Here is a 122,005-nt window from a genome sequence, read left to right as displayed (position 1 = left end):
ATCAATTATTTTACAATCTTCTCTCTTAATTGGAAGATCCCCTTTGATATGCTTCCATTCGATATGTTTTGACACTCCCCCTCAAGTTGAGCAACGACATCCCCGATACTCAACTTGCCCAAAATCTACTTGAAGGTCTTCGGATGGACTGCTTTGGTCAAGATGTCAGCTAGCTGTTCTTCCGAACATACAAATGGGAACTCAATGGTGCCTGCCTCGAGGTTTTCCTTAATGAAGTGTCGGTCGACTTCCACATGTTTCGTTCTGTCGTGTTGCACCGGATTTTCTGAGATACTGATTGTTGTCTTATTGTCACAGAATAATTGACTTTTCCGTGAAGGTGGGTAGCCAATTTCTGTTAACAATCTCCTTAACCACATGATTTCCATAAGTCCACTCTTGATTCCTCTGAACTCAGCTTCAGCACTCGATAAAGCCACCACCTTCTGATTCTTGCTTCTCCATGTGACAAGATTGCCTCCAACAAAGGTGAAGTAGCCCCCTATGGACTTCCTATCGACGGGATTGCTCGCCCAGTCTGCATCTGTGTATCCATCGACTTCCAAGTCTTCTCCTTTAGCTAGGAATACTCCATAGCCCACCGTTCCTTTTAGGTATCGAATGATCCTTAAGGCTGCTTCCGTATGAGCAGCTTGAGGCTAGTGCATGAATTGGCTAACTACACCAACTGCATAGGTAATGTCTGGCCGAGTGTGGGATAAGTAGATAAGCTTCCCTACTAGTCGTTGATATCGCTCGCGGTCTGCAAGATCAACTCCTTCTTCAATTCTTAAACCGTGGTTTGGGATCATGGGAGTTTCTGCCGGCTTACAATCCAATAGGCTTGTTTCCGCCAACAAATCTAGGACATACTTCTTTTGATGCAGAAATATTCCGTGTCTAAATCTTAACACTTCAATTCCAAGGAAGTACTTCAATGCTCCAAGATCTTTCATTTCAAACTCCTTAAACAGATTCTCTCGCAGGCTTTGAATTTCTTCACTGTCATCTCCAGTGATGATATCGTCGTCCACGTAGATAATTAGGCAAGTGATCTTGTCTCCCCTTTTCTTCGTGAAGAGTGTGTGATCGGAATGACTTTGTTTCAACCCTTGCTTAACCATCGTCTGGCAAAATCTTCCAAACCAGACTCGTGGAGATTGCTTTAATTCGTGCAGTGTTTTCCTCAGACGGCACACTTGGCCTTTTCCAAATTCTGCCGAGAAACCTGGCGATACTTCCATATAAACTTCCTTGTTTTCTTCTAATGCCCCATGGAGAAAGGCATTGGTGACATCGAACTGGTGTAGAGGCCAATCTTTGCAAGCTGCTACAGACAATAAAGTTCGGACGGTGTCCATCTTTGCAACAGGGGAGAAAGTTTCCTCATAATCTATTCTATACACTTGGGTGTATCCTTTCGCCACAAGTCTTGCCTTGTATCTCTCAATTGTACCATCTGTTCTTCTTTTAATAGTGAAGATCCATCTACATCCGACTGGTTTCTTCCCGTTAGGCAATGTGCACTTTTCCCATGTTTCATTTTTGATGAGGCCATCTATCTCCTTCTTCATAGCTTCTCTCCAATGTCGATGCCTGGATGCTTCTTCAAACGATTGAGGTATTTCCTCATCTTCATACAACGCAGCTTCGAATGCTCGAGCCATTTCTGATAGCTGTCCCAGCGTGGTATTTGCTATTGCATATCTGGCCCGTCTCCCTTTCCATTCTGGTGAGTATCTCCGTGGTGGAACTCCTCTTGTACTTCTTGGGGGTAGCTCGTACGGTTGTTCCACATCTCCATATCCTCCACTCATTTCGCATTCGACTCCATTGTTCCTATCAACATTAGTATTCTCTGAAAACATACTATCATTATTATTAGAACGGTTTACCTCAGGAATCGAAGACGGATTTGATCCTTGGTCAATGTCACCTTGCGCCTCGTTCTATACTATGGGACTCGATGGCCCGGTGGTGCCGTTAACTTCTTCTGTTGGACCAACTTCTAAGACAGGGCTTGGCTGTGACTCTCCCCCTGAGTGTATTTCCCTTGGACCAGTGTTGGGTATGGGTGTAGGCAGCCAATTTAGTAGGTCAATGTTCGGATGATTATCTGAAGGTTGTGTCTCCCCCTGGCTACTAGATTGGCTGTAGAAGTACTCGTCCTCCACAAAGTCGCAATTCATGGTAGTATGTACGTGTCGAGTGGTTGGATCATAACATCTATAGCCTTTCTGATTCTTCCCGTAACCAAGGAAGACACATTTGAGGGCACGAGGGGAAAATTTGGTACATTCATGCTTAGGGATATGAACAACGACTGTACACCCGAACACCCTCGGTTCTAGAGACAAGGAGGATGGGAGCTCGTAATGTTTTGAAAAGACATCTAAGGGAGATTTGAATTCTAGAATCCCAGTTGGTAAGCGGTTCATCAGGTAAACTGCAGTACCCACGGCTTCGGGCCAGAATGATTTGGGTATTTTGGATTCAAGTAGAAGGGCCCGGGTTACTTCGAGGATATATCAATTTTTCCTTTCGGCGACCCCGTTTTGTTCTGGAGTATAAGCACAAGATGTTTGATGAACTATTCCATTTTTCCGAAAAAAGTCTTGCATTTTTGTGTTGACAAATCCCCCCCCGGTTATCTGACCTAAGGATTTGAATCTTTTGGTGATACTGGGTTTGGATTAGGGTATAAAATTCAGTGAATTTGTCAAAAATATCAGACTTATGTTTCAAAAAATATATCCAAGTCATGCGAGAATAATCATCAATGAATAGCACAAAATAATGATAACCTTATCCCCCAATAACAGGAGCAGGGCCCCAAACATCAGAATGGATTAAAGCAAAAGGTGTTTTCATTCTCGTATTGTTCAACTTAAAGGTGTGTCTGTGGCTTTTGGCTAACAAACAAGTTTCACAATGAAAAGAATGCATAGAGGTAACTAACTTAGGATAAAGCATGCGAAGATATCCCATGGATGGGTGTCCTAACCGACGATGCCAAAGCTAAGCCTACCTGTCAGTCGGTCCGTGAGTCAGCATTGCAGCACTCTGTTGGGCTATCTCGTCTACATAGTACAGTCCATTGCACTCAGTGCCACGCCCAACTATCGTCCCCGTCTTGATATCCTGTAATATACAAAATTGAGGCTGCATCAGTAATTTGCAATTGAGCTCCTTAGTCACATGACTTATGGATAGAAGTTTATGCGATAATGATGGGACAAAAAGACAGTTAGATAGGCGTAAAGTGGGCGAAATATTGATTGTTCCGGCCCCTTGGACTCTAGCTAGGTCCCCACTGGCTGTTTGGACATAGGATTTATTGGATTTGGAGATGGCTAAAAAATTGGATGCATCAAACGACATTGTGTCTGTTGCCCCGCAATCAAAAATCCAATGGGTATCTTTTGGGCCTGTTTGGGACTTTGAGGAACATGCTAAAGCATCGAATGAATTTTTGCATGGTATAGAGGGTAGGAATTTCAAAGGTTTGAGAGTTTGGGGTGCAATTTGTAGGGTTTTTGCTGGGTTGGGGTCGAAATGACATTTCTGGTTTTTCTGGGGGTAAAAATCGGGTGTTTATGGGTTTTGGGGTAGGTACGTAATGTATAGGAGGTAGGGGTGACATTTGAGAGACTTTCTGGGCTCAGGGTTCTTTTTGGAAATTTTGGAAACTTGGGGGTTTTGGGCCGGATTGTTGGAAATAGGAGGGGTTTGTTTTCTAGAGGGGTTTAAGGCAGTTTTCATCCCCAAATCGGGAACCCTAATTTTCATCCCCAAATTGGGAACCCTAGCCGTCCCCAACTCATGAACCCTAGCCGTCGAGTTCTCTCCAGTGTGAACCCTAGCCACCGGTGTTCGTCTATCGCCGGTGATGGCTTCCCCCGTGACTGTACCTTCTGTCCAGACTTGTGCAATGGATGCCGAGGCCACGGCCTTCTCCTTCGCTGCCGCCATGTTGTTGTCTCCTACATTCACCACGGTTGAGCTGATGTCGCCCGTCGACAGAGGTCTCCAAACCGAACCGGCCCGGACGAACCGGAACCGGAACCGTCGGCGGCGGTTCGAACCGGGACCGGAACCGCCCGAACCGCCGGGCCGGTTCAGGTTCACAAAAATTGAAGAACCGTAACCGGCGGTTCCGAACCGCCGGTCTCGCCGGAACCGCCGGCGGTTCCCGACACCTCCCGACACCTTTTCAGGCCTACTTCCTAGCCTTTTCAGAAACCGCTCCCCCAGCCGCCGGTTTGGTCAGAAACCGTTGACGGAAACCGCCGGTTTCGGCCGAAAAACCGCCGGTTCCGGCGGTAAACCGGCGGTTCCGGCGGAAAACCGGCGGTTCCAACGGTAATTTCAAAATTTTGAATTTTTAAAATCGACGAAAACCGGCGGTTCCGGCGGAAAACCGGTGGTTCGGCCGTTTTTTCAAAATTTTTTTTTTTAATCACAATTTTCCCCTATAAATACCCACCCTCCTCTTCATTTCTACTCACCCCATTCTTGTGTTAATAAGAATTTCTCTCTCAATCTCAATTTCTCTATTCTCCATCCTCATTCTCTCAAGTTGTTTACGTTATTTGCGCTCATACGTTACTCTCACGTTGTTCACGTTATCATCTTCACGACTTTCAATTTCCATAAATATTTATATCATGTCTTCATCTCGTCGTGGTGATGATCGGGGCAAGGGAATTGCCCAAGATCAAAGTCAAATTGATACTCGTCGTCGACGTGCCCCTTCAAGAGCACAAGTTGCGGAGGAGGTGGGAAGGCTAGCCGCTCTTCGAGCTCAAGTAAGTTATAAGGTGTTTTAATTTTTTGTTAATTCATTTTTATTAAATTCATAATTTCATTTTTTATGTGTTTTATTTTTGTGTTAGTATTTTTACTTAGTTGTATAATTTTCGTAGGAGGAAGAAGATCGAAATGCGGCCTTGTTACTTGCCCTCGGCGACGACGACCCACAAGGGGGGCATGCACATTCGGCTTCGCGTTTCGAGTACGATGTGAATCTATCGTCGGACGAAGGTGATGATGGATCGCATCAATTCCCCCCTTCTAGCACCGGGCAAGTTGGCGACAATGATGAGGAGGAGGCTGATCCTCATCCTTCCGCAGGACGACAAAAAGAAAAAGATGCCTCCCAAGTTGAAATCCGAGATTTTCACCAAACATTTCAAGAAGGTCCCGGTGTTAATTCCAAATCCTAATGATCCGACCACTACCATGGAGACGGGTGAGTTCAAAGCATATTGCAACTATTGCGATAAAGTCTATCCATTTGTTATCGGTGGGGGATATGGTACTCTCCATCGCCATTTGAAGTTAAAACACCCCGTGGAATATGGGCATACTAAGTCCCAAAGCCAAATAAACTTCCCCGCCGTCTCATCGTCTCAAACAGGTACGCCGCTATTTAAATATGATCCAAAAAATGTTACCGATAGTATGGTGAGATGGGCGGCAATGAAACATTTGCCGTTCAATTTTTTTAATGACGAAAAATATGAAGTTACTATGCAAACCGCTTTTAATGTTGCTACAAAGAGAATTCCCCCCTCTACTGCTCAAAGATCTAACAACCGTCAGTTTTTTGACAAAAAACGAGAGGTTGGAAAATTCCTCTCCACCTTGGGGCACAAAGTTAATATTTGCTCCGATGTGTGGACGGATTCTCTCCAACGAAATTCTTACATGGGAATTTCATGTCATTTTATAGACAATAGTTGGTCTTTAAATAAACGTTTAATTGGTTTTAGACAATTTCCTTCCCCACACACCGCACAAGCAATTGCATCTTTAATTATTCAAGTTTTGAATGAGTATGAGTTATGCAACAAGATATTTTCGGTTGGTTTTGATAACGCAACCGCTAACACCGCAAGTATATCCGATTTAATTGCGGCTTGCTCCCCGGCGGTAAGTGGTAAGTATTTTCACCAACGATGTATTTGTCATATTTTAAACTTATGTGTACAAGATGCTTTGTCTTTATGGCAAAGACATATTCAACCTATTACTACAGCTGTATCTTTGATCCACTGGAAGCCTCAAATTGGCAAGGCGTGGAAGAAGTATTGCCACACGAAGAAAATAAGGTACACAACTTTTACTTTAGACGTGTCTACTAGATGGAACTCTACATATGATATGTTACATTCTACATTGGAGCATATAGAATATTTAGTTGATTTTTATAGAACTTACCTTGTTGATGATTTATATCTAACATCTTCTTGTTGGGATCAAAGCATGAGCTTATTTAAATTATTCAAAGGTTTTCGAAATGCCACTGTTGAGTTATCGGGTGTGTATTATTGCACATCCGTTCGTGTTTTAGAACATTGCATGATCATATCACTTGGTTTTAAAACTGTAATGAAAAATTCCACAAACAATCTTGAGTTAATGTGTGTTTTATATTATATGGTTGAAAAATGGCTCAAGTATTTCAACGAGATCCCCACGGTTTTTTTGCTTGCCAAAGTTTTGGATCCAAAGTGGAAACTAGTTGGTACTTTCAAAAATTTAGAATTTTATTACAACAATTTGGCTTCTATTGATCTTGAACCACTCCGAGCTTTGCAAACTGACGAGGACGATGACAACTACATAAACCTAGCCCAAACATTCCAAATAAACATCCCCCACCTCCCAAGCCTCCAAAGAAGTTTTGAGTTCGACTTGCGGGCTCTCTTTCACGATTACGAAGCCAAGTACAACCGTACCCACCAAGTGAGACCTAGACCCCCCCGTCAAACACATAACTTTGGCTTCTTCCAAGTTGATGACCCCGACGCCCAATCCCAATTGGCGGACCTATACGGCTTCAGCAGCGGAGGAAGGACGGCAAATTCGACAAGTGAGTTAGACTTATATTTTGACTCACACTTTTCATTCAATGAGTAAGAAAGAGGTCCCGTTCCCCAACAAATCGACGTCCTAGATTGGTGGGGATCACACGAGAAAGATTTTCCCATCCTTGCATCAATGGCCAAGGAGATCTTTTCGGTTTCGGCTTCCACTGTCGCCGTCGAGTCCGCCTTTAGTGTTGGAGGCAACGTCTTGGACGACCGAAGAAGTAGACTCACCGGGCAAAACATGGAAGCCACCATGTTACTTGATGATTGGTGCTCCGCCGAAATTAGAGACCAAGAACCGGATTGGGACAATCAAGTAGTACAACCCGACCAAGACTACTTCCCCGACGAAGAAGAGTAGGCGCCAATTCTTCCGATCAAGCCAAATAGGTAAGCAAGGTAAGAGAACTACGTGGACTTTGATTCCAAAATGCAATTGAGCATTGAGGATACGTAGCCATCTCAACTTAAATTTCAACTTAAATTTTAAATTTAAGTTTAAATTTAAGTTGAGCTCAAGTCCTTTTCCTTTATTTCTTTTTTCTCCCCTTTGTTTCGAATATGTAATTTTGTAAATTGTAATCAAGACTTTAAGTCTTTTGTAATTTATAATTTTGAATTTGTAATTTCTCATTTTTACGTTGTAATTTATAAATTTTAAGTTGTAATTTGTAATTTTAAAGTTGTAATTTGTAATTTTGAAGTTGTAATTTGTATCAATAAAATTGCATTTGTATATCGCTTTATTCTAATTTTATTTATGCAAATATATTTACATTTTTTACTTGAATTACAAATTTACAAAAAAAATTAAACGAACCGCCGAACCGGCCCGGAACCGGATTTGCACCGACGGTTCCACGGTTCACGCGAACCGACGGTTCACGGTTCACGAACCGGAACCGCCGAACCTTGGCCGGGCCGGTTCAGGTTCCAACATTTCTCAAACCGGAACCGGCGGTTCCAAACCGTGAACCGCCGGTTCCTGAACCGTGGTGACGTCTACCCGTCGATATGTCGGCGTAGGTTGCTCGGTCCCCGATTGTGACGGCTGCTGCTGCTCGGCCACCGCCTCCGCCGATGTTCCGGTGAACACTTCTCTGTTGTCGAGCCTTCTTTATCTCATCCCACCATTCGGGAAATCCGTGGAGGTTGAAGCATGTTTCTTTCGTGTGCTTTTTACCCCCACAGTGACTACACACGAGTTTGCTTTTGTCTTCGTCTCTCCGGTAGGGTTTTGATGGCGGTGGTGGCGGTGGCTGACTCCACGCGCCCTGATTTGGGTGGGCCCGGCTTCGATCGAATGCGGCGAGGCCTACCCCGACTCCGGAGTCCTTTGTTTCTGGATTCAATAATCCTTTGTTTACGGATTCCCGTTTGACCAAGCCATAGACTTTCCTTGCGGTTGGAATCGGGTCCATATTGAGGATCTCCCGCTTGATGGTGTCGTATCGATCATCGAGGGCCCAAATGAATTGATACAGTCTGTGGCGTTGGGTGTTTTGGTTGTATTTTTCAATGGATGATGGTGTGTCCATTGGATTGGGGTCTCTGCTATCGATGGAGATCCACAAGTCTTGGAACTTTTGCCATAGGCTTTCCAGCGATAAATTCCCCTGTCTCATCCCGTACGCTTGTCTGTGCAAGTCTGAGATTTGCCAATGACAGTTTTACCCCCGCACTTTTTTTTATGAAGTAAATCTAAGTTTGAATCTCAAAACTATCATTCTATGCAATAAACCTATCATTTTATCATTTTATCATTTTACGTGATATTTGGCAAAATTCAGAAATTAAATGAGAGAAATGACAGTTTTACCCCCGCGCTTTTTTTTATGAAGTAAATCTAAGTTTGAATCTCAACCGCATGATTAGAAATATGTGTGGTCCAGATTTGGTTATAGGGTTATTACGATATTTAGGGGTTATCATATGATCACGACTATATATATATATATATATATATATATAGAGGTGTGATCAAATACAAACTCACTATAATACAAACTATACAAACTGATGTCAACGAAGTGTACAAATTCTGTCAATGAGGGCTGATGTCAACAGAGGCTGATGTCAACGGAGTGTACAAATTCTGTCAACGGGGGGCTGATGTCAACGGAGTGTACAAATTCTGTCAACGGGGGCTGATGTCAACAGGGTGTACAAATTATGTCAACGGGGGTGTACAAATTCTGATTGTTCGATGTCAATGGAGTGTACAGATTTGTAGGAAATGTTGACATTAGAAAAATCTTTTATATTAACTGTTGATTAATTGTATTAAGTGAGTAGGATTAAAGTTTGTATAGTTTGTATTATAGAGGGTTTGTAGTTTATCACACCCCTATATATATATATATATATATATATATGACTCTCTTTTATATTATTCTCTCTCTTATTTTATTTTCTTTCCACATAAACTATTTATTACGGTCTTCACAAAACAACGGCAGGAAAGAAACGCCTCATTTGTAGTGGGATAGATGGAGTACTTAATTACTTATATATATTTATAGGGCTAAAGAACTTTTAAATAAAAAGCATAACTTTACAACTAAATTTACTAATAGTATTATAATTACATATGAGTTGACTCGCTCGGATTTTAGTGTATTGTATCGGAAAATTTATTAAAAAATTAGTGTAATATAAGTACTATTTATACTCATGTGTAAATTATGAAATATATTTATAGATCAATATAATCTATGATGTATCTGTCTAGCTAAGACATACTGCCTTCAACAAACTCCAATAATCCAAGCTGTCATTTTACTAAAATGAATGCAAGTTAATCAAAATTTGTGCATTGGCTGCCTTACGCACCTATATTCAACATGAATATTAATTTATAAATGATAATGAGGCTTAAATAAGTTGTAGTTGCTCCTAAAATCAAACAACTGACATGTTGAAAGTCTTATATTTCCAAAACCTATTAATTGTTGAGTAAATATTTAGTGATTCGGGCATATTGTGATGTGGTGAGTCCAATCAATTAGAATCGGAGAAATAGAGAAAAAAAGAAGAAGAAAGAAGTGATTTATGTAATTGTAATTTGTTGGACATATATGTGCTTGCACCGTTGATTTTTTTTTTCATAAATTGACCTTAAATTTATTATAATAGAAAGTATGCTTAAATTCATTCATTAATAAAGCATAAGTAATAAGTAACCCATTAAGAAACAAAGTCTACAACTAATTGAATACAAAAGAAACCGAATAATCAAAGCCCAGAAGTAAACGGTACATTCGTGGCCGGCAGCCAAGAATTGGCGGCAATGAAATTCCCCGGCGCTAACAGTGCGGCGACGGATGCGCTGGTGATGACGTGATAACCCGCCCAATTGACCCGATTCGCGGTGGACGACCCGGGACCCGTATTGGCATACTCCGCATAATACAAGGTATTCAAACCGAAGCTCCCGCTCCACGGCATCCAACCAGCCGGGTCGATCAAGCTATCGAGCTCGGTCTTCATGAACACCGTCCGCGAGTACTCCTTCCACGGGCGGCCCAGATAGGTCCGGACGGATCCCTGAACGGGTCGGAGGTCTGGGGCGGCGGTGACCCGGGAGTTTTGTATGATGATGCCTGTGCTCTGGTTCGGGTCGGTCCGGCCCTGCGCGGTGATGGTGTTGGTCTTGTTGGGCGGGTCACGCGGGTAGATGTTGCAGTTTTGCAAGACGGCGGCGGCGTTGCCGAAGATGAAGTCGACTGTGCCGTAGATGTCGCAGTCGCGGTAGAACTGGCGTTGGGAGTGGACGTAGAGGGTGTCTTGGTAGCCTTCGAAGCTGCACTGATAAAACACAGATAGGTCCGAACCCGAACGCAGGGCCACGGCCTGGTGGTTCCCTGGCCCCGCCGTGTTCCGGAATGTGATGCCGCGGCCGATGAACCCGTCTCCCTCAACAGCTACGATTTGGTTAGTGTTTTTTTTTCAAATTAGTTAGATGAATGTTTTGCTATAAATGAGTAATTAAACAAAGTCTAAATTGATTTATTCGTGTTAGAATTTTGCATCATTTTTTATGTTCTTCTAGAAGGCGATACTAAGAGATGTCAAAGTATAAATTCAAGGTTCCAAAATAGTCTTGAAAAAGTAAATCCAAAAATATGCACCATTGAATTATTATTATTATGATCGTATCTTCGTCATCTTTCATAAGCATGACTATTTTTTTCTTAGAAGAAAAGTGAAGAATAATTAGAATAAACTCGGTGGTCATTCTGTGAACGTATTAAATTAATGGTTGAAAGTACTTTTTTATCCTCTGGTTAGTAATTAGGGTAAGTTGTAAATAAAACGTCTAGGTGAAACCAAATTGTGGTTAATCCCGTTATTTTAAAAAATACCAATTATATAGCTTTGAAATTTGTCTTAATTTTTCATGGGAAAACTCCAGCATATATGTAACTTGGCTAAATTATTAATGTAATGCGTATATATGTAAAGATTAAAGACGTGGCTAACTGTATAAACAAAATTATTTAAATAGTTAAATAATATTATGAGACAGTAGATAATTGTCAAAATTATAATATAATTGATCAATTTTAAAAGTCGTGCAATTAATTAGAGAATTTGACCAAACTTGGCAATGTTTTGTCAATTTTCTTTGGGTTGGATCGTAATACGTATTTGATATCCTCTTCTACAAGCAACTCAAAAGATAATTGTTAAATTCTTGGTGTCTTCATATTTGATATACTTTCCCTACTATCAACTCAAAAACATTAAAGGGATACTGGAGTATAATAATGGTTTTAGTCAAAATAAATTTGGTTCATGGTATTGGTATGCATGCACTTTGTCAATTAAATGACTCACCAACAGTGGCCGAGTTGAAGGTGGTGGAGCCGCCGTCGACGCTTCTACTTCCGGTGATAATAGTCCTCCCAATTCCGTCACCCAACAACATAACATTCACCAAATCCTCCCCAATTTCCACATTCTCCACGTACGTCCCCGCCTTCACATAGATCACATACCTCCCGCTCCCCGACCGCTTCCTTGCCGCATCCGCCACCGCCGCCCCCACCGTCTTAAAATTCCCCGACCCGTCCCGCGCCACAACCACATCCGCCCTCGGGCTGGACGACTGCAGCAGCCTCCTGTCGCCGGGGCGAACCCACCTCGGAAACCCTCCTCCATCACTCGCTGGCGACATAGAACCATCATCGGAACCACCACTGTTCAAAGCTAGGGCGTTGCTCAGCAACAAACTCACGTTGTTCGACATTACGGGAAAGACACTGTAATAATCTTCGATGCCGAAGTCGGAGAAGCTGGCGACGCACGTCTCCAGATTGGTGAGCGCCGCGCTCAGCCACGTCTGCATGTCGGCGGCGGTGCGCTTGGTGTTGGTGTCCACGGTCTTGTTGAGGAAACGGACGGTTTTCTCGTAGAGGCCCACGCAGTCGGCCCACGCGGCCCTCTCCTGGCGGGAGCGGCACTTGGGGCCGAGGCGGTGGAGCCCACTATGCGCGTGCGTGCAGCGGTCGAGGGCGAGCTGCGACGACAGCTTGAGGAAGTCGGGCTTTCCATGTATGGAGGAGACGTCGTATTTAGGGTTTTGTGTGAGAAAATACTCGCAGGGTTTGGGGTTTGGGGTTTGGCTGCACCATGAGGGGTGGGAGTAGCCGGAGATGGACGGCAATGGTGTTAGAAATAGGAGAAGTATTATTGTCGCCATTGCTAGTTTTTTTCTTTTTTTTTTCTTTTTTGAGTTTCGTGTGTGGGGGGGGTTCTTGTCTTGAATTGGGGGCGTTTTAAATAGGGTGGATTTGATCATGTATGTGCGTAAATACGAGGTTGATGAGTAGAATATGGTCATATGGATGTCTTTTTTGTGTTTATGGGAATATATAGAATAGTCATGGATCATGTTTTTGGGTTGTTCAGTTTGCAAGATTGAATCCCGGGATTAAATATATAGTGTGTTTGGATCATGATATTCAATCCCACAACTTAAATATCTTAGTCGTAGATGGATAATCATAGAATAATTAGTCATAGCTAACCGACTAAAATAATCTCATAACTCAATCCTAGATTATATTGTGGTACTATTTTATCTAGGAAACCAAACACCATCTTGGAGTATTATCCTATTCAAATTAACTCATCCCTACGTGATTATCCCTCTCACTTTGACGTTCCGAAAAAATATAAAATTAAGTAGATGAAAAAAGTTAATAGAATAGGGATCTTACTTCATTCTATAACTAAATGTGAGGGTAATAGGATAGTGATAGTTTGAGGTTCATTTATTAAAAAATTTAAAAGATAAATGAGTTGTGTAGGATGGACTAAAAAAATATATATGAGGCATGTAATTGTAGGTAGAGGGAGTGCGTAGTCTTTACTTGATAGTGGACTTTGGAAAAATTGGGTTAGGCATGTAACACGTACACGAATATCTCTAAGTGGCTATATAAGATTTTAATTAGATTATTATGGTGCATGTATTATGAGTTAAGTTTGATGTGGATTGAGTTTTAAAGCATGGACGTTGCTACTCCTATACAATAGGAATAGGCGATGGGAGGCCGGTTTGTTTTTTAAATAACTATACATGTGTACGTTTGCGTTGATCTTGAATTTTTCTGAGGCATGCACTTGTCGAATTGAATTCTAAAATGAGGATCCTAATAATTTTTATATTTTTTCAGAATTTTTTTTAACAATTATTGATTAGTGGTCTAATTTAATTTCATGAGAAAAAAAAAGAAGATATTCTATGATAATCATCTCCCAATTATATATATATACCTATATATATATATAGATTTACTTAATAATTTAAATACTATTCGTGCGAAATTTATTAATCATAGATAAGAGACTAGGCAATGTTAACTATATAACTTAAAAGGTTAAATTATTTACATAAAAATGTTGGATTGCTAGTGTGAGTGATATTTAAATCCAGGAAAACAATACTTTAATAGTATGCTTAATAGACTTAGTTAGTGGAGATACATAATAGTATGTCTCTATATTGCGTATATAATGTGTTAATATATGTCATTATTTCGACCATTTTTTCGATTTTTTCAAACTACTTTTTGACTGATTACTCAAAAAAATATCGACGACTTTGGAGTTTAAATTGTAGGTATCCTTCATCCTTGGTAAAGATTTTTTTATTTTTTCAGTGTTTAGTAGGAGCGACATATTAATAGTTGGTAGTATAAGTTAAAATTGTGAGGTTTCTGTCTACATAGAAAACCATAGTAAATAACATTAGTTAATACTAGAACATCTTTCATCCTTTTAACTAAAGAAAATATTATTATAATTAAAAAAGAAAATAATATTAAACGACAAATGACATTAAAAAAAGAACCACTCATTACTAGAAGACATATATAATTACGAAAAAAGAAATCATGTAAGAGTATAATAAAAAAGACATAACAAGTCTCTTACGTAAAGGTAATTCTATTACTAAAATTTCGTTATGTTCGTTTCACACCTATTCAATGTAGTTTATTCTCATTACTTAACTCATGGAATACTATTGTTTAATGAAAAGTTATACTAATACTGTATTGGTTGCTAACCAGTGAGTCAATGACCATCGAGACTCAGTTTGGAACGTAGCTGAATTAATTAAATGTGTAGAGCAACTTAATATTCTCCTTAATAGACCAGAATATTAAATTAGTTTAGGCAATTCAAGAAAATTCTGAAACATTTGTTTCGCATTCGCACGGCACCTTAGGCTTCGTAAATTTCTCATTTGTTGACCTTAATGGGCATTAATCTAGATAACCATGATGCCACTCCCATCGTAAGTTAGTAATTTTGTTTCTTTCTCTGAGAATTTAGTATACTTTTCATTAACAAAAACCGTCTTATTTTTTATTTTATTTTAATCCATTCATCAAAATTGATCTCATTTTTTATGGAAATTTTTGTTACCATTTTTTCTGTTTTTTTCTTCCAATTATCCATAATTTTCTTTTATTTTCCTCATACATTACCATTAGACATTAAAATTCATGTCGTTCACAAATGCGACTATTTTTTGTAGATTGAAAATTTAGGCCTTAATATAATGTTACATATTTTAGTGTTGTTCGTATCGGTTGTAAGACAGGAGACGTGAAGTTTACTGACCAATAGAGTTATCTCTATTGTTAGGCTAGTCGAAAGGAATTCTCTTGTTTAGCTTGTAATATTATACTTTCATTGAGGGCAATTGAGTGGTGGCCCCCTATAAATATATTCTATGTCCACGAAATAATGTTCACATTGCTTTTTTCTATTTTTGGTAAGTGAATCTCACTTTTACGCTAACTCATTGCACTCACATTTTTATTATAAAACTAATAGTACTAGTATATAAAAGTGATACTCGTATTACACTAACTTTTTTATCATTTTTTTTATATTTCTTAAAATCTGCAACAAATCAAAACAAAGTGTGATTTAAAAATTGTAAATGGATGAAGTAGCTTGTAAAATAAGCCAAGCATGAGTGCATGACCAATGATGAGGTTGGGAGCTAATTTAGAGTGGTGATGACCAAGACAAAAACTAAATGCGACCAATATGATCATGGAATGATAGTTCAGATCAGTATTGGCATAGGAAATGTACCCACGACCATCACTAACTACATCGATTGTGTAATTTATAGAGATTGAATTTATAGATCAAACTGACTCTATTTTATTAATAGATTACTCTTTTAGAATGAGTTTTTTTATTTGATTTATAATATATTTCTAGCGTTTGATGAGTTTTTTCTGTTATAAATTGACATTATACAGTTTCTGTTATTTCAAATACATTTCTGAAAATAATGAAATTCTGAAAATATGACTCACCGCATGCCCTCGTTAAAGATGGACAATTCTGAAAATAATGAAATTCTTAGTCATAGTGATCATTGAATGCAATATTTAAGTGCGTCAATTAGTCAGTAATATTGATATCTTGGAATTCTTTTACTTCTAGATTATCTTCCCTGGTTTGATATTTCTATCTAACTATCTTGTTCTTATTTTTTTCCTTTAAATTCAATTTGTTTTTAATTAATTATAAAACTCATCTGTTAAATTTATTCATCAATATAATACTACTACTATAAATTAACTGACATTGGATGAATTAATGTACGTGGATGTGATGTTCTTGATTGTATTATGTACTGGAGTAATAGTTACTTGTAGAGTTGCGGTATAGTTTCAAATTAAATAAAAATATCGATCACTGCTCCATCAGCCCTGAGCTCATACATTTAGATTACTTTATCAACATCTAACAATTAATTAACAATCTAACCTCAATAAACTAACCCTAAGGGTTCGTTTGATAAGAAAGGTGAGATATAAAAAAATATGTGAATTAAGATAAGTAATTTGGGCTTTGTGTCAACATATGGCAAATAAATTTTTTACATTGCTATTTAGTAGGTGAGATATTAATAAAACTTGTGTATTAGATAACACATGAAATAACATAATTGCCCTTCTTTAAAAATGTGTCGTAGGAATTTGCCTAAGAGCATCAGCAGTGGCGGACGTCACCGCGGAATTCCCACCGGCGTGCGAGAATTCCGTGGCGGACGTCTGTCATTGTGCGTGGCATGCACGGATAGGAATTCCGTCGAGGAATTCGCAGTTCCGTGGCGTTCCGCAGGGAATTCCGTGCGGACGTCCGCCATTGCGTTGACTCCCACGGACGTCCGCGCGGAATTCCCGTTTATTGAATTAAATGTTTTTTATTGTGTGAAGTCCGTCTGGAATTCCGCGGAGAATTCCGCCACTGTGCAGTTGGAAGTCCGTATGACGTGGCAGTGCAGTGGGAAGTCCGTATGACGTGGCAGTGCAGTGGGAAGTCCGTATGACGTGGCATGAGATGTTTTTGAGAATTTCGCGGAGAATTCCGCCGGGAGCTCCGCGCCACTGCTGATGCTCTAAGGCCATCCACAATAGGAATAGCCCAGCAATAGCCCAGCCATAGCCCAGCCACTGCCACATCATCAGCACTAAAAATCCTCCTGCCACATCATCAAAACAAGCAAATAGCCCAGCAATAGCCCAGCCATAGCCCAGCCACATACTATCCACATCATTATTAACAAATATATACAAAATGAAATAATTAAAAATCACACAATATACGGAATTAAATTTACGACACAAAAACGAGAAAATTCACTAATATTAATAAAATATAAAAAGTACATTAATTAAAAAAATTACATAATTAAAAAAAACTAATGGCGGTCAATCCTCCGTGCCCATAACTCTTCAATTAAATCCTTTTGGAGTCGAATATGAGCCGCCGTTTGGCGCATGTCGGCGTGTGCTTGTAAGAGGCCGGCTTCATCGTGAGGTACCCCACTCCGTACGTTGGGGGCGGCCACGCCGTGGCTTGGACCGGCTTCATTATCGTCGTTGACCCAATTGGTCAGTTCGCCACCTTCATCTTCGACAATCATGTTGTGCATGATAATACATGCGTACATGATATCAGCAATGCATTGGACATCCCACAAACGCGTTGGACCCTTAATTGCCGCCCATCGAGACTGGAGCACACCAAATGCGCGCTCCACGTCCTTGCGCGCCGACTCCTGCCGTGCCGCAAAGTACGCCTTCTTCGCATCTCCTGGGCATCGGATCGTCTTCACAAAGACGGGCCACCTAGGGTATATCCCATCCGCCAAGTAGTAGCCCATATCATGTTGGTTGCCGTTGGCGACAAAACTGATGACCGGACCGACGCCCTGACACTGCTCGTTGAAAAGTGGCGACGAGTTGAGGACGTTGAGGTCGTTGTTCGAACCAGCTATCCCAAAATACGCGTGCCAAATCCAAAGCCGGTAATCAGCTACGGCCTCCAGGATCATCGTGGGATTCTTTCCCTTGTAGCCGGACGTGTAGAACCCCTTCCAGGCTGCGGGACAGTTCTTCCAGTCCCAATGCATACAATCTATGCTGCCTAACATACCCGGGAACCCATGCTGACTCCCGTGCATCCGCAACAGATCTTGGCAGTCTTCGGGGGTAGGCTTTCGCAGATACTGATCACCGAATACTTCTATCACTCCCAGACAGAAATTCTTCAGAGATTGCAAGGCAGTCGTCTCACCGATGTGGAGATACTCGTCCCACATGTCTGCCGCGCCTCCGTAGGCCAACTGCCGGATTGCCGCAGTGCACTTTTGAATAGGTGTGTGGCCGGGTCTGCCAAACGCATCGTGTCTGAAGCGGAAATACAGATATCGAGACTCCAAAGCGTTGACAATACGCATAAACGGGTTCCTGGTCATCCTAAAACGACGCCTGAAAAGGTTGGCGTTGAACCGAGGCTCCTGTGCGAAGTAGTCTTCGTATAGGCGCTGATGTGCAGCTACGTGATCCCGATCAATCACACTGCGGCGGTGGACCACTGGGGGAGGTCGAGGTATCGCCGGCTGCAAGGCCCTTTCCATCCATTGGTTTATCGCGTTGGTCGTATAGGCGTCCAACGCCTCGGCCATTCGACGTTCGTACTCCTCAGCATCCCCTCCGCTACCACCACTACTACCACCAGCATTACTCATTTTGCGTTGTTGATCTTGAACAGAAATTAAGATAGAGAGAGTACTCGTTAAAACAAGTGGTGCGAATGAAAATGACGAACAAAGCGGGTATATATAGTGTTTCGAAAAAAAAAATTTATTTTTTCGCGCTGGGCGATCCGGGTGCTGCAATAGCGCCGAACGGACCGCCCAGCCGACCGCCCAGCGCCACATAACCGCCCAGCGCTGCGCGGTTTCTCTCTCCACTCAGCCGCTGGGCGGCTGTAATAGACCGCCCAGCGAACCGCCCAGCGCCGGCGCTCGGCTGGGCGGTCGCTGGGCGCCTATTGTGGATGGTCTAAAGAAACAAAGCAAACCTCAATTTGAATCCAAAATCATTTTAAGAGCAATTTGTTTGGAAAATCAAATATGCTCATATAAGAGCATCTCCAATAACCGGCGTCACCACCGCGACGCCGATTTTTCACCGACGCCGGTTTGACGCCGAACCATTGGAACCGGCGTCGGTGAAATCGGCGTCAAAATCGGCGTCGCCATGCCGATTCCCGCGCTGACGCCGGTTCCGACGCCGATCCTCACGGGCGCCATTGTGCGTCCCGGATCGGCGCCAAACCGGCGTCGGATTTAAATTTTTTTTTTGTTTTTCGAAAACACTATATATACGCGCGTCAGACGGAGGCTCATATTCGACTGCAAAAGGATTTAGTTGAAGAGTTGTGGGCGCGGAGGATTGCAAGGCGTTAGTTTTTATGCAAATTTATGTAATTTTTTAAATGTAATTTTTTTAATTATTGTACTTTTTTTTAAAATTAATGTACTTTTTAAATTTTAATATTATTATTCGAATTTTCCGTATTTGTCTCGTAAATTAAATTCCGTATGTTGATACGAGTGTAAATTAAATTATATAATTGTTATTAGTGATGTGGATAGGTAGTGTGAAGGCTATGTGAGGGCTATTTGATGTCCAGTTGATATGGCAAGCTGATATGACAGGAGAATTGTAGTGCTGATGATGTGGCAGTGTGAAGGCTATTTGAGGGCTATTTGATGTCCTAACCTATTGGAGATGCTCTAACCATAGTATCATCACTACTTTCGAGAATCAAAGAAGCATTTGGACCATTTGAATGAAGAAAATCAAAGTGAGAAATTGGTATACATCAAAATCATCACTGCCATATCTTTCATTAACAAGAAATTGAAGAAGAAAAGTACTAATTGTCACAGAATCAAAGAGAAACATCAGTTGAACCAATTAAACAGATGTCGAAGAGAAAAATCTATCAACATACAAGAACATCTTTGCCCAGATTTTTTTCATCATCAAGAAAAAGAAACAAAGAAACCCTCAATTCAGATTTTAGAACCATATTCGTCCAATCGTAGAATCCATGGGAGAAACCCATCCCACATTCGAACCAACATCGGAGTGAATCGCACCCCATAGTCGACGTGCCTCGAAGAATTTGCCAGCCACAGTAGAAACCCAAGCCATTAATCGACGTCGGCCAGCGATGTTTCGATGGCGTTGATGGACGCCACACCTCGGTATTTCTCTCCCTTTGTCTCTCTCTCGCTTGCTGATGATGGCATCGCCGGTGGGCGACGTCCGTCAAATTCTTCTTCTCTATATGTCTCTCTCTCTCACGGCAAGTCCCAAAAATCGGGACTCTAGCACCTTCGTCCTCGCCGACGTTCCTCACCCTAAATCCGGTTTGGCCTCCCTATTTCTGCCTCTTTTGCTCCTCCGACCGCAACCCCTCACAGCCATTGTCCCACGCAGCTCCATCATCGGCTTGGGTTCGCCATCGATGGTTATTTTCCGGTGGTCTGCCTCTTCAAGGTCATCGTGCAGCGTCTGATCGAAGAATACTCCAGCCGCGTTGCGTCGTTTTCCTGCCGCTCTCTGGCAATCGAAATCGTGCCTCCAGATGCGGTCGGTCGTCGGCGTTCCTGCTCCACGGTGGTATGAACTTTATTGAGCGAAAGGGTGAGAATCATTGGAATATGGGATGGGTGAAGAGTGCCGGAGAGGGAGGGTAGAATCGGATATCTTCAGAGAACAGTGATACTCCAAATTGGTGGGATACATAAATTAGCATAACCGTGTATATTTAACGGGCTTAGGCATTATGTTGGGCTTTGAGATTAGGTATTTCTATGACATCAAATAAATAGAAAAGTGAATATATAAATCTCTATGTTAGCATTAGAAACGGACCCTACTAATATAAGATAACCTTAATTAGTTAGCTTAATAGGTCCACGTATCTTTTAGATAAAAATGTAAAGGAACAGATTTTAATTTGAAGTATTTGAACCGATATTAGATTAAATAAGTACTACATAACAAATTGACTTTGACCAAAGCAACCGCTTCCTGATTAGTTACTAAACCCTCCCTCCATCTGCAAAATCAGACTTGGAATTAAAAGGTAATGATCGCAGTGTGTTAATTTTGTAAGCATTTATGTAAAAATCGTGGTTGGAGAAGAGATGGTGTTAAGAGTCTCCTGCTCCTAACGTGAAGATTCTGTCCAATTCACCAAAGTAACACACAAATCCGGCGCCTTCGTCGCTGAAGGTCGGCGGCTAACTTCCGTTCTGGCGCGAAGATCGTTCTTCGTAGGCAGAAAATTGGGTTTCAAGAGTATTACGCAAGATAGTTGGGCAAATAATTCTTCATTGATTAAAAGACGGAATAATGAATAGCCCTATTTATAAACTATGGACCCTAGGGTTGGTTCGACCTATCCTAACTACATCGGGAAAGAACCAACAAAGAAAACCCGACGGAAATAATCGAAATAAAATAAATTCCATAATTACTAATAATTACCAAAAATAAATAAATAACCAAAAAAGACTCTAACTAACTCTAGCTAACAGAGGAGTCGATTGGGAGGCTTCAACCGATCTCTAGGCCTCAACTTCCTTCCCTCCGGAGCTGCGCGCGCCGGAGCCTGCGTATCTCCCTCAGTATCTTCCACATCCTCGGCTGGCTCTTCCGTCGTCTGCTCGCCAGCCGCCTCCTCCGCTACGTTCTCCGTTGTCGGCGAGGCGGGTGCATCGGGAGCATTCGTAACAACTCCCCCCCCCCTTAGAGACGCCCTTGTCCTCAAGGGTAATGTCTGGAAATCGCTTTCGAATTTCCGCCAATGGTTCCCACGAGGGTGACTGCGTTCCGTCCGACCAACGCACCAAGACATGCTCCGTCGCCTCACCGTCATGCCACATCGTCTGCGACTCCAGAATGCTCACCGGGTGAGCAATGGGCCTGCTCCCCCTAAACGCGGCCGGCAGGGGTACCACCTCGTCGCCTGGTACGAACGCCCGCAATAAACTGACATGAAAAACATTGTGCACGCGGCTGGCCTCGGGAAGACGTAGCCTGTATGCTACCGGACCTATCTTCTCCAGGATCTCAAAAGGTCCGTAAAATCGCTTCGCCAATTTAGAAGAAACCGGTTTGGCGACCGAGTGCTGTCGATAAGGTTGCAACTTCAACCACACAAAGTCCCCCACCTCAAACTCAATGTGACGGCGGTGTTTATTCGCCGTCGCGCTCATTCGCTGTTGTGCCTTAAGAAGATTGCGGCGGAGATCCACCAAAAGGGCGCCCCGCTCCCTAATCAAATCAGCCACGTTGGGAGGGGTCCTGTTGGACGGCGGCGCCGCGACCAACGTTGGAGGTTCCCGACCATACAAGGCACGAAATGGTGACGTACCTAGTCCCGCATGATGAAAACAATTTAATGCTAACTCCGCCCAAGGCAGAAAGTTGGACCACGTCGAAGGCCGGTCTGCCGTGAAGGCCCGAAGGTACTGCTCTAATCCTTTATTCCGAATCTCCGTCTGGCCGTCAGACTGCGGGTGGTAGGCCGTTGAGAAATTTAGCTTTGTGCCACTAAGGCGCAGGATCTCTTCCCAAACGGCATTCAAGAAAACCGGATCACGATCTGAAACCAATGTCTTTGGAAACTCGTGATGGCGGACCACAGTATTGACGAAGAGATGCGCCACCCGCAATGCATCGAAACGGGTGGGTAAGGCTGCAAAATGGGCGTACTTGGACAATCTATCCACTACTACCATGATAGTGGTATACCCGCGGGACTGCGGCAATCCGGTGATGAAGTCCATCGAGACGTCTTCCCAAACCTGAGCTGGAACGGGCAAAGGTTTAAGGAGACCCGCCGGTTTCTGTGTCGAGTACTTAGTAGATTGACAGACGACACAAGCATCCACGAAGTCCCGCACTTCCTTCCGCATTTTGGGCCAATAAAATCCTGCTGCTAACAAACGGAAAGTGCGCTCGTGGCCGGGATGACCGGCTAGAGGCGTGCAATGATGTTCCTCCAAAAGTAGCTTCTTCATGGCCGACGATGGGCTAACCAGCACTCTCCGGTCAAAATATATCAGACCATCTGCCCAAGATAAATGTGTCGGCGCTGCCCGCGACCTGATCTTCGCGGTCAGCTCTACCAACTCGGGAAATGTCGCGGTTTCCGTGCGAATTACATCCAGCAGCCGAGGCAGTGGGTGAGCCACCGCTGCCAACAAGGCTGCCCCGGAGGCCGCGTCGTCCACCGGCCCTGCTGTCTCGGCCGCCGGCAGCGAGTCAGATTCCTCGCGACGTGAGATGGCGTCTGCCGCTTTATTTGATATTCTCTTCTTGTACTCAATCCTGAACTTGTATCCCAATAACTTTCGCATGTACATTTGCTGATCCGGGGTATGAACAATCTGTTGGAACAACTCTTTTAAGCTCTTCTGGTCAGAACGAATCACAAACTCCCTCCCCAACAAATATTGTCGCCACTTTTGAACAGCTTCCACAATAGCAAACAACTCCTTGTGATAGGTGGAAGCGGCCTTCCTTCGAGGTCCCAATTTCTTGCTAAAGAATGCGATGGGATGAGCGTCCTGTATGAGCACTGCCCCGATGCCAACGTCCGAGGCATCTGTCTCCAGGCAAAACGGTTTAGAGAAGTCCGGAAGGCTTAAAACCGGCGCCGAGGTCATCGCCCGTTTGAGGGCCTCGAAGGCCTCCGCAGCGAAGGCACCCCACTCAAAGGTCCTTCTTTAGTAAATCAGTGAGCGGAGCCGCAATCAGGGCGTAGTTAGCGACGAAGCGTCGATAATACCCGGTCAACCCCAAGAATCCCCGCAGCTGCTTCACTGACCGTGGAGTAGGCCACGCTGTCAGCGCCTCTATCTTTGCCGGATCTGCTTTCAAAAGACCATCCGTAATGAGGTGGCCCAAGTATTCGACCGTGGTGCTGCAGAATGCGCACTTCGACAACTTCACAAAAAACTGGTGGGAGTGTAGTAGTGATAACACCTTCCGCAAGTGCTCGCAGTGGGCCTCCAAGAACGGACTGTACACCAAAATATCGTCGAAGAACACGATGACAAACTTCCGAAGGAACGGCTGAAATATACCATTCATTGCCGCCTGAAACGTGGACGGCGCGTTTGTCAGCCCGAAGGGCATGACCAGAAATTCAAAATGGCCATCATGGGTGCGGAAAGCGGTCTTAAAAATATCCTCCCCGTGCATCCGAATTTGGTGGTATCCGGAACGTAAGTCCAATTTAGTAAAGAACTTCGCGGCACCCAACTCGTCGAAGAGTTCGTCTGCGGTTGGGATTGAGAAGTGGTCCGGAACAGTAGCCGAGTTCAGAGCGCGATAATCTATGCAGAACCTGAAAGAGCCGTCCTTCTTTCGAATCAACAAAACTGGGGACGAGAAAGGACTCTGACTCATCTGTATAATCCCTTGTTCTAACATCTCTTGCACCTGTCGCTCGATCTCGTTCTTTTGAAAGTAGGGATACCGGTATGGCCGGACATTAATTGGCCTGGTGTTGGGTAGCAAATGAATTTTATGATCATAAACTCGCTTAGGTGGCATCCCCACCGGCAAAGCAAACACCAGCTGATGAGCCTCCAACACTGCCCTGATTTGTGGCGGTAGGTCCGGTGGAAAATCCGGTTCGACGGTTAACAATTCCCCCGTCTCCGGTTCTGGCTCTAGAGGCACAATTTCATAGAATTCGTGTGACGGAGAGTGAGCAGCTAGCAACAACAACGAGTTCAAGGACAGCTGCTGCGGTCCCGGCATATCCCCTTTCAACACGATCAATTTCTCTCCTTGACGGAACTCCAAGGTCTTTCCCACAAAATCCGTCGAGATCTTGCCAAGTGATTCGAGCCAGTCCATCCCCAGAATCACGTCCGCCCCATGCACTTCCAGAATGTGTAAATCTACCAAAAACTGAACACCCTGCATAGTCAACTTCGTGCAACGAGACACGTGTGCACACAATAACGAGGCCCCGTTTCCAACATAAACCCGAAAAGGCCGAATAGGCGTCAAGGCGAGCTGCAGGCGCTCCGCTATCCTCGCATGCAGGAAGTCATGGGTACTCCATGTATCAATCAGTACGCCCACCTCCATGGATCCAATATTCCCCGTCACACGGAACGGCCTAGACCTGCTGGTCCCGTTCAAAGAATGTAAGTGGGATAGATCTTCCGTGATAACTTGATCCTCTTGTAATTGGCACTCGGTATCCTGTTGTGTATCCTCATCGTCCTCTTCCCCAACGTAGCATAACAATCGTCCTCTTCCCCAACACAACCCCTTCCGTGATCTCTCCGATTTCTCCGCCAGCGACACTTTGATTGGGGCAGCCCGCGAGGTGGTCGAAAGGACTCCTGTCTGTGGTGGGGCAGAGCTGCCAGGCGGCGTCCCCGCAGGAAGCCGGGTCTCCCGGTTCGGCCACTGCCGCGCTCTGCTGTGCTCGGTGGTCCTGACGTGCTCCTAACCGCAGCGCCAGCGCCATTGCCTCGGACAATGATTGTGGTTGCTGCAACTCCACCGTCTCCTGGAGTGGTTGTTTAAGACCCTCAATAAAGATTGGGATCAATGCCTCATCTGAAAGGCCTTGGACCCTGTCCAAATACTTCTCGAAGGTGTTGTGGTATTCTGTAACAGAGCCTGTTTGTACCAATTTAGCAAGGGGACCCGTATAATTCTTGAAACTCTGAGGATCAAATCTGTGACGCACGTCCTCCAAAAATTCTGGCCAAGTGACGTAGGGATTGTTCTTCTGATAGTTAAAAATCCATTCAGCAGCCGGAGGTTCGAATAACATCACCGAGTAATGTAACCTGTCCTCTTCCGGCGTAAGTTTGTGATTGAAGTAAAATTCCACGCGAGAAATCCAATTCGTCGCATTGGAACCGTCAAAGTGTGGCGCCCGCATAGACACCCCATTATTATCCTCTCCCCCCTGTCGATACATAGCTTGCTCCCGATGCCGAGGGCTGTCCCAGGCCGTCGGGGGGCGGGCAAGAGGACCCCCTCGCGGGCGTTGTTTTGGCGGATCCCAACTGGTCGGTCGCCGCACCCTAGTTCCGCCCGGCGCCTCCTCCTCTCGGCGATATGAATCGTATCCTCTCTGCGAATTCCGTCTACCACCCCGTGGTGGCCGGCCTCCGCGATTGCCGAAACGATTTCTAGGGTTTGAACCCTTCGGTAGTGTATACGAATCGCGGTGTAAACGGTATTCCCGATCGTCGGAGTCATAATCCTCGGCAGAGAAGTCTTCGTCCAGCGTGGGAGGACTCTCCATAGCATCCATCCGACGATCAGAATTATCCATACGCGTCTCCAGTTTATCGAAACGAGACATAATTCGATCAAACCCTTGTTTGACAGGGTCGACTGCCCCCTCCCCTAGGGGTCTCTCCCCGTCACGACTAACATCGCCCGCCTCATGCTGCGGTTGGCCAGCGATCTCGCGAATCACAACCCCCGACTGGCGGCGAGAAGATCTCGTGCCTAATTCCGTCGCGTTGGCTCCTGTCAGCGGGGGTCTAGACGGGCTGTTGACGCCTAACAAATCCATGAGTACGGAATGAAAGCACCACTTGTTAAGAGTCTCCTGCTCCTAACGTGAAGATTCTGTCCAATTCACCAAAGTAACACACAAATCCGGCGCCTTCGTCGCTGAAGGTCGGCGGCTAACTTCCGTTCTGGCGCGAAGATCGTTCTTCGTCGGCAGAAAATTGGGTTTCAAGAGTATTACGCAAGATAGTTGGGCAAATAATTCTTCATTGATTAAAAGACGGAATAATGAATAGCCCTATTTATAAACTATGGACCCTAGGGTTGGTTCGACCTATCCTAACTACATCGGGAAAGAACCAACAAAGAAAACCCGACGAAAATAATCGAAATAAAATAAATTCCATAATTACTAATAATTACCAAAAATAAATAAATAACCAAAAAAGACTCTAACTAACTCTAGCTAACAGAGGAGTCGATTGGGAGGCTTCAACCGATCTCTAGGCCTCAACTTCCTTCCCTCCGGAGCTGCGCGCGCCGGAGCCTGCGCGCGCCGGAGCCTGCGTATCTCCCTCCGTATCTTCCACATCCTCGGCTGGCTCTTCCGTCGTCTGCTCGCCAGCCGCCTCCTCCGCTACGTTCTCCGTTGTCGGCGAGGCGGGTGCATCGGGAGCATTCGTAACAGATGGCAGGTGGATCAGGATCAGATGCAGTGAGCTTATCTTGTGCTAGATGTGCCAAACCTGCTCATCTCCAGTATGATCACTATTTCTTCTTCCACTACTATACTTAATTTATGGTTATTTTTCTGGATTTTGCTATGGACTCTGCACTGTTAAAAAATTTTTAATGGTGTTTGCTGCTCTGCTTACAGGTGCCCCAAGTGCGTACAACTCAAGCTCCCCCGGAAGCTGCTTCTTTCTGGTTCGTAAATTGATTACGTTTCTGCAATTGGAATCTATTTATTTGATGCTGGATTCGATTTGTATTGGATTTAACAATTGATAATCGTCAAAGCTAGTGAATTAGCCTGTGCTGATTACTGATTAGGCTTTCATTCCTGTTGTTAATGCCTATTGTCGATGGAAATCCCCTTTCCAGCTCCCAAGACTGTTTCAAGGCATCCTGGACTTCCCATAAATCTCTTCATTCCAATCCTATTTCTGGAAATTCTACTCAACAAGATTTGGGGTGGTTCTACTGCTTAAGGGAAGGACAAGCTCGGACACCGAAACTTCCACATTTTGACTGGACTGGGTAATATTTGTTGATTTTAACTCCTATTCCATCTACCAAAATTTATGCTTCATTTCTTATATGCTATACTTTTCTGTCTTTTTCAGACCATATCCAATATCACCGAAACGTACGGTACCTACTCATATTCACCAACCTGACTGGGCAATTGATGTAAGTTTCTTTACTGATATACTTCAAATGCTTACTGTGTTATGCTTTCTTTATGCTAAAACTAGTACCGATTCAGCTGCATTCACTTATCTGTTTTCTATCTTTTCAGGGAATTCCTAAAATCGAGCCCAATAGTGATCTGCAATATGTTGTGGAGGTAGTCATGACTAGTTTCTACTTATGTTCTCTATTTACAATCTTAACTTACATATGACTGAATGCACTTGCTTTTCATGATACACTATAATTTATGAAGATCAAGACTCCAGATCAAATTAAGAGAATGAAAGAAACTTGCCTGGTTAATGTGCAACTGAAACACATTAAATCAATTTTGGTCTTGTTATACATCCAATAAACAATATATGGATCCATGCTACACCTTTCATTATTTTCTCCAGATTGCTAGGGAAGTTTTGGATGCTGCTTCTCGGATAGTAAGACCTGGAATTACTACAGCTGAAATTGATGCTGTGGTTCATGAAGCAACAATTGCTGCTGGTATGAAAGACACACCATACATTTCATACTATATTTCCTAGTCCTGTGAAGAGTTTTATTGTTTTAAATGGTAGATATGATTTTCCTATGGTCGTATTTTTCCTCCAGGAGGATATCCATCGCCATTGAATTATAATTTCTTTCCTAAGTCTTGCTGCACGTATGTACTTCTTACATTGAATTTTCTTTCATATGCTTACCACTCTTTAGTCCTAAATCATCAAGAATCGAACTCTTACTTGTCTTAGGTCAGTGAATGAAGTTATCTGCCATGGGATTCCTGATGCAAGGTATGTCATAAACCCAAACAAGAACTATCATATACCATGATAGCTGATCCTTTAAATCCATTTCTCATTATGCTCTCTCCGTCCCATTCAAAGTAACATGTTTTCCTTTTTGGAATTTCCCACTCTAATTGCACATTTTCTAAAATGGAAACATCAATCTCTCTATTTTATTATCTCTCTACTTAACTCACAAAACAACACTTGCATAAAATCCATGCCGAACAAGAAATGCTTCACTTAGAATGTGACGGATCTAGTATTTGATTATCCTACTTGCGCTATAGCTAGTGTCTGATGTATATCTTGGGGTTTGGGTCCTATGAACCTTCAGCACATTATTTTCTTCTACTTTTTAACTTGTTTGTTCTTGGCTGAAGAACTTAGACTCATGACCTCAGGAAGGAAAAGTAATTTTCCCAGGAACTCAACTCTTTTCTTCTGAATTCAATGTGGGAAGTTTAGACGACATGTTGTTTATCATGTATAATGATAGTAACAGATCTAGGTAATTATCTTTGTAAGGAAATACCTTTCTTACTCACTTCCATGCATACTTTTCAGGAAACTAGAGGATGGAGATATTGTAAACGTTGATGTTAGTGTGTATTATAAAGGGTTACATGGTAAGGAAACTCATAGCCAACTCTAGGTGATAGCTATAATTTGTTGTTGTAACATGACACTGAAAATTTTCTTGCTTTCTTGCTTTTGTAGGTGACTTGAATGAAACATTCTTCGTGGGTAATGTTGATGAAGCATCTAAACGGCTGGTTCAGCATACATACGAATGCCTGGATAATGCAATTGCAGCTGGTTAGTGTTATCATTGTTTTATTATTGTAGATGAAGTGAAAAGGTTTTTGTTGTATGAGCAAATAATCAACCTTCATCATTATTTACTTACTTCTCTATTGACTTCTCTGTGGTAATTGAGCATTTTCTTATTTCTCTATTTATTAACTTTTTTGTTAAGTTTAGAAAATCCTGATATGTGCTACAGGCGAGATCTTATTGTGGCCATGGTATTGGTGAGCTCTTCCACTGTGCACCAAATATACCCCATTATGCAAGTATCCTCAAAATTGAGTTGGATTGTTACTCTCTTTAACATATTTCTCTGTGAAGGTAATGATAAGGCACGTATGTGTCACAGAGTTGTTTTCGAAAAATCGATTGACTTGAGATGAATGAATTCTTGATATATCTTTGCAATACCACTCTTGATATGAGTATTTAGGTCGTAGTATTATACATCATCATTCTGTATCATCTTGTGACTTCACTTTCCCATAGAGCCAGACATTTATGATTGAACCTATGATAAATTCAGGTAGTTGTCTAGTTGTTAAACCTGTGCAGTAGTTGAAGCTCTGTATTTAATATATTTTCTCTTTGCATCCTAAATCACTTCCCTCGTAGGCGTTTGGCGTGATCGAATGTGGCCTGATGGATGGGCTAATGTAACTGCAGATGGGAAACTTAGTGCCCAATTTGAACATACGCTTCTGGTAATATTCTTTTCAGAAAACTTGGTTTACATGAATCTTTCTGTTCTTGTGGTAACACCTGCACGCCTGGTTTACACAAACATGCAGGTTACAGATACAGGAGTTGAGGTTCTAACGGAGCGGCTGCCCTCATCCCCCAAAGTGTTTCCCTGGCTAAGTCCATGAATGTGGTTTTACACTTCGTTGTATTTGTAACTGTATTTGTGTAACTACCAAATCTTTGGGTTGATTTTTTTTTTTTTTTGTTAGATGTGCTGGAATGAAGTTGGTATTGTGCAGTTTATACAGAGGAAAGAGATGTAGCTAGCTGCAGATATTATTGACTATTGAGGAACCATAATTGAACTCTCCTCGAAATATATGGTGTGTATAATTGAACCATATTGAGGAACTAATTTTATTTATGAACACATATTATAGAAGTACTTATTGTAGCAAGATGTATGTTCCATTAGCATTGGGGCCATCAGATTATCTAGTGTGAACATCTTATTATCTATATGCATTCAAATGTTCACGCTCCACCTACTTCAGCTAAATAAGATAGGTGATACTGTTTCACAATCTGTTGCGGCCTAAGCATTTGTGTTCCTAGAGCATTAGCTCTAAAAGAAACATAATATTTGACCTCAATGTTCCAACTATTGGCCACTTTCTATTAAATGTGTCATTTAGGTTGAGTAGAACAATTTCACAAACTGTGCATTTTATGCTTCTATCGAAATGTATCATTTTAGTGATACTTCAAATATTTAATTACAGATAATATAGCACGTAAATTGAATTAACAAAATGCAAACTATAATATGCATCAACCCAATATTTTCAATAGCAAATAATATTAGAGATTTCTGTGATCAGTACCTAAAAAAAATATCATAGATCCCAATTTTTTTTCAAGAAGTGAGCATTGATACTACAAAACATGACTATATCATACCTTCGTTTTTTTCCTCAATTGTAGAGGAAAATTGGCCAGAGTAAGATAATATCTTGGTTGGGGAAATTATTTTTTTTCTCCCATTTATCATGTGTGATTCAGATATGAAACATGAACTATAAAAAATTCTCAAGTAATCTAGTGTGTAGATGAGTGAGAGTTGTATCTCAAAATAAGAAAGGCTAAAAAATAGGAACATTTGATCTGAATTCAAGCATGTATAAAAGCATTTGCAATCCACAATTATGTGTGAAAAACTCAGCTTAGATTGGTGATTCTGGCATTCTGAAAGTGGTAATGAGTGGGGATAGAGCCTGGAGAAGATTATTGGTATTGAGTGGTTTGGTGATGTAGGCATCGACCCCTGCCTCCATCATCCTATTCCTCTCCATCTCGTCCCCGGCACTCAACGCTACGATCGTTGTTCGAACATTGTAACTGCCCTCGGCTTCTCTAATCCTTGCAGTCGCCTCGCTTCCGTCCATCACCGGCATCTGCCAAACCACAACATTACTCACCACTCATCATAACTCACATTGATCAAATTGCTCTATCTTTACTAGTATTTATTGAGTTATTTCGCTTTTAGAGTTAGAGATATAAAGCTTAGTTGCATTGTAAAAATGGTACCTCGCAGTCCATCAATATGCAATCGAAACGACCCGATTCCCCGCCTTTGAGCCTCTCGCATACAAGCTTTAACGCTGCCGCCCCATTCTCGCAGCATATAGCAACCGCACCAAGACTACAAGCCACAAATGTAGCTATCTTCCGGCCCACGGGATCATCGTCCACCACCAGTATCTTCTTCCCCGCCAATGGCTTCCCCACCTCCTCCTCTGCACTACCAACCGCAGGTGAAATCTCCCCTCTTCTAATAGCCATGCCCCCGAACTCCGGTAATAGACTAACCGTCTCATACAAACGTGATCCGTGAAACGGCTTTGAGATGATCAAATCCGGTGGCGCCAGCTCGTCCTGATCAAAATCCAGCGAATCCAACCAAACCACCCTAGTATAGCACCTGATATCCTTTCTGAAATCCCCAATTTCTCTCTTGATATCCGATAGAGCCCCCACGCGTGTGTCCACCACCATCAGCACCATTCCAGACTGATCAACGCCATCGAGGCTGCTCAAAGGGACTGATCTGGAGCTCGAAGAGCTGTTACAGCTATGGCTTGATAGGTTCATCATTTTCTGCTTGATTTTCTTCAAAGTAGGACCGAGTTGCTGGTGCTGCTTCACCGCGTGCACCTTGATCCCGAGCCTCTTCATGAAGGCTTGCAACACATTGCTCCTTTGATCGCTCTTCAACAACAGCACCACTCGCGATTTTGGCGGTTTAGGCTCCCAAAAATTGACTGCGCTCGGGCGTGCTGTCATCAACACGTTGAATCTAAAGCAAGTGCCTCTTTCGCCAACTTCCTTGTCCACGATCCCTATCTCTCCCCCCATTAGGCGCACCTAGAATTCAAACAAGCAAATCAATCGATGAATGGAATAAACTAAAGTCATTTTGATTTTTCTTACCAGGGACTGCACAATCCCGAGGCCTAGACCAGTCCCTTGCTGTCCCACAGCGGTTTCCCTCACTTGGATATAGTTCTCAAAAACAGATTTTCTCTTCTCCCTTGGAATGCCTTTTCCCGTGTCGTTCACATCGAATGTGAAATCCATGCAGTTGGGATCGCTGTTTGATTCGCTGTTTGCTCTGTGAATCTTGAACAGGCAGCAGTTGGTTTGAGAGGAGCCAAGCATTTCATTTTCGAGGCAAGGTTTTCTTGCCCAAGCTCCAACACTCACATGTCCCTCTGTGGTGAATTTGACAGCATTGCTAAGTAAGTTGCTCAGTATTTGCTTCAGCTTGCTCCTGTCACCTCTAGCCCAACAACATCTTGCGATGGACCCATCACATGGGTCCAAGATTACGTCTACCCCTTTCTTCATGCCCACAGGATGATACAGATCAACCACGTCTTCCAGAAGCTGCTCCACGTCGAACACCTGCTCCTCAAGTTGCATCTTCCCAGCTTCTATCTTGCTCGTATCAAGGATACAGTTCAATATCCCTTGAACAAATCAATAAAATCAATTGGATGTGATACACGAAAGAACACTCGTATCAATTGGTTTCAGAAAAAAACTGACCTAAAAGGTCCCTCGTGCAGGATTCCATCTGCAACAGATTTTCCAGGACTTGTGAGCTGCAAGGGTCCCTTTTAATAAGCTGAGTGCGACACACTTCTACGAGGCCGCTTATGCCTGCTAGAGAAGCACGGATGTCGTGGCTTGCACTTGCAAAAGCGAGGCTCTTGTTCATGCTCTTTCTCTCCGATTGCTGGGTTGATTCCATCTGCTTTATCAACGCGCCACACAGTGACATCTCCCTTCTAGCAGCTCCCACTATCAGTGACACGAAAATGCATATCGTGATCACCACAGCACCAACCATTACAACTATCAGAGCAAAGCACAATCTTATGTTCTTGTGAACTAGGCTAGAGTACTTATCAAGTGCCACAGCCAACACAAACACCTGACACACCAAAAACCACAAATATATGTATTCAAATTTCTCAAACGAATTAATATTAATTCATAGATGATGCTTACAAATTCAACTCCAGCAATCTTAGCTGGTGAGCAGTTGAACACATACTTGTTCCCTCCAATGCTCAAAATACGCTCGCCGTTGCAACTGACGTTTCCCACCGTCTGGAGCTGGCCATCATCGCCGTTTGACAACTGAAACAAAACCTGATCTCCATCCAAGATGACACTGACACGACTGCTTGGGAAGCCTTTAATGGTCACGTTCCAATCCTTTGTAAACAAATACAAGCTTCCATCATAAAAGGTCATTTGAGCAACCAAGAAATCAACCAGAGGCTTCACACGAAAGCCTAAAGAAATTAGTCCCTTTCCATCCAAACGAACAGTGCTGAGTAGCAGAACATCTTGAGAATCTCTCCACCCACTCCCCACTGAGGCATATCCATTTGTGCTATTCAAGGCTCCTTGTAACCAGCTGCTTTTAACCAGTTCAGGTGCGGGAAACTTAGTCGCCACTCCATACAACTTCCCTGCATTACGATTGGCAGGCTGCAAATACCATGTGTACTTCTTCTTCTCCGCATCTTTTCTTGCAGGAAAGGTTGAGTTCGAGTACAATGCAAAAGGCTCGTCCCCTTCTTTACCATACGCGAAGAATAGGCCATTCAAACCAATGTAAGAAATCTGAGACAAGTATGGAATTGTTGAAAAGGCTTGAAATAGTGCAGGAACCACCTGCATCATTGAAGAACACAAAACAAAACTAAGAAAAACTGTATATTGAACTCATTATAGATATACTACAGCAACCTTTGATTCAATATTTGTCAATTGGGGATCATTATCATCCAAACAGAAACTCAAAATTCGGGCAATGCTGACGGCTGAAGCATTGTTGGGAGAGAAGAATGCAGCTGCATTGTGAATTTGTGACATCAAATCTTGATTGATGTTGTGAGCTATCAACTTCACTTCCTTCTCGATTGGTACAACCTTGTTGAACCATAATGTGACCAACACAGCAGACAAAGATAACACCACAAGTATCTACACAATAGTTAATAGTATCATTCAAAAAAGCCCTACAAATTTGTGCTACAATAACAATTTCCAATGAATATTTGTTTGAATTGACTAGCCCCATCAACTTAATAACAAACTAATGAAGAAACATAGTTTGTGTTTAAGAATTACTGAAATACATACCAGGAAAATGAAGAAACAAACAGGACGCAACACTATCAAAGAATTTTGCTTCATCTCTTAGAAAGCAACAAGTTAAAATGCATTTCGATAAAATGCTAAAAGAGAAACCAAAGCAACTAATTAAAACATAAGTATAGAAAGTATAATAATGCGTTTCAATAAAAAGCTAAAAGAGAAAGCAAATCAACTAATTAAAACAAAAGTATAGAAAGTATAATTCCTAGAAATATATCCACAGGGTAGAATCTTGATATTCATTTATATTTGCATAAATGCAGAAAATCGTCTAATTATATTAATAATGTAAATATTGCACATCTTATAATTTTGGGAAGGGGATGAAACAAAAGGAAACTAAATGTACTAATTTATGGAAGGAAATTAAACATTGAAAGGGATACATACACGGACCTTTATCTCTCTCTACTCCAGTGAGAGAACAGCTAGTGCTTCTACTCGCTCTGTTATCTCTACTGCTTCTCAATTCCTCTTTGCTTTTAGCATTTTGTTGTGGTTTTGGATTGCGCGGTTAGCTTCTGTATTTCGTTGAGGTCGTTTTTTGCCATAACTGCACTACAGAGCAATGCGAGAATTGGCGTTTCAGTTAATTTTATGAATTTTGAATGTGCATTTTAATGATGATCGCGTGAAGTAAATTTGTTGACTGGCACTGTAAGGGTGTCCACGATAAGGAGGACACCCCAATAGCCTCGCTCCATTTTTTATCTATAGTCCCAAAATTTTGTTTCCGTCATTATGGTGGACACTTCCACACTTCCAATAGCCCCCAAATTTTATAATCAATTTTCATTTTAAAATATTTTTAATTTTAACCAGGTATAATTAAAATCATCGCAGTGTAAATAATTAGAAAACGAGGTAATTGGGGCCGAATATTCGTTGTATTGCAAACGGGTAAAATTATACAACCAATAATTAAAATAAAATACAACTAAAAATTGAGCTTGCTTCATAGTGGAGGGATTGTGTGAAAATGGTGAAAAAATTTGGGGTGGATGAGTGGTATTTATAGAGGTAAATAAAAAAAATCTTGAAATGTTAGCCGGCGCAACGAGCGCCGGTCACTATGGTAGCCGCGGCTATAGGTGTGGCGCAAAGGAGACCCACCGCATCCTCGTCCCCTCGTCGCCTATCCGTCGTCCGCCGCCCACCGCCCCAAATTCGTCATCCGCCCCATGGGCGGACACCTCCGCCACTATGGACCGCCCCGAGCTAGCCACCAGGTGCGGCTATAGCCGCGCCTAACCATGGTGGGTACTCTAATTGAAGTCATTCTGATTAACAAAGTTTTTTTTATCAAAACTACTCCCTCTCCCTTAGTGATTAACTTTTTCTGTTCCCAAATTCACACGGTACATCATTTTCTATTTCCCAATTCCCTTTAGAGCATCTTCAATAGCGGCGAGCGCACCGGCTAGCCGATTCTTAGCGCTCGTCGGTCCGCTCGCCGAACCATTACAGTCGGCGAGCGCCAAATCGGCGAGAAAAACGGCGAGCGCACGCCGATTCCCGAGCGCTCGGCGATGGGCTCGCCGATCTCCTAGCCGCCATTGCAGGCTCCAGATCGGCGAGTGGGATTTTTTTTGTAATTTTGTAATTTTGGGGTAGCCGGGTCGAACAAAGACCTCAACGTCCTCAACTCGTCGCCCCTTTTCAACGAGCAGTGCCAGGGCGTCGGTCCGCCCATCAGTTTTGTCGCCAATGGGATCCAACATGATATGGGCTACTACTTGGTGGATGGGATATATCCTAGGTGGCCCGTCTTTGTGAAGACGATCAGATGCGCATCAGATGAGAGGAAGGCCTACTTTGCGGAACGGCAGGAGTCGGCGTGCAAGGACGTGGAGCGCGCATTTGGTGTGCTTCAGTCTCAATGGGCGGCAATTAGGGGTCCAACGCGTTTGTGGCATGTCGACTGCATTGCTGATATAGTGTACGCATGTATTATCATGCACAACATGATTGTCGAAGATGAAGGTGTACAACTGACTAGTTGGGCCAACGACGATAATGAAGCCGGTCCAAGCCACAGCGTGGCCACCCCCAGCGTACGAAGTGGGGTACCTCACGATGAAGTCGGCCGCCTCCAAGCACATGCCGACATACGGCAAGTGAAAGCTTATATTCGACTCCAAAAGGATTTAATTGATGAGTTGTGGGCGCGGAGGACTGCACGACGTTAGTTTTTTTTGTAATTTTGTAAATTTGTAATTTTTTTAATGTACCTTTTTTAATTTAAATGAAATTATTGCATTTTCTCGTATATGTGTCGTAAGTTGAATTCCGTATTTTGTGTGATTGTTATTTTTATAATTTTGTTTATTATGGCTGAGATATTGCTTGTCCAGTTGCTTGTCCTGATGATGTGGCAGGAGGAGTTTGTGGCTAGGCTATGACTGGATTATTGCTATTGGAGATGCTCTTACATCAATGTCTCTCTCTACTCTTTTACTCATTTCACCATTGAAGCACTATTCTTGCTTACTTTGCTGCCAAATCGAGGGGTTCACCTGCGGTGATTAAGCAGACCGACAGTGCTGGCGATCATATCCGGACCCCTGCGATGATTAAGCAGACCGACAGTGCTGGCGATCATATCCGGAGCAGGAGCAGCTGCGCTGGGGGACGAGAGAGAGCGTGGTGACAGGATTGCAACAAATTCAAAAGTGTACCGGTTGAATCGAATTCCGGTTTCCGGCCAAACCGGGCAGCTCAACCGAGTCAAAACGGCTCAACATCAACACGGTTTAACATGCTCAACCGGTCGAACCGGTCGATCTGGTCCAACTTTGAAAACACTGATTGTATTAAATGGAAAGAGAGAAAAGTAAGAAAGAGATGAAGTAACGAGAATAAATAAGAAATGAAAAGTGAGTTAATTATTACCAGGAAATGACTTAATTATAAAGAATTTTCTAAAATTGAAAAAAGATTTAACTATGATTGAAATGTGGAAATACAAATTTAGTCTCTAATCAATTAGATTAATATTTTTGGTATTAGCACCATTAGTTATTGGATATATGGTATAATCACACTGGAGGAGGGATTTTTGCACCAATCCGGAATATTTTTACGTTTTTAGCTATTTTTAAGTTGAAGGGTAAAATTATTCTTTGACTATACATCGCCTAATAGGGGTACTAATTTTCTTTAGTTGTCAACTCTGCCAACTCATCAACGCAATATATTAAAAATGTAAATATGATGATATTAAAATGTCAACACATAATTTTGTTGACATTCAATATATTGTATGTGAACCGTGTTGACATTTTTAATACATTGCGTTGATGAGTTAACAGAGTTAGCAACTTAAAAAGTTAGCAATATAACACCCTCCTCCAATAATATATGTCATTTAAATGTTACCCAAATCATTATTAAATGCTTCATTGGGTACCTTCTTTGTGATTTTTGTTTTAATCACAAAGAAGGTAACTCAATGAAGTATTTAATATCATTCCACAAACTTTTTGAATGAAACATATTATGGGGTATTCGATTTGCAAAATTGTATCCGGGATTAAACTTGTAGTGTGTTTGGTTCATGAGATTCATTCTCACAACTCAATTCTAGATGGATAAACATAAGATAATTAGTCATAGCTACCCATGTGACTAAAATAATCTTATAACTGAATCCTAAATTATATTTTAGTATTATTTTATCTTGTCAACCAAACACCACCTTACTAAATATATAGTCAATAGACAATTTTACCTTCAGTTAAAAAAAATAAAAATATATTTTTTATTTTGTAATGTATTTTTTCATAATTTTTATTTTTGTAATGGATGTTTTCATATATAAGAATTTGCAACAAGAACTTAAATAGATTATAGATGCAATGAAAAAGAAGATTTAAGTGTCTAATGTAAATTCTTTTACGAAAAACTACATTACAAAATAAATTATAGTTCTTCCATCTAAAAGGATTACTATGAAAAAATAAATAAATGTCGATTGCAATATTTACAAGAAACTAGTACCTTATTAAATTAAAATTTACTATGAAAAATAAATAAATGTCGATTGCAATATTTTTACAAGAAACTAGTACCTTATTAAATTAAAATATGTTTTAATATCATATGATATGATATGCGTCTTTCCCTTTGTCGAAGTGAAAAGAATCACCCTGTTTTAAGAATTTCGCCCAAAAAACCCTAGTCGTCTTGTTTTTCTCTAAATCGCACAGTTGCGAAGGTAATAATCTCGGTATACTGTTTGATTTCGATAAGCATTGGATGAGTCGAGGTATCTGTTAATATTTTTCTGATGAATTTGTGGTTGATACAGTTAGAAAAAAGATGGCAGGTGGATCAGATGCTGTGGAAAACACGGGCTTATCTTGTGCTAAATGCGGCGAGCCCGCTCATCTGCAGTATTAAATTCTTTCTTCTTTTTCTCTACTATTTTTAATTTTATCTTTTACGGCGTGGATTGAATCTTAATTAATTTGCTTTGCTGGTGACTGCTGGTGGGGTTTTTACTAGATTTCTATCAATGTTTTGGAAATTTGATCCTTGTGTTGGCGTGCTATGGTCCGTGCCCTATTCATGTTGGTTTTTGCTGCTTATAGGTGCCCCAAGTGCGTACAACTAAAGCTTCCTCGTGAAGGTGCCGCTTTCTGGTTCGTTCTTTGGCTCCACTTTTGGAAATTATATTTTTGTTGATGAACCGGACCTAGATTTTCACTAACTACTAGTTGTGTGTTCACTGAAATTGGATCAAATATGTTTTTTAAGCTTAGAATCTGTTCACAATTAAATATAGTATAACACAAATAAAGTAGGTCAGATAATGATAAATGATAATTGATAGTTTAATTTATGGTAATGGAGTATCTAGCTGGTTTTATACGTATTAGTCTCTAAGAAGTAAGTCTGACATTGACTGCATGACACACTATTGTTAATTGGGCTTCCATCTGCAATATTGATGTCAATGCCTATTCTTGATAGAAATCATTTTCCTTCCAGTTCCCAAGACTGTTTCAAGGCGTCCTGGAGTTCTCATAAATCTGTTCACTCAAATTCAAATTATTCTTCCCCTGCATCTGAAAATTCTAGTGAAAGAAATTCGGGCCTGCCCAATGATGGCTGGCTTTACTGCCTGCACAAAGGACAATCTCGGACACCAAAAATGCCGCATTTTGACTGGACAGGGTAATAATTACTTCAACTCCTATCCCACCTCTCTAAAAAGAATGTTCTTCTCCAACTACAAAAAAATTTAGCTCAACTTTTTACTCTGGTTTATTACTCTTCCTTTTCAGACCATTAAGATCATATCCAATATCACAGAAACGTTTTGTACCTGCTCATATTGATCTACCTGACTGGGCTATTGATGTAAGTTTCTTAGTTTATATAATTCAAAATTATTGCTGTGTTTGAATTTTTATACTGTATGCGGTATCAATGGCTTGTGTAGGTATTAGGTTGATTGATGTTCACTAGGACTTTCTCCAGTGAGAAGACAATAAAGACATATACCTGCTATTCTGCTAATACTCCTGCCTATATTAAGTGCATTGACATCTACATTTTCAATCATTTTTCAGGGAATTCCAAAAATTGAGCCCAATAGTGATCTGCAACATGTTGTTGAGGTAGTCAGTAGTCTCTGAGTTATGTGCACTGTTGACAGTCTGACTTGTTAATTTTTGCTGAACTGGATATGACTAATGCATTCGCTTTCATTTTATAATTTATGAAGATCAAGACTCCAGAGCAAATTGAGAGAATGAGAGAAACTTGCCGGGTAAGCATCTTGATTGTTCTGTTCCCAATAAAAAAATTATGCATACATGTTCATCTAACTGAAAAATGTGGGAGTTGGAGGAGAACCACACACCATGCACACACTAAACCACTAATAAGTTAGTAAAAAACTGCTAAAAGGAGACATTTTCCCTACATGTAGAGAGTCACGAAGATTCAGAAAAACCTCTCGCTTGGTAAATGTATAGCTAAAAGCATGGAACAACATTTCACTGCAACTTGTCTTCTCGAGAGTCATTATTATTGTTTTATGCATACACTATAGTATATATTTTCAGCATTCTGGTTTTGACTTCTTGTTAAACCTTTCATTCTTACCTCCAGATTGCAAGGGAAGTTTTGGATGCTGCTGCTCGGATAGTAAGACCTGGAATTACTACTGATGAGATCGATGCTGTTGTTCATGAAGCAACTATTGCTGCTGGTATGATTTACATCCCTCACATAGTCACATTTCACACTGTATATATCTACCTGCTAAATTTTTTTGTTGTTTTCCGTGGAAGATAGTGTTTCTGTGTTCACTTTAATTTTTCGTGCAGGAGGATATCCATCTCCTTTAAATTATCATTTCTTTCCGAAGTCTTGCTGCACGTAGGTATTTCTTACTTTGAATTTTCTTCAATGTTATTTACATCGCAGTCCCCATACACATCAGAATATGAACTCTCAACTCTCTCAGGTCAGTAAATGAAGTTATCTGCCATGGGATTCCTGATGCAAGGTATGTTGTGAACTCAACTATATGTATGATAGGTGCTAATGTGTAGCACATAAATATGGTGTCTGATGCACTTCTCATGACTTGGTCTTATGAATCTCCCATACTTTCCTTCTGCTCTCTAACTTGTTTCTCCTTGGCTCAAGCACTTGGGACCGACCATGAAGCCAACCTTTTGCTTTTGAGATATATGTAAAAACGCCAGAGGCCCAGACATTCTGTACAATACTTGTAATGAACGCGGGTAATCATTCTATATGGGGAAAGTACCTTCTCACTCACATCTGTTTCTGTCGTTCAGGATATTAGAGGATGGTGATATTGTAAATGTAGATGTGACTGTGTATTATAAAGGGGTACATGGTAAGGATACTCATAGCCAACTCAAGATCATAGTTATTATGTATATGTTCGTTATGTACAGAGACTAAATGTTTACTTGCTTGCCTGCTTATGCAGGTGACTTGAACGAAACATTCTTTGTGGGTAATGTTGATGAAGCATCTAAACGGCTGGTTCAGTGTACATATGAATGCCTGGATAAAGCAATAGCAGCTGGTAAGTGTTTGTCCTTTTTGGGTCTCGTGACTTAATTCTTTTATTATTTAGCTCTCTTTCTCTTTTTTTCCCAATTTTCGTGTGTACGTTTCAAATCTCACTCAAACAATCATGTGAACTCTAAATTAATGGTTGCTTCTTGTGATTATTACTTTCATAAGTTCATTCGTTTCTCTGCTTTAAATATCTGCGGAGTCATGCTGCTGACTGTTTATTGTGTCTTATTCATGCTCTCTATAGTTAAACCTGGGGTGCGTTTTCGGGAAATGGGAGAAATCATTAGCCGGCATGCTTCTATGTCTGGTTTCTCTGTGGTAATTGAGCTTCTCTTGTTTGTAAATCTATGAACATCCATTCTTACTTTTGAGTTTTGACATTACTGATATAGAAATGCTATGTTGTCTCATTCTGCAGGTGAAATCTTATTGTGGTCACGGAATTGGAGAGCTCTTCCACTGTGCCCCAAATATACCTCATTATGCAAGTATCCTCATAATGGAATTGAACTGTTACACTTTTACCATGCATTGTTAAAAGGATATTTCTAACGAGGCATGTTTGTTTTAATAAATTGTCGCTCAAAAATTAAAATGACTGATAAATGAACTCATGTGATGTCTTTGCATTAGGATTTTTCCTGATCCGAGAGTATAGGTATCATATCATCTTTCAGTATTACCTTGTAATTTCACTTTCCCATGGGGCCTTAACCCGAGCAGGAAATAAAGCTGTTGGCGTGATGAAAGCGGGCCAGACATTTACCATTGAACCTATGATAAATTCTGGTAGATATTAGTTGCTAAACCTTTGCCCTGTGTTTGAATGTCTGGATTTATTTATCTTCTGTGTGCATCTAAATCACTTTCATGGTAGGTGTTTGGCGCGACCGGATGTGGCCTGATGGATGGACTTCTGTAACTGCAGATGGGAAACGCAGTGCCCAATTTGAACATACACTTCTGGTAAAGTCTCCAGTTCTTATTACACGATACATAATTTTATGACCAGTATCAAATACTAGAACAATTGGTTTTCATGAATCTTGTTATTCTTGTGGGTAATGCCTGTGCACCTGGTCTTGCAGGTTACAGATACAGGATGTGAAGTTCTTACGGCACGCCTGCCATCGTCTCCAAAAGTATTTCCTTGGGCAAGTCCATGATCAATGGATTTATGGTCCAGGGGGTGATTGGTGAGATATTCAAGCAACATTTTGCAACTGCTTGAGGAATGCGGTTTTCTCGTTTCTTACTTGTTCGGAGTGGCAAGGTGTTGTATTAGTACTTTGTGTGGTGGTTATCAAATTTTGAGTTAAAATTTTCCAAATGTTTGTATAATTTTCATAAACAGAATAAGATAGCAATTAGCAAACGGAAGAGCTTTAAGTTTTCTTATTTATGTGATTTCATAGAATTATGTGGCATTTCCAAGCTGAAATTTTTTCTCAGTTTAGAATTTGATAGTTGGATTTTTATTTAGATTTGTATATGAGGTGACTACCTTTTATGTAAAAATATTAGAAAACCTGAATCAATGTATATATACTTTACATGTTACTTTCACATAATTGTAATTTCCATCAGAAAACAAACAAATCAAATTCAGTCAACTGGAAAGCAAATCAAAAACTTTCAAGTGTCATAAATCTAGGGATTTACAACCCTAAATCTTGCAGCAAATCTATTGAACAAGGCCAGCGCAATGCTAGTAACCTGTTGAAGGTTGAGAACTCTAGCTTTGATCAAGGCATTTGTCTTCCCCCCGATGGTCCGGCCTGAAATCCCATCAATGCACATGCTTGCATCTGTCAATGCAGTGCTCATCCATGTCTGGACGTTGCTTGCATGCCATGAGAACTCACTGTTTTCCTCGTCTTCCTTTATGTCTTGTGCCTCTTTGATGCTTTTTGTGAGCTGATCCACTCCATCATTTATTTGATCCAAACACTCCATAACGGATCGGATCTCTGGGCCCTTGGTCCGGTTTAGCCTTTGGGCAACTTGGGTGATGTAGGCTTGTGTTATCTCAGCTTTGGCCAGGGCAGTATGGGCTAGTTGCTGGTGACAAGCTAGAAATATAAGGTGATAAACACCTTACACATAAATTCGAATATAGTGTCGTCTCACATTGAGCCTCGATGAATGCCCTTGCCCTGGATCGAGCCCGACGTGGGGAGACTGGGTGCTGGGCTTGAACTAGGGTAAGGGCAACAAGGGAAAGTGCTAGGAAGGTGATTGTTTTTGCCATTGTAGATGTGAGTGGGAGGAGATTGAAAACTTTGGGTTTGGAGTTTGACTTTGAATGTACAATGTGTTAATTTGTGCAATAATGAAGTTCTTGTTATAGGGTTTATATAGAGAGAGCATTTGAATCTATATAGCTAGCTTGCATGAGATTGCAATCAAGAATATAAATATTGTTTTTTTCATGTCATTGACCATGTGTTTGCAGTTTCCTAGAACCAGGTTGGATAGTTTTTGTGGGGTTTGATTTTGGAGTGAGAAAAAACCGTAAATCATGTTGGAAAGTACTAAGTGACTTTGGAGTTACTAAAGTTGGTCTTAGAAAGTTTAAAGTTCAAGAAGAATGTCTGAAAATTAATCAAATTCTTACTTTTGTAACACTCAAAAACCTTGCTGTGAATCTACTTTAGAGAGAAAACATGCGTGTAATTAAGATGTAATTTGATTCGATCCGGGATGCATGATCTTTTTTTCAAATTTATTTATTAATGAAACTAGCATTGTGGAGATACGATGTAATTTTGGCATTGTGAAGACGAGGTCAAGATATATTGTTACTACAAGCTAGGCTTTTAAGGAAAAAACAATCGAACAAGAGATAAAACTAGACATGATTTTTAATCACAAGTAAACATGATAATCGAGCGACCCCTAAAGCTCATAGTATAACCAGTTTCCTTAATTGTAGTATATAAATGAGTTCATGGTGTGAATTCAAATAGTGCCCTATAACATATTTGAACAAAATACAAAAATTAAATCCATTCCACAAAATGAATAATTATAATTTTTATTACTATTATTTCAATTTGATCAAAATGTTAGAGCAGTAATGAATCACATATTTGATCAATTGATCTGTAATTTTGTACTCATAGATCATAAATTGTGCAACATATCGTGTCACAAATCATACATATCAAATGAATTCGGATAATAGTGCGTAAATAATCTGGTGGCGGACGTAAAACCGTAGAAGTATTAGAAATAATGGTTAGCAAAAATGATAGTAATAATTGACAATGTTGTCTGCTTCTGCTCCATCTCTACACTACAAAAATATTCAACAAGGCTACCATTTGACCAGCATGATGCTAAAATAAAGGTGATTAATACACGCAATTATTTAATTTGGAAAATGAGAGCACCAAATAACAATCAACAGACTTTTGTTAATGTGTGTGTGTGTGTTATTTGATTTATCAACGTATATTTTCCATATGAAAGTAAATGCTTAAATTAATTTTATGTTTTAGTATTTGCTTTGCTTTGCTAAGTACATAATTTTGTATTCCAACTACAAAACAAAAATAATATTATCTTTAATTATCATCATAATTTTGTTTATTCTTTCCCTATTAATTTCCATAATCCGAGATAAAACATACGTGCATAGTGCACCATTCCCGCACAAAAATTAGAATGTACAGTATAAAAAGAAAATGAATCGTAATTTTATGTATACAAACTAAAATATAGATTTAAGTGTATCCAGCCAGGTAAGGCTTTGCTTAAACCGACCAACAATAGTGGATTAATTAAAATTAATCACGTGGGTTTAACCAATTTTGTTGGCCCATCCCATGCTAATTAAATTTTAATCAGTCAACGATCACCCAATCCAAATCACTACGATCCGGATTTAAGGATTCTATTTACTTATTTTATATGTTGAACACTTTTTATTAATTACAACATGCAAATTTTTAGTCCTATAATTGAGATATCACGCGTGTTTTATTCTTCCTTGATTTGATTCATTTTATTAAAAAAAACGCAATAAATTAGAATTCCCTATTCATCAATCTCCGTCAAATTGATTCAAGTGTACATTCTAAAATGATAAACTTGGATCTCCTTTGAAAGAGAAGCTGTACTAATTATAAACCTTCAAATGAACTAAACCAGTTCTAGCTAACAAGGCTGTGACAGAGCCTAGTTTTTTCGCAACTGATTATAATTACCATCCGTCCATCCCAATAATCTAACGAATTAGAAATTAATTAGAGCTTTAATCATAGTGGCTAACTGCCTATATGAAGTTACTCGTTATTCACATTATTTAAGAAAAATGATATTCTATTATATTATGAAAAATGGTCATGTGACAATGAAAGAATTCCTAGGAATGCCAATATGGGTATTTGACTGTCAAAGTCATATAAAGGTTTACCATTTATGTGTCACGCCCGCCCTCTAGGGTTAATAAAAGCGGGCGATCGCGACTTAAAGGGGTTTTAAAGAACGGGCATAGAAGGCTAGGGTTTCAATAAAAGTTTGACTAAGAAACTTATCCCTTGTGTATATCCGAGTCGACCACTGCATTTTCCTACCGTCTAGTATCAAGGATTCGAAATTTGACCCAACAGTCTTACTTGGATATGAACAGATTTCAAATTGTTGCAACATTTTTAAGGATGTCTTTAGTCGGGAAGGCTCCAAAATTAATAAAGTAAACAAGAACATCAATGCAATGATTGAGCTCCATTGGACTCAAAACGTCCATTCTGAGAATCAAATGGTTTAGAGGTATCAAATAAAACCCATAGAGATTTGAGAATTTACTTCTGATGAGAGCTCGAAAGAACATGAGATGGGTCATGGAAACAGGATGAAACTGCAAAAATTCTCAAATTCCATAGCCGACTGCTAGATCACAATTTGCGAAAATTCCGGACAGCAATGAATGATATCGTTCAACATATCAAGGCCAAAAAAATATTCAGTCGCGGCAGGATTTAGAAACATGGGCAAATGTCATGAAGTAGTACAAATGATGGTTCAACCACATCATGTTATTGGAAAAGATGAGATCACATCAATGGGTCCGCGGGTTTGTTAAAGACAACTCAAAGTGAATGGAACTTTTCAGAAATTTAACACGATTAACCCGTTAAGGAAGAAGGGAACAGGATGGCCTTAACTTGGTGTTGCAGAAAGAAAAATCATTGAGTATGAAACAATATATGTAGTGAAACCGAGCTAAAAAGAATTTCACTTCTGCAAGAAAGAACTTGCCACATACATGATTACAAAATAAAGAGATGAACCAGTAGTTCCAAGAAGAATATTCCATCCTTTGAAGAAAATAGGACCGGAGGTGTGATTATACTGAAGGTCATAACTGCAAACGACCTTAGGAATGAAGTTCAATGACGGAAGTTCATAAGGTCAAAATATTGTCCTTACGAAAAATGAATCAAAGAAGACGATTAATCAAGATGTCCGAGGTTACGAAGGCAAGTACAAATTTTTCAAGAACTGAAAGCGAGTCATAACTCGATGAAGAGAGTACAATGGGCATTACTTGCAAATTGGGAGTCAACCAAGGTGTTTAAATAGTCAAGGGCTCACGTTTATTTAAAACGTCCCGAAAGGAATTTAGAATCCAAGTAAGTACTGTTGATTTAAATATCGTTCATTCTAGCTATGAGGGTTGTACTCCCTCGCACATTTTTCGCGAGCTTGAACGTGGTAACATCATTCTATGGAATCGTGGATTCCAAGTTGAGATTCATCGTATCGTCGAAATTAATAACATTTCTTTTGATTGTCGCATCTTCAAAGTCTTCTTGCCATGCCACATAGTTTTCGAAAAGCATTGCCGCTGTACACGTGGTCTTAAGGTGTCGTAAACGTCATCGCATTTGTGTCGCATAGCCATTTTGGCATGGTATGCAAGACTGCATAGTTTAATTAGATCTTAGGTATGATCTCGCCATTGTGAGGATACACCAAAGTTCGAAATATATATTTTTCGTTGTTTTTATCACTCAGGAAAGTGATATTGCAGTTGTCAACTTACAACTAAGTTCTAGCACGTTTAGTCTGGCCTACCTCTTAGGCACTCTATACTTTCAAGCATAGCTTGAAGCCTCGTACTTCACGTATATATGATCATTACCTAACTCAAGCTTCATATGGCTCCTACGTTTGCAACAAGGTTCAAAAGTTCCACATTCCCCTTAATAGTGGTTCTATACGATGCCTCGTACTTCATCGGTCATGAATTTTCACCACATAACGTCGTACATATATTGCACAATCAATACATTTATTCGTATAAATCATTTGGTGTTCCATAGCATAACAAACATCGTACATTAATATGTGTGAATAGCAACACTTAGTCAATCGATCATCCATGGAATCACATTTCATAAATCATGCAAGTCATGCTCATCTGTATCACAATCACAACTCGCAACTACGCGCGTATCATGCTTTGCATTTCACAGTTTCATAGTCATGAAATTTTAAACGCCTAGGCATAAAAGTTTTGTCGCTCATGGAAGCAACATGTATTTTCTCCAAGTAAAATTTGCAGTTTCGTGGACGTAATAGCAAATCTCAACATCAATTAATACAAGTTCACAATCACACTTCAATATCCAGCACAATCAACGCCATCATACCTCACGGTTAAACAAAAGCAATTGTATAATCTCATAGTGTCTCACGGTTCATATCTTCACAACATTTTCCAAGAGCCGTAGTATTTACTTATTTCCCACCAGTGTTTTTTTTTTTTCATAGTACAATCAAGTAATCACACGCATACTTTACGTTTCACAATTCATGAAATTTCAATCATTTAGAGTTTCATCTATCCAGACTCATAGAAGTCTAATCACATATTCGCCGATTTTCCTTATCGGGGTGTGCACAAAAATATTCAAACAATTTTTTTTTTTTTGGCATAGTCGTATCAAGCAATTTCATATCCATGTAATTTCATCATCCCACACTTCAAACAACATTTTCCAAGACGTCATATTATCTTCGATTCCCATCGAAATAATTTCATTCTCACAAGAGTAATATTCCCATCGCAATTTACAACATTTCACAGTTTCAGATCAATATAAATCAAGATACTTATTACCTCATTCTTCTTGGTTGGGCAGGGACGAGTTGTGGTGTTGAGCTTCCGATGTTTATCATTTAGCCAAATTACACATGCATAGATTTTGACTCAAAAAGACTCTTGGGTCCAGAGTGGAAAGAACTGAGGCTTTGATACCAAACTGTCACGCCCGCCCTCTAGGGTTAATAAAAGCGGGCGATCGCGACTTAAAGGGGTTTTAAAGAACGGGCATAGAAGGCTAGGGTTTCAATAAAAGTTTGACTAAGAATTTAAGTTTAATAAATAAACGACCAAAAGCATTTATATTAAGATAAGTAAAAAGACCAAAGGTTTGACATTAATAAAAGAGTAACGAGTTTTCAACATTTAATCAAAAAGATTCATAGTTAAGTAAAAACAAGTAAAGAAAATATCCCAGCGGAAGCATCCAAGAGAAGAGTGACGTCATGTGTGAAGACACGACGACACTCAGAGTTTCAAAACGACCATAGTTTATTATTAATTCCTGCTCAACACCACCAACCGCTCGTCGCTGCTCAACCTGCACATAGAGAAAACATATGCAGGGCTGAGTACTTTTGAAAATACTCAGTGGCTCGTGCCGAAAACATTTTAAGTAAGAGTACATATTATTATCATGCCATACGTAGGTAACCATCGGGGTTTGAGATTAAAAGACCCGAGGCACCGAAACATTTTCCATTGTTCAAAATAGCGACTGCGCAGTCATTTTTCCCCATCGTCATCAACCATATCTGCCAATACATGACAAGGAATGCGGCCGCAAACCAGGTCACTAGACCGGCCAGCCCGTACGCTAGCACACGATCTACCATAGGTGTACACTAATCCACGTAGGGTTTTCGGCCCTACGAGGACCCGAATTCGATTTATATAACAGTGGCAACAGCCACATCAGATAGGCATGTCAAAACAAATCAGGCATGATAATCACTTTAAACCACCCTTATCTCTCCACAGTCATACGTAAAAGATTTTAATAAAATAAAACCCACACATATCGTAGGGTAGAAAAGAAGCCCACCTCGACCCTTTAGATTTCAAGTTTTCGCTTTTCCTTTGATATCACGTTTAGCGCACGAATTTTCACCTTTAGATAAGGTATTCCCAATTAGTCATCAACATGGACTAAAATCATGCATGTCCTAGATCATTCCCCTTCCCAATCAACAATAGGAATCACACCATATCACACATCTTTGCATATCACATCACCTCATCACATATGTAAACTCATGTATGTCATTCAAGCATACAAATATAGTTGTTTAACCAAAGTAGAGATCTGGCAGCTCTGCGCAACCTTTTTGTAAAAATTATTTAAAAATCATCCGACCTCCGATGGGGCTAAAACTCTATGACAAGGCAGTAGACTCATCAAATAACATTCAGTTTAAATTTCATGTCAAAATACCACCTTTAAGTCGGGCAAACCAAAGGCGTAACCTACTGGTCGAGAAAACACGTTTTTGGCAGGATCGCGCAGTCAACTTTAAAAATTCACCATAAATTCATAGTTTAACCAAAAGGGTCGAAATTTACACACAATATAGAAGACATCACGAAGTTTATACAGGAAAAAGAATCGGTCAAATCGGAGTTCGTTTGGTTGGTCAAAAACACATCAGAACACACTGTTCGGAAATCACAGATTTTCGTACTGATAGCAATTCGAATTAGGGTTTATCCCTACTCATTCAAAATCAATCTTTTCAAGGTTTTGATATACAATCATGCTCAAAAGAGTCCTTAAACACATATTTTCATGAAATCGCACATCAACCACCGAGGGTTCAATAAATCAACAAGCAATTGCAATCAAAACGCACTCACACGTATGACTTCACATTCCCACCGATTAAACCCTTAGATCTTCATTACCTACACTCTCTACATGCATGAGGGAGTTAAAGAAAGTCTAGATGGAGAGGATTGAAGAATATGGGTTTGAATGTACCTTTTCTTGGACGAAATAATCGGTAGGAAGCAATTAAAACCTTGGTTCTTCAACAATCTCTTGGAAAATCGATGGGATCTTGAGTTGAATGGATGAACAAGTGTGGGGGGAGATTAAAAGGGGAGGGGCGTGTGAAATGAAGTGGGCGTGAGTTTTGGGGGCTAGGTTTAGGTTTTGGGTTTGATATTTTATTTATAGAATTGGAAAAATACAATATTCCCCAATAAATTCAAGATTTGGGGAAATAATTGAAATGAAGATTTGAGAGATTTGGGGAGGGATGATTGGCGTTAATTTGAGGGAGAAATAAGGAGGATTTTCGAAAATCATGGCTAATAAATTAGCCCATGATTTTATTTGGTATTTTCACGGAGCAGAATAAAATAATACGGAGCATAAAAATTAATAAAATCCTCCCATAAAATATAGGGAATAGGCGTGTAAAAATATTCCTCCCACAAGGAATAATTTCCAAATCTTTAATAAAATAGATAAGGCAAGATTTGCTAGGATATTCCAATTAAAACATGGAAAGAAATAATTAAGGGATCAATTGAATAAATGAATAACTTCTTCTCCCACAAGCTAGGAGATTTCGAAATCTCCTTAGGAATAATAGTGGGGGCCGATTTTTATCAAGAATTAAATAGGGTAATTAGGCTTTGGATTTAATTGGATAATTATCCCAATCAAATAATTAAATCCAACAAAATAGAATTCCTCTCCTCAAAATAATAGTGGTCGAAAATTCCACAATGAAAGGGCAAGGTAATTATTTATGATACTAATTAAATCTCACTCCCCATAATAATATAATTCACCGCAATATATTTCATTCCACATCAATTAATCATAACCACGTCATAGAATCAACAAATTTGACTCGGTCAAAACAAAATTAGGTCACATAAGCAAACACATAATAATTCGCCATTTAATTTCTGCAATCAAAGCAATAAATACATTCGTCTTAGGGTTCGAAAATTAGGGTTCGAAAAGTGGGGCGTTACATTATGATTCTTATCTATTGTAACAAAACAAATTAATATAATTTCATAACAAAATTCTTCCGGCATTCAAAGTCGTTAAGATTCAAATTTCAATATATTACATATGCTTCATATATATATAATTCTGAATTCAATGACTAATTCACAGACTTACCATATCAGCCCTTTCAAACATATTTATACATAATACAAGGCTAAAGAAAGGAAAGCGAAATTATTACAATATTATACTATCAAGTGTAGAATTGAACATCTTTCTTACCTATATAAAGCAATGGAATATATTGGAAAAAAATCAGCCAATCCACAAAACATGCCTCGCCAGAAGACGAAGCATACACAAATTTTGAGTGAGAGAGTCAGAAAATCTACCTTCAAAAGAAGGCTTGATAGCTTATTCAAGAAAGCACATGAGCTATCAGTGTTGTGTGGTGTGGAGATAGTTATCATCGTTAATGATCCTAAAGAGTCATATTCAACCTTATGGCCCTCTCGTGAACAGGTTATGAATGGAGTCATGAAGTTCATGGCTCGTTCCAAAGAGCCCGGTCCCAAGAAAATGGTTCTGCATGATAAATTCTTGAGTGACAAACTGAAAAGCATGACCGATAGGTTGCTGAAACTTCAAAAGAAGAATGACGAAACAGAAATGGGGTTCCTCATGACTCGACTCTTTGAAGGTGGAGTGTTCAATGAGCTTGATGTGAGGCAGCTAAATGGTTTGGATCAGTTTGTGGAAGAAAAGCTGAAGAAGCTCGAAAACAGGTACAACGAACTTGCAGGGGCACAGGGCCAGCTTTTGTGCACTAACAATCCACACCATATCCAGATGATGACAGAAAATAGAAGTGGTGATTTTGCAACTACTTCAATCACAGAAAAAGAAAGATGGTTCGGCCCTGGCATCGAGAACACGTTTGGCATGTCAAGAGGAATCAACTTAGGATCAACTGAAGTTGCAAGATCCTTTGCAGACTGGAATCAGAGTGGAGTTCCTGATGAGCTTGGAAGAGCGTGGGCAGCCAATTTCTATCCTTGATTGAGATACAATCCTATGCAGTGGCGGATCCAGGATTTTTCGTTCGGGGGTACGAAAATAATTATGGCACTTCAAAACCTCAAAATTTAACCGATCTTTTTATTTTCTTTAATTCTTTTCTCAGTCAAAATTTATGATTTTATTTTACTATTAAAAACATCACAAAGATGTGTACTAGAAGAGAATTAAAAAGATAAAAACTAATTATATATTATATCGTAGCGATATGAAATTAAAATACATTAGAATATTTTCAAAAAGCTAAAATGATGAAGATATAAAATATTCTTTTAACGATTGGAAAAACAGAAAGAATAAATATATGTGTGAGTTATGTAGGTTTCAAATGCATTAAAATATTTTTAAAAAAGCTCAAACGATGAAGGTATAAAAAATGTTTTAAAAAATTTGAAATAATAAAATAATAAATATATATGTGAATTGTATAGGTTTCAAATGCATTAGGATATTAAATAAACAGAAGAATGAAAAATATAAAAATGCATAATATATAATAAAACAAAAGAATAGAGATGTGTGCATCAGATGGCCTATTTTGAAATCCATATTAGAATATTTAAAAGGATAAAAAAGATTTGAATAAAAAAAGCATATTGGGACGGCGTTAACAGGTCTCAAACTAGGGGCTTTTGCCGTGTCTCAACTCGGCATTGATTACCACTGGACCAAATATGAGAATTGTTAATGAGTATATCTAAATACATTATAGTTACAAATTTTGGGTTCCCATGTGGATCAGCCACTGATCCTATGTTATGTTATGTTTTACCACCCTGAATTTGAAATTAATGGGTTTATATTTGGTTTCTATCTTTTCTGTGTATGTTACTACATCTCTTTGCATTCATAATAAAGGATGAGTTTCTTGTATATCTATTCAGGAAGGCAAACACTTACTACTAAGCAACATGCAGTTATTGTGATGCATATTAATATATCTTTAAACTAGAGTCTACAAGGATATAAAGTTATGCATGTAAATGTAATTATATATGTCAAGCAAAAATAACCGCAGACTTCTTAATACATGCAAAGGAAAAAAGGGGTAAATAATTAATTCTAAGACAGTTATAAGTCTAAGCATACCTATATCCGAGGACTCGATTTATTGGTGAACATTGTGAAAACAAGAATCGAGCTGCATGCATGAAAGTGAATGAAGGATAACTACATGTGGTCATCGAGCTTCGCGCGTGCTGGACCACCAAGGACCGAGATCAGAGAATTGAAACTCAACGATAGCAACGTGGAGAAAACAACTAAACACTCTGCTGGTGTGATGTAAGCATCTGGATAGAGGATCTTATTGTTATAGTAGCTGAAAGTTATCTTCGATATTGTTCTTTAGTGTAGTATATAAACATGCTTTCTTTCTATAATCAAGATCATCCATTTTCTATCTATTTGACGCATAATACATATACTATTAACCTCTTTATCTCACTAAAGAAGTTGTTAAGTTTTTTTACTTTTACTTTTACTTTTACTCTTACTCATAGGCCCAAGTGCTTTCGTTCGTTATCTACCACAAAACACACCAATCTCCGTGAAGCTAAATGATAGGAGTTTTTTGATGTGGCGACATCAAGTAGAAGCCGAGGTTTTAGGATATGGCCTCGAGTCATAATTGATCATAATTACCATCCCAAGGTCTAACAAGTTAGACATTAATTAGAGGTTTAATGGGGTCAATTTGTTTAACAGAGTGGCAATATGAAGCTAGTCGTAATCCATATAAAGGAAAATGATATTACACTAGTATGAAAAAAAGTCATGTGACATTGAAATAATTCAATGAGGATTTGACGGTCAAAGTAAGATTATATGTTAAAGATTTACCATTAATGGTTCTTATCAACTGTAATTAAACAAAGCAAATTTTTATCATTTCATAACAAATTTCTTGTTACTAGTACCTGACATTCAAAGTCGTTTTCAATAATTTACAGATCTACTATTTTTGGATCATCTTATTTACATAACAAAAATACATATTTCAATATATTACATACGTATGCTTTATATATGCACTTCAGAATTTAATGGCTAATTCAGAGACTTACCATATCAGCACATTCAAACCTATTTATACATAATACTACAAGGTATTAATTATATCAAGTGTAGAATTGAACCCCTTTTTAAAATTCCCTATATATACCAGTGGAATTTATTGGAGAAAAAAACAGTCAATCAGTAAATATGCCTCGCCAGAAGACGAAGCATACACAAATTTTGAGTGAGAGAGTCAGAAAATCTGTTGGAAAAATTGAAGCATTTTAGACGGGCAAACTCTTGCTACTACAAAAGAACCAAAAACTGGAAGGTAAGTAAAACAAAATAAATACAATAAAAGGAACAAGATACAAACTAAGTCTTCTTTAAGTCGAGTCGAGGTATCCCTCTCTCCGCAAGACGAAATACACCCCGGCTAGTGCTCACGGATTGGCGTAATGTCCCCAAAGATGAAACGACTTTCCTCCTATCGAGTTGAAGCATCTCAAACTCGTAGGCTCCGGCGAACTTGAATTGGAGGCGAGAACCGAGCAATACAATGCTCCTAAGATGCACACTAGAATGCTTGAGACTAGAGAAAGGGAGAATGATTGTTGGTGTTGTGTCCTCTTCTCCTAAAACTCCATCTATTTATAGGATATGTGAGCCTACATGAAGAGTCATGACATTAAGGCATCACATAATGCATTTGGAGAAGAAAGGCCAAAGGCCTAGCCTTTTCAAATTTTACACGTTTTCAACAATCCCCCACATTGGTTAGAGCGCTGCAAGCTCAAACCAACACCAGACACAAATGCATGTATGCAGACTCTTTTGCTCAGTTCTCAGGAAACGATACTGTATTTGGAGAGGTAACTTGTGGTTTTGAACCTTCCATAGTCAACACTATCGGACATACCGGCGGACTAGTGGACGCGATGCCTTGAACTATTCCTCCTTGGTATATGCCTAGTCAATAGCATCAACACAATATTGTCTCAACTCCATTAGTTCTCACGTTTGTGTCCGTTTCGGCCATGGAACACCTCTTTGGAATTCATAAGTGACTCACACACACGAAGCGGCCTCACTTCTCACTTACATAGGTGATTCTTTCATGAGTATCCTGCTATACTGCATCTCCTTGAGATTTCAAGAATCATTAAAAGTCAAAAGACTTAACCTCTTACCACGTGCAGGTTACCACACTCAATGCTTTCTAAAGACTGGGCGAAGATTAAAATCTTCTGAGTGTTACAGCTAGATTTGTATAGCTTCGTTTTCCCATTGAACCAATCCCATGTGATCTCCAATCGTATGGTTGGGTTACCACTATACTCATCTTTTAAGATATGGTTTTCAGTCCCATTCCTCTTAGCAATTTATGCATTTGATCACGGTTTAAACCTTTCGTTAACGGATCCGCTAAGTTATCCACTGACTTTACATAGTCAACTGATATAATGCCACTTGTGATCAACTGACTTACGGTATTATGTCGCCGACGAATATGTCGAGACTTACCAATATAAAAGCTACTTTGTGCTCTACCTATAGCTGCTTTGCTATTACAGTGTATCAATACTGCGGGCACTGGCTTCTTCCAACATGGAATACATTCTAGGAAATTTCTGAGCCACTCGGCTTCTTCCCCTGCTTTATCCAAAGCGATAAACTCAGATTCCATGGTAGAATGAGCAATACACGTCTGTTTCGTTGATTTCCACGAGACAACACCCCCCCACAGTGAACACATACCCACTTGTCGAAAATGAGTCTTTTGAATCAGAGATCCAATTTGCATCACAGTACCCTTCAAGTACTTGGGTATATCTTGTGTAATGCAACCCAAAGTTAAGAGTATACTTCAAGTATCTCAAAACTCTACACAGAGCTTTCCAATGTTCCTTACTTGGGTTGCTCGTAAATCGGCTCAACTTGTTTACAGGACAAGCAAGATCAGGTCGAGTACAGTTTGTGATAAACATCAAACTTCCTATGACCTTTGCATACTCTTCTTGAGCAACAGAATCACCCATATTCTGGCTCAGATGGACATTGAGCTCCAAAGGAGTCTTTGTTGGCTTACAATCAAACGAGTTGAATTTCTTAAGCATTTTCTCAACATAATGAGATTGCGTTAAGGCAATTCCCTCATTAGTCCTCAATATTTTGATTCCGAGAATCACATCAGCTAGACCCATATCTTTCATATCGAAATTTCTTTTCAACATGTTTTTTGTCTCGTTAATAATGGCACTATCGCTGCCCATTATCAACATATCATCAACATACAGACACACAATAACAAACCCGTTATCTGTGTTCTTAATGTAAACACACTTATCACACTCATTGATAGTGAATCCATTTGCCAACATCACGTTGTCAAATTTCAAATGCCATTGTAATGGTGCTTGCTTCAACCCATATAATGACTTTACCAGTTTGAATACTTTACGCTCTTGCCCAGGCACAACAAACCCTTCGGGTTGTTCCATATATATTTCTTCTTCCAGATCACCATTCAGAAATGCAGTTTTCACATCCATTTGGTGAATCTCAAGATTGTGCAAAGCAGCAATCACTAGAAGCACCCGAATGGAAGTGATTCTCGTAACAGGTGAATAGGTATCAAAAAAGTCATACCCTTCTTTCTGCTTAAAGCCTTGGACAACTAGGCGAGCTTTGTACTTATCTATAGTACCATCGGGCTTATATTTCCTTTTCAGAATCCACTTGCACCCTAAAGACTTACAGCCTTCAGGCAAGTCTACTAACACCCAAGTGTTATTTCTTATGATGGATTCAATTTCACTGTTGATAGCTTCTTGCCACCACGCCGCGTCTGGGCCAGACAGAGCTTCCGCCAATGACTTTGGTTCGTCATCCAACATAAAAGTTATGAAGTCAGGACCAAATATTTTAGCAACTTTAACTCTTTTACCACGTCTTGGTTCAACATCCTCAGGACTTGACCTCGTCCTTTTTGGAGGATTAGAACTAGTGGATTTATCCATCATTCTTTCACTAGAACGATCCTCTTGCCTCTTGCAAGGGTATACATTCTCAAAGAATATAGCATTCCTTGACTCAATCGTTGTTCCTTCAGCCACGCCAGGCACAGCTGACCTATGGACTAGGAAACGATAGGCACTACTATTAAGTGCATGGCCAATAAAGATGCAATCGACTGTTTTAGGGCATATTGCAACTTGTTTCGGAGGTGACACTTCTACCTTCGCTAAACACCCCCACACTTTGAGGTATGAATATGAAGGTTTCTTCCCTTTTCACAACTCATAAGGAGTCACATCCCTATTTTTTAGTGGAATTTTATTCAGGATATGATTCGCTGTTAATACAGCCTCCCCCCACATGTTCTGGGATAAACCAGAATTAATCAACAAAGCATTCATCATCTCTTTAAGTGTTCGATTTTTTCGTTCAGCAACTCCATTTGACTGGGGAAAATATGGAGCCGTTGTTTGGTGAATTATACCACTTGCATGACATAATTCTGCAAACGGGGCTACATACTCACCACCTCTATCACTTCGAACACACTTAATTCGACAATTAAGTTGATTTTCGGCTTCATTTTTGAAGTCTTTAAACGCTTCAATTGCCTCATCTTTACTTCTTAATAAGTAAAGGTAACAATATCTTGTGCAATCATCTATAAATGTGATGAAGTACTTTTTACCACCTCTAGTTTGCACAAATTTTAAATCACATACGTCTGTATGGATTAACTCTAGAGGTTTTGTGCTTCGTTCTACCGAGCGAAACGACAGCTTGGTCATTTTTGCTTCAACACAGACTTCACATTTTTCTTGTGAGTTAAACTTATCTACTTTTAGTAAATTAAGATTTACTAATCTTTTTATAGCTTTTAGATTTACATGTCCCAATCTTTTATGCCATAAATCAGAGCACTCAAGAAAATAAGAGGATGTGTCATCTTCCTTATTTCTTAATCATTTTCCACGGTGAATGACCGTAACATTCAGCTCAAAAAGCCCATTCACTAGGTGACCTTCACCTATGAACTTTTCATACTTGGTCAATATAACATTTTCACACTCAAATTCTAGTGAAAATCCATGATTTACTAGAAGTGAGCCTGACACCAAATTATTTCGGATGTCTGGGACATGCAGCACATCCTTGAGGGTAAGAACCTTTCCGGATCCTAATTTTAGGAACACATTACCCACACCAACCACCTCGGAAGAGGCTTGGTTTCCCATACGTACTTTTCTACCTCCAACATATTTGTAAGTAGAAAAAACGCTTCTCTCGGAGCACACATGACATGTGGCACCCGTATCAACAAATCATTCATTTAGATTATTACCATGGTCCACGTCGGAGACCACTGCGATCACCTCGTGATCTTTGTTGTTTATAACAACACGTTCAAATAATTTGTACAGTATTGTTTCCAATAATAAGTACACAATTATGTTGAACCAAATGTGCATTGGTATATTCATCAACCCATGCATCCCAATTACTACTACCAAATCTAAATTAGTCTTGCTTGTCAAATGACAAAGGATAAACATCATTCTCAAGAGAATAGATCTCAAGGAATTAACCACTCCATAGCGCATCGACATTGCGACCGTTCGTTGCTTTATTCCAGCTTTGAATTTCATGTTTCCTCCAGCATCGGTCGACATGATTTCAACAAGAGTACAATATTTCGTCTTGCGATTGTTGGAAATATTGAAGCCTTTTAGACGGGCAAACTCTTGCTATTACAAAAGAACCAAAAACTGGAAGGTAAGTAAAACAAAATAAATACAATAAAAGGAACAAGATACAAACTATAGTCTTCTTTAAGTCGAGTCGAGGTATCACTCTCTCCGCAAGACGAAATACACCCCGGCTAGTGCTCACGGATTGGCGTAATATCCCCAAAGATGAAACGACTTTCCTCCTATCGAGTTGAAGCACCTCAAACTCGTAGGCTCCGGCGAACTTGAATTGGAGGCGAGAACCGAGCAATACAATGCTCCTAAGATGCACACTAGAATGCTTGAGACTAGAGAAAGGGAGAATGATTGTTGGTGTTGTGTCCTCTTCTCCTAAAACTCCATCTATTTATAGGATATGTGAGCCTACATGAAGAGTCATGGCATTAAGGCATCACATAATGCATTTGGAGAAGAAAGGCCAAAGGCCTAGCCTTTTCAAATTTTACACGTTTTCAACAAAATCTACCTTCCAAAGAAGGCTTGATAGCTTATTCAAGAAAGCACATGAGCTATCAGTGTTGTGTGGTGTGGAGATAGTTATCATCGTTAATGATCCTAAAGAGTCATATTCAACCTTATGGCCCTCTCGTGAACAGGTTATGAATGGAGTCATGAAGTTCATGGCTCGTTCCAAAGAGCCCGGTCCCAAGAAAATGGTTCTGCATGATAAATTCTTGAGTGACAAACTGAAAAGCATGACCGATAGGTTGCTGAAACTTCAAAAGAAGAATGACGAAACAGAAATGGGGTTCCTCATGACTCGACTCTTTGAAGGTGGAGTGTTCAATGAGCTTGATGTGAGGCAGCTAAATGGTTTGGATCAGTTTGTGGAAGAAAAGCTGAAGAAGCTCGAAAACAGGTACAACGAACTTGCAGGGGCACAGGGCCAGCTTTTGTGCACTAACAATCCACACCATATCCAGATGATGACAGAAAATAGAAGTGGTGATTTTGCAACTACTTCAATCACAGAAAAAGAAAGATGGTTCGGCCCTGGCATCGAGAACACGTTTGGCATGTCAAGAGGAATCAACTTAGGATCAACTGAAGTTGCAAGATCCTTTGCAGACTGGAATCAGAGTGGAGTTCCTGATGAGCTTGGAAGAGCGTGGGCAGCCAATTTCTATCCTTGATTGAGATACAATGTTGTAAGTGCAGTTACGTTTTACCACCCACCCACCCACCCACAGAATACAAGGAAAGCCTTCGAAATAACTTAAAAGTATATTGTCCTTCTAAATTTTAAATTATTGTGTTTAATTCTGTTATCTATCTTTTCTTTGTATGCTACACCATTTTGCATCCATAACAAGGGATTAGTTTCTTGTATTTCTGTTCAGGAAGGCAAACATATACGTACAACTGTGTCTACTTACTAAGCACACACAATTATTGTCATTTAGATTAATATCTTTAAAGTACAAGAGATCTTCGATATGAAGTATGTATGTAAATATTTCAAGCAAAAATTACCGCAGACTTGATACTAAATGTCAAGAAAAAGTGGGTAGATTTTCCATATTCTTTTTCACGAAGCAGACGTATAGAACATAGCATGAATCCTACACTACCTGATTTAAAGTCTTATTCAAGCCGAAGTTACACAACAATATTTTTTAACGCAGTTTTTCTTATCATCAATCCCTTCTAGACGTTCGGGTTCCAATAGCAAAATCATTCTACTCCCCTTTCCAACCCCTGTGAGAAATAGTCACATACTTGCTTATTATTAGATGTTAGCCATTAATGCGCCTCAAGCTAAACCTGTTAGTTCATCTCCATCAATTAACGATTATGAATTAATGGTGGCGTACCAGGATCATCTAAAAACCAAACAGTTCTAGAAGCAGCAACCCTGCTTCGAGATAGAGAACTTGACCAAGAAATCCAGTTTCCCCAAATAGGCCGATCCCCTGCAAAGTTGGCTCAAGATGAGCCATCATACCAAAGCTGAAGCAGCCACCTCCAGCAATGTCCAATAAAAACTAGCAATTTAGTAAGATGAGAGGTTCAATATCAACTAAATGAGAAGTAAGGTGTCATGTTAGATTCAATTCAAGAGAGAAGCAATCCAAGTGGCATGGAGATTTGAATTATATTATGTTAAAGAGGCATACCTGATAGCAGCAAAGGCGCATTGAGACAGTTTGAGCTCATTACTAAGCACACTCTGGCAAATTCCTCAATGCGCATCTCAGCTTCCGGTAATCAAGCTCGAATTCTCCTAAATCACTGGTGAAAAACCACAACACTCGATCCAAGTGCTGAATTTGGGGAAAACCATCAATCTCTTGAGCTCTTAAATATAATCTTCGCTAGTATGGAAATAAATAAGAGCAACTCGAGATAACAGAGGAGAGTCTGGTGCGCTACATACATAAATATGCATGTTGTACCTAAATATGCATGTTGTAGCTTATTACGTGCCAACGGTTCCTTCTCAAGAAAATGTAGTTTTTTAAAAGTGACTATATTCAATTCTTTGTTGGTTTCTGGGGATTACAAGAGATAACAAAACCGGGCGTAATACAACCCAAAAGAAAGGAAAAGAAGGAACTGAACTTTAGAAATTACAACGTAGAATCGAAACTACTAAACTAGTATGATTAGCCGAGTCGAGGAGGCCTCTTCCCGCAAGACGAGATACGCCCCGGTAGTGCTCTTCGGTTTGGCATGTCGTCCCCAAAGGTAAAACGGCTACGTCTCTATTGATGCAGCACCGCAACCAGTAGAGCTCCGGCGAACGGGATGGAGGAGAGGGCAGAGCTTCGACAGAAAACAATGCAGAGAGAGGGAGAGAGCTTATGATACAGAATGCTTGTATGTGTGTCCTAATGCAGTGGTATGGCTAGCCTATTTATAGGCCAAGCCACCATGCAGGGTCAACCAGCCATTGAAGGCTCATCATGGCAATTCGTAACCGACGTCGGTTACAGGCGTGTGGCTGGAGTGTGCCACCCGTGTGTGGAGCGTGTGGATTTCTCACGTGGCAGCCGTGACTGTGCCTCGCTTGACGACGTGTCAAGCCATTTGGATTGCTGACTCGGCGGTGGTCCAAAAAGAATAGTTTGGGCCAAGCCTCAAGCCCAAAGACCACCCAAAGACCAATTGCCAAGATCGGGATCGGGCTCGGGCGGGCGGCGGCGGCGCGCGCGTGTGGGCTCTTTCACCCATCTTGGTCCACTATAATTATTAAGTAACATAAAGTCACTTAATTTATACACATTAAAAGATGTGTTAATCCTCCAATGTGGGATAATTAACACTAGTTAATTATTCCCTAAGCTCCAACTCCAAGCTTTAATTAAAAGCTAATTATGCCCAACTTTAATCCACTATTTCTCACTCACCGGAAATCGGATTTGAGAAAGTGAATATACTACATTTATCTACGTAAAATGTAGATCGACGCTATGTCATTTAATTTCACAAAATTAAATGTCTCGTCACATTTATTATTTGGTCAAAATCCATTGACCGAGCATATTTAATCAATGATTTTTACAATCCCCCACATGAGTGGAAATAGCCAAATGCATATGCATGCAGACACAAGCTCAACCCTCGAGAGGTATATAAGCATAAGGATAGGTAGTTGTTGGCCTTGAACCTTCCATAGTCGACACCATCGGATACACAGGCGGCTTAGTAGCGCGATGCTTTGAACTAATCCCCCACGGCGTGCACCGAGACAATGGTGTTAACGCTTAAACACCTCAACCTCATCCGTTCTCACGTTTTGTGTCCATTGCGGTCTTGGACACCACTTTGGATTCATAAGTGTGTTTTATGAAGCGACCACACTTCACACTTACATAGGTGATTCTTAGTCAATTACCTTGCCATACTTGGTCTCTTTGAGAACTCCATCTCTTTGAGATTCTTAAGAACTATTAGAAGTCATAGACTTGGCCTTTACCACTAGGCAAGTTCTCCAACACTCTATTGCTCTCTAGGGAATAGATATAGTTGAGTGTTTCTCATGAACTCTCATAGCTTAGTTGTCCCTTTGAACCAAGTTCTTGGGATCTCCAGTCATCATGGTTGGGTTACCGCTATGATAATTCTTTAGTTTATGGATTTCAAACTCATTCCCTCTAGCAACTTATTCATTTGATCACGGTTTAACCCTTTGGTTAGCGGATCCTCTAGATTATCTATTGACTTCACATAGTCAATTGTAATCACGCCAGTTGTGATCAAATGTCTCACGGTGTTATGTCGTCGACGTATATGTCGAGACTTACCGTTATAGAAACCATTGTTTGCCCTTCCAATAGCCGCTTGGCTATCGCAGTGGATTAGCACTGGTGGCACTGACTTAGACCAACATGGAATATCTTCAAGGAAGTTCTTAAGCCACTCAGCTTCCTCACCCGCCTTATCTAAGGCAATGAACTCCGATTCCATTGTTGATCGGGCTATACATGTCTGTTTTGTGGATTTCCACGATACAGCACCTCCCCCAATAGTAAAGACGTATCCACTTGTTGAAAGTGAGTCTCTATTATCGGATATCCAATTGGCATCACAGTACCCTTCAAGTACCGGGGGTATCTCGAGAAGTGTAGCCCAAGATTTTGAGTATGTTTTAAATATCTCAAAACCCTCACAAGAGCTCTCCAATGCTCTTTGCTTGGATTGCTCGTGTAACGACTCAACTTGTTCACGGCACAAGCAATGTCAGGTCGAGTGCAATTAGTCAAGTACATAATGCACCCGATGACCCGTGCATACTCTTCTTGTGCAACGGGCTCGCCTTTGTTCTTGCTCAAGTGAACGTCGAGTTCAATTGGAGTCTTAACCGGCGCCATCATAGGCTTTGAATTTATTCAATATCTTCTCAACATAGTGTGATTGTGTTAAGATGACTCCATCATTCGTTCTTAGAATCTTCATTCCAAGAATTACATCGGCTAGACCCATGTCTTTCATGTCAAAGTTTCTCTTTAACATGCCTTTGTATCGTTAATTACTTGAGTGTTGCTACCCAAGATTAACATATCATCAACGTAGAGACACACTATAACATGACCGTTATTAGTGCTCTTGATGTAGACACATTTGTCGCACTCGTTGATTTTAAACCCATTTGATAACATCACATTATCAAACTTCAAGCGCCACTGGAATGGCGCTTGTTTCAATTCATATAGGGACTTTACGAGCTTGCATACCTTTTTCTCTTGTCCAGGTACTACAAACCCTTCGGGTTGTTCCATATAGATTTCATCTTCTAGTTCACCATTTAGAAACGCAGTCTTTACATCCATTTGATGAATCTCAAGATTGTGCAATGCAGTAATAACGAGAAGCACTCGTATAGATGTAATCCTTGTTACAGGTGAATAGGTATCGAAGAAGTCATGTCCTTCCTTTTGTTTAAAACCCTTTACTACTAATCGGGCTTTATACTTATCAACTGTTCCATCGGTCTTAAACTTTCTTTTAAGAACCCATTTGCATCCTAAAGGTTTAGCACCTTCGGGCAAATCAACCAACACCCATGTGTGGTTTAGCAAAATTGAATCAATTTCGCTTTGAACAGCTTCTCTCCAATGCAGCCCGTCTGGGCCAGCAAAGGCTACTTTTATCGATGTTGGTTCTTCATCCAACATGAAAGCAATATAGTCAGGACCAAAACTTTTTGGTGTTCTGACTCTATTACCACGTCTTAGTACTGTATCTTTTGGATCGGGCCTTGCACGCTTGCGCGATTCAGGTTCCGCATCCGCTGATTTAGAACTAGTGGCTTCTTCTTCCACTGGTTTAGAACTAGTGGCTTCTTCAATTCTTATCTCAGAATTGGTTGAGACTTTTTCCTTGTCTTTGCAAGGAAATGTATTTTCGAGAAATACAACATTCCTCGACTCAATTGTTGTTCCTACTGTGATAGTCGATATTTCAGACTTGTGAACAACAAATCGATATGCACTACTGTTAAGTGCATATCCAATGAAGATGCAATCAACCGTCTTAGGTCCGATTGTAACTTCTTTGGGCGGAGGAACCATCACTTTTGCCAAACACCCCCACACTTTGAGGTATTTGTAGGATGGCTTCCTTCCCTTCCACAACTCATAAGGAGTGACATCTTTTCCTTTGAGAGGGATCTTATTCAAGATATAGTTGGCTGTCAAAACAGCTTCCCCCCACATGTTATGTGGTAATCCTGAAGTTAGAAGCAGTGCATTCATCATCTCTTTTAGAGTTCGATTTTTGCGTTCTGCAACACCATTAGATTGTGGTGAATATGGAGCAGTTGTTTGATGAATTATACCCCTTGCGTTGCATAACTCCTCAAACGGGGCTACATATTCTCCTCCTCTATCGTTTCGAATCATTTTGATTTTACAACCAAGTTGATTCTCAACTTCGTTCTTATAATTTTTTGAACGCCTCTATTGCTTCATCTTTACTTCTTAAAAGATAAATGTAGCAATATCTTGTGCAATCATCTATGAAAGTGATAAAGTACTTTTTACCACCTCTTGTTTGCACCATCTTTAAATCACATACATCCCTGTGAATTAATTCAAGGGGTTTTGTGCTTCGTTCAACCGAATGAAACGGCAACTTAGTCATTTTTGCTTCAAGACAAATTTCACATTTATCTTGGATATCCAATTCATTAGCCTTTAGTAAATCTAAATTTACTAATCTTTTAATGGCTTTTGAATTTACATGTCCCAATCTACAATGCCACAAATTTGAAGACTCGGTCAAATAAGAGGAAGTAGATGCTTTATTCTTATTAGCCAATGGCTTTGGAACACACAGTGTTGCTACACTAAGCTTGAAAAGTCCGTCGGTTACATAACCTTTTCCGAGGGACTTTCCAAACTTATACAATGCAAACCTATCGGATTCAAATACAAGTTTAAAACCCTTATTCACTAGTATTGATCCTGAAACTAGGTTCTTCCGGATGTCCAGCGCATCCTTCAAGGTGATTGAGACGCCAGACGTCATCTTGAGGATTACATCACCAACTCCGAGGATTTCAGACGAGGCTTGATTCCCCATGTTTATCTTTCTCCCTTCAACGTTGTTGTAGGTGGAGAACATACTTCTATCTGCGCAGACGTGTGCAGTAGCGCTGGAATCAATATACCAGCCACCCTTGTTGTTGTTAACAAGGTTGACCTCTTCAGTGACCACAGCAATGAGGTCGTTCTCATCCCAGTCCTTGAACTCCTTCTCAACGACGTGGGCAGCCGGCTTCTTCTTCTTGCTGCGGCAGTCTTTAGCAAAGTGGCCTTGTTTGCCACATTTGTAGCAGTCGCCTTCAAACTTCTTTGAAGGCTGCTTTCCCTTCCCTTTGTCGCTTGGACGGTTTGGGCGAGGGCGTTTGTTGGAGGGACCGCCCCGCTCCAACATGTTGGCTTTGGCTTCATTTGGGGTGAATCCCTTAGCCTTTTGGTCGCTTTTGCGCACATCTGCCTCAATGCGCAACTTCACGATCAAGTCTTCAAAGGTCATCTGCTTTCGCTTGTGCTTGAGATAACTCTTGAAGTCCTTCCAACTTGGAGGGAGTTTGTCAATGATCGTGCACCTTAGGAACTTATCGGGCAAGGTCATCCCTTCAGCCACTAAGGAGTGGATGATCATTTGGAGCTCTTGGACTTGCTCCATGATGGGTCGAGAGTCGACCATTTTGTAGTCCATAAATTTGGACGCTACGACCTGTTCAGTCCCTGCAGCATTATCTATGCTATATTTCTTTTCTAGGCTTTCCCACATTTGTTTAGATGTGGTTACATTGGAGTATACATTGTACAAACTATCATCTAATGCACTTAGAATGAAATTTTTACAAAGATAATCTCCTTTCCTCCAAGCTTCATAGTCTGCCATGACTTCGAGCCTAGTCTCTTGGTCGCTTGGCGCGGGCGGCTCGTTCTCCGTGAGGAAGTTGGCGACGCCCAATGCTGTCAAGTAGAACAACATCTTTTGATACCACCTCTTGAAGTTTGATCCTCCAAACTTGGGTGGTTTCTCGGCAGGTGGCATCATTCTTGGTGCCAAAGGTGCCGCAGTTGGTCCTTGGAAGGAACCAATTCCGTTGCCCCCGAAGGAGCCAACAACTTGGTTGGGCATAGAGCCCCCCATGTTCGTGTTGGGCATAGTGCCCCCCACATTCGTGTTGATCCCGGAAGATCCAACACCAGTATTGAGCCCGAAGGCACCAACACTCGATCCATTAAAGGATCCGAAGTAACCACTAAACGTGGAACCAACCGAACCACCAAAGGTGGAACCAGTGGACGCCCCGAAGGGGTTGTCCCAAACCCAAGGGACAGTGGATGAGGCGGCTGGGAAGCCGGGGGTTGGCATCATCGAGGGAATCGATGAAGTGTTGACCGGTCCAGTGGTCGCCATGGTGGAGGGAATGGCGGCGGTGGTGGTGGCATCAACGTTGTTGGATTCAGTCGACATCTCCAGCAAAGGTTTTAATTGTTTCGAAAGTTTTAGTTCAGTTTAGGAGGTCCAAATCCCTTCAAAGGCAAGCTATCTCGTCTTGCGATTGTTGGTTTCTGGGGATTACAAGAGATAACAAAATCAGGCGTAATACAACCCAAAAGAAAGGAAAAGAAGGAATTGAACTTTAGAAATTACAACGTAGAATCGAAACTACTAAACCAGTATGATTAGCCGAGTCGAGAAGGCCTCTTCTCGCAAGACGAGATACGCCCCGGTAGTGCTCTTCGGTTTGGCGTGTCGTCTCCAAAGGTAAAACGGCTACGTCTCTATTGATGCAGCACCGCAACCAGTAGAGCTCCGGCGAACGGGATGGAGGAGAGGGCAGAGCTTCAACAGAAAACAATGCAGAGAGAGGGAGAGAGCTTATGATGCAGAATGCTTGTATGTGTGTCCTAATGCAGTGGTATGGCTAGCCTATTTATAGGCCAAGCCACCATGCAAGGTCAACCAGCCATTGAAGGCTCGTCATGGCAATTCGTAACCGACGTCGGTTACATGCGTGTGGCTGGAGTGTGCCACCCGTGTGTGGAGCGTGTGGATTTCTCACGTGGCAGCCGCAATTTTTCTATACCGCGGTATACCACGGTATACCGAAACTTCGGTATATACTGAATCCACGGTATACCGAATATTCGGTATATACCGATAGATTATTATATATATATATATTAATATTAAATATGTTGTAATATATATATTACATTTATATATATATATTATATTAAAAAACATTTAATACATCAATTAATACAATAAAATTAAACATTCAAATGATAATTTATTCAAATAAATTCAAAATTAACCTGAATTATTTTTTTATCAACTCATCCTATTAAATATAATAAACACAATAGCACATAACACCGAAAGAAGATTGGAAATACGATATATGGAATATGTTTCAACAGAGCACATTTGAAAGAATTTGTATTAACTCACACCATTTAGTATATGATTCTTTGTGTAATGTCATATTCCAAATATACAAAGTAATTAAAAATTTTGTTTTATTCTTCGTCCCACTTCATAAAATGTCAATTAAAATTATGTGCAGCTGAAAATGAATCAAATCGTTTAATTAGTGTTTAATTCATTGTATGTTATCTTATTTTATATACTACTTAAATTGAAGGATGAATAAATAGGATACTGATCAGTCATTCTTAATTCTTAAAGAGAAATAAATGTCCAATTTAAATTACTAACTAGTGTCACGCCCGTGCGATGCACGGGTCATTTTAATTTCTTCATATTTATTTCATTTTGCGAAATAAAAGTTGTGAAATGATAAACAAAAGAATATTCGACATCCTCTTACTTTGGATTATACTTTTTCAATCACATTAACCCCACATAGACACAAGAGTGTGTTTAAATGCTACATTTTCTTAAAAATGTCAATACGATCACATTAAAATTTCAACACATATTTGTGTTGACATTTTAATAAACTGTCTTGACATTTAAATATCAGACTTAAAATTAAAAAACATTTTAAATCTGTGAAAATATGAATTAACCGTTGAGTTATAACTGTAGGAGCAAGTTTACGTTGCAATAATTTAATATTGCACTGGTGAGACACTTTCTAGTCGAGATTCATTTCATTGCAATATAGAGACCCCATACACTAAAAACCCAAACCTTGAAACCTAAATCCTAAACCCTTAATTTTAAAATATACTCATCATAACCAACAAATGAGCCAAATTTTGATATATTTTGAATTTTAGTATTTTCACATTAAAAAATATTATTTGCTAGTATTTTAAAAATTTATTCAAATCAAAGGAAGACCGTGCCTTGTTAATATTTTTGAGAATTTGTATGCATGTTTATAATGATAGATTGAAATTAAAGTCTAGGGGGAAAAATTGAATCTTTATTTCATTACACTTGTAAATCTATTTGGAGATTTTATTTATAAGACCAATTATTACTACTATTGGTCTAAATAGCCAAAAATAATCAATAAGTACCTTCATTTTATCATTAACCACGATTATGGGATAAAATTATGAATATATGTAATCAAAATAATCCATAAATATATATTAAAAGATACTTAAAGATTAACATCATCGGCAACAACAAATATAATATGATACTTGATAACATGCTAACCAAAATATAAAATTGAATAGAGTGATGGACGAATTACCGATAGCAAAAAATAATGAACAATCGAGAAATCAATTAGTAAATGAACAAATCAAGAAACCAATTAATTTTCGGTATACCGTTACCGTTACCATACCGTTATTACGGTATACCGTAATAACGGTATGGTAATGGTATCAAAAAATATCATACCGAATTTCCGGTATACCGGAATTTCGGTATACCGAAAATTCGGTACGGTATCGGTATTGAATTTTGTCATACCGTACTTTCCGGTACGGTATGCGGTATGGCACGGTCGGTACGGTATACCGTACCGACCCACCTCTAGTGTAATGTGTAATGAAATAACTTTCAAAATAGAAAATGAACTAAGTTTTGGGAAAAAACTAAAATGACAAACATAGAGTATTTTCGGAGAACGAAGAGAGTATTCAAAAGCCTTGGCCTATGAGCCACCGCTGCTTATGCTCTAACTTGATCAATGGCGGTCTCTTTTAGACCAATGGTTGTAGACATGTATATCATTCTTAAATTTGAGGTGCCTACAAATCAACGCGGGGAATAGTCACTGGGCTCGCCAGTAGATATTACCAAAAAAAAAATACTATCATATTTTCTATTTAACATATTTTAAAAATATAAAATTCATAGATATTTTTCTATAAATAGAGGTAGATCATGCTATATTTGGACACATCCTAGATTTCTCCTTTCCTTTCTCAGCATATAACATGCATGTTTTAATTGTTTTAAGTATTATCATTTTGCGACGGGGAGAAATGCTAATGCAGAAGGACCACGGTCTTATCTTGAGATGATATCCCATTGGTTGGTAATATTTTGCTTGGATAAGAATGTTAAATGTAAAATGTGTATAAATAGAGATGTGATTTTACTTATGAAATATAATCCAGTAGTGGAAAAGATGAAGAGTGTGGCAAGGAAAGGAATCCATTATCTGCACAAGCTGAATGCCGAACACATTCCCAAGCACGTGTTAGAGAAAGGCCAGGCTCGTGTCATCGAGGCATCCCTCACGCTCATCCGCGAGAGAGCCAAGCTCAAGGGGGAGCTTCTACAGTCTCTGGGAGGCGTGATGGCATCGGCCACTCTCCTTGGGACACAACTCTTCCTATCTCCAGGGCACTGCCTTTGCACCTCCATTTATAAGAGAAGCCATTTGGTGTGGTAGCACAAACTCCACCACTGAAGAAGGTAGGTTGGTAGGTAAAGTTATGACTTATGTGTGTGCTTGATTTAGCTCAACATTAATATATATGTGCAGGTAAAGATATAAGTGATCCGAGGGTGATGATAGATGTAGGCGACGTTCCAGTGCAGGACTTGCGTTGATGATGATAGATTGATGAATATCATTAGTGATTCTGTTAAGATAGTGATGGAAGAAGTGAGGTTCTGTTTTCAAAGGTTGTTTTGATTAATTTAGGGATGTGAATATTTGTTAATAGTAGTGGTCCATTTTATAGGAGCCATTGAGGCCTGTGGTGCTAGGAGGGGACCACTCTATCTCGTATCCGGTGGTGAGAGCCGTGTCGGAGAAGCTGGTTCTTCACCTGGATGCACATCCTGACATTTATGATGCCTTTGAGGGGAATAAATACTCTCACGCGTCCGTCCTCTTTCGCTAGAATGATGGAGGGCGGTTATGCTCGTCGCTTGCTGCAGGTAGGAATAAGGTCTATCAACTGGGAAGGCCGGGAACAAGGGAAGCGTTTTGGCGTGGAGCAGTATGAAATGCGCACGTTTTCAAAAGATCGCAACCAACTCGAGAATCTCTGGTCTCTTTTTCTCCCAAAACTCAACATTTATGCCTGCATGTATGTATTGAGTATTGACATATTGTCCTTGTCCTCTTATTAATTGATACTACTACTTGTATTGTTGTAGAAACTTGGTGAAGGTGTAAAAGAGGTGTATATCTCAATAGATGTGGACTGCTTGGATCCGGCATTTGTGCCGGGAGTGTCTCACTTTGAGCCGGGAGGCCTCTCCTTCCGCGACGTTCTCAACGTTCTTCATAACCTCAAAGGCGATATTGTCGCTGCGGATGTGGTTGAGTACAATCCGCAGCGAGACACTGCAATGGTTGCTGCAAAGCTCGTCAGGGAACTCACTGCAAGGATATCAAAATGACCAATTAATTATCAATAACTTCTACTACATTTTTACAACTACTAAATCAAGTGTACCAAGTCTTGCAATGACTTATCTACTAAATAAAGTGATTACGATAAAATACTGAGCTTTGCAAAAGAAAACATGATGAACTCGATGATCTCAATGTAGACAAGTGCAAAACGCAAAAACATAAGAATCTAGTTTGACCGAAATGCAATATTACCTCAACAACTTATTCTCATACTTCATGACAGATACCTCTCATATTTTCATTTTGTTTGGTCTACCAAAATTAGTCCATTGTCTATTTAAGGAAACTTTCTCACATTTTTCCTCTTCTGTCTCCTACTTAACCATCCCATAATTTAACTACTTGGAATTTAATTTGAGGTTTAATGGGGTCAATTTGTTTAACCAGAGTGACTATATATATGAAGCTAGTCGTAATTCACATAAAGAAAAATATGAAAAAGGGTCATGTGAAATTGAAATATTTCCTATGAAGGATTTGACTGTCAAAGGCGTATTATATGTTAAAGATTTACCTATAATGGTTCTTTTTAACTGTGATTAAACATAGCAATTTAATATAATTCATAACAAAATTCTTGTTATTAGTTAGTCATATTACCTTGCATTCAAAGTCGTTTTCAACATATTACAGATTTACTATTCCTGGATCATCCTAACTTGCATAATAAAGACTCAAATTTCAATATATTACATAAGCTTTATATATATAATTCCATAATTCAATAGCCAATTCAGAGACATACCATATATATCTGCCCATTCAAACATTATATCAAGTGTAGAAGAATTAAACCCCCTTTATACGTATATATACCAACAGAAAAACATAGAAAAAAATCAGTCCATCACTAAACATGCCTCGCCAAAAAACAAAGCATACACAAATTGTGAGTGAGAGAGTCAGAAAATCCACTTTCAAAAGAAGGCTTGATAGCTTGATCAAGAAAGCACATGAGTTATCAGTGTTGTGCGGCGTAGAGGTAGTTATCATCGTTCATGATCCGAAAGAGTCACATTCGACCCTGTGGCCATCTCATGATCATGTCATGAATGGAGTCATGAAGTTCATGGCTCGTTCCAAAGAGCCCGGACCAAAAAAAATGGTTCTACATGATAAATTCTTGAGTGACAAACTGAAAAGCATGACCGATAGGTTGCTGAAACTTCAGAAGAAGAACGACGAAACAGAGATGAGGTTCCTCATGACTCGAATCTTTGAAGGCGGAATCTTCAATGAGCTTGATGTGAGGCAGCTAAATGGTTTGGACTGGTTTGTGGAAGAAAAGTTGAAGAAGCTCGAAAACAGGTACAACGAACTTGCAGGGGCACAGGGCCAGCTTTTGTGCACTAACGGAAACAATCTACACCATAGCCAGATGACACCAGCAACGGTAGAAAATAGAAGTGGCGATTTTGCAACTACTTCGATTGTGGCGAGCGAGGACGGATGGTTCGGCCCTGGCATCCAGAACACTTTTGGCATGTCAAGGGGAATCAACTTAGGATCAACTGAAGTTGCAAGATCCTTCGCTGACTGGAATCAGGGTGGAGTGACTGATGAGTTTGGAAGAGTGTGGCCTACCAATTTCTATCATTGATTTATGTTTTACATGTTGAAATTAATGTGTTTATAATTGTTATTCGTCTTTTTTTTGTGTATGTGATATCCTTTTACATTAAAATTGGTGACTTTCTTGTAATTCTGTTGAGGAAGACAATTAAATGTATTAGTAATTGTATTCCTATCGACATAATTGCGTCTACTTACTAGGCTAAAAGCGATCTTTGATAGTATAAGTACGTAACTAAAAATGTCAAGCAAAAATAATAAGCAGCAGACTTAATGCATGCAAAAGAAAAGGGGGTAAATAATAAATTCTAATATGGTAATAAATCCAAACAATAAAATTGATTAAAATTCACATACCTATATCTCTTTAATTTCTCATCCAACCAAAAACAAATTAAATGATTTTCCATTTTTTTTTCATAGACCATATCAATGTCGACCAAAAAACTGCCTCATTATTATAGCGGTAGGCATGACGACAGTCGATAAAATATTGTCCTAACTTGATGCAGGTTTTAAGAAATGCGAAGAAAAGTGAGTTAAAAAAGTTAGTGGAGCGAGGATCACATATTTATATATTAGTTTTATAGAAAGTGAGTTTAAAGAGTTAGTGGAGTTTTAAGAAATATGAAAAAAAGCGAGTTGAAAATGTTAGTGGAATGAGAGTCTCGTATTTATATTAGTTTATAATAGAGCGTGAGTGAAAATGAAGTGCATTTACTAAAAATAGAAATAATCAAATGGACAACTTTTCATGAACGGACAAAAATGACAAAATTGACAACATTTCACGGACGGATGGAGTATTTTATTTTTATTGTCTTTTGTAGATCATTTTTTATACAATAATTAACACGCTAGTATAGTACTTTATTAGTATTATCTCTCGTGTTTTAGAGCATCCACAATGACGCCCGTCCCGACGGACGTCCGACCGGCGTGCCGGAGTTCCGAGTGGGACGTCCGCCATTGCGCAGCGGTGATGTGGATACGGACGTCCGCTGCGGACACCAGAGTTCCGCAGCGTTCACGGGACGTCCGTCGCGACGTCCTTGTAGGCGTCCGCCATTGCGTTGACCCACGGACGTCCGTGCGGACGTCCAGATTATTTTTTTTATTTAATGAAATTTTTATTCCGTAATCGTGGCGAAATTTTAATTCCGTAAATTGTTTAATTTTGGTGAATTTTTATTATTGTGGGAAGTCCGGCGGGATGTCCTTGGGATGTCCGCCACTGTGCAGTGGGAAGTCTTTATGACGTGGCAGTGCAGTGAGAAGTCATTGTGACGTGACGGTGCAGTGGAAAGTCATTATGTCCGCGGGGACATCCGCACCATAGTGGATGCTCTTAGTTCTCTCCTTTTTATTCACAAAACATTACTTAATTTTATATCCTTTTTATTCACAAAACATTACTTAATTTTATACTATGTCCAAGACAAAATTTATGATTTTTATGATTAAAATTTTATTTATAAAATAATCGCGAAATTCGTTGGGTATTCACAACCAAAAAGATAGAGAAATCGATTCAGTCAGTGACAGCATCTCAAATGGCGTCCAATTTAACCCCCTTAACTTCCCGCCTAACCCTTCTCCGCAAGCCCTCAATCCGCTTTTCCACTAAAGCTGTCCAAAATTTGCAATTCATACCCAAATTGAGCAGACCCCTAACGCCTTTTCTCCATCGGACAACTGATTTTGTTTCGGTCCATTATTCGTCTTGCCGGAAGGCGCGAGCCATTAATGCGTCAAGCCAAGATGAGGAATTGGTTGTTCTTGGTATTGAAACTAGTTGCGACGACACTGCGGCTGCAGTAGTAAGTGCTGCGTCTGTCTCGAAATTGTTTTTGTGAAGTAAACAACAAAATGTTTCGTTATCTTTTAAAATGAATAATAAAAATCGTTTCTTGCTTGATGGTAGGTTCGGAGCAATGGAGAAATCCTTAGCCAAGTCGTGTCTTCACAGGTATATGTAAATGAGTGTCTTTGTTTGTGTGGTTCCTTGAGCTATTTAGTCCAATTCTTTCCTTTTTCCGACTTTGTTTGTGTTGCTATTGATTTTTGGGGACCACAGTGCTCCTTGGTATAGCAGCTGGCGTGGAGTTCTTTTTTCCCTTTATTGCGTATAGTTTTAGTATGTCTTGTATGATGACCATGATTATGATCCCTTCATTCTTGTCTGGGCTGTCTTTTATGTGAGGCACTGAAATATTGCTGATTTTCTTTCTTATTCATGATATTTTGGAGCTTGAATACTCTGTTGGTAATGATATTCGATGTGAAGCTTGTTTCTAAGTGGCACATATGATCAAACATATTCATGTCATGTTGGTATTGGGAGATGTAGTCCTTGTCCTTCAGTGCTCCTCGGTCCAGTTCATCTATTTACTGATGTAACATGTTTGTTGCTAATCGGCTATCCAACATTATCATAATAATGAGCTCATGTCATCACTATTGGCCCTGGTCCTTAATGAAAGTAGAAGAAGTGCTTGGAAAATCTAAGGGATATATGGTAAGGTTGGGGGAAAATCAATGGAAGGATTATATGCAGCATATTGACTTAGTTATGAGATTGATGCAACAATTGTGTTATACTTCCTTTTGAATTTTTTTTCTCTTGTTTTGTATTATACACATAGAACAATACACAATTTTTTTTTTGTGTAATTTACTTAATTTGTCCTCACATACATCAAGGCTGATCTGCTTGTTCGGTATGGGGGAGTTGCTCCTAAGATGGCAGAAGAAGCACATTCATTGGTGATTGATCAGGTACTGTCCTGCTATCTTGGTATTAACTGTTCTATTTGTGATTATTTTCAGCATTGTTTTCTTATTCTTTTTCTTTTTAATATGAGATGTTTCTGTAATAAAATGCACCATTCTCATGATTTGGTCATGGTTTTCTACTATTACGTTTGCTTGTATATTTCAAAATTAATAGTTAGTTTCTGAATATGTGAGTCTAGTCATAAGCCTTCTTCAGGTGAAAGTGACATCAGACCATTCACATATTCATAACTTGCAAAAATCAAGTACACACTTACGATATTTCGAGGAGATGGCTCTTCTCCTTTTTCTTCCTATGCTCTCTCTCTCCCTTTCTCTGTGGGGATAGGAAGTCCTACTTGTCTTAGTTCCAACTTCCAAATCTATATGTTTATATAGTATCTACCATCCTCTCTGACATATTTGGTGCTATCTCTGCGCAGGTAGTGCAGGAAGCTCTTGATAAAGCAAAATTAACTGAGGAAGACCTTTCTGCAGTTGCTGTTACAATTGGTCCGGGTTTAAGCCTTTGCCTGCGTGGTAATTTGCTACATTTCTGTCACCTTCGTCTTTCTTTCTTCTTTATATTGTCCCACTCAGCACTCTCTCTCATCTTAGTGACTTAGTCTCTTTCCTGGATTGTCTCTTTCTTCCTTTTCCATCAAGTTGGTAGTGGCGACAAAATTTGTAATTTTCATCTGTGATTTCGTGTTTCAGTTCTAATCTTGATTTGGTAATCAGAATCTCAGGTCACAAGATTTTGGTAGTGTAATTGGATAGACATAAAGAACTTTTGTTGAGAGGTTCTTACAATCTGTTATTACATTTTGACAGTTGGTGTTAGGAAAGCTCGGAAACTTGCTGGGGCATATGCTCTACCCATTATTGGCGTTCATCACATGGAAGCTCATGCCTTGGTTGCAAGGTAACTACGACATTCTACAAAAGATTTTGTCATTTAAACAAACATGCTGGATATATAACCTATCTCTTGATGTAAATGTTTTACGTCATGTGTCACAATTCATCATTACCCTATATCTTTATTTGGATTTAGTAAACATTCTAGTTCGTCTCAATATGGAACGGGAATTTAGCAATGGTTTGTAAAATATGTAAGTTATATCATGTTACAGGTCACATGCTTGATGCTAATGACATATTGAAGACATGACATTTTGTTTTCGTCTAGGTTATTTCAAAGCGATTTACAGTTCCCTTTCATGGCCTTCCTCATCTCAGGTATAATCATAACTAAGTACTTTTTCACTTCTATTTTGCACAAGTTCCTAAGCATGCATAAGTAAGAGACATACAAAGATTTCCGACAAGATAACTGATCGTTATCGGGATCTATATGTTCACTTAGGCGGTCATAATCTACTTGTTCTTGCGCGTGATCTTGGCCATTACATACAACTTGGGACCACGATAGATGATGCTATTGGAGAGGCATATGATAAGACGGCCAAATGGCTTGGTCTTGATATGAGGAAGAGTGGAGGCCCTGCTGTAGAGGAGCTGGCTCGAGAGGGTGATGAAAAATCTATTAAATTCAAGGCTAGCTGTCCTCCAAAACCTCAACCAGATTCTTACCCTGATTCAAACCTTTCCGACTGCAGTATTAATGTTTTGATTTTCTGCAGGTTCCCATGAAACAGCACAAAGACTGCAATTTCTCTTATGCAGGTCTGAAGACTCAAGTCAGATTGGCAATTGAATCCAAAAATATGTAATTTCTTTTAAACATTAGTTTCTTCTACGTTGGCCTTCCCAATAGCTAAACATTTATTTGTTGGTGCAGTGATGCTGCAATACATGTTGCTGAAGCTAGTGAGGAAGACAGAAAGGCTCGGGCTGATATTGCAGCCTCTTTTCAGGTGATCTACTCCGAGACTTCTCTCCTCCGTTTCCTTCCTTCTTTGTGGTGTATTCTGCTGGTAAACCTGCACCAATGCTATCTAATCTTTGCTCTTGAACTTCACAAATACGTGTGATTCCAGCGGGTTGCAGTGCTGCATTTAGAAGAAAAATGTGAACGAGCGATTGAATGGGCAATGGAGATCGAGCCTTCTGTGAAGCATCTGGTTAGAAAAATGCAGTATTACTGGTGTCTTACTTCCGTGGCCCTTATTTATTGTATTCTGTATATTGTCGCCCATGACACGTGTGATGTATCGTTCCTTGTACAGGTAGTCTCAGGAGGCGTTGCATCCAACCAATATGTCAGGTCTCGCCTCAATAAGATAATCGAGAAGAAAGGCCTGCAACTTGTATGCCCTCCTCCCAGTCTTTGCACTGACAATGGTAGTAGTCTAACTCTCCCCCATGTCGTCTCGTTTTACGCCACCAGCTGAAAATAGCTGACACGCAGTTTGTGTTCCCTTTTGTTTGTGATAGGTGCAATGATTGCGTGGGCCGGCATCGAGCATTTCCGCATGGGAAGATACGATCCTCCGCCGCCTGCATGTGAACCGGAGGATGCTGTGGTTCGTCTCTTTTACTTTGTTAAGAATTTGTATTATTTCATAAACTGATTTTCTTGCTTTTTGTGTATGTATATCAGCTTGATCTGCGGCCAAGGTGGCCGTTGGGCGAGGAATTAGCTCAGGGAAGAAGTGAAGCGCGGTCGATGAAAACAGCTCGGATTCATCCCTCGCTCACCTCTCTGATTCAAGCATCTATGCAGCAGCAGCAGCAGCAGCCTTGAGCTCAAGAATATTTGTATGGGTTGGTTTATATTCTTGTATATTACCTTAAATTATTTTTATATTTTTGTATATTCCCTTGTATTCTAGTACAGTTTGATTTTTGTGTTAAGTTGCAAACGTGAATTGCTTGAGAGTGGAGTTTTCATGATTTTTGTGGTGTTTTGATATTTTATTTTACTAATGTACATATTTGCAATATAAAAAATAAAAATGAATACTTGTTAAAAAGATACTATATTGCAAGTAAATGAGTAGGAGTATAAAATGCTCGATCACCTTCTTGCCTTAAAGTCAAGTCCGCGTTCTTTAATTATTAAAATTTAAAATTGAGAGCGAGCCTGCGATATTTTATAATAACAATAATATTATAGTAACTCAACTCCACTTATTTTTTATTGAATCAGCCATTCTTCTTTTTTGCGGCAACAATATTTATCTCTGCAACTTCCAGTTTCCAAAATTTTCAGCAACACTCGACGATTTACTTTTCTACAGCAAAATCTTGGAAAGGGCTATACAGAAATTTTGAAAATTTTAGAAAAAAAAAGGAATTTTAGGAGGCTTCTGGCCATCCACAACGCTGTTCCTATACTGTTCCTTAAACCACTATTTGAGGGTCTCACTGTACTTTTTTACTCCATTCCTTAACTAAGGAACGGAACCTGCAACCCTCCGTTCCTTAACCGTTCCTTAAATTACTATTCATTCAATTTCATTTTTTTTATTTCCAACTAAATTCAATTAAAAAAACACACTTTATTAAAAAACAAACACACTTTATTAAAAAACAAACACACTTTATTAAAAAACACACAACATTAAAAAAATTACAACTTAAACTTAAAAAAATAAAAAGCACACAATTAAAATCCTAAAAAAATAAAAAGCACACAATTAAAATCCTAAAAAAATAAAAGTACACAATTTTAATAATTTCATCTGCCAAAATTTGTCCAAATGTGCTCAATTAGATCCTGTTGGAGTTGGGTGTGGGCACTAGAGTCGCGTGTCCTTGCACGAATAGATAACCATTCTTGTATAGACGGATGCGCTCCACTTCGAGGCGGACTACTTGCGGTTGTGCAAGATTATGCACGTATACATGATGTCGACCATGTTTTCCATGAACCATATACGAGCCGGGGCTTTGATGATGTTGAAGCGCGCTTGGAGAACCCCGAACGCCCTCTCCACATCCTTGCGAGCAGCCTCCTGCTTCTGCGCAAAAAGAGTCTGCTTTGGGTTCGCAGACCCACTGCACGTCTTCACGAAGGTAGGCCACTTCGGGTAGATGCCATCGGCGAGATAGTAACCCATTTTATAAAGCCGGTTGTTGGCGACGAAGTTGATGGCCGACGCTTTACCATCCAAAACTTCGGTCAAGAGGTCGGACTGGTGGAGCACGTTTACGTCGTTGTTCGACCCGAGGACCCCGAAGTACGCGTGCCAGATCCAAAGGCGGTAGTCGGCAACGGTCTCAAGTATAACGATTGGGTGGGTGCCTTTGTGGCCGCTCGTGTAGGACCCCTTCCACGCCACCGGGCAATTCTTCCATTGCCAGTGCATGCAATCGACGCTGCCGAGCATCCCGGGGAATCCGTGCACTGTTTCGTGAAGGTCGAGCAGGAACTGACAATCAGTCGTGCTTGGCCTCCGGAGAAATTCGTCGGTGAAGGCTGCCCGGACGCCTTTGCAGAATTTGAGCAAGCACATTCGCCCAGTGCTGTCTCCGATGTGGAGGTATTCGTCGAACATGTCGGCCGTTTGTCCAGTCGCAAGCTGGCGGATTGCTGCAGTACATTTCTGCAGCGTCGTGTGGCTGGGACGGCTGACCGCGTCATACCCTTCCTGGAAGAACTCTTCCCGGGCTGCCAAAGTATTCGCGATGTGGAGAAATAAAGGTTTCCCCATGCGGAAACGGCGACGGAAGTACGTATCTCCCCAAACCGGGTTATCGCAGAAGTAGTCGCGTACTAACCTTGCAGCGGCTTCCTCCCGGTTACGATGGATGTACGTACGGGAGCGTCGTTGGGGCGGCGCGGCTTCTTCGGCCTCCCGTCGTCGATCTTCTTCAAGTGATTGTTGCAATATTTGACGCATTTGTTCAAAAGGATCCATTAGTTTGATTAAATTTGGGAGAAGGAAAGCAGAGTTGATTTGAGATGAAAATTGGGGTGGAAATAGAGAGGAATAGATGTGTATTTGTGATTGAAATGAGTATGAAATAGGAGTATTTATAGAGTAAATAAATAAAAAAAAATAAAAAAAAAATACAAAACGGATATAAAAAAACGGTCACATTACCGTTGCAAATTTTTTTTTTTTATTAAATTCGAATTTTTTTATAAAAAAATTGAATTATTGCGTCACCGGGACGAAGCCCACTCGCGGGGCAGCGAGTGGGCTTCACGCGTCGAATGGGAGGCCGCCACGTCGCCTCGGCGCGTGGCGGAACGTTTCGTTCCGCGTTCCTCCGGAACGGAACGAGACACGGCATAGGAACGGCATGGGCACGGAATGGCGACGGAACGGAGCCTGCAACGTGTGCCGCCGCGGAACCGTTCCGCCGGAACGGCATAGGAACCGCAACGGCACAGCGTTGCGGGTGCCCTCACTACTCTTTACTGTATCCACCAATGATCTGAAGAGTATTCATAATTTTTTATATGAAGGTATAAATTGTACTACAAATAATTACATAAAACAATAAAAATAAAATAATGTATTTAAAATCAGAACAATTAAAAATAGCAGGATTTTTTTTAATTGAGGATATCACGTAAAATAATAAAAATAGTACCATAATATTAAAATCTATTAAATACAGTAAACCACCTTAAATGATGAAATAGTAAATCACTAATATCTACAAAAGAAATCAGGAGCGCAAATAATTACAACAAAACTAAAAAAATTAGTCACAAAACTAAAAACTAAAGCGCAAAAATTTACCAAACTAAAGCTAATAATTACTCCACATAACTAAAGCGAAAATAATTACAAAACTTAATAATAATTCTTCCATCCGTTCCATAGTAATAGAGTCATTTATTTTTTTATTAAAGTCAACACATTTTTCTACCTACTTTACTCTCCTTTACTTTTTTTCTCTCTTCATCTCTCTATCTTTTTCATTTTCCACTTTATTTACTTAACCCACCTAACACAATTTTTCTTAATCTCCGTGCCGAAAAGAAACTCGTCCATTACTATGAAACGGAGGGAGTATATAACTAAAAACTAAAAGACAACGTAACTTAAAAGAAAATATGTAAAAAGAAACATGAAAGGAAATGTGTGCAAGACAAACAATAGCTTCCTATTTATGTAAATATGAACTAAATATATCGGTCAGCTCACTATATATGCATGATATATACCATATACAAATACTGAATTGATACCGAATTAGCGTCAGATTACAAATACAAATTATACAATGACAGATTCTATCTAAGGTAAATTACAATGGCATAAATACAATGATCAATTACGATAAATACAAAATCAATACAATAATAAGGAAATGATTACTTTCCTCTAATACCTCATGTTTGACTCTATTTAAATCCAACAATTTCATCATCACTTATCCACCAAAAAAATGTACACTCTCACACCATTTCTCCTTCTTCTTGGCATTGCACTACTTCAATGGCCTCAAATCAAAGCTATTAATCAAATCGATTCTCTCTCTCGCCTTTACAAGGAGAAGTTTCATAGAAACAGCATTGATAGAAGCTATTTCAACGCAAGCCATCACTCGCACAACGTCGAAATTCTCTCTCAAAGAGGGCTGAAAGAGAGTGACCTAATAGAGAAACTACCCGGCCAGCCCCCCGTCCCGTTCAAACAATATGGTGGGTATGTGACCGTGAACCAGGCCTCTGGCCGAGCATTCTACTACTACTTTGTCGAGGCTCAACCTCGACGCGCTCATCACAAAAAAATGCCTCTTCTTCTATGGCTCAATGGAGGTGATCATCAATTTTTCACTTTTTTTCTTTCTCAATTGCTTTGGTAGATTAAATTTGAAATTTATATATTTTTAAATTTTGAACAGGGCCTGGCTGCTCATCTCTTGCATATGGAGCAATGCAAGAGCTTGGGCCGTTCCGTGTCCACAGCGATGGAAAAACTCTCTACAAAAATCCTTGGTCATGGCATCATGGTATCTAATTATGTTCAAGTTCAACCATACTTTCGAATGTATATTTAATTACTTTTTAAAAATAATTTGTTGTTTTATTGAAGCTGCAAATCTGTTGTTTCTGGAGTCTCCGGCTGGCGTTGGGTTCTCGTACTCAAATTCGACGTCGGATTTCAGAAGTGGAGGCGACGCGAAGACGGCCATCGACAACTATGCCTTCTTGGTGAACTGGTTGGAGAGGTTTCCTGAGTACAAAGGGAGAGAATTTTTTATCTCTGGAGAGAGTTATGCAGGCCATTATGTGCCTCAATTGGCTCACACAATTCTCCATCATAATAAAATGGCTGGCAAAACAATTATAAATCTCAAGGGAATTCTTGTAAGTTTTTATTTAATTTTATTTTATTTTAAAATTTATATGTGCATTGTTTATGAGTGGCTTTTCACTTTTAGATGAGCATGGAGAAATTATATAATATAGTAATGTCCATTTAATGAGCAACTCCACAATTATAAACCCTAATTAAACCCTAGTAACACTATGCACTTCAACGTCTACATTTATTAGTATGGTTATTTATTCACAAAATAAAATCTGAAATTGAAAAATGACACTTACATAAAAATGGCGTGGTTATGAATGCAGATTGGAAATGCTGTGATAAACGACGAGACGGATGCAATAGGGATGTACGAGTACTTTGGAAGCCATGCTCTGGTATCGGATGAAATCACGAAACAGGTATTGAGATATTGCGATTTCTCCCCTAAGGCGACTGAGCAATCGGATAAATGCAGCGAAGCTCAGGGACAAGTTGATAAAAACACTAATGAAATTGATATCTACAACATTTATGCTCCCCTCTGCCGGAACTCTGATCTCACTCAAAAACCAATCAGGGCTTCGGTAACATATGCTTTCTCCTTTCTTATCACTTATTTATATTTTATTTTATACAATAATAATAATAATAATACTCAAATATATGAATAATGCAGGTCTCCCACATGGATCCTTGCAGTGATTATTATGTGTATGCATATTTGAATAGGAAAGATGTTCAGAAAGCACTTCATGCCAATGTAACCAGAATCCCTTATGATTGGGAATCATGCAGGTAATTTTTTTTTGTAATTACATAATTTTACTAATATGTACATATGATTGAATTACAGGAGTAATTTCTAATTTTCCATAAAAAAATTTGCTAAATGGTTGTTCAATATTTGTAGCGATGTGATTGAAACATGGACGGATAGTGCACCGACTATTCTTCCACTTCTGCAAGAGTTTATGGCTAATGGGCTTCGAGTTTGGGTATTTAGGTAAATTTCACAACTTCTCTCTCACATTTATGTTTGAATTTAGGCAATCTTATTGACTTTATGATTGATTGATATTTAAAAAAAATGGGCATTTGTGTTATTGCAGTGGAGACACAGATGGAAGAGTACCAGTTACTTCAACAAAGAATTCCCTCAAAAAATTGAAACTTGCCATTAAAACTGTGTGGCACCCTTGGTTCCTTGGTGGAGAGGTATGTGCAAATCTTAAAATTGATTTCAAGTTTCAACAACTTTGACTTGTTTTTTCTATAAAAAGCATGAAATTAAAATTGTATTTGTTTAATAATGAAGGTTGGTGGGTATACACAAGTGTATAAAGGAGATATAACATTTGCTACAGTAAGAGGGGCAGGGCATCAAGTGCCTAGTTATCAACCGGCTCGAGCTCTTTCTCTTGTTCTGCACTTTGTTGATGGGACAGAACTCCCTAATTCTTCCAGACTTAGGGTTTAGGCCTTGTCATTAGTAGTAATAAGTATCTTTTGCACAGGCTCAAAGCAAATGAATAAATCGAATATCAATTGAGCTGAGCACACACTTGTTATTTAGCTTCTCCTACTTAATTAGTCTCGCATTTTACAACCAATTTATTAAAATGTACCCTTTGTCATTTATATTGAGTTGCATTGCAAATTGCAAAGACTAGAAACATCAAACCAGAAGAAGTGAGTGGACGTATTCGGAGTTGTTGCATCAATGTTTAGAAAATAAAATTGGACGAACAAGTGAATTGACAACGTTATCGATTTATGGTTTAATCAGTCAAACCGGTTCGATCAACCGTAGAAAAGAACGTTAGTTGACGGACCATAGATGTTCAAGATCGTCCAACATACGGCCTTTATATATATATATATAGGGTGCTGTTAGGTAGAGATTATTTAGCTAAATTGAGAAATGAGATGCAATCTCAACCACTAATCCACAAGATTAATGAAATGTCAACAGCTATCACATTATGTCAATACGGGGGTATAAGTGTCATTTCATTAATAATATGGCAAAAAAAAAATAAAATTGTATTTGAAATAATTTTCTAAAACCCTCTCTAAAAGTCTCGCTGAAAAATCTGTTGATCTTCATACAATTCACACAATTGTGCAAAATCGAAGACCTTCAAAATCTATGAAGTATACAGAAGCTAAAGAATTTGAGCAATACCGTTTTTACCCCAAATTGAAGCTGAAGAATTTGAGCAATTGAAACATGAATATAGGAAGTAAACAGAAGCGGAGAAGACAATTGCGATGGCGAGAAGGTAGGGGATGAAGACGAGTGTGTTGGCGATTAGGTAGGAGGAGAGGCGGTAGACGCCGCTGGAGGCTTCTCGAAGGAGGATTGGGCGCTCGTCGATGAAGATCGAGAGGGTTTCGGTGGTGGAGGAGAGAAGGAAGGTGAGCGTGAGCGTGAAATCGCTTCTCGATCCCCAATTTGTCTAATCCGATGTTGATGTATGCCGAGCACGATTCCGACTCCTACGGCTTGCAATGTGTTGGTGACGAGCAATTGCTTCGTTCTGTAAATGATTTTCCAGAATCGGAAGGATATGAGTGTGAATTCGTGGATTCTCGAGCTTCCAGATCTGATTTTGTGTTCAATTTGAGGAGGAGAGATGGATTCAATTGACATCTGCTATATACTGCCCAAAGAACAGTAGTTATTTTGATGTTGGTACATCTGCTGTTCAAATTTACCATGCTTTCTCTAGGTTAAGCTAGTTATTATCCATCCTTTTGTCATATGAATATTGTTAGAGAAGTTTAAATGCAGTGTATACCATGCTTCCTTTGGTTTGCTTTCTTGAGTTTGGTCCTTGTTTTCATGTTCCATTGAAAGTGCAGTTTATTGAATCTAAATATTTCTATTTTCTTTAAAACTATGTTTCTTTTCTTAAAAATATTTGTATGGCAGAGCATGTTGATATATATTTGAGATAAAGGATACTAACATAATAAAGAAATCCTCATGTAAATTTTGGATGTTCTGTTTCTTGATCATAACTTTCCTTTTGTGATGTATCCCCTGCCACCCTCCACCATGTCATATCATTTTCCTGCTCCTGCTCCGGCTGTTCCGGTGGTTGGAGGTTGGTGAGGATTTCCATGGCGAATTCGAGGAGATCGAGCTGAGGGGGACGGTGAAGCCGTTGGAGAGGAGGAAGGCTTCGAGGGAGAAGATGTCGTCGTGGTGGATCTCGAAGCAGCAACAGCAGCCGCCGCAGGCATGACGCCGGAGCTCTTCTCCGTGCTGCAGTAGGTGAAGAGAGCACCGGTGTCGTTCCGGAGCCACTAGCAGTGCAAGGAGACGGCGGAGGTGGTGGAGCTCGATCGGATTCTCCAGGTGTTTGATGAATTGATTCAGAAGGTGTGTGTGTTTGTGCGTGTCAAAGTTTAGAGTGATTTGTCTGGCTAATCTAATTATTAAGATTCGATTTTTTTTCCAGAAAAAAATGTTCTTTTTTCTTGTTTACAGTGATGGTTGAATGTGTTATGTTTTTCTAGCAAATGTTTCCTTTCTTTTAAATGAGGGATTTTTTTTGGTGGATTGTTTTTCTTATTCTTGAGCTGAAATTGTTCTTAATGGAGTTGTTGTCTTAGTTAATTCTGCTGATTTTTTTATTGGTCTTGATATTTTACCATAAGTAATCTCTCTCTCTGTTTGCCTCTTGAGCTAAGATTTCCATAGCTTCTTGGTTCTTGTAAGAAACATATTGATCTATTTGAGAGAAAGAGTGAGAGAGAGAGAGTGAAAAACATCTTGATCTTATGTCAACTACGATGTCAACAACAAACGTTATTTATGTCAACTACGATGTCAACATCAAACGTTATTTATGTCAACCACAATGTCAACATCAAACGTTATTTATGTCAACTATTATGTCAACAACAACATTTTACAAATAATTAATGTCAACAACAAATATTTCCATATCAACGACCTATATTATTTATGTCAACAACAAGGTTTTACATATAATTCATGTCAACAACAATGTTTTACATATAATTTATGTCAACAACATTTTTCATAAAATTTATGTCAACGACCTATATAATTCATGTCAACAACAAACGTTATTATGTCACCGAGCTATATAATTCATGTCAACGACCTATATAATTAATGTCAACATGTCAACAGCAACATTTCACGTATAAATTATGTCAAATAAGAACATTTTACATATAATTGACATTGTATATATATAGTTGACATTGTTTTCGTACTCAACAACAAACATTTTCATGTCAACAACTTATATAATTTTACATATAATTAATGTCAATAGGAACATTTTTCGTATAAATTACGTCAAATAACAACATTTTACATATAATTGAGATTGTATCTATATAGTTGACATTGTTTTCGTACTCAACAACAAACATTTTCATGTCAACAACTTATATAATTTTACATATAATTAATGTCAACAACAACATTTTATGTATAAATTATGTCAAATAAGAACATTTTACATATAATTGACATTGTATATATATAGTTGACATTGTTTTCGTACTCAACAACAAACATTTTCATGTCAACAACTTATATAATTTATGTCAAAAATAATATTTTAGGCAATATCACAACCACCTTATCTACACAACTCACAAATTCCAGCAACACAATCGAATTAAAAACTGCATCCATATATTTCACAAATTAATCGTGATGGTTGGACGTCAAATAAATCGCCTTCTCAAATTCATCTACATATTTCACAATTTCATCTACAAGTTCAAAGCGGGACCCACAAACCAGAAGTGAATCCATCCCCGAATCACGATGAAGATGGAAGCGTAGGCGAATTTGTTGAGCCAAAACAGCAGCCCTTTCTTGCCGACATACAACCCCACCGCCTTCTTACTCAAGCTCATCGATTCCCCATCCTTCGGCGCTTGCTTTTTCGCTGCCGTTCTGCCTCTGCCGCCGTTGCCTTCCTCCTCCACCTTTTAATCTGATTTCTACGGTCTCCGCCTAGACCTAAGTAAATGTTTTCTTAGATTTAAGAAGATTTCAGCTTATTAGCTTCACACACAAAGAACTAATCCACAGGAAACTGCCACTCTATTCTAAAGATGGCTGCATATCACAAAACAGGCTGCTTGAAGGAGAAAGCTATAATTAAGTGATTAACTATCAAAATTCAAAGCTATGCAACAAGAAATCAACCATCCCTACAGTATTACTCTCCTTCAATCTTTAAAATCCATTTCCAGCAATGAAAGCCTTTCAATTTACACAAACAATACACATTTCCGTCAATCGCCAAACCACTATTCAAATGCAAAGCCAAACAATAGAACAAAACTACTAACAGCTGAGAAAGGTAAAGCGAAATTGCAATCAAATCAGTGAAATTTCTCCGAAACGCACCGGTGAGTAAACCTTGCAGAAGCCAGCGGCTTCACGAAATTCACTCCATCACTAATCTCAGCAGCACTCAACATCGATTTCGCCACCGCAACGCACTCGTTCTCCTTATTACACACGGAATCGTCGGTGCCGCTGACATTATCCGGCGCCGAATATTCACTCACGCCTCCGATTCCGCCTGAATCGAGCTTATCAGACTCCGATCCTCTCTCCACGCCTTCGAATTTTACTCCGCACCCAGACTCGTCGGAAATTCGGTTTCACCAATCTCGATAGGCAGCTGCTGCACATTCTACGGCGTTCAGATTCTACCCAGGGTTTCAATTTTCATCTTCTTCTCGATTTTCTGTATTTTCTGATCTCCAATTCTCACTCTGATGGAGGAATACAATCATGAGATGAGAGGGAGCTCGAATTGGAGGTGCAATTTTGTGTACGGAAGCGTATGGAAGGAACGCCTTAGAGATGGAGAGAGAGATCGAGAAGTAGAGAGCAAGAGATGAGAGTTGCTGAATTTTAATTACCTTAAAATTACCATTATACCCTTTCATAATAAATTAATTTAAAAATATTTTTTGTGTGGCAAAATCTAGACCACTCATTTAATAAAAATGAGTGGCTGAGATTGCATCTCATTTCTCAATTAGCTTAAAAAATCTCAATTGATCATGGACCTATATAGGCAAATGAAATCATAACATAAGAAATGAAATCTTGGAAATTAAAGAGGGTTTCGTCCATGTTGAAGCTCTTGAAGTTGCAATATATTACCATTACCCATATATCCCCTCCCTCTTATTTGTCATTTCGACTCTATCAATGTATTTTAACTTATGATTAAATTGCATGATTTTCTTCCACAATAACCTCTTATCCCTACTCCTATTCAGTAATACATCTTCAATTTAAAATTTTATTCTATGTATTTTGTACATATACCATTAAACGATTAATACTTTTAGTATGACACAAATAAGTAGAAGGGAGATAAAAAAGAAAAAATAATTAAAATATTATCAATAGAAAATAAAGTGCTATAGAAAAAAAGATTGTCTAAACTAAAATAAAAGTGGGGAGGTTAAAAAATGAGAATATTAGGTAAAAATGGAATATTTATTTAGCAACACGTTTCGAAAGTTGAGCAGACAAAAATGGTTGGTGCAGGCTCAAGAGTCGTCGGTGACACTGACCTTTTTCTAGTTGAACTTCAACCTAACCCCTCATCTTAACATCTACACCAATTGATTTCTCAATTTCTGGGAAGGGGATCAAGAATCATCACATTCTCAAAAACACCACTTCATAATTGATGGCGAAAATGGCGCACAATCTCGCCTCGCCCAAATTCTCAATTCCTAATGCTAAATCTCCGGCTTCAACTTCCTCTTCCTTGCTTTTCGCCCCCAAGACTCTCAACAATTCGTCCAAAGGATCGTGGGTTTTGGGTAAAGGTTCCATCTTGACGGTTAAAAAGACAAACCAATTGAGAGTTGTGGCTTCGGTCGCGACGGCGGAGAAGCCGTCGACGGTGCCGGAGATCGTGCTACAACCCATCAAAGAAATCTCCGGCACTGTTAAGTTGCCGGGCTCCAAATCACTGTCGAATCGAATTTTGCTTCTTGCTGCTCTGTCTGAGGTATTACTTACACTTGATTGTCGATTTCTTCTACTTTTCTTAAATTTCCTAAATGCATGTTATAAAGGGCTTATTTTTATGGGTATTGGTCTTTAAGGTGACACATTTTAGATCTATTGTAGGCTTAAGTTTCACTACTCATCTGCCTCATTTTGTCTTTCATCATGATTGTCACGATATCTTTGCATTCTTCTTTTCTCTCTTGCTTCTTCTTTCTTGTTTGTAAATATGTATATTAGCATGCACATAATGTGTGATTCAGTGATTCATATTGTTCACCAAATATTGATTTTATTGTTATAAACGCAATGTTTATTTATGTGTTCTGCACACTTGTTTTAATACTGAATATGAGTGAGCTAATCAAATTGATTTTAGTATTTCAGTATCCATGGTATCATTTGTGTAGAGCATTATGTTAATCTTGCCAAGTCTGAGACAAGACTAGATCTATTTCAAATTTTCAATGCAACCTGGCAGTTAAGGCCTCGCATACTAGCAGTTATATTTCCATTATTGAGCTGCCAAGAAATCTCCCCCTTTGGTTATGTGGTTATGTGGTTGGCATAGAAATCTCCCCCATTGGTGACTCTATCTCCAATACTTATGCAGGAATATCTTTCTTTAGGATTACTCGTTTGAAACCCTTGTTCGTCTGTGGCTGAAGATGAGAGCCTGAGAAGAAAAGTATCACATAATGACATAAATTTTTCTGTTCTTTAAGATATATTATCACATTTTGAACCTTTCACATCGACCTCAAATTTTCATTTGATTAATGTTAGAAATACTTTAGGAGTCCTTAGGCTCTTATCAGAGGTCAATTTCAAGTACGGAGTATATATATATATATATATATATATATATATATATATAGTAGTGATCTATGGCAAATGCCCCTTAACCAAATAACTAGAGAACAAATCATAGCCACAAGATCAAATAAATCAAGGGCTAGTATTAATTTTCGAATTTAATGAGATATTAGTTCCCTCAATCACAAATTTACTCCATAATAACAAGGCGGGGGTATAATGGTCATTGCATAGAGTGAAATTTTCAGTCCAACTCTGCTCATCAGAAACCTCCAGGGTAGTCTCGGATCTCGCCGGTTTTGGTGGCGGAGGAGGATCCGCAGTCGATCAAAATCAACGGCAATTCGTACGTTCAGGTTAAAAACAGAAGGAAGTCTTCGTTGGGCGGAGTTCCGAGATCCGGCTCCGTGAGGAAGATGCACATGCGATGAGCAAAATTGGCAGTTTGATGCGGATCAGTTCTTAAAGCTGTTATATTTGGATATTGAAATTCGATATTGAATCTGTGTGGACCTTTTAAAGCTGTGAGTAGTTGTATTTCACCAAGAGTATTGTGGTTCTGTGAAGTTTTTTAGAATCATAGTGGCAAAAGATAGTGATTTAGAGCATCAAACAATGTTAATACTTAGTTTGTTCACTCTACATGTTTGATTAAATGCCTAATTGATGAGTTAACTAAGAATTCAGCCCCTGCAATTGCTGCATATCCCGATTTTCCTATCTGGTTATAACCGACCAATCGATCGATTATTTTGAAGCTTTTCTGTTTCAGTTAACTAAAAAATGATTTCTAAGGTGTATTTCGAATGATGTTTTTCTCTATTATGTAAACAAGAGTGATGTGTTTTGTAAACAAGAGTGAAGTAAAATCATGCTAAGAGTGATGTGTTTTGTAAACAAAAGTGAAGTAAAATCATGCTAAGAGTGATGTGTTTTGTAAACAAGAGTGAAGTAAAATCTGAATAATAGTGATGTGTTTTGTAAACAAGAGTGAAGTAAAATCTGAATAAGAGTGATGTGTTTTGTAAACAAGAGTGAAGTAAAATCTGAATAAGAGTGATGTGTTTTGTAAATAAGAGTGAAGTAAAATCACAATAAGAGAGTGATGTGTTTTGTAAACAAGAGTGAAGTAAAATCATACTAAGAGTGATGTGTTTTGTAAACAAGAGTGAAGTAAGATCATACTAAGAGTGATGTGTTTTGTAAACAACAGTGAAGTAAAATCATGCTAAGAGTGATATGTTTTGTAAACAAGAGTGAAGTAAAATCATAATAAGAGTGATGTGTTTCGTAAACAAGAGTGAAGTAAAATCATATTAAGAGTGATGTGTTTTGTAAACAAGAGTGAAGTAAAATCATGCTAAGAGTGATGTGCTTTGTAAACAAGAGTGAAGTAAAATCAAGCTAAGAGTGATGTGTTTTGTAAACAAGAGTGAAGTAAAATCATAATAAGAGTGAATTGTTTTGTAAACAAGAGTGAAGTAAAATCATAATAAGAGTGAAGTGTTTTGTAAACAAGAGTGAAGTAAAATCAAAGTAAAATCATGCTAATAGTGATGTGTTTTGTTAACAAGAGTGAAGTAAAATTACGCTAATAGTGATTTGTTTTGTTAACAAGAGAGCATAACCTTGATTGGGATATAACCTTTATTGATTTTGGCAGCCAAAGCACATCATTGGAATTTTGCGTTTCACTACTTAATGCATTGAGATCATCGAATAATCTAATCATAACAGATCAAATCCATCACTAAACTAAAACTACGTACCAGGGGACATACATGTTAAGCAATTGTTCATGAAGCTCCATAATTATAAAAAATTACCATTCAAGTTATTGACTTTAAGTCTTCAACATAAAGCTTAATGAAGGCATAGTTCATTGCTAGTACTGTTAGGAAACTCAAAGTAAAACTGCCATCCATCAGAATAAACACGCATCTAAAGACCCAAAACTCTTTCTGCACAATCAGGAAAAGTCAATTTATTACTGAAACTGTAGACCGAAATCACATACAAACCACATAAAATGAATGTCTATATCACAAAACACCGAATTCATCAACCAACAACCAATTAAAAAAAAATCAAAATTAAAGGCGCAAAATGAAATTAAGAAGCATCATAAATCAATCAAAAAATAAAGAGAACTAAGAACGGTGTTATTCAGATCGAAAGGAAAAGAAAGCGCAGATTTGGAATGAGAAAGAAGAGAAACAGCGTAATTGATCGAATGTTTAAATCTCATAATGTAATTTCCAAAAATACCCTTGACCTATTTTATATAATTAAAATAAATAATATTTGTTCCATTAAGATGTGTGGCTGAGATTTGTTCTCTAGTTATACACTTAAGATTAGTTATATCTTGATCACTACCATATATATATATATATATATATATATATATATATATATATATATTTGTATCTGTAAATTTATAAGTTAGTCAGTCACAAGATGCAACAAACTTCTGGTGGATCTTGAACGCCTCCGCAGTTATCTTTTAATTATTGAATCTATGTCTTCTTTAACAATGTTCCTGAAATAACCGTTAGATGTTTTCCAGGGAACGACTGTTGTGGACAATTTACTAAGCAGTGATGATATTCATTATATGCTTGGTGCCTTAAGGACTCTTGGGCTAGATGTGGAAGAAGACAAAGCTAATCAACGAGCAGTTGTGGGAGGCTCGGGTGGTCTATTTCCAGCTTCTAAAGAAGCTAAGGAAGAAATTCAACTTTTCTTAGGAAATGCAGGAACAGCGATGCGCCCTTTGACTGCTGCAGTTGTTGCTGCTGGAGGGAATGCAAGGTATATTATTTACACACTTTTCCACACGTATTACATTCATGCCTAAATCCTGATCCTTGAGAGCTTTTCTCATGACTCTGTTTGAGTTTTTAGATAACTTCTGTATCTACAAGGGGCACTTAATATAATAAAATAGTCTTGATTGATTTGGTTGCATGGTAAGCTGCTAGTAATACTTACTGTGATCAAGTTTCTTACTATCTTGCTTTTATACACTGTTATGACTTTCAGCTATGTGCTGGATGGAGTTCCTCGCATGAGAGAGAGACCTATTGGTGATTTAGTCACTGGGCTTCAGCAGCTTGGTGCTGAAGTTGATTGTTTCCTGGGCACTAATTGTCCCCCTGTTCGTGTTGTTGGAAAAGGAGGTCTTCCTGGCGGGAAGGTGGGTCTTCCTTTCACATAATTTTTTTTTTCGTTTTTGGTGGCAATTATCTAGGTATGCCTGCATGTTACTATGTCACGTACGGTAACGTCGTATGTAAGCTTCAAACTGATACCTACCTTGTCAATTTCTGCTAATAAATGGGACTTGGGAGAAGCTAATAAATGTTGAATTTTCTGCCTTATCACTCCTCTTATCATATTGGAACTGGATAGATGGATTCATTCAGAGTACCGAATGTGCTATTGTGAGTGTTGTTTTCGGTGCCAAGATATTTGCCATGTACTTGTGTTAATTATGGAGCCTAAAATATCTCCTACCATGTTTAGGATTTGTTTCCTTGAAGTATATTTCCTTGTGATAGATTTATTCCTTAAAAGATATTTCCTTATGGAATATGTTTCCTAGTTTGACTAGAATTAGGGCTCTCTAGTTACTTATAAATAGAGGTGCTCCCTCATTGTTAAATCATCCTGAAATTATATAGTGAAATCCCTAGCTTGGCATCGCCCCCAGACGTAGATACACAGTGTATCGAACTGGGTAAACAACTTCTTGTGTTCATTCTCTTTCATATTCGTGATTGCCTGTGTTTATTTCCCAACAACTGGTATCAAGAGCCTAGGGTTTAAGAGGCAGAAATCACGATGGGGATCGACGAGAAAATTGCTGTAGAGAAGTTCGATGGATCTGATTTCGGATTTTGGAAGATGCAGATTGAGGATTACCTGTACGGTAAAGATCTCTGGAAGCCTTTAAAAACCAAACCCGAAAAGATGGAACATGAGGAGTGGGAGCTGCTGGACAGAAAAGCGATGAGCGCGATTAGGCTATCGTTGTCCAAGGATGTGGCTTATCACACGACTGCAGCAAAGTCGACAAAGGAGATGATAAAGATCTTGGAGGACATGTATCAGAAACCATCAACGGCAAACAAGGTACACCTGATTAGACGATTGTTTAATTTTAGAATGCAAGAGGGAAAGCTGGTGCAACATCTCAACGAGTTCAACATGATTACTTCGCAACTGAACTCGGTTAATATAAAATTCGATGATGAAATTCGTGCCCTGATTTTGCTATCGTCTCTGCCTGAGAGTTGGGCAGGCACAGTGACAGCAGTTACTGCTGCAGAGACAAAACTAACAGTTGACAGAGTAAGAGATCTGATGATTGGTGAGGAAGTTCGCCGGAGAGAATCAGGATCTTCTACTTCGGGATCAGCACTGAATACAGAACAGAGAGGCAGATCGAAGGGAAAGCAAAATCGTGGAAGATCAAATTCCAGATGAAGGAGTCAATCCAAGAAGGATTTGGATAAAGTTAAATGCTGGAATTGTGATGAGTTTGGGCATTTTAGAAATCAATGTGAGGCACCGAAGAAGTATAAGAATAAGGATCAGAAGGACAAGAAGACAGCAAACGCTACCATGTCTGATGACGATGGCGAGGCGTTGGTCTTGAGCGTCAGTAGTCTGATGGAATCGTGGGTATTGGATTCTGGGGCGTCGTTTCACTCCTGCAGCAATGTGGAGATAATGGAAGACTACGTTTCTGGCGATTTTGAGAAGGTACATCTGGCTGATGACGAGCCCTTAGATATCGTGGGAAAGGGAAACGTGAAGGTAGTGACGTCCAATGGATCCGTAATAAAACTGAATGGAGTCAGACACATTCCTGGATTGCAGAGAAGTTTGATTTCGATTGGGCAGCTTGATGCAGAAGGGTACACCGTGACGTTTGGCTGCAACAATTGGAAGATTACCAAGGGAGCTATGATAGTAGCTCGATGTAAGAAGGAGGGTACGTTGTATACCACAACTAACTCCAATGATTGCATTGATATTGCAAGTGAGGCAAATAATGCAGATTTGTGGCACTGTCGTCTTGGCCACATGAGCGAGAAAGGGATGAAGATAATGTGCTCAAGAGGTTTACTGCCTGGCTTGAAAACTGTTGAAGTTGGCCTGTGCGAGGATTGCGTGTTTGGGAAACAGAAAAGGGTGAGTTTCTCAAGAGGAGGCAGAAAATTGAAGACACAGAAGTTGGAGATGGTCCACACTGATCTATGGGGACCAGCACCTGTGAAGTCCCTAGGAGGCTCTGAATATTATATGACTTTCATCGACGACTCTACTCGAAAGCTATGGGTTTATTTTCTGAAGAGTAAATCCGATGCGTTTGACGCTTTCAGGAAATGGAAAGCCCTTGTTGAAACTGAAACCGGGATGAAGGTGAAGTGTCTAAGATCCGATAATGGAGGAGAATATGAACTTGCAAAGTTCAAGGAATTCTGCGCCGAGAATGGAATCCGCATGGAGAAAACTGTGAAAGGAACTCCACAGCAGAATGGAATCGCAGAGCGCATGAACAGAACGTTGAATGAGCGAGCAAGATGCATGAGGTTGAAAAGTGGATTGCCAAAGAGTTTTTGGGCAGATGCAGTCAACACAGCTGCATTCCTAATTAATAGAGGTCCATCAGTTCCCTTGGAGTTTCGGATACCCGAGGAGGTTTGGACAGGAAAAGAGGTAAATCTATCTTTCCTACGCATCTTTGGTTGTGTTGCTTATGCTCATGTTAGTTCCGTTGAGAGAAGTAAGTTGGATGCTAAATCTATTAAGTGTACGTTCATTGGTTATGGAGGCGATGAGTTCGGTTATAGACTCTGGATGAGCAGAACCGTAAGGTTATTCGCAGTAGAGATGTCATCTTCAATGAACAAGTATTGTACAAGGATAGATTGGAGGCGTCAAGTCCCAGCAGTTCTGAGCCACAAGTGGTCGAGCTAGACATCTCAAACTCGAGTGGGAGCAAGGAGAGTCAGAATGCTGAAGAGGTGCTTGAAGAAGAACCAAGCACTCCACCACCGACTATTCCGCTGCCTAAATCGACTAGAGAGCGACGTGCACCTGATAGGTACTCGCCCTCTAATTTCTATTTGTTACTTACAGATGGTGGTGAGCCCGAGTGTTATGCAGAGGCAGGAGAAGGCCCTGATAAACGAAGGAGGAAAATTGCCATGGATGACGAGTTTGCCTCTCTTCTCCTAAATGGCACATGGGAGCTTGTGGAACTTCCTAAAGGGAAAAAGGCATTGCATTGCAAGTGGGTCTATCGAATCAAAGGTGAAGCTGATGGTAGCAAGCGCTACAAGGCTAGGCTGGTTGTCAAGGGATTTGAGCAACGATACGGTATTGATTATACAGATGTGTTCACTCCTGTTGTGAAACTAACTACTATTCGTTTAGTGTTGAGTATGGTAGTTGCAGAAAATCTATTGTTACATCAGATGGATGTAAAGACGGCATTCCTTCATGGTAATTTGGAGGATAAGTTGTACATGACACAGCCTGAAGGATTCATAGTAAAAGGAATGGAAAACCTTGTATGCAAGTTGAAGAAGAGCTTGTATAGTTTAAAGCAAGCTCCAAAGCAGTGGTACAAGAAGTTTGATGGATTCACGATGGAGATTGGCTATAAAAGATGCTACGCTGACCATTGTTGTTACTACAAGAGGTTTGACAAGAGCTATCTTATTCTGTTATTATATGTTGATGATATGTTGATCGCAGGAGGTGATCAAAAGGAGATGGATAAGTTGAAAAGGCAATTGTCTGAACGATTCTCCATGAAATATCTTGGAGAGGCTAATCAAATTTTGGGCATAAGAATCGAGCGTGACAAGGCGGCAGGAAAATTGTATCTTTCGCAAGCTGCTTACATTGGTAAGGTTTTGGAAAGATTCAACATGGATAATTCGAAGCCAGTAAGTGTGCCTTTGGGCAGTCACTTTAAGCTGTCAAAGAAGGAGTCGCCGAGTACAAAAGAAGAACGTGCTGAAATGAAGAAAATTCCTTATGCTTCAGCAATTGACAGTATTATGTATGCAATGGTGTGTACGAGGCCTGATATTACACAAGCAGTGGGAGTAGTGAGCCGGTTCATGGGTGATCCGGGCAAGCAACATTGGGAAGCAGTTAAATGGATCCTTCGATACTTGAGAGGTACTACAGAAAGCGTCTTATGTTTCAATGGCAAGAATGTCGAGCTGGCAGGTTATGTGGATGCAGACTTGGCGTCCAATGATCTTGATGGGAGAAGAAGCACAACCGGGTATGTATTTACTTATGGTGGTACTGCTATTTCATGGACTTCTAAGTTGCAGAAGACTGTTGCTTTGTCTACTACGGAGGCTGAATATGTAGCTGCGATAGAGGCAAGCAAGGAGATGGTGTGGTTGCAGAGTTTCTTAGATGAACTTGGGAAGGAGAACAAGAGTAGCATACTCTACAGTGATAGTCAGAGTGCTATTTTCTTGGCGAAGAATCCAGCGTTTCATTCTAGGACAAAGCATGTGGAGTTAAAATATCATTACATCCGACACCTAGTGGAGATGAAAATCCTGCAACTTGTGAAGATACTTGGAAGTGAGAATCCTGCAGACATGTTTACTAAGGTGGTGACCTTAGAGAAATTGAAGCTATGCATAGCTTCAATTGGCCTTGGAACTTGAAGAGAAGGTTAGGCGATGCTAAGCGGATGAAGGGATGAGATCACGAGGAAATAGTTGTTTAGGAGTTGTTAGTCTCCAAGTGGGAGATTGTTAATTATGGAGCCTAAAATATCTCCTACCATGTTTAGGATTTGTTTCCTTGAAGTATATTTCCTTGTGATAGATTTATTCCTTAAAAGATATTTCCTTATGGAATATGTTTCCTAGTTTGACTAGAATTAGGGCTCTCTAGTTACTTATAAATAGAGGTGCTCCCTCATTGTTAAATCATCCTGAAATTATATAGTGAAATCCCTAGCTTGGCATCGCCCCCAGACGTAGATACACAGTGTATCGAACTGGGTAAACAACTTCTTGTGTTCATTCTCTTTCATATTCGTGATTGCCTGTGTTTATTTCCCAACAACTTGATCTGGATAAGAGTACTGAATGAACTTCTCCCTCCCTCTGAGTTTTTCATCCTCATTTGGGAAGGGAAACAACCTTTTTCCTTTAGAAGACCAAGAATTTATGATCTATCTTCTCTCTGTTCTTTCCTTATGTTTGCAGGTGAAGCTATCTGGATCCATAAGCAGCCAATACCTGACTGCTCTGCTCATGGCCGCACCCCTGGCTTTAGGAGATGTTGAGATTGAAATCATTGACAAACTCATTTCTGTGCCTTATGTGGAGATGACACTTAAATTGATGGAATGCTTTGGCGTCTCAGTAGAGCACAGTGACAGCTGGGACCGGTTCTTGGTCCGAGGAGGTCAACAGTACAAGTAAGTTCTCTCCACTAATCTGTAAGCAGCTTTGAGGAACTCGATTTTGTCGAAGCTTGAACGTGATGCATTCATCAGGTCTCCTGGGAAAGCCTATGTGGAAGGCGATGCCTCGAGCGCCAGTTACTTCTTGGCCGGTGCCGCTGTTACTGGTGGAACCGTTACTGTTGAAGGGTGTGGAACAAGCAGTTTGCAGGTATTTGGACCCTATACGATGTTGTGATCTTCCTGAGGTTTCCAATTCTAATATCTTCTCATATTCTGCGTTTTGAAGGGTGATGTTAAATTTGCCGAGGTTCTTGAAAAAATGGGTGCTGAAGTTACCTGGACTGAGAACAGTGTGACTGTTAAAGGACCTCCTCGTGATGCATTTGGGAGGAAACATTTGCGACCTGTTGATATAAACATGAATAAAATGCCTGATGTGGCCATGACTCTCGCTGTTGTGGCACTTTTCGCAGATGGACCCACTGCTATAAGAGATGGTATGGCCCCTTCACTCAAGTAGTATAATAAGCTTTTGGAAACCTCTTATCATATGTTTGTCTTCTGAAATTCTGTTTCATTAGTAAATAGTAATGGGTGGAATAGTTGGAAACGAGGTTGCGATATAGTTAAAAATGAAAACGAAAGCAACATGAATGATACCTTACCTTTGATCCTTTACCCACATCTCTTATCCTATCTTTAAACAATGAACCTGAACTAGGAACATCTATTCTCAATGTCTTTGATCAACTTTTGCTCACTTTGTTTCCATTTTTGCAGATTCTTCTGCTTTCGATACTAATTAAGCTGACTTCGTTTCTCTCATTGTTCGCAGTGGCTAGCTGGAGGGTTAAAGAAACAGAAAGAATGATTGCCATATGCACAGAACTTAGAAAGGTTGGTTGCTTTTTAGGCGTGCTTCCTCGATAGATAGATAGATAGATAGATATCTGTATTGTAGTGTCCGTGTGATCTTATATCATTGCTCTACTCGTATCTGTGTTTCAGTTGGGAGCAACGGTTGAGGAAGGGGCGGATTACTGTGTGATCACTCCACCGGAGAAATTGAATGTGACGGCCATTGACACATATGATGATCATAGGATGGCGATGGCCTTCTCTCTCGCTGCATGTGCTGAGGTTCCAGTGACCATCAAGGACCCCGGATGCACCCGTAAGACCTTCCCCAACTATTTTGACGTGCTTGCTACGTTTTCCAAGCACTGAAATACGAGGAAGCGATTGAACGATGAATCGCAGATTACGGTGAGAATTGTTGTAACAGTAAAAAAAACATGTTTAATTCTGGGAATTATTTTGGTTGTAGATATAGATTGAATTGTTGTGAGCATTTCTTGAAATATAATTAGTGTTTTGTGTCATGTCATGTCATGTGAAGAGCAATAATATATCTTAAATTATATTCCCTTCGTCCAATTCAAGATGTCCGTCTTTCCTTTTTAATTTGTCTCACTTAACTCAAGGCGTTCACCTTCTATATTTGAAAAATGAGAGAACATCTTTTTTAGTACATCAACTATCCCAAATGAGCAAATTTAGTCCGTAACATTTCATAATATCTTTTAAGGTCCATCACCTATAAGTTAATATCAATTCAACTACTTTTTGACTATTTCCAATATTTTCATTACCAAAGTACCCTTAAGACCATGAAGGACAATTCAATCTATTTACCCTCTCATTTTCATTAAAGTATGTAATTTGGAATAGTTGATGTACCAAAAAAGATGTTTCCTCTAATTTTATTTCAAAATAAAAATATCTTAATGATATTAATATTCTATTACTATTAATTATTTATGTTTAGTTTTACTTATTTGTAATATTTTAAATCATTGTACTATATTTAATATTAATAGTGAAATAACTTAGATATAAATATATGTAAACATTATACTTATACAATATTTGTATATAAAAGTAGTTCAATTTATTAGATAGAATATTAATTTTTCAATCTTAAAGTTATACATAGAATATGTTATTTTTAAGTGCAATACAAATTGATGATTAAAAATAAATTAAGATTTAGAATTTTAAATAATTCAAAGAGCTAAGTTTTATTTTATTTACTCTTATGTAGTAACTGTAGTCTAAAAAAATTAGTTGAAATAATCCATAATCAATTTAATAAAAAAACAATGACATTCTTAGTTGAATATATGATTAATTTAAATCTATGATTGTTTAATAAAATAAAAAAAATCAATAGTTGCTATCAATTGTTTAATATCACAATGTCGTGTCTCAGTATTATCATTAGGCCATTTACAACATCATGAAAATTGTTCATAGTTCTCATATCTATTCTCTTGACTATTCGTGAATCATATTTTTTCTACTTTATTAAATTTTTATTTGAATGTACTATACATTACTTCCTCGGTCCCATAAAAATATGGGCATTGGTTACGGCACCGGAATTAAGATAAAGTTGGTAAAGTAAGAGAGAGGAGGAGAATGGTATGGTAAAGTAAGAGAGAGATAGAAAATAGTAGTTAAATTAATGTTAGTGGATAGTGGGACATACATTATTTAATTGATATAACTTTTCAAAAATGGAATGCACATATTTTGTTGGGACGAACGAAAATGGAAAATGCACATATTTTTATGAGACGGAGGAAGTATATATTATGATTAACTTATATTTTCAATTTAATAAAATTAAGAGATTCATTAAAATAAAATATTTATCTTAGTTTTATCTAAATAATTGAGAATGTAACCATATCAAAAATATTAACTAGCACTAGAAAGTAATATCATAATATTAAAATAAAGTATGATATATATTAATAATAATAGTATAAGATCTATTAAACTTAATCCCAAATAAATTAGAAGAAAGAAAAAAGTGGATGAATAAATAAATTCAATTGCCCTTCATGATCTTAGCCCTTAAGGGTACTTTGATTATGAAAATATTAGAAATAACAAAAAATAGTTAAATTGATATTAACTTATAATTAATGGACCTCAAAAGATATTATAAAATATTACGGACTAAATTTACTCATTTAGAATAGTTAATGTACTAAAAAAGAGCGTTCCTTTTTTGGAAATAAACCTCTCTTTCCTTTTCTCATAATTTCCATCTATGAATAGGGGTTACTTTTTTAAGCAACACAAGCCTACAGATTTTTATAGGAAAACTTTGGTTTCTCATTAAGGACGAAAAGTATATATACGCCTACAAATTACGGGAGGATAAATCAAGAAAATTGGCTTTTTGATAAAAACTAGTTCTAATTTGAATATGAAAGAAAGAAAGCGAGATTAAGAGCATCCACTAGAATGCCGGTGCGCCTATAGCCCCGACGGGGTGACGGCAGGGCTATCTATAGTGGGGAGAACGTCCGCACCGAGGCGGACAAAATTTCCGGGGCGGACGGGCATCAGGCGATTTTTGTGCGAGGACGCGCCGGTGCCTCTCCTGCGGGACGATAGGCGGGCAGGCCTATAGCGGGCGGTTCGGGGCGGACGTTTAATTTTTTTTAAGTTCAATTTAATTTACCTATAAATACAGCCCATTCCTTTCATTATTTTCACACCATTCCACCTCTTCATCACTCATACTTTCTCTCACTAGAATTTGTGGACTGAAATGGACGATTTGTGGAACGACGCATGGAATTCTCTGATTCAAGAGGTGCAGTACGAGGCCGAGGAGGAGGAAGCGGTGCGCGGCGGAAGTGGCGGAGGGCGCAATCCCTCGTGCGATTAGTCGTCGGCGGACCATCCAACGAGACCATAGCGGAGCGCACCAGCGTCTAATGGCGGACTACTTTGTGGATAACCCCCGTTATCCACCCGAGATTTTCCGCCGGCGATTCAGAATGTCGTAACGGCTCTTCAACCATATAGCGAGGAATTTGGCGGAGCGTTACCGGTGCTTCACCCTCCGGAGTGATTGCGCTGGCCGGATAGGGCTGTCTACGCTTCAGAAGTGCACCGCTGCAATCCGGCAGCTTGCGTACGCCGGACCAGCTGATATGTTCGACGAATATCTACAGATGGGTGAGACGACTAGCCTAACGGTGCTTAGGAAGTTTTGTAAGGGGATTCGGGAAATATTTGGTGGGGAGTTCCTACGAAAGCCCACCCCTGATGAGTGTCAAAGACTACTGGATATGCACAGTTCGATCCACGGTTTCTCAGGAATGTTAGGAAGCATCGATTGCATGCATTGGGAGTGGAAGAACTGCCCGGTGGCGTGGAAAGGTCAGTTCACGACTGGATTCAAAAACAAACATCCATCGATGATTCTGGAAGCCGTTGCTGAATACCGTTTGCGGATCTGGCATGCGTATTTCGGTGTTGCAGGTTCAAACAACGACATCAATGTTCTTCAGTCATCGTCGCTCTTCAATGATGAGTGCCGGGGGAGGGTCCAGAAATCAGCTTCGTAGCCAACGGCACGCAGTACAGTAGAGGATACTATTTGGCGGATGAGATGTATCCTCGGTGGCCAGTACAATTCGCCAACCGGTTGGTCCGAAGAAACAATATTTTGCGCGGAAACAAGAGGGTGCTAGGAAGGATGTTGAGCGCGCTTTTGGTGTCCCTCAATCGCGGTGGGCCATTATACGGTGCCCGACACGAGTTTGACACGAAGATGATGTCGCGAATATTATGTTAGCATGTATCATATTGCATAATATGATAATAGAAGATGAAGGATTTGCGGCAGAGCGCTGGGCACCAGAAGATGGCGCAAGTACAAGTAACGGTGTTGCCTCCGCGCCGATCCAGATGGGCGTACCACGGAGCAATGAATATTTGATCCAACGTTTCAGTGATATGCGCAGGACCACAACACATACCACACTCTAGGCCGATTTGATTGAAGAAGTTTGGGCACGTAGGGGAGGCGGCGCAGTGTGAACACCGTTGTGATTTTCAATAGATTAAATTTTCGTTATATAATTTTTCCAGTACTTTAATACGACGAAAATTTAGTGGTTAATTTTAATTTCTTCACGTATAGCCGTTTTCTTATAATTACATATACTCCGATAAATTTAATTATAATTGAATTAACATAAATGAAAAAAAAAATGGGCTATTGGAAGTGTCCACTATAATGGCGGAAACAAATTTTTTGGGTGCGGATAAAAAAACTGGGGTTGTGGACAAAAAGGGGGCGGGGCTATTAAGGACGTCCGCCTTATAGTGGATACTCTAATTATACTAGCACTTTACAATTCTTCTTCGTATTTGTCCTCTCTAGATAAAAAATCCTCCCGTCCCATTCAAGATGTCGACATTTCCTTTTAAGTTTGTCCAATTATGTCCTTTTTCTATATTTGTAATTAAATCTCTCTCTCTCCTCTCTCATTAAAATATTCAATTACTTTTTCAACTCTACTTTATCACAAACAACTATTCCATCTAAAACTTCGTGTCAGTCAAGAATGTGGCCATCTTGAGTGGAATGAAGGAATATTGACTTAAATTTGGGGAAAACCATTGAATTGCCGTTTAGGCCATCCACAATAGGCGCCCAGCGACCGCCCAGCCGAGCGCCGGCGCTGGGCGGTTCGCTGGGCGATCTATTGCAGCCGCCCAGCGGGCGATTGGAGAGAGAAACCGCGCAGCGCTGGGCGGTCGCGTGGCGCTGGGCGGTGCGCTGAAAGGTCCGTTCGGCGCTATTGCAGCGCCCGGATCGCCCAGCGCACCGCCTAGCGCGAAAAAATAATTTTTTTTTCGAAACACTATATATACGCGCTTTGTTCGTCATTTTCATTCGCACCACTTGTTTTAACGAGTACTCTCTCTATCTTAATTTCTGTTCAAGATCAACAACGCAAAATGAGTAATGCTGGTGGTAGTAGTGGTGGTAGCGGAGGGGATGCTGAGGAGTACGAACGTCGAATGGCCGAGGCGTTGGACGCCTATACGACCAACGCGATAAACCAATGGATGGAAAGGGCCTTGCAGCCGGCGATACCTCGACCTCCCCCAGTGGTCCACCGCCGCAGTGTGATTGATCGGGATCACGTAGCTGCACATCAGCGCCTATACGAAGACTACTTCGCACAGGAGCCTCGGTTCAACGCCAACCTTTTCAGGCGTCGTTTTAGGATGACCAGGAACCTGTTTATGCGTATTGTCAACGCTTTGGAGTCTCGATATCTGTATTTCCGCTTCAGACACGATGCGTCTGGCAGACCCGGCCACACACCTATTCAAAAGTGCACTGCGGCAATCCGGCAGTTGGCCTACGGAGGCGCGGCAGACATGTGGGACGAGTATCTCCATATCGGTGAGACGACTGCCTTGCAATGTCTGAAGAATTTCTGTCTGGGAGTGATAGAAGTATTCGGTGATCAGTATCTGCGAAAGCCTACCCCCGAAGACTGCCAAGATCTGTTGCGGATGCACGGGAGTCAGCATGGGTTCCCGGGTATGTTAGGCAGCATAGATTGTATGCATTGGGACTGGAAGAACTGTCCCGCAGCCTGGAAGGGGTTCTACACGTCCGGCTACAAGGGAAAGAATCCCACGATGATCCTGGAGGCCGTAGCTGATTACCGGCTTTGGATTTGGCACGCGTATTTTGGGATAGCTGGTTCGAACAACGACCTCAACGTCCTCAACTCGTCGCCACTTTTCAACGAGCAGTGTCAGGGCGTCGGTCCGGCCATCAGTTTTGTCGCCAACGGCAACCAACATGATATGGGCTACTACTTGGCGGATGGGATATACCCTAGGTGGCCCGTCTTTGTGAAGACGATCCGATGCCCAGGAGATGCGAAGAAGGCCTACTTTGCGACACGACAGGAGTCGGCGCGCAAGGACGTGGAGCGCGCATTTGGTGTGCTCCAGTCTCGATGGGCGGCAATTAAGGGTCCTACGCGTTTGTGGGAAGTCCAATGCATTGCTGATATCATGTACGCATGTATTATCATGCACAACATGATTGTCGTAGATGAAGGTGGCGAACTGACCAATTGGGTCAACGACGATAATGAAGCCGGTCCAAGCCACGGCGTGGCCGCCCCCAACGTACGGAGTGGGGTACCTCACGATGAAGCCGGCCTCTTACAAGCACACGCGGACATGCGCCAAACGGCGGCTCATATTCGACTCCAAATGGATTTAATTGAAGAGTTATGGGCACAGAGGATTGACCGCCGTTAGTTTTTTTTAATTATGTAATTTTTTTTAATTAATGTACTTTTTATATTTTATTAATATTAGTGAATTTTCTCGTTTTTGTGTCGTAAATTTAATTCCGTATATTGTGTGATTTTTAATTATTTCATTTTGTATATATTTGTTAATAATGATGTGGATAGTATGTGGCTGGTCTATTGCTGGGCTATTTGCTTGTTTTTATGATGTGACAGGAGGATTTTTAGTGCTGATGATGTGGCAGTGGCTGGGCTATGACTGGGCTATTGCTGGGCTATTCCTATTGTGGATGGCCTTAAAGGAAGTGACATTATTTTAAGTCATTGAATTGCCGTTCAAAGGAAGTGATATTATTTTAAGTCATTGAATTGCCGTTTAAAGGAAGTGATATTATTTTAAGTGAATGACATTACTTCAAACACTGCGTCGAGGATATAGTAGCAAACGGAGCACTTCTTTCCTCTTCAAGAAAAAAAATACTAGCAATAACGAATAGGCAATCTGTCGCATCCAATCAAACTATTTTCTGACCCATAGCTACAAAACACACACACACACACCCATCTGAAGACCGAGAAAGGGAGACGATTACACTTAGTGCAAGACATGGCGGTCTCGGGTGGCAAAACACACCCATCCTCAGAAGATTGTTGGCGTCTCGCGTGGAAGTAGAAACGATGTCGGCTCAAAATGAAGGGATCAAATCATGCAACCTGACAATGATGATGATGACGGCTGCAACGGCAAAAAAAAAGCCTATACCGAGTTCAGAAGTCATATTTTGTTCTTCCACTTCTCAAGATAAGGCATAGCATATCAGGGAGGTTTGAAGAAGTCGACAGGAAGTTCCAGGCCTCGAGCATCAGTCGCTTTCTTGATCCTTTGAAATGAACAACCTATGTCCAGAAATTAGGCAGATTTTGAGAGAAAAATGTTGTTCAAAAACCTGAGCCAGTAAATGAATAAAAAATCAATTTTCAGCAGTCCATAAGCATATATTTTACCTTCACATCCAAAGGCATTCCATGAAATTGGCCTGCACCTTCGGGTGGTGTCCAGTTATAAAGAGAGCATGGTAGGAAAAGCACTGAAGCACCACCAATCATGTCTTGGAAAGCTTCTCCTCGGGAGAACCTTTTCATGTTAAAGTTAGGTTTAGATTTAACAACCCATGCAAGAGCTAATTGGTCTCCAAGCATTCGAGAAGCTTGCATAAATTTTGAACTGTAAACTGCTAGTACTTCTTGCAAGAATGCCACACCTCTGTAGACAAAAAGAGAGTATTATTCATTCATTTTATTCACTCATATCAAGGACCAAAGTTCATCATATGGACTCGAAGAATTGGCTCAGAAACTCAAAAGTTTCTTGCAACTTGCAATCGAATCATAAAAATGGAGTAAAGAGAAAAAAAATGTACCTCTGAATTCCATCAGCGGTACCCCTTACAGCAATGAATCCTGAATTTAGAGGTTGATCTTTGTTGTTCCGAAATGTAAGAGCCAGATCAAAATTAGGATAGTTGGAAAATATTTCTCCAAGGTCCCCTACTACTGCTATGTCAGAATCCGTGAAAATGAAATGAGTTACTTTTTCCTGCTTTTGTTTCAGCTTCTCAAGTCTTGTTTGTAGAAACATCTGCAGAAACAACAGTATTGCAAATTAGTGTGGGAAAGTCTTGCTACTAAACTGTAAATCAACTTTTAAAGAAAATCTGCCAAGAGTTTTACATACATGATAAAACTTAAGCTCTGACTTAAATAAATAAAGATGTCCATTAGTAGAAGTGAAATGCAATATGAAGAGAATTTAAACAGAAGAAATTCAACATATATAATTTGCTTATATCCATTAGATGCTAACTATAGGTAAAAATACCACTATTCTAGTCCATGGGCAAACAAGAAAGTTTAAAGGTTCACCAAGAAAGTCTACTCAAGATGCTTGCATTTAATATCAGATGAGCATGTAAACACAGAAATAAGGCTAGTTTAATCAGCTCTTGTAACATGTGGTAGTTGATTAGCACCTTTATGTAAAGTACTCCCTCCGTCCCAGTTAAGATGACCCCTTTTTTTTCGCACGTGTTTTGGAAAAATGAAAATAAATAGTTAAAGTAGAGAGAAATTAAAGTAAGATAGAATAATGTAGAAGAGACTCTCCTCTATATTATTCTCTCTCTTACTTTACTTTCTCTCCACTTTAACTATTTATTATCATTTTTTCAAAATACGTGCGAAAAAGAAAGGAGTAATCTTAACTGGGACGGAGGGAGTATCTATTACATATAAGAGTCATCAAACTTAGTTAGGAAAAAGAATGTCCTAATTCCCAAAATGCCCTACGCTCTTACAATGTAAGACCTGATTCTTTGAAGCATCAACTTGTCTCTCGAATATTCACCTTGTATTGGTTGAATGGTGACGATATCTCTATGCAGTGGAAGATCAAAGGCAGGATCAGTAAGAATGATAACATGACTTTCAGGCATGGTTACCTAGAATCATAATAGACCATCAAATTAGTAGACTCAACTGAGAAAATTTAATGACACTCAGACATTGCACATACAGCATCCAGATAGTGTGATTAATATGACCCATTCGGCACAAGTGGAAATATAATGGGAAAGATGGTGTCATATATATAATTCAACTCTGCATTACTAAAGTCCATGATGGATGTATAGTTTTTCATAAACTGCTGGCAAATATGGTATTAAAATTGTTGTTTCAGGAAATTTATAGCACACAGAACATGCCTACCAATGGTTGCACATAGCCACATACACAGAGACAACAAAAATTGCAACACCCTTCCTAGGGACTAAGCCATATGCTGAGATAACAGTAGCTCATATTGTAAAGTGCACTGTTTCTGCAAAGCAAGTAAAATCTACTCCCTCCGTCCCTAAAGAATATACACCTTGAGTTCAGCTCGGGTTTTAATACAAAATTGGTAAAGTAAGTTTAGCATAGATATCCAATGATAAATTATGATATCTAAACAGCTCTTAATGTGAAAATGCCTGAAGAGTCATTTTCATATTTCACCATATAAAGAGGAAGGAGGAGACAAGAGTGCTACTTCCCATTTATCTTTCTTAGATGACAAATTACTACGCATGTGGATAGGAATAGAATTTCCAGATATCATTACTTGTATATAAGATTAATTTGAATTATAATTTTCATAAACTGGTTATTCATAAAACTTAACCATAAAAATCCTATGCATGCTAATATTTCTGCTTACGATTGGTCAGAACTATATGCAGTCAAACTCATTTCAATAGTTGTAGTTTTGAAAGTGAATGATAAAAAAATACCTGAACAAAATTTAAGAAAACATTCAAAATGGCCATTGACCTCTCCACTTTGTTGTATGACATGTTCCCAACAGTAGCCAATTCATTTCGTCCGCTGTCAGCAGTGGAGTTGTAAGTAGTGAACACAGTGACTAAAGCTACATGGTCCGCTGGGACAGAGTTGTTACGAAACTTCAGAACTTGTGTTCGATTAAGAGCCCTTGTTCCTGAAAATATTGCAGGTCGAGCACTGAGATAATGAATGATATGTTTATTATAGTCATGAATTCTTAATGGACATTAAAATATACAAGGACAAACAGTAGGAAAAAATAGGTTTAAACAGTATGAATTTGTCCAACCTTGGCACTGCAAACGACTGGGAAGTCCCTCCCCAGCAGCAGGTCCTTGAATAAGATGATCGAGCTTCTTTGGCTTCTCCTTAGGTACATCCCGAGAATCCATTTGTTGATGGAGCTCCTTGACTGGAAGAAGCATCTTAATTCCATTTGTTAAACATAAAAACAGCATAAAAATCCTAAAGGAAAGATGAAATTATCTACCTGATAGAAAGTGGGGGATTAAAATAACAACGGGAAGAAGTAAAAGCAACCGATTCCATCCAACACAGATTCTCTTTCCCAGCACCATACTCTACACTCCCTCAAACAGCTTACCACTACCTTCAACTACAGTTTCTAAATTCCAGCTCTTTCTGCACGATTTGAACTGCAATAACATAACAATAAGAATAACAATAACAATGTATGCAGCTTTCTAGTTGTACGCACAAATCAGCAAATGAACTTGCCCTTCACACACACACATGCCCCATGAAAAGTGACATACAATACAAATTAGCTCATCCCATAACTTTGCCCTATATTTCAGAGGATATTTAACAAATCAGCTCCGCGCTTGCAGCTTAGTGTAACACACAATTGCGCAATTCTACAAATGGAATAAGATTAAAGGATGATTTCCTTGATTCCATAAACTTGTCCAGATAATGAGATCAGATCAACTTACGTTAGTTAAGAGCTTTTAGCAGAAGCTGAGGATCAAATAAATCTCATTTGCAGCAACGCTTCTCTGATCAGATATCTTCTACTCCTAATTTCTTAAGCGCACATCATTCGGGTCGGGTCGGGTCGGGCCTCTCATGACAAAACCCGTTTCAGGAGGATCGGGCCTTCTATTTGGGCTGAAATAACGAGATAGCCTTATATTCATTGCCAGCAGGGGCACAATGTAAAGTAAGAAAAGGTCCAAGGACTGAATTGCAAATATGTTTGTGACATAGTATAAAAGCACTTTCACACCCGATTTTACGATCGTCACTCTAGGGTTTTGTACAGCATCAGCTAGCCGCCGCTGCATTCCGCTGGGCCGCGAACTTCAGCCGCCACCATGGGACGTATGCACAGCAGAGGGTGGGTTTTTTTTGGTCTACGATTTCGCTCGTTTATCTATGCCTCTATTTCTAATTACTGAAACTGCATTTTATCAATTATTGCAGTAAGGGTATTTCAGCGTCGGCACTTCCGTACAAGAGGACGCCCCCGAGCTGGCTCAAAATCTCTTCCCAGGATGTACGTGATTACTGTTCCTTTTATCCAGTTTTTTCCTCTTCGGCGGATTTTCTCGTTAGCAATACATCTGATTGATTTTTATACATGGTGTTTCTTGTGTTTATTTGAATAATGTAATGCTTTATTGTTTTGTGCTTTGTTATTGGTATTTCAGTGGGCATGGGTGAACTGCACAATCTGGTCATTCTGTACCGTTTGTTGATTAATACACGGCTTGTGGTATACTAATTTCTTCTATTTGGATGTGTTTCCACTAGTCATAGATGATTGGTTTAAACTGAAGTCAAGATTAAGGCTTCATAAACTTAATTGTCTGGCTTTTCAGTTCTAGAATTTTAAGTCATGAATTTATAGGATTTACTGTACACTATAAGTAATAATTCTCATTTGAATAAAAGTTCATAATTCTCACCTACAAGTGATTGTTAGAGTAGTTACTCTCTTCAATGTTGATTTACTTTTTGTAGGATTGTTATCTAGTCATGGTTTTGTGCACTTTGAGTACTGCTTTTGATGCATAGGTTTCATATGTTTTTGTTTGTTAGCCCTCCAGCCCACTAAGAAAGAACTCACTGAAGAAACTTTGTTTCTAGAATACTCCATACATTTATGTAGTTGAAAGTTACAGTAATAAACTCTCTTTGCCTGCTTACTTGCTATTCTTGTTATAAATTTCTGACATTTTGTGAACAATAAATGTTCGTTTCCTAATTTAGGTTGAAGAAAACATTTGTAAGTTTGCCAAAAAGGGTTTGACACCATCCCAAATTGGTGTTATTCTTCGTGATTCTCATGGCATTGCCCAGGTGAAGAGTGTCACCGGCAGTAAGATCTTGAGGATTCTCAAGGGACATGGTATTTCTGTTCATTGTGCCATCCTTTGTTCTGATCATAATCCATGACTGCTGCAAGTTTCTAAATTTTACCTGTACTCAGGGCTTGCTCCTGAGATTCCTGAGGATTTGTACCACCTGATTAAGAAAGCTGTTGCCATCAGAAAGCATCTAGAGAGGAACAGGAAGGACAAAGATTCCAAGTTCAGGCTCATTCTTGTTGAGAGCAGAATCCACAGACTTGCTCGCTACTATAAGAAGACCAAGAAGCTTCCACCTGTCTGGAAGTAGTAAGTTCATATTGACGTTTGATAACTAAGCCGTTTCTGACTTTATGTAGTATTCATAAACTGCCATCTTTGTTTGCTTACTTCAAAAACAAGCTCATGATTTTGTCCTTACCATGTTAAGTGGGATATTTTGTAACTTGGCTCTGTTTCTCTGCAGTGAATCTACCACCGCCAGCACTCTCGTTGCCTAGAAGAAAGAATTTCATGGAGACTGAGGATTTGTTAATCAAGTCATATCTCAATATAGAAGTCCTATACTAGAGTCTCTGTATCCAAGACACTTTTCCTTAGTTGTTGTTGAGGCATGTTTTGATATCGGACGAGTTTTTCTTTGACTTGTGAAAGGTGACCTAAATTTGTATGTTCTGTGTGTCATGCTGATCTTTGGGAGTTATAATTTATGTTGCTTGAGATGTTTGTATGTTGTACCGAACTTGAGCTCATGTATTCACTTAGAGTATCTCCAAGGAAATGGGGAAGGTAAAGACAAATAACTATGACTCTCTATGTTTCATAGTAGTGGAGATATTTTTTTTTGGCATGTGATTTAAGAAAAAAAGTGTTAGTGAGTTAAGTAAATGAAGAATATAGTAGGAAATGGAATTGGTAGAAAGATGAGAGTAAAGTACGAGTAGTAAAGTAAGCGAGAAGAAATGTCTTTGACTTTTATTGAAAATGACTATGCTATTATAGAATATACTAAATTAATAAAATGAGTAAACGAGAAGAAATGTATTTGACTTTTATTGAAAATGACTATGCTATTATAGAATATACTAAATTAGCAAAATGACTGCTATTATAGAATAGAGCATAGGGTATTATATTTACCTCTTTTCCATAAAATTTCATGCGCTCCAATTGGAAATGATATTTGAGGAGGTATTATATCTTTTTTTTCATCAGTTAGGGCATCAGCATTTGGGCGCCCTAAGGCGCGCCACGTCATCAGTTTTATCCTCATACCTCCCCACCTGCAGTGGGGCGCCCTAAGGTGCGCCCTATGGCGCGCCACATCATCATTTTTTTAATATTTACAAAATTCATACGAATTTCAAAAAACTAATAAATTAAAATACGAATTTCAAAAACTTCATTTCATTTAATAAAAATTAATACAATACAATGCGAATTAAAAAAAACGCAAACTCAGCGACGACGGTTACGAGCCCACACTTCTTCAATCATGTCGCTCATGAGCTGCGCATGATCCTGTTGGTTGCGCATTGAGGCCTGTCTAGATAGAACCTCATTGAAGCCTAATGGTAACCCTCTATCGGGTGTCTCGGTCGACGTGTCAGACGAGCTAGATGCACAGTCATCTTCATTCCAATCGGTGATGCTTCCGCCTTCATTCTCGACTATCATGTTGTGCATGATTATGCACGCATATATGACATCGGCGATGACTTCCTTGTACCAGGAACGAGCCGGCCCTTTCACAATAGCCCACCGTGATTGGAGCACACCAAATGCCCGTTCGACATCCTTCCGCGCCGACTCCTGCTTTTGCTCAAATAAAACCCTCTTCTCACCAATTGGGCAGCTGATCGTCTTTAGGAAAACTGGCCACCGTGGGTAGATGCCATCGGCCAAGTAGTACCCCATATGGTATTGGCGCCTGTTGGCAGTGAACTCGATGGCCGGGACATTGCCGTTACATTGCTCGGTGAAGAGGGTGGACGAGTTGAGGACGTTAATGTCGTTGTTCGACCCGGCTACGCCGAAATAAGCATGCCAGATCCAGAGTCGATGGTCAGCGACGGCTTCGAGGACCATCGTCGGGTGGCTGCCCTTGTATCCACTTGTGAATTGGCCTCTCCACGCTGTCGGACAATTCTTCCACTGCCAGTGCATACAGTCGATGCTCCCGAGCATCCCAGGAAACCCGTGCGCCGTCTCGTGCATCTGCATCAGACCCTGGCAATAGTGGCAGTCGGCTTGCGCAAATATGTGTCGCCATAGGCCTCTACTATCCCCCGACAAAAGCGCTTCAGACACTCGCGGCCTGTAGAATCCCCGCAGTGGAGGTACTCGTCAAAAAGGTCCGCCGTGGTGCCGTATGCCAACTAGCGAATAGCAGTCGTGCACTTTTGCAATGGTGTAAGGCCGGGTTTGCCGATGCCGTCCTCCCGAAACGTGAAGTATTCATCACATGAAGACAATGTCCGAACAATGCTGAGAAAAAAGTACAGCGACATTCTAAACCGGCGGCGGAAAACAGTCGGGCCCCATCTGGTTGATCGGCAAAATAGTCTTCAACCAGACGTCTGTGAGCTTCCGGGTGGTCGCGTCGGACATACGTCCTATGTCGAATAAGCCTATGGACTTGTTCAGCCGCCGCTGCCTCCTCGCGCTGCATTGCCGCATAGCATGCCGCCATGGCCTCTTCAACGGCTGCATCTAATGCTTCTGACGTCGAACTACCCAACTCAGACGAACTAGAACTATTGGTGTCGTCGCCGAGATTCATTTTGGTTGGATGTTGAGAGATAATATGTAAAGAGATAGTCGATATGTTCGTATGTACAAATGAATGAGAAACGAGATTTAAATAGAAAATCAAAAACGCGTGCCATCGTCCGCGACCATCGTCCGCGTAGCCCACAGTGGGGCGGACGATGGCGCGGCCGATGGCCTATCGTCCGCGGCCATCGTCCGCGTAGGCCACAATGGGGCGGACGATGGCGCGCACGATGGACATCGTCCGCGCTATACTCCGCGCCCTTAGTATAGGGCGCGACGATCGTCCGCGGCCTATGTCACGCACCCGCAATGAGGCGGACGATGGCCGGCGCGCCATCGGGCGTGCCATCGGGCGTGCCATCGTCCGCCCCATTGCGGATGGCCTTACATCCTAAAATCTGATCTACCCCATATCTTAATTCCATTGGTGCATCCACAATAAGGGCTAAAAAATAGCTCTAAAATTTAACACAATCAATTTTTTCTGTCGCATCAACATTTTTTCTTTGTACATACAAGTTTGATTAACTCAACTTTCAGAGGGGAAAAGGAAAATAAGATTTATTTAGTTTAATATTAAAATTATAAAATTTTATATTTAATTATTAAATATTAAATTCCACTCCCCTCCATTTTATGTTCTAGATCTGCTACTGAATAAACTCATACTGCATCATTATATTTAACCACGCTAATTATGGGTAGCGGATCCTTGTTAGACATAAGACCTCACTAATGAAATCACACAGTCCGCCACCGGAAAGTAAACAAACAGTCTACTAATATTATTATAACATGTCCTTTTATTGGTATATATGGTTAGGTACTTGGACACATTTTCAAGGAAAATTCAAGCACCAGACACTTGTACGAGACCAAAGTTTTCAAGAATCGAAAGTACGTAGTAATATATAAATAAGAGCAAGATTGAAGAGTGGAATTTCACTATAATACAGGGATTATGTGTCAATACAGAGATAATCGTAAGACTAATCTACATTTGGAAAGAACAAGGCTTAAGAGTTACAACAAATTTGGGTTGGCCTGCCACATCACCATAGTCAGCATCTTCTATCATAGAATAGATAGCTCTTTCTTCTCTAAACACACATGCACCATATATCATATCATCATCTAATCACAGCTCCCACCCATTAACTTTCCTTCTGCACCATTCTCAGCTGATATCTCTGCACAAGGCAGCCGCCACAAAAATTCTATATTGAAAAAAAAACAGAATTCCTAGCTCACAGCACCAGCATTTTTAAACAAGATCTGATAATCTATCATGTGTTTGTCGCTATCATCAATCTCATAATTCTTGGGCATCTAGGTCGGGTTTCGTAGGGTATTCAAAGCCGCGGAGAGCAGGCATACGTCTCAGATCTTCTTCTGAATAGCCAGGTATAAACCAGAACTTCCTATCCATCCCAAATACCTATCGTAGAACATGCAGTCATATAAGATATGAGCAAACCAAAAGCGATGTTTAAGAAGATGTGTATTATACATTTATACTCTATCGATATATGTTATTGGATTAATACCAAACAAACAAATGAAGGATGTTGAAGAAATGAAATCAACTACTTTTAGTGGTCTTCATGTATCGAAGAGACATCAAAATACAGTAGGAATTATTACTCCGGAGGAAACTGAAGTTGAATTTTATAGCCTTACCTGCTCAAAGTTCCTTTTTCTCCCAAGATCATAATGCCATTTTGGAGAAGACTTTTTCTCATAAGCCTAGGATAGAAAATCAACATAACATCATCCCATCACTTCTACATAAACCCCAATTATGAATAAAGAAAGAAAAGAAAATTCACGTTAGGTGATTTCAGAAAAAATATTATCAGATGACAGTAACAATTGCATGCTTCAGAGGAATATAACCAAAGGGCCAAGATGGAAGGACTAAAAAAGGAGTTCTAGGAAGTAGCTCTGGAAAATATAGCACTGGAGTAAAGATAGACATTCAACATATCCTGAAAGTTATATAAAAAACATGGTTTATCAGCGCTGTTCCATAAGGTTGAGACCTTGCTCATTCTTAATCTTGATTATGAGAACAAAGAGAATGTGAAATACCTCAATAGTTGTTGTGTTGGCACACACCAATGATATGTGCAAAATCAGGAATCCCATCACACTCAGCGCAAATGCCAAATTCAGGACTGCAAACATTACATAAATCACAACAGAATATATAAAACTCAGGAAAGGGGAAAAGGGAGAGGTCACCATACCAAATGCAAGAAAAGTGGTTGCAAGAGTTCCAGGAGTTCCAGGGATCTCTCCATCACTAAAGAATTGAATGAAGTGTGGCAGTAATGATAAAGTCACAACGCTGGTCTCAAGGAACGTGTAGAACTGCACCGAAAAAAGAAAATAATGTAATCAATGTCATTAATCTAATGAAGTATAGATGCAATCACAAATCAATGCCTTCACAAAACCACTAAATGCCAGATCATATTCATTTCCATGCCAGAAATGAAAAAAATCCTTGGGAGACGATACTACTTATAATGGGAGAAATGCAATGAACAAAAATTGTTGTGACAAAGATATCTTATGGCAAACAGCATTTGTAAACCATAATAATCTATTAAAGATTCACATCATCATCTAGATTGGTGAATGCCTGCCAGTATCACATTCAGCAAGTTAAAATATCATACCAGGAAGAGAAGGAAATTTTTGTAGTTTAAAGCCCCCACACAATTGACAACCCAAACACAATGATGGTCCATCTTCAGTACACACCTCCCACCTAAGATAGAAATTCAACACAATCTCATCAATCATGGAAAAACCAATATTGAAATCTAACAATCTCCTAGGAAGTATGCAAGAAGCACTAACAAACAGAGCAGTGATGGCAGCGAGGTGGCTTCAACTGGTTGCACTTTCTACAAAAGCGAATTCTACCATTCTCTGTGTCAGATGGAAATTCTGAAGCAGTTAATGGGTCATTATCACCCCTTTCTTCATCTGCTGCTGGCCGCCAATTTGGAGGCACAGTGCCAGGGTCCGTAAAGACAACCGAAAAGTAACTCCATAATAGCATCACCAACTGCAGAACAAGTAACTTTATTAGAAATTTTGTTTCATTGCTTGTGTCGCAGCCAATTCTATAAGAAAACTCAAAATGATAGCCAAACAGGAGACAGTATTGCACTGTTACAAAATACTTATAAATCAGTACTTCAAATTGGACAGCAAACAGCTAAACTAAAATAATTCATAGTCCTTTTTCTAGTTCATATGATTCTGGACCACCTGATTCAAGACAGTGAATGGACAATCTCACAAAGATACCAATGAAGAAAAAAGAAAATAGGCATGAATACATCTCGATAGCTTTCGATGAGACAGATAGAACACTAACTTCAACTTACAGAATGACTAGTTCAATATCCAATAATCATCAATGTAGTAGACATTCTTGTATTCCTAAACTTGCTGATCAAGCTTCGAGAATACAAGTTTTTAACACCATCACACTGTTCTTCCTGATTAAAAGATCTTAACCACATGAATAAAAAAAAATAAAAATCATTTTTTCCACGATGGTCACATTTAATCAAAAACAAAATGGTCATTCCTGAACATTCTATTTCACTTATCAAGTCCAAAGAAAGATTCATAAAAATCCCCTAAATTTGCCAATGGAGTCAAATTGAAGAAACGGACGGATCAAACTCCACAAATCATTGAATTCAAAATTTCACAAACAGGATAGCATCATATTTTGAAACAAATAAAAACGAAAATCCTGTATTTGAATACCAGAAAATGGAAGAGCGCGAGGACGAAGAAAGCGATGAGTGAATCGAGGCCACCGGCAGCGAGTCCAGGGCCGTAATTGGAGATGACGACCGCGTAATAGCTGACGCCGACGACGCCAAGAACCAGTAAGATCATGATCGAGCCGAGCCCCCGCAGCGCCGTACAGAACTTGAAGACGTTCCAGGCCATAACGGCACCAGATCTATACATGATAAATTGTTCGATTACACAATCAAAATTAGCTACGGGAAACAGAAGTCGGGATTAGAATTAGGTGAATTGAGGTTGTGAATTGTGGTTAGGGTTTAGGGATTCCGATTCCGCCTGACGAGTATGAGTTCAGGTACGGTGGACATGGAATCCAATCGTGAAATATACAGACAATCAGACGAGTAATATCAGCTGCATTTCCATTACCAAAAATATAGAGTAAGATTATTAAAAGACGAATATTGGTATTTAAAATCATAAATTTTGCTAAATTTTGGTATTTTTCATGAATTTGAAAATTTTGTTTATTATTTTCCATAGAAGTTCAATCATCATATTTGTCCAACTTATGTGCTTTTATCTTACTTGACTTTATTAAATAAATGGTGTGATCAATTACTAACTCACCCTTTAATTGCTAACTATAACTAATTTAAGACCATATGAATTAAGAGATCTAATGATCTATAATTTGTCATGTGTAATTTCATTTTTCATATTTTAATATTGAAAAAATAAGAATAACTATCACATTTAGGGTTTTGAGTCGCAATGTCAATATAGTTTATTAAAGATATCAATACAATAAATTGAATATGTCAACACAATTTAATATTGACATTGGACACATATTAGGTTGGCATATTATGTTTATTTTTTACACACAGACACACACACACACACACATCGGAGTTCGTGATACATTCGGCAAGCGAGCTAACCCTGACACACAGCCCCTCATGGCTCGAAGACTAGCCCTGACACACGCAGCCGCGCACCAGCCTGTGAGCAAGCCCCTCCTCAGGCTCGTTCTCTAGCCCCCCGTTCGACGGGTCCGGGGCAGCCGGGGTCGGGACCGTAAATTCTCGCCATCAAGCGGGTCGGGGTCTGCAAGCTTGCCAAGCCCAAAGGCCCACAGGGGAAATTAATCCCAAGTTGATCCAGGAGGTTGGCATATTGTGTTATCTAGTTTGACATTAGCTGTTTGGCAAAAAATATGAAAATTTAGGATTTTTTTAGATTTATGCATGGAAGATCTCGTTGGAATTCTTATAAACTTATCTTTAATTTGGTATATGTTGTGTGAAAAAATAATTTAAATTGAGATAGTTATAATCATTAAGTTTTGAGATATTTTTTAAAAGTTAGTTATACCTAACTTTTTTGTTAATTGACATTAATACCCTAATTGACATTTTTTGTACAATGTATTGATACTCGTGGTTGTATGATCTTGTGTCTTGCTTTAGTGATCCAAAGCCTATCATTTAGTTGTAGTTATCAATTTAAGAATGAGTTAGCAATATAACACATTCTATTAAATCAATGTGATATTTTATGCAGTTTTTAAGTGCATGTATCCTATTTTGAAATAGGGAAATACCGTGTTGATAAATATATCATATATTTTTTTTATTAAATAAAAGGCTCAAACCATCAACAGCGGTGAGCAAAAAGTTTCAACCGAACCAAAAAAAAGCGAACAACAAAAACACCAAACGAGAACAAACATCAAGCCAAAAAAACAGACACAAAATAAACGAACACCAAAACCCCGACCAACACACCTCCCACCAACAAAGAGACAAAAGCAACACCAGTGCCAAAAGCCAAGAACTATCCCAACCGTAAGCAAAAAGAGATGAGATGAAGTTCACCTTTGTAACATTTGGCAAGTGGTATTGATTCTTTGATAACTTCTATACCATCTTCTAGCTTTGATAAGCTCGTAACACATTTTTCCTGGTAGGAAAGGAAAGTTCGGTAGTGAGTAATGGGATGGGTAGAGAGTATTAATGATCTATTATGCAATAAGATGATTTATTTTTTCAAAATGTATTATAAAAGTAACTTATTATGATACTAAAGTAACAATATATTTTAAGTGGAAACTTTTTTTTAAAAAATAATCAAAACAATCATAAAGAAATATGTATATTATTGATTATTATAAGAATAATTGCATATAAGTATAAGGCCACCCGCAACGCGTTATGCGGG

At 39.6% G+C, this 122,005-nt stretch overlaps 12 protein-coding genes and 3 pseudogenes across 16 annotated transcripts; 10 read left to right on the top strand and 5 right to left on the bottom strand.

The window, feature by feature from the left end:
• Positions 1–9,997: 9,997 nt before the first annotated feature.
• Positions 9,998–12,678, bottom strand: LOC121800996 (pectinesterase 2-like). The gene is made up of 2 exons (XM_042200475.1): positions 11,715–12,678; positions 9,998–10,798 (listed from the first exon to the last, which is right to left on the bottom strand). Exons 1-2 carry the CDS (start codon positions 12,676–12,678, stop codon positions 10,110–10,112), a joined length of 1,653 nt encoding a protein of 550 aa, XP_042056409.1. The 3' UTR covers positions 9,998–10,109.
• Positions 12,679–26,760: 14,082 nt separating this feature from the next.
• On the top strand, positions 26,761–30,440 carry LOC121801287 (annotated as a pseudogene).
• Positions 30,441–31,054: 614 nt separating this feature from the next.
• Positions 31,055–35,300, bottom strand: LOC121800494 (histidine kinase CKI1-like). 3 transcript variants are annotated; one of them, XM_042200061.1, is made up of 7 exons: positions 35,110–35,300; positions 34,309–34,545; positions 33,559–34,233; positions 33,094–33,481; positions 32,476–33,014; positions 31,573–32,409; positions 31,055–31,436 (listed from the first exon to the last, which is right to left on the bottom strand). In XM_042200061.1, the coding sequence occupies exons 2-7, from the start codon at positions 34,432–34,434 to the stop codon at positions 31,206–31,208; spliced, it is 2,796 nt and encodes a 931-aa protein (XP_042055995.1). In that variant the 5' UTR covers positions 34,435–34,545; positions 35,110–35,300; the 3' UTR covers positions 31,055–31,205. The 3 variants fall into 3 exon arrangements, with proteins under 3 accessions (XP_042055995.1, XP_042055993.1, XP_042055996.1); XM_042200059.1 differs by having other exon boundaries at positions 35,116–35,300; XM_042200062.1 differs by lacking the exon at positions 35,110–35,300 and adding an exon at positions 34,705–34,773.
• A 3,482-nt stretch (positions 35,301–38,782) lies between these two features.
• On the top strand, positions 38,783–43,188 carry LOC121799513 (methionine aminopeptidase 1A-like). Its single transcript, XM_042198905.1, has 17 exons — positions 38,783–38,935; positions 39,029–39,113; positions 39,312–39,362; positions 39,712–39,897; positions 40,008–40,083; positions 40,296–40,343; positions 40,451–40,495; positions 40,840–40,939; positions 41,058–41,109; positions 41,198–41,239; positions 41,538–41,599; positions 41,696–41,794; positions 42,035–42,108; positions 42,209–42,278; positions 42,514–42,579; positions 42,668–42,756; positions 42,879–43,188. Exons 2-17 carry the CDS (start codon positions 39,040–39,042, stop codon positions 42,954–42,956), a joined length of 1,212 nt encoding a protein of 403 aa, XP_042054839.1. The 5' UTR covers positions 38,783–38,935; positions 39,029–39,039; the 3' UTR covers positions 42,957–43,188.
• Positions 43,189–43,440: 252 nt separating this feature from the next.
• Positions 43,441–44,111, bottom strand: LOC121800994 (annotated as a pseudogene).
• An 8,055-nt stretch (positions 44,112–52,166) lies between these two features.
• LOC121800993 (agamous-like MADS-box protein AGL80) lies at positions 52,167–52,931 on the top strand. The gene has a single exon (XM_042200474.1). It carries the CDS (start codon positions 52,167–52,169, stop codon positions 52,929–52,931), a length of 765 nt encoding a protein of 254 aa, XP_042056408.1.
• Positions 52,932–60,090: 7,159 nt separating this feature from the next.
• On the top strand, positions 60,091–60,846 carry LOC121800992 (MADS-box transcription factor PHERES 2-like). The gene has a single exon (XM_042200473.1). The coding sequence runs from the start codon at positions 60,091–60,093 to the stop codon at positions 60,844–60,846; it is 756 nt and encodes a 251-aa protein (XP_042056407.1).
• Positions 60,847–71,246: 10,400 nt separating this feature from the next.
• Positions 71,247–72,578, top strand: LOC121799402 (annotated as a pseudogene).
• A 769-nt stretch (positions 72,579–73,347) lies between these two features.
• On the top strand, positions 73,348–74,091 carry LOC121800991 (agamous-like MADS-box protein AGL80). Its single transcript, XM_042200471.1, has one exon. It carries the CDS (start codon positions 73,348–73,350, stop codon positions 74,089–74,091), a length of 744 nt encoding a protein of 247 aa, XP_042056405.1.
• A 1,490-nt stretch (positions 74,092–75,581) lies between these two features.
• Positions 75,582–79,699, top strand: LOC121801490 (probable tRNA N6-adenosine threonylcarbamoyltransferase, mitochondrial). The gene is made up of 13 exons (XM_042200990.1): positions 75,582–75,883; positions 75,988–76,032; positions 76,767–76,841; positions 77,282–77,378; positions 77,673–77,763; positions 78,031–78,080; positions 78,208–78,398; positions 78,485–78,570; positions 78,643–78,718; positions 78,842–78,925; positions 79,031–79,145; positions 79,239–79,327; positions 79,405–79,699. The coding sequence occupies exons 1-13, from the start codon at positions 75,617–75,619 to the stop codon at positions 79,546–79,548; spliced, it is 1,410 nt and encodes a 469-aa protein (XP_042056924.1). The 5' UTR covers positions 75,582–75,616; the 3' UTR covers positions 79,549–79,699.
• Positions 79,700–83,153: 3,454 nt separating this feature from the next.
• LOC121800990 (serine carboxypeptidase-like 40) lies at positions 83,154–85,499 on the top strand. Its single transcript, XM_042200470.1, has 8 exons — positions 83,154–83,526; positions 83,613–83,720; positions 83,804–84,078; positions 84,346–84,606; positions 84,699–84,817; positions 84,933–85,025; positions 85,132–85,237; positions 85,338–85,499. The coding sequence occupies exons 1-8, from the start codon at positions 83,154–83,156 to the stop codon at positions 85,497–85,499; spliced, it is 1,497 nt and encodes a 498-aa protein (XP_042056404.1).
• Positions 85,500–90,573: 5,074 nt separating this feature from the next.
• Positions 90,574–101,787, top strand: LOC121799509 (3-phosphoshikimate 1-carboxyvinyltransferase 2-like). Its single transcript, XM_042198902.1, has 8 exons — positions 90,574–91,068; positions 94,453–94,697; positions 94,929–95,082; positions 100,148–100,362; positions 100,441–100,558; positions 100,637–100,847; positions 101,186–101,247; positions 101,359–101,787. Exons 1-8 carry the CDS (start codon positions 90,742–90,744, stop codon positions 101,575–101,577), a joined length of 1,551 nt encoding a protein of 516 aa, XP_042054836.1. The 5' UTR covers positions 90,574–90,741; the 3' UTR covers positions 101,578–101,787.
• Positions 101,788–107,946: 6,159 nt separating this feature from the next.
• Positions 107,947–111,993, bottom strand: LOC121801636. Of its 2 annotated transcripts, XM_042201170.1 has the most exons (9): positions 111,848–111,953; positions 111,668–111,769; positions 111,382–111,547; positions 111,181–111,303; positions 110,840–111,045; positions 109,865–110,008; positions 108,932–109,149; positions 108,516–108,774; positions 107,947–108,407 (listed from the first exon to the last, which is right to left on the bottom strand). In XM_042201170.1, the coding sequence occupies exons 3-9, from the start codon at positions 111,467–111,469 to the stop codon at positions 108,279–108,281; spliced, it is 1,167 nt and encodes a 388-aa protein (XP_042057104.1). In that variant the 5' UTR covers positions 111,470–111,547; positions 111,668–111,769; positions 111,848–111,953; the 3' UTR covers positions 107,947–108,278. The 2 variants fall into 2 exon arrangements, with proteins under 2 accessions (XP_042057104.1, XP_042057103.1); XM_042201169.1 differs by lacking the exon at positions 111,668–111,769 and having other exon boundaries at positions 111,848–111,993.
• Positions 111,994–112,096: 103 nt separating this feature from the next.
• Positions 112,097–113,944, top strand: LOC121801370 (40S ribosomal protein S13). Its single transcript, XM_042200850.1, has 5 exons — positions 112,097–112,251; positions 112,338–112,410; positions 113,127–113,265; positions 113,347–113,533; positions 113,691–113,944. Exons 1-5 carry the CDS (start codon positions 112,229–112,231, stop codon positions 113,722–113,724), a joined length of 456 nt encoding a protein of 151 aa, XP_042056784.1. The 5' UTR covers positions 112,097–112,228; the 3' UTR covers positions 113,725–113,944.
• A 2,982-nt stretch (positions 113,945–116,926) lies between these two features.
• On the bottom strand, positions 116,927–120,202 carry LOC121801437 (probable protein S-acyltransferase 14). Of its 2 annotated transcripts, XM_042200923.1 has the most exons (7): positions 119,795–120,202; positions 118,868–119,078; positions 118,684–118,775; positions 118,249–118,372; positions 118,091–118,176; positions 117,680–117,745; positions 116,927–117,437 (listed from the first exon to the last, which is right to left on the bottom strand). In XM_042200923.1, exons 1-7 carry the CDS (start codon positions 120,002–120,004, stop codon positions 117,312–117,314), a joined length of 915 nt encoding a protein of 304 aa, XP_042056857.1. In that variant the 5' UTR covers positions 120,005–120,202; the 3' UTR covers positions 116,927–117,311. The 2 variants fall into 2 exon arrangements, with proteins under 2 accessions (XP_042056857.1, XP_042056858.1); XM_042200924.1 differs by lacking the exons at positions 116,927–117,437; positions 117,680–117,745 and adding an exon at positions 117,752–117,987.
• Positions 120,203–122,005: the final 1,803 nt, after the last annotated feature.

This window comes from Salvia splendens, chromosome 4, assembly GCF_004379255.2.
Source record: "Salvia splendens isolate huo1 chromosome 4, SspV2, whole genome shotgun sequence".
In the NCBI taxonomy this organism is placed as follows: Eukaryota; Viridiplantae; Streptophyta; class Magnoliopsida; order Lamiales; family Lamiaceae; genus Salvia; species Salvia splendens.
This window is presented reverse-complemented; position numbering and strand designations above follow the sequence as displayed.

What these genes read in the sequence shown, in the direction of transcription:
- LOC121801490 (XM_042200990.1), top strand. Translation starts at nt 75,617, where the DNA reads ATGGCGTCCAATTTAACCCCCTTAACTTCCCGCCTAACCCTTCTCCGC. An exon ending in AAAAATCTATTAAATTCAAG is followed by an intron (nt 78,399 to 78,484) that starts GCTAGCTGTCCT and finishes GATTTTCTGCAG; the next exon opens with GTTCCCATGAAACAGCACAA. An exon ending in GTGAACCGGAGGATGCTGTG is followed by an intron (nt 79,328 to 79,404) that starts GTTCGTCTCTTT and finishes TATGTATATCAG; the next exon opens with CTTGATCTGCGGCCAAGGTG.
- LOC121800991 (XM_042200471.1), top strand. Translation starts at nt 73,348, where the DNA reads ATGCCTCGCCAAAAAACAAAGCATACACAAATTGTGAGTGAGAGAGTC.
- LOC121800996 (XM_042200475.1), bottom strand. Translation starts at nt 12,678, where the DNA reads ATGATCAAATCCACCCTATTTAAAACGCCCCCAATTCAAGACAAGAAC. An exon ending in CTTCAACTCGGCCACTGTTG is followed by an intron (nt 10,799 to 11,714) that starts GTGAGTCATTTA and finishes ACCAAATCGTAG; the next exon opens with CTGTTGAGGGAGACGGGTTC.
- LOC121801370 (XM_042200850.1), top strand. Translation starts at nt 112,229, where the DNA reads ATGGGACGTATGCACAGCAGAGG. An exon ending in GGACGTATGCACAGCAGAGG is followed by an intron (nt 112,252 to 112,337) that starts GTGGGTTTTTTT and finishes CAATTATTGCAG; the next exon opens with TAAGGGTATTTCAGCGTCGG. An exon ending in GAGGATTCTCAAGGGACATG is followed by an intron (nt 113,266 to 113,346) that starts GTATTTCTGTTC and finishes ACCTGTACTCAG; the next exon opens with GGCTTGCTCCTGAGATTCCT.
- LOC121800990 (XM_042200470.1), top strand. Translation starts at nt 83,154, where the DNA reads ATGTACACTCTCACACCATTTCTCCTTCTTCTTGGCATTGCACTACTT. An exon ending in TAAATCTCAAGGGAATTCTT is followed by an intron (nt 84,079 to 84,345) that starts GTAAGTTTTTAT and finishes TTATGAATGCAG; the next exon opens with ATTGGAAATGCTGTGATAAA. An exon ending in CTTCGAGTTTGGGTATTTAG is followed by an intron (nt 85,026 to 85,131) that starts GTAAATTTCACA and finishes GTGTTATTGCAG; the next exon opens with TGGAGACACAGATGGAAGAG.
- LOC121799513 (XM_042198905.1), top strand. Translation starts at nt 39,040, where the DNA reads ATGGCAGGTGGATCAGATGCTGTGGAAAACACGGGCTTATCTTGTGCT. An exon ending in GGATAAAGCAATAGCAGCTG is followed by an intron (nt 41,795 to 42,034) that starts GTAAGTGTTTGT and finishes TGCTCTCTATAG; the next exon opens with TTAAACCTGGGGTGCGTTTT. An exon ending in TGAACCTATGATAAATTCTG is followed by an intron (nt 42,580 to 42,667) that starts GTAGATATTAGT and finishes CTTTCATGGTAG; the next exon opens with GTGTTTGGCGCGACCGGATG.
- LOC121801437 (XM_042200923.1), bottom strand. Translation starts at nt 120,004, where the DNA reads ATGTATAGATCTGGTGCCGTTATGGCCTGGAACGTCTTCAAGTTCTGT. An exon ending in CCAACACAACAACTATTGAG is followed by an intron (nt 117,746 to 118,090) that starts GTATTTCACATT and finishes TTTCTATCCTAG; the next exon opens with GCTTATGAGAAAAAGTCTTC. An exon ending in GAAAAAGGAACTTTGAGCAG is followed by an intron (nt 117,438 to 117,679) that starts GTAAGGCTATAA and finishes GTTCTACGATAG; the next exon opens with GTATTTGGGATGGATAGGAA.
- LOC121800992 (XM_042200473.1), top strand. Translation starts at nt 60,091, where the DNA reads ATGGCATTAAGGCATCACATAATGCATTTGGAGAAGAAAGGCCAAAGG.
- LOC121800494 (XM_042200062.1), bottom strand. Translation starts at nt 34,758, where the DNA reads ATGAAGCAAAATTCTTTGATAGTGTTGCGTCCTGTTTGTTTCTTCATT. An exon ending in CTGCACGAGGGACCTTTTAG is followed by an intron (nt 33,015 to 33,093) that starts GTCAGTTTTTTT and finishes GATTTGTTCAAG; the next exon opens with GGATATTGAACTGTATCCTT. An exon ending in GCATATTGATGGACTGCGAG is followed by an intron (nt 31,437 to 31,572) that starts GTACCATTTTTA and finishes GTGGTTTGGCAG; the next exon opens with ATGCCGGTGATGGACGGAAG.
- LOC121800993 (XM_042200474.1), top strand. Translation starts at nt 52,167, where the DNA reads ATGGAATATATTGGAAAAAAATCAGCCAATCCACAAAACATGCCTCGC.
- LOC121799509 (XM_042198902.1), top strand. Translation starts at nt 90,742, where the DNA reads ATGGCGAAAATGGCGCACAATCTCGCCTCGCCCAAATTCTCAATTCCT. An exon ending in TTCTTGCTGCTCTGTCTGAG is followed by an intron (nt 91,069 to 94,452) that starts GTATTACTTACA and finishes GATGTTTTCCAG; the next exon opens with GGAACGACTGTTGTGGACAA. An exon ending in ACCCACTGCTATAAGAGATG is followed by an intron (nt 100,848 to 101,185) that starts GTATGGCCCCTT and finishes CATTGTTCGCAG; the next exon opens with TGGCTAGCTGGAGGGTTAAA.
- LOC121801636 (XM_042201169.1), bottom strand. Translation starts at nt 111,469, where the DNA reads ATGGTGCTGGGAAAGAGAATCTGTGTTGGATGGAATCGGTTGCTTTTA. An exon ending in AATCCCCCACTTTCTATCAG is followed by an intron (nt 111,304 to 111,381) that starts GTAGATAATTTC and finishes TGCTTCTTCCAG; the next exon opens with TCAAGGAGCTCCATCAACAA. An exon ending in ACCGCTGATGGAATTCAGAG is followed by an intron (nt 108,775 to 108,931) that starts GTACATTTTTTT and finishes TTTTGTCTACAG; the next exon opens with AGGTGTGGCATTCTTGCAAG.